The sequence below is a fragment of the Salminus brasiliensis genome, chromosome 12 (assembly GCF_030463535.1).
Source record: "Salminus brasiliensis chromosome 12, fSalBra1.hap2, whole genome shotgun sequence".
Classification (NCBI taxonomy): domain Eukaryota; kingdom Metazoa; phylum Chordata; class Actinopteri; order Characiformes; family Bryconidae; genus Salminus; species Salminus brasiliensis.
In genome coordinates, this window is record NC_132889.1 from 2,043,485 (window position 1) to 2,187,663 (window position 144,179).

At 43.4% G+C, this 144,179-nt stretch overlaps 6 protein-coding genes across 7 annotated transcripts in view; 5 read left to right on the forward strand and 1 right to left on the reverse strand.

Annotated features, from left to right (window-relative positions):
- LOC140573769 (diacylglycerol kinase theta) overlaps positions 1-12,038 on the forward strand; it is a 48,288-nt gene extending 36,250 nt beyond the window's left edge. Inside the window, exons 14-23 of the mRNA XM_072693320.1 lie at positions 237-275; positions 828-943; positions 1,756-1,907; positions 2,032-2,180; positions 2,311-2,489; positions 2,613-2,713; positions 4,048-4,194; positions 4,994-5,105; positions 5,247-5,399; positions 5,514-12,038. Coding sequence (XP_072549421.1) covers positions 237-275; positions 828-943; positions 1,756-1,907; positions 2,032-2,180; positions 2,311-2,489; positions 2,613-2,713; positions 4,048-4,194; positions 4,994-5,105; positions 5,247-5,399; positions 5,514-5,615 — 1,250 coding nt within the window. The 3' untranslated portion in view covers positions 5,616-12,038. The remainder of the gene's footprint in view (positions 1-236; positions 276-827; positions 944-1,755; positions 1,908-2,031; positions 2,181-2,310; positions 2,490-2,612; positions 2,714-4,047; positions 4,195-4,993; positions 5,106-5,246; positions 5,400-5,513) is intronic.
- A 2,148-nt stretch (positions 12,039-14,186) lies between these two features.
- Positions 14,187-26,701, reverse strand: LOC140574443 (metal cation symporter ZIP8). The gene is made up of 8 exons (XM_072694275.1): positions 26,432-26,701; positions 24,755-24,917; positions 22,978-23,147; positions 21,683-21,805; positions 20,816-20,944; positions 18,215-18,422; positions 16,315-16,499; positions 14,187-14,627 (listed from the first exon to the last, which is right to left on the reverse strand). The coding sequence occupies exons 1-8, from the start codon at positions 26,627-26,629 to the stop codon at positions 14,478-14,480; spliced, it is 1,326 nt and encodes a 441-aa protein (XP_072550376.1). The 5' UTR covers positions 26,630-26,701; the 3' UTR covers positions 14,187-14,477.
- Positions 26,702-28,769: 2,068 nt separating this feature from the next.
- abhd18 (abhydrolase domain containing 18) lies at positions 28,770-38,038 on the forward strand. The gene is made up of 13 exons (XM_072693329.1): positions 28,770-28,879; positions 30,560-30,668; positions 31,447-31,531; positions 31,729-31,829; positions 32,380-32,455; positions 32,874-32,958; positions 33,092-33,119; positions 33,581-33,719; positions 34,457-34,546; positions 34,725-34,826; positions 35,673-36,054; positions 36,471-36,633; positions 37,412-38,038. Exons 2-13 carry the CDS (start codon positions 30,577-30,579, stop codon positions 37,464-37,466), a joined length of 1,398 nt encoding a protein of 465 aa, XP_072549430.1. The 5' UTR covers positions 28,770-28,879; positions 30,560-30,576; the 3' UTR covers positions 37,467-38,038.
- Positions 38,039-40,420: 2,382 nt separating this feature from the next.
- fam193b (family with sequence similarity 193 member B) lies at positions 40,421-58,498 on the forward strand. Of its 2 annotated transcripts, none has more exons than XM_072693272.1 (10): positions 40,421-40,714; positions 41,450-41,728; positions 46,131-46,314; positions 46,602-46,802; positions 46,907-47,315; positions 48,237-48,423; positions 50,755-50,988; positions 52,955-54,101; positions 56,184-56,259; positions 56,440-58,498. In XM_072693272.1, the coding sequence occupies exons 1-10, from the start codon at positions 40,571-40,573 to the stop codon at positions 56,534-56,536; spliced, it is 2,958 nt and encodes a 985-aa protein (XP_072549373.1). In that variant the 5' UTR covers positions 40,421-40,570; the 3' UTR covers positions 56,537-58,498. The 2 variants fall into 2 exon arrangements, with proteins under 2 accessions (XP_072549373.1, XP_072549375.1); XM_072693274.1 differs by lacking the exon at positions 40,421-40,714 and adding an exon at positions 41,249-41,320.
- Positions 58,499-59,817: 1,319 nt separating this feature from the next.
- Positions 59,818-71,450, forward strand: ddx41 (DEAD (Asp-Glu-Ala-Asp) box polypeptide 41). The gene is made up of 17 exons (XM_072693202.1): positions 59,818-59,977; positions 62,612-62,704; positions 62,909-63,062; positions 63,182-63,256; positions 63,872-63,932; positions 65,029-65,165; positions 65,262-65,334; positions 65,488-65,641; positions 66,482-66,618; positions 67,288-67,450; positions 67,585-67,716; positions 68,496-68,567; positions 69,060-69,156; positions 69,780-69,929; positions 70,029-70,100; positions 70,294-70,404; positions 70,642-71,450. The coding sequence occupies exons 1-17, from the start codon at positions 59,951-59,953 to the stop codon at positions 70,776-70,778; spliced, it is 1,845 nt and encodes a 614-aa protein (XP_072549303.1). The 5' UTR covers positions 59,818-59,950; the 3' UTR covers positions 70,779-71,450.
- A 206-nt stretch (positions 71,451-71,656) lies between these two features.
- dok3 (docking protein 3) lies at positions 71,657-83,731 on the forward strand. Its single transcript, XM_072693642.1, has 5 exons — positions 71,657-71,748; positions 75,903-76,202; positions 77,179-77,269; positions 79,852-80,021; positions 81,149-83,731. Exons 1-5 carry the CDS (start codon positions 71,692-71,694, stop codon positions 82,073-82,075), a joined length of 1,545 nt encoding a protein of 514 aa, XP_072549743.1. The 5' UTR covers positions 71,657-71,691; the 3' UTR covers positions 82,076-83,731.
- The last annotated feature ends 60,448 nt before the right edge of the window (positions 83,732-144,179 follow it).

The following is a 144,179-nucleotide window of genomic DNA, read 5'->3' on the forward strand; positions in this document are numbered from 1 at the left end:
TTGGATGAAGTGCAGTAGAGTTTGAATAGAAGATACTGTACTCAGTCTGTTAACGCTATAATGTTATTATCACGTTATCATTGCATTAATATATATATATATATATATAATTACGTTATTGACTGTTTGTAATAATCTATGCCTGACTTTAACCCTAGTAGACAAAAAGACAATATGCATATGTAACCCTCTCTCTCTCTCTCTCTCTCTCTCTCTCTCTTTCTCTCTTTCTGCAGGTCACCTGGTCACCATCAATCATGTGTATGCTGGACAAGGTAAGAAACCCATCACATCACCCATAGCAACATTCCATAGCAACTGTTGGCCTACACTGGGACTCTGGGGAGGAAGGATAATGTGCTGCGTGTGTGAAAGAGAGAGAGAGAGAGATTGATAGAGAGAGAAACAGAAGCTCCTCTGTGCTGCAGCATTGTCTCAGAAGGCAGTCATTGTTCCACAACAGACCTTTAGACTCTATGCAGTGCTGCTGACGCTCACTGATGGTGTGTGTAGCAGGAGAAACAGACCGCTGCGTGTGTGTGTGTTAACTGTGCTACAGTGGAAGAGGCCTGTCCTACACGCTGTACGTCTCTAAGCGAGCGCCTTGTTGTGCCTTGCCAAACGCAACACATTCATGAAGCCCTGCACGAGGAACCACGAGAAGGAGCTGGCAGCTGCCCTCCACCGCCTCCTCGAATTCCTAGCATTCCTACTCCAGATAATCCCAGATCTTGCTTCGTCAGTAAAATGTCGAGAGATGTTCACAGCGTTATGCTGAGCACTGTGCAGGTGTGACCAGGTGTGTGTGATGTGTTGTGCGGGTGCAGGTGCGGTGGCATTGCAGATTAGCTGTTTCTCTGAAGCAGAGAGGATCTACATGCTGGCCAGGGACACCAGCGTTAACGGCAAGCAGCTCACCTCTCTGGTCATCCCTGAAATCATGGCAAGTGTCCCATTTACTCACTCACTCTCTCACTCACTCAGAGAACTACACAATATGTCCAAATGTTTGTGGACACCCCTTTTAAAGAATGCATTCTGCTACTTTGAGTTAAACCCATTGCACACACACACACCTTGTCTAGTCCCTGTAGAGAAGTACTGCCAATAGATTAGGACTCTCTGGAGGAGAGACACATCATGACCCTATTGGCACCATGCTGCCTAATAATACCAGGCATGGGCTAGAAGGGTATAAAGCCCCCCAGCATTGAGCTGTGGAGCAGTGGAATTGCAGTATTCTCTAAAATGATGATGATGATGGAGCGCCATCCAGTTCTTTTTGGGATGAGCTGAGGAGTTGGGAATGATGAGATGGGATGGTGATCAATCATCCAGCAGCTTACTGACTCTCTTGTCACTGAATGCAATCAAATCCTCACAGCAGTGCTCCTCTAGAAAGCCAGTCACTTAAAATCTTTAGGAAGCAACAGTGAAAAAGCAGGTGTCCCAATTTCCATATCTGTGTCAGCAATGGGTGCAATTTAAAGTAGCTGAATGGATTCATTAGGAGCGGTGTCCACAAAGTTTTGGACATATAGTGCATTTTGCAATATCAGCACTGTTATAAGGATTTGCAAACAATAAATTGTGCAGCTTTCCGGTCTAGTGTGTAATTAACACCAGGGCTGCTTTGCTCAGCAGTAATAGAAGTCAATGACTAAATGACAGCGCAACAGCGCACTCTTGTGGACAGCTTGGAAACTGTAATGCAATGTAAAAGACTCTAAAGGGCTTCTAATTTATTTCCTACAGCAAAGCAAACTGAGCAGAGGCTCCTCTCCCCTGCTGGTCTTTGTTAATCCTAAAAGTGGAGGCCTGAAAGGCAGGGAGATCCTTTACGGCTTCCGGAAACTTCTAAACCCCCATCAGGTGTTTGAGCTGACCAGTGGAGGGCCATTACCTGGGTGAGATCATCGAGTGTCTGCCGTGTGACGGCACTTTCTGAAGGATGCCTTTGCTAACTTTGTTACTTTCCTTCTGCTCTGTGCCCTGTGTGATTTAGTTATTTATTTATTTATTTTTTGGCAGGCTGCACACTTTTCGGGAGGTGCCCCACTTCCGGATGCTGGTGTGTGGAGGAGACGGGACGGTGGGCTGGGTGCTGGGAGTGCTGGAATCTATTAGACACAAACTGTCCTGCCCTGAGCCAGCTATTAGTATTGTCCCTTTAGGCACAGGTAAGGACTTACCCACAGTTTAAATAATATTTATATTATTACATTTGACATTAATAATTGGACAGATGTCACTGTGGAGCCAAGAGTTCTTACCTTCGTTATTTATTGGTTCCTGTTTGTGTGCGTTTAGGTAATGACCTGGCGCGGGTTCTGCGGTGGGGTGCCGGCTACAGTGGGGAGGATCCCTACAGCGTACTGGTGTCTGTGGACGAGGCAGATGAAGTGGAGATGGACCGGTGGACCATTCTATTTGACGCTCAGGATATGACCGAGGATGGCACGCAGAACGGCTTCCTGGAGCCTCCCAAGGTACCACGTACCTCCAACCTGAGCCCACACCCTGGCTGCCCATGTTCTTTTGAGTTATCTGCTTGTCTTTGACTCAAAGTGTGTGTGTGTGTGTGTGTGTGTGTGTGTGTGTGTGTTTTGTAGATAGTCCAGATGAATAACTACTTTGGCCTAGGGATTGATGCTGAACTCAGCCTGGACTTTCATCACGCTCGAGAAGAAGAACCAGGCAAATTCAACAGCAGGTCAGTACCTCAGTGTGCAGTACTAGGCATCTACTACAACAAGTTCTATTACTACACTGTGTCCAAATGTTTGTGGACACCTCGATGCACCCTTTGCTGACACAGATATGGAAATGCACGCACGAATACACATAGTGTCTAGTCCCTGTAAAGAAGAAGTACTGCCAATAGAAAAGGACTCTCTGGAGCAGATAAACATGAACCTGGTGGCACCATGCTGCCTAATAATGCCAGCTTTGGGCTAGAGGGAAATAATGAGCTGTGGAGCAGTGGAAGAACTGTGTTCTCTGGAATGATGGTTGATGCTCCATCCAGTTCTTCTAAATCTAATAGAAAGACCTCTTCCCTGGACAGTATGGAGAGTTATTCCAACAAAAGCAGAATCAACTCTTCTTTTTTTTTTTTTTAATGAAGGAGTAGGTGTGCATTAATACCCCATTCATGCCTCAAATTACTACCATATCCTCATTCATATTCTACATTAAATATTAAAACCATACACGATTTATTATTATTATTATTAGTAGTAATAATAATAATAATAATAATAATATTCTCTATTCTAATTTTCATAATCTTGATTTCAGTGTAATTCTGTGTATTTTATTTCTTATCTGTACATAATTATATTTTCGATCTTGTCATTCTGGCACTATTTCACTAATGAGTAAACTAAATTGGATTACAGCAAATTATAGGAATTCTAATCACATCATTTCCTACCCTAATTTATCAAAGCTTCTGGTATGAGGTCTCACTTGCATTGATAAACTTTGTGTGTCAGCATTAGAGAGGCTAATATTGCACTACTGATTCACAAGCATGGCATTGTGCAGCCATATACCTCAGAGCAGCTGTGTACTGTATAACAGCCCTTTACACAGTGTACCCCTACCAGCTACCTCCTCTATACCACCAGTAGGTGCTTATTGTGAGAGGCCATTAAAGCAAGCACCTGCATAGAGCATACTTTACCTGCACAACAGCACCGCTCTCCAAGTTGAGAAACTAAGCATTGTACTGCAGAACAATCCCTGTAAACAGGTACTTCATACACACCACTACCAGATGATTTCTGATTATTGCAGCTCACCACTGCACTGGAGAGCCCTCAAAACAAGCACCTGAGCACATCATTACATACTGCTGTAAAGTAGCCTCTCATAACAAGCACTGTTTATTATGACTTCCTTATAAAGGGAAAACCCTTGCATAAATAGTTCCACATGTAGCTCACTATCGTAACACACCCTGTTTTTCCCCTGTTGTGCACCACTGCGTCCGTCTGCATGTTTGGATTAAGCGTATACATGTCTGCTTCTGGTGTTTTACAGGTTTCATAACAAGGGTGTGTATGTGAAGGTTGGCCTGCAGAAGCTGAGCCACACTCGAAACCTCCATAAAGACTTGAGATTGGAGGTGGACAAGCAGGAAGTAGAGCTGCCCAGCATTGAGGGACTCATCTTCCTCAACATCCCCAGGTGAACGTTCATTAACACGAACACGTGCACAGTTGCATACCTCACACCAGCAGTCACATGAGACCTGCTTCATCAAACTGTTTAAATTAAGAAATCGATTGTTTATGTCCAAATGTTTGTGGACACACGAGACACATCCCTGGGGAAGGGGCTTGCCCACAGCGACACCTGTATTTACCTTTATTTACACCAACACAACACTCAAAAGATGGCTGAAGCCCAAGTGGGGCTTCTAAAGGAACCACCAGCTGAATGCAGTGCTCAGGTCACCTCCTTTACAGAGTATCTGCCTCTCACCCTCTGTGTCTCTCCTCTGTGAGGGCTGCATTGGGCTAACCAGGTGTGCAAAGTCAGGCTGTGGTGAGGCTCCCATGGCTCCTCCATCTCAACACTCCTTCTAATGAACCCATTTGGCTACTAGGCTGCACCCGTTGCTGACACAGATGTGCAAATGCACACACACAGCTTGTCTAGTCCCTGTAGAGAAGTACTATCAATAGAATAGGACTCTCTGGAGCAGATCCTAACAACCTATGGTGAACCTATTGGCACCATGCTGCCTATTAATGCCAGGCATGGGCTAGAGGGGTATAAAGCCCCCCAGCATTGAGATGAGGAGCAGTGGAAGTCCAAAGTCTTCTTCTCTGGACAGTAGAGACAGTTCCTCTAACAAAAGCAGGATAAGCTTTTTTAATACCCTTGATTTCCAACGAAACGGTGAATGAGCAGGTGTCCCAATACTTTTGTCCATATAGTGTCTATACATAACTTGTGTACTAACATGTGTTTTTCTTTGTAGCTGGGGCTCGGGGGCTGATCTGTGGGGTTCAGACAATGATGCACGATTTGAAAAGCCCAGAATAGATGACGGCATGCTGGAGGTTGTGGGAGTGACTGGAGTGGTACACATGGTGAGTCACTCCCCCCTGCTCTCTCTCATTCTAAAAGATGGTGTAGCATCTCAAGTTTGAGCAATAATTGAGGAAATGTATCAAATATGTTGAAGAAAGAGTCTGGTTATAAATTCAGATCTGTCTGAATGTGTCTCTCAGGGTCAAGTCCAGAGTGGGATGCGCTCTGGGATCCGGATCGCCCAGGGCAGCTACATCCGCATCACAGTAACCAAGCCCATCCCAGTGCAGGTGGACGGGGAGCCGTGGATTCAAGCCCCCGGACAGATCATCATCTCTGCTGCTGGACCGAAGGTAATTCCTTTCCAAACCCACAACCATGACTAACCCACATTGTAGCAGTGAAACAGGAGCTTCCCTGCAGGGCTGCTGTTGATCTTCTGCTTACGTCCGTCTCTCCTCCTGTAGGTGCACATGCTAAAGAAGTCCAAGATCAAGCAGAAGAAGCAGTCTGGCAGTCTGAAGGAAGGAAGAGCCGAGAGCCCAGCGCCAGGGGAAGGAGCAATCTGACGCTCAAACACACACACAGTGCCAGCAGACAGCTGTATGTCATAATGCCATAATGCAGGCCATTGAGTTAACAAGGCTGTGTGCTCTGCCTCAGCGCAGACTTCCATAATGAGTGCTCATAGTGTCCGCAGGATTAGAGAAGACCTCATCAGGAGAAGAACATAGTGTTTCATATTACAACAGGAAAAGTCTAGTGTCGCAGTGTTCAGAAGGTTTCGCTCCAATATCCAGAAAATTAAGCTCACTTAGTTGCTCCTTACTGCATTCCCTTATTTTATCCACTTATATCTTTTCACTGCCTTTTATAACCTCCAAGATGAGGATGCTGAGCGTCTAATGATGTGACGTCAGTCAAAAAAAAAAGGTGTCCACTACTGCTTCAAAGAAAGACCCAGAGAAGACAACAGCATGTCTCCCACAGAGTGGGAAAGAACTAGGCCTCACGGTTAGGGAGAGTGAAAGATGGTGTTTTTCCACTGAATTGGAAATCTAAACTTTTAAGAATTACGGTTATTTGAGCAAATCTATCGATAGAAAAAACACTTTTGGTTCTTTTATAAAGAAGCACGTTTGGAATAGAAATGTGTGAGTGTATAGAACTAGAGTTGGGCGGGATACACTCTTTTAAATATCGTTCTAAAATAATATGGGGGTATACAATATTCCATGCAAATCTCATCCAGCTTTATTTTAAAACCGAAAAATTACCAAAAACCAATCAATCATTCATTAAATGTTAAACCATCAATCTGAACATTATCAGGAGAGAGAAGATGGTTAGTACAGAGCTAAGTCAGGCTGTCTGACAAAAAGCCCACTTATTAACATCTAGACGAGAATGACCCGAGCGACTGGTGGCTAATGACCGAGCGGCTGCTGCTGTACGGACAGAAAGGCTGAATTTGAAGATTTTTTCTTGTGGTTTTGGATCTGTAGCCACTTGCTAAGCTAGCTTAAACCTTTACTTAGCTAACTAGCTCAGCTACAGCTCAGAGCAGCTGCTGCTGACTAACTGCTGAGGTAAAGGTATGTGAAGGTCTATTACAGAAATGCTTCTTTATGGAACCAAAAGTGGTTCTTCTATGGTATCGTTCAAAGAACCATTTAAAGCACCTGCCTATTCTTTTCCAGATCAGCTCTGCTCTCCCATCTGCCTCTTTTAAGCATCATTCCACATTACAAGGTATTGGGATTGCCATTGCAATAAACATGGGGTCGGCTGCACCGAGTAAAGGTTATCTTGGAGCAGAACATTTCAGAGGTTTGACTTGAGAACCTTGAGAACTTTGAGTTTACATTCTTTTGACTGTTAAAGTTACTGTGTAACTCACATATTAGCTGATTTTCACATGCAGTAGCAAGCCCTTTAAGCTTTTTTGGCTTCGTACATGCACACATACACACACACACACACACACACACACACACACACACCTACTGTACCTGCAGTTTGCACAACAACGTCAGTCACAGCAAAGTGAAAGTATTTGGACTTAGTTGGAGCTTTAAAAACAGTCTCTTTCTCTTACACTCCTGCTAGACAGCTGATGTGGACAGTGTCCGATAAGTGTAAACCGTGGAAACGCAGAATCGATGTTTATAGCTAGCGGGTTAACGAAGCTGCAAAGACTTTAAGGCAGCAGAATGAATGAAGTCAGCTTGGCAATTTTACTTGGAAAGGATATAGTTTTTAAAGATTTTGAGAGCAAGAGCTGGAGCCAGACTCAGTAAAGTTCCTCATAAAGGACCTCATCCACACTTGGACCTGCTCACTTCATGTGATGAGTATTTCCATGGTAAAACCGCAAAAAAGTATTGGGACACCTGCTCATTCATTGTTTCTTCTGAAATCAAGAGTATTGAAGGGTTTTTTCCTGCTTTTGTTGGAGTAACTGTCTCTACTGTCCAGGGAAGAAGGCTTTCCAGTAGATTATGGAGGAGCATTGCTGTGAGGATTTGATTGCATTCAGCGACAAGAGTGTCAGTGAGGTCAGGATGTTGGATGATTGCTCACCACCCCACCTCATCATCCCTAACTCATCCTAAAGGTACTGGATGGAGCTCCACTATCCATCATTCCAGAGAACACAGTTCTTCCACTGCTCCACAGATCCTCAATGCTGGGGGGCTTTATACCCCTCTAGCCCACGCCTGGTGTTATTAGGCATCATGGTGTCAATAGGTTCATGTTTGCTATCTGCTCCAGAGAGTCCTATTCTATTGGCAGTACTTCTTCTCTACATGGACTAGACAAGCTGTGTGACCAATAGGTGACAACATTAGGACATCTTCTGAAAGAGCACCTTGACCATCACACCTGGGCTAGGGCGGGGGTTTTCAGCAGGGCGGTCATAATGATGGGCATTTTTTTAGAAGATTCTTAAGAACTGTTGAAGTTTATTTTCTCAGATAACCTTTGGTGAGCCTGGTTCCTGGTCTTGGTTTGGTAAACGAGATCAGCTTGTTTAGATAGACCTACTGTGTATAAGTGATGCATTCCCTTTTGGCTGGTCATAGTCATGTGGTCGTGTCAATCAAGTGTGGCCTTTCCAATCAGAACTCAGAAGCATGAATATTTTAGCATTTTAACGTGAGTGTGAGTGTCTGTGTGTATGTGTGTGTGTGTGTGTGTAGATGAACCCTCGTACCTGGAGTGATTGACACTGTTCGTTATGGTGTTGTAGACAGATGTTTGCAGTGCTCTGTTGTAAAGCTGTACAGTAAGGCGTATCTAGGTGCAAGCACAATGCTTTAAGATATAGTAATATATAAACCCGTACTGTGTCGTACTGTGTACGTGTGTTTGGATGTACAGTGACTGGTCAGTCCTGTTCCAGCGAAGGCTGATCGGACATATGGCAGTGCAACTCTGCGTAGTGTAGCCTACAGCTTCTCTCATCTACCTCTGCAGGTCTTCACTCCTCCTTCTGCTACTCTCTGCTCAGCTCTTGCATCTGTGGTTTGCTTGCCTTGTAGGAGATGACCGGTCTACCCGCTGTCTCTGTTACACCCCCTCCCCCTCCTCCAATCAGAAAAGGAATAGTCCAGTGTTCTTCCAACTAACCTGGTCTAAATCTCTATTGTATGCTCAATTATCAGACGACGCCTATAATAGAGGCTAATGAAGCTAATGGAAGCTAATAAGCAGACGCTTCAGAGGAACACCGGAGTATTCCTTGAGGTTGAAGCCTTAAGCACTTCAAAGTCGGGCGTCACCGTCCAAAACAAAATAAAAATAATCAGCACACGGTCGGCCTATGCTGGTCAATTTACACCTCACGTAGCACCACTGGCCAGGGCGTCGCCTCCCGTCCCGTCCTGTCCAGTGCTGCCCTTATTTAGCCTTAGTCTGTCCCGTGGCCAGAGTGCTCTTCTGCTGTTAAACCAGTAAGATACTGAACTGTAGCTCTGTAAAAACTGCAGAAATAGAATTTTTGTAGAATTCCAGTTTAGGAAGTTACTGATTACTACTGTTACTGAATTCTACTTGTCTGCGCTAACGACAAACAGAATTTTAACACTCTAGTAAAAATGGATTTCTAAGACTGGTGAATGGGGGGAAAGTGATATAATGGAAATTGAATTCTAAAGCTAGTAAATGGTTGAAATGGAATTCTGAAACTCAGATAAACTGTAGAAATATAATTCTAACCCTAGTGATCATGAAAATGGAATTCCAAAAATAGAGATTAATTAAATATGTTGAATCCTAAAACTGGTGAATGATGGAAATAGAATTCGGAAACTCAAATACATTATAAGAATAGAATTTAAAAACTAGTGGATGATTAAAATGGAATTCTACAATTCAAATGAATTAAATGAATATAATTCTAAAACTAGAGAACAGTGAAAATAGAATTCTTAAACTCAAATATGTTAGAGGAACAGAGTTATAAATCTAGTGGAGGATTGAAATTGACTTTTATACGCAAATGAAAAATAGAAATATAATTTAAAAACTAGAGAATGATGTGAAAAGATTTTTTTAACTAAAATGAATTATATAAATATAATTCTAAAACTAGAGAATGATGAAAATAGAATTTTTAAACTCTTAAATTATAGCAATGTAATTTATGTAAGCAATGTAACACTAGTGGAGGATTGAAATTAAATTTTAAACTCAAATGAATAATAGAAATATAATTTTAAACTAGAGAAGGATGGAAAAAGAATTTTAAATGAAAGTAAAACTAATGACTGGAAAATGAAAACTAGTAATATAAATGAAATTATAAAACTAGTGCATAACACACATGGAATTCTAATTCTACATATATAAAATCACTTAAATTGAAATCTAATTCTGTTTATTTCATCAAAGAAATAGAATTCTATCCTTGTACTTAATCACAGAACTTGTATTCTGTTTCTTTGTAGTTAATCAGAGAAATGTTTTCGAATTGCTCAAAGTCAATCATGGAGATCTAATTCTATGTACGTGATTATAGAAATAGAATTCTACTGTCCTCGGTCAACAGCAGTGTCCTTTTGCAGCCGCTGTTGCGAGCGAGGATGGGCACAACCTCAGAAACTGTCGAGAACAGACCAACTCGATTTTGTTAATATACGGTTACTTTCAGAGTAGTAGTTTTGCTGATGGTCTCCAGCCCCACTAGAGTGGCTCTGTTAACCCTGCAGAGTTTAATGAAAATAATACTTCTATGTTATTCCTTTTGTGGTGCCTCATCCAAGTGCTTCTAGAACCTCAGTATCGCAGTATCGACGTACTGTACGTGTTACGTCCCGAAGGCAGCGGCTCTTCTACACTGATCTAGAGAGATGTGAGAGTCGAGTGAATGATGTCCTCTGTGATGAGCCTGTTTCTGCAAAAACTACACCAATCAGCCGTGACATTAAAAATGAGGTGAATAATATATACTTTGGGGGTGTCCTACTGAGTGACTGGGGGTCCTACTGAGTGACTGGGTGTCCTACTGAGTGACTGGGTTAATTGGCTCAGCTTTAATTGGGGAGGAAATTGTGTAGATATAACAATGTTTTTCTTATTTATTGGGAAGAAAATTGGGTAAAAAAAAAAATAAATAATAATAATTGCCTCAGCTAAAATTGGAGAGGAAATTGGGTAATCTAACAAAAATAAGTGTAAAAATGAATTGGGGTAAAAACCAGGTAAAAAATAAAATAAGTTTTCATTTAGAATTTAAATAGTTTAGAATTAATAAAAAAAAATGGCTCAGCTAAAATTGAAGACAACAATGTAAAAAAATATTTGGCTCAGCTTCAATAAGGGAGAAGATTTAGTAAAAAAAAAATAAAAGAGATAATTAATCAGCTAAAATTGTAAAGAAACTAAATAAAGAATTATTATTTGAAAAAGCTTAAATTGGAGACAAAATTGGGTAAATAAATTTTAAAAATGAATTGGCTAAGCTAAAATTGGAGAGGAAATTGGGTAAATCTAACAAAAATATAACAATATATACAAAATAAAAGAAACTAAATAAAGAATTATTATTAGAAAATTGGCTAAAAGCTAAAATTAGCCTAAAGCTAAAACATTAAAACCAGGTGAGGTGAAAAACACTGATGATCTGGTTCCAGTGCCACCTGTCAAAAGTATGGTCAAGCGTGAGAATCTGAGACACTTTGACCAAACAGAACCAAACTGTGATGTTCTAGACAATGACTGGAGGGTCATCTCCAGAACATCAGGCAGGAGTTTTTCTGGTATGCCGTGGTCAGCATCTACTAAAAGTGCTGCAATGAAGGACGTCATAAAGGGTCATGGGCGCTTAAGGCTTTCATTGATGCTCATGTAGACCCTACCTCACAACTTGCAGGACTTACAGGATCGTCAGAGCTGGGGGGTGTTATTAGGTTTTAGTGGTTAGGTGGTTTTAATGTTATGGCTGATGCCTCTGTACTAAACCCACACTCTGAAGGTTTTGCATGAGTATGAATGAGCATGACCGGCGGAAACCGGCTTTCCACAGTGGACACTTTTATGAAGGCTTGATCTGAGATCAGTGTTAAAGGTGGCTCCTGTCGGTGGCTCGGTGTGTTTAATCCCTCTGTTCGAACCGTTCTGCTGCCTCAGTAGATGTTGGAAATGTTGGAGAACTGTGCTGTTCTAGGTTTTTAGAGCTAAATGTGCCTCCAGGTGACTTTGTTTGGTCAGTTCTGTACTTAAACTTCAGTTTATCGTCAGATTTCTGTTTTTTACTGATATAAAATCTAGAGTTGATGTTATGAGAACAATATTCTACAGTAGATGTATATTTTTGGAAAGTTGTTTTTAATTTGAACTGCAAAGAATATCGCACTGACTGCACTGTTGTACAATGTTCTCTGTTGAGTGAATGTTGAATAACTAAATGTATAGATATTTACAGGAGATGTATAACATAAAGAATGTCTTACTGAAAAGGAAATATAAATTTGGAATTTTTGATACGATGCCGTCGTTTGATTGGTCGTTTATTGTTTCACGTGTTTAACTCTGTGGTTTCACCTTCTTTCTCTTATATTTTCTTCACATGTATCGCAGGAGGTAGGTGCTCGTCCTCAACATCTAGGCTGGGTTAATTGGCTCAGCTTTAATTGGGGAGGAAGTTTAAATAACAATAAATATAACAATGTTTTTATTGGGACGAAAATTGGGTAAAAAATGAACTGGCTCAGCTAAAATTAGAACAAAACTTTTATTTGAAAAGTATTATTACTATTATTTGAAAATTGGCTGAGCTAAAATTGGAGACAAAATTTGGTAAAACAAATTGGGCTAAAATTGGGGAGGAAATTGGGTAAATATTAAAAAAAAGTTTTAAAAAGTTACTTGGCACAGCTTTAGTTGGTTAATTGGGTAAATACAACAAAAATAAGTTTAAAAATAAATTGTGGAGAAAACTGGGTAACAAATAAAATAATTTTTTTTTTAAATAAATTGGCTCGGCTAAATTTGGAAACAATTGGGTAAAAAAAAGTAAAAAATGAAATGGCTCAGCTAAAATTGGGGAGAAGAAAAATGGGTAAAAAAGTAAAATAATTAGTAGGCTCAGCTTCAATTGGGGAGAGAATTTAGTATAAAAGAAGAATTAATTAAAAATAAAATGGCTCGGCTAAAATTGGAAGGGAATTTGGTAAATATAAAAATAATAAACAAATAATAATTGGTTCATCTAAAATTGGGGACAATTGGTTAAAAACAAACTTTACATCAAGTAAAGGTTCCTTAGACCTGTAAAGGTTCTCCACACTCCTCACATCTCAAACATGGTTCTTTTATGGAACCAAAGGTTCTTCTATGGCATCCTTCAAAGAACCACTTGAAGCCCCTTCATTTTTAAGAGTGTATTTGTGGGCAGGTTTGTGCCTCATTATGCAGTACAGGCTAAACTCATACACAGATCTGCCTCAGCTGACCAGTCCCCCTTTTCACATTACTCTACACTACAGGTTCTTTAAGGGTTCTTTATTAAAGGCAATGGTTCTATACACAACGACTCCAAGTTGACAAAAACTTCAAACTTGGGGAGGAAATTGGGTAAATATAATAAAAATAAGTTAAAAAATTAATTGGGGAAAAACAAAAAGAATAAAATAAGAAATAATAAAAGCTAAAATTTGTTTAAAAAAAAAGTAAAACATTAATTGGCTAAAATAAATTTGGGGAGAAACTTGAGTAAACTGTTCGGAGGCTTGAATGGTTCACTGCCTGGTTAAAGAGCTCCTCCCACTGATGCGGAAGTGTTTGTACACAGTCCTGTGGTCGTGTCTATATAGCACCAAAACAGGTTCCACTGTCGGAACAAGTCAAAGAACCCTTTCTTCTTCTTTGCTTGTATGTAAGCTTTTATCAATCAGTCATTTGTTTCACCTGCCAGTTCCCCTCATCAGTCTTAAAAATAAAAGATGCTTCAACAGAGATTAACTTGGTAAAGAACCTTTATATAAAGTGAAGGTTCTTTAAACCTCTAGGATGGTTCCTCACACGCTCACAAAAGTGGTTCTTCAGTGTATCGGCCAAAGAACCCTTTTTCGGCACCTTAATTTTTAAGAGTGTGTTAATTACAGTGTTCATATTTTTATCTCATAATAAATCCAACACTATTTGGACAAAAGTATTGTTGGAGTAACTGTCTCTACTGTCCAGGGAAGAAGAAGGCTTTCTACTAGAGTTTGGAGAAGGAGCATTGCTGTGAGGATTTGATTGCATTCAGCGACAAGCAGGTTCGTGACGTCAGGCTGCTCCTCCTAAAAGTACTGGATGGAGCTCCACCACCATCATTCCAGAGAACACAGTTCCTCCACTGCTCCACAGCTCCTCAATGCTGGGGGGCTTTATATATACCCCTATAGCCCATGCCTTGCATTATTAGGCAGCATGGAGCCAATAGGATCATCATGTTTATTTATCTGCTCCAGAGAGAGTCCTATTCTATTGGCAGTACTTCTTCTCTACAGGAATTAGACAAGCTGTGTGTGAGTCAGCAACGGATGCAGCTTAAAGTAGCTGAATGCATTCATTAGATGGGGTGTCTACAAACATTTGGACATGCAGTGTAGCTGTTGTTCTGGGTCTGAAATAACCAGTATATAGAAGGGTTCAGACAGCTGATGTTTACTAGGGATGGATTTGGTTAAAACAAACAAATAAAAAGTGAAAAATATATTCAGTTTGATCAGAAACGTGTGAAGATATAAAATACGCTTATTCTCCAAATTCAAAACCAGCTGTTTTCACACAGCGTTAATCAGAGAGAGTGTTAGTCCATGATCGGTTCTACCGGTTCCTCGGCTTTTCCCCCCGGCGGGGCTTTGTAAGTGTGGAAGTGTTCGTTGGCACAGTGAGGGTCTAAGGCACGCAGTGTTGTGTTGCAGTGCAGGGAGGTCCGCTCAGCCCAGGTTAATATTTCCAGCGAACATGGTGATGAGGAAGATGATGGAGAATCCTGAGAGCAGCCCGGCGTTCTGGATGATGAAGAACACCACCTCTGTCTTCGTGCTCTGCTGCTGTTCTTTGGCAATGGCATTCATCTCTGGGAACTGAGGGAAGACGGCAGAGGTGCGTTAGGTATCTCAGAGAGGTGGTCTGGGATAGGTCTCACACTAGCCCATACTATTAGGGTTCTTTAAGGGTTCTTTAGTAAAGACAATATGGAACTCTAACTGCCAACCAGCCTACACTCTTTTTGTTCTTCAATCTTTAGTAATTAGAGGGTTCTTCACATTGTAGGGAGGCTGAAAACTGCACACTAGCCCACATCCTTAGGGTTCTTCAAAGGTTCTTTAGTGATTAGATGATTCTTCACATTGTAGTGAAATTAAAAACTGCCAACCTAACTACCTTCCTACCTTAGTAACTGAGTACCTACCTAACCAATTACATACCTATCCATCTACCTAATTACTAAATTACTAACCTAACTACCTTCCTACCTTAGTAACTGAGTACCTACATAACCAAGTACATACCTATCCATCTACCTAATTACTAAATTACTAACCTAACTACCTACCTACCTTAGTAACTGAGTACCTACCTAACCAATTACATACCTATCCATCTACCTAATTACTAAATTACTAACCTAACTACCTACCTACCTTAGTAACTGAGTACCTACATAACCAACTACATACCTACTTACCTACAAACCTAAGAACCTACCTAACCTACTAAATACCTACCTAAGTACTTACATACTAACCCAACTAACTACCTACCTAAGTAAATGAGTAACTACCTAACAACTACTTACCTATTTTCCTACCTAATTACCAACCTGACTACCTATCTATGTAACTGAGTACCTTCCTACCTAACTAAATACCTATACTTACCTAAATACCTGTACTTACCTACAACCCTAACTACCTACCTACCTTAGTAGCTAAGTACCTACCTACCTAACTAAATACCTACCTGATTACTAACCTAACTACCTACCTTAGTAGCTGAGTACCTACCTACCTAAATACCTACCTGATTACTAACCTAACTACCTACCTTAGTAGCTGAGTACCTACCTACCTAAATACCTACCTGATTACTAACCCAACTACCTACCTTAGTAACTGAGTACCTACTTAACTAAATACCTATACTTACCTAAATACCTGTACTTACCTACAACCCTAACTACCTATTTTAGTAACTGAGTACCTATCGGCTGAATAACTACATTTTGACCTACCTTAGGAAAGACCTATTAACTTATCTAAATATCTATCTGCGTACCTACCCACCTGACTCAACTCCCAACTATCACCCTATCTAAGTAACTACTGCGCCAACTAACTAACCCCCTACCCATCCACCCACCCACTCATCCACCCGCTCCACTAGCACTGCAGGGTCGGTTCATAAGGGGTGATGATAAAGCACAGGAATGATCTCACACGCAGCATAAGGACATCAGGTGCGCTCTCTGAGCGCTGAGCCATAAACCTGTGATCAGAGTGATGAATTACCCGTCTGAATGACCAACTGTTCACATTTCAGATAAGGGTCAGGAAGAGCTGATCTGTGCACAGAGCTCCTATCGTCCACACCTTCCAAAACAGCTGAGCCCGAGGGTCAGATTAAAGTATCTTATCTGGGTTTTGTTATTGTGTCCGGTTTCAGGGGAAATGCAGGAAGCAATAACTGGCTGACGAGGTCATAAACATGTGCTGGTGATGCAGAGTCCTGCAGTGACCACATGACTACAGTGAAGAGGAGGCGTCTCACCATGTCTGCGAGGGCTATGTAGAGGAACATCCCGCCGGCGAAGGCGAAGATGACGTTGGGAGCAAACGTGCTGCCCAGCAGGATCCCAAACACCAGCCCCACGTAGCAGGACATCGCCGACAGCAGGTTGAAGAAGATGGCCTGCGGGACGCTCATCCCAGCATTCAGCAAAATCACAAAGTCACCTGCAGAGGGAGACAGAGAACACCGCACACACACACTCAGAAAGTCAGTATATACTCTATATAACACCAGAATAAACCTAAATAACATAGTCAGTGGTCAGTGAGAGTGTCTACCTGTAATTACCTCTATATAACATTAGAATAAACCCAAATAAACATAAAGTCAGTGGTCAGTGAGAGTGTCTACCAGTAATTAACTCTATATAACACCAGAATAAACCTAAATAACATAGTCAGTGGTCAGTGAGAGTGTCTACCTGTAATTACCTCTATATAACATTAGAATAAACCCAAATAAACATAAAGTCAGTGGTCAGTGAGAGTGTCTACCTGTAATTAACTCTATATAACATTAGAATAAACCCACATAAACATAAAGACAGTGGTCAGTGAGAGCGTCTACCTGTAATGAACTCTATATAACATTAGAATAAACCCAAATAAACATAAAGTCAGTGGTCAGTGAGAGTGTCTATCTGTAATTAACTCTATATAACATTAGAATAAACCCAAATAAACATAAAGTCAGTGGTCAGTGAGAGTGTCTATCTGTAATTAACTCTATATAACATTAGAATAAACCCAAATAAACATAAAGTCAGTGGTCAGTGAGAGTGTCTACCTGTAATTAACTCTATATAACATTAGAATAAACCCACATAAACATAAAGTCAGTGGTCAGTGAGAGCGCCTACCTGTAATTAACTCTATATAACATTAGAATAAACCCACATAAACATAAAGTCAGTGGTCAGTGAGAGTGTCTACCTGTAATTAACTCTATATAACATTAGAATAAACCCACATAAACATAAAGTCAGTGGTCAGTGAGAGCGTCTACCTGTAATTAACTCTATATAACATTAGAATAAACCCAAATAAACATAAAGTCAGTGGTCAGTGAGAGTGTCTACCTGTAATTAACTCTATATAAGAATAAACCCAAATAAAGTGAAGTTATTGTGATGCTGTTATTGAGAAGAACACCGGTTTGGGTGCTGGTCTTCTTCTAGTTAGTGTCGTAGGATTTTCTGTTTCTGCTGCACCTCAGCGTGGGTCGAGCAGAGCCCAGACCAAATAATCAAACAGCAGCTCAGGAGGAGGCCTGACCCCTCAGCCTGACCCTGTGGCCGGTCACTGAGGGAGTCGGAGTGTTTGTTTGGAGTGTGTGCTCACTGCAGAGGCAATCGGCACGTTCACAATGGTCCCACTCCCTCTGAGTCGCATTTAAACCACCTCATTATCACCGTCATTATTCATCATCATTATCCTCACCGCCTTCTCTCCGGTCAGTCCGGTCAGCCTCCCAGCTGACCATCTCGGACTTGCTTAAGGTTACAGAGAGCAGATTAGTGTATCTGTGTTTAGGGAGGGGTCTGTAAATGAGTATGGCTGGGCTGAACGCTCATCACATCAAGTCCTAGACTGGAGGACTCCTGACCATGGAACACTGCTGGGATATGAACCTCCCTATGACCTCCTTTCAACAGGCAGGCAGTTAGACAGTTGTGCCACTCAAAGGAAATTTACCTCTACGTTCTTTCTTGGATACAAACAATGCTGAAATGTGGTTTCACAGCTTTTTTTTTTTTTTTTACAGTGATGCTACTGTCAAACTGCCTGATCATCGGGAGGTCATAAGCTTGAATCCCGGCAATCCTGACCTGGTCGGGAGTCTGAGAGAAAAACATCATGTAAAGATCTCTCTCTCTCACCGAGCTCGTGAGGGAACTCTTCACAGACGATGGCGAGGGAGGTGCTGAAGCCGGTCAGGACGGACACGGTGAACGAGGCTCCAATAGCCAGCCCGTCAATGAAGTTATGCAGGGCGTCGCTCAGCGTGATCATCCACGCCACCGTCTTCACGCCGGACAACTGCTGGCCCACCCTCCGCAGACATGACACCTGAAGGGGCGCCGTTACCTGCAGTGAGGGGATGAGAGCGATGACTACAATGACTGATCCGACTGATCATCTTCACGTTCTAATAATCCTGAAACCTCTGTGACATGCTTTGATCAAAATACCACACGGCTCCAACGGCACAGCGCCGACCTCGCCCCATCAGCCCTGTTCCTTTAAATAATGAGCCACTGCTCGCTCCACTCCCTACGCCCACTTTTTATCGTGACTCATCTCTGGCTACACAAATTCTTAGACTTGTACTTGTATTCTCTCCTGTCTTTGTCCGCATCAGCTAGCTAACATTTACTCCACCTTGAGTTCACATCTCTCCCGGCTGTAGTCTGCTGTTCCCACATTTCGGCCTTTAGGTTTCCATCTACTCCAATCAGGATCGAAATACTGTACACTCACGGTGCAGCTCATTTGTCCGCTGTCCAACTTTTTGCCGATCAAAGTACATTTTCTGAGTATGGGCTATCTTTTATCTTTTACTCTGCCTTTGCAAAAGTAGTGGGTGGAGCTATTCAGACGAGGGCGGCATACTCTAGCGATAATAAGCCGAGCTGTGTTGAATCCCCGTCAGGTTTTCTGACCTAGGAAGGACGGCTAGCCTTTCCATAAGCACTGAAAGAGCGAGTATTGTTAAAAAATATAATAACAAAGCAATATCTAAGCTACACTGCACTGATATGTCCACGCTGGCAGTACTGCACATGCTCCAGGACGTGGTGGAATATGCACTGTTAGACGACCTGAATGATGAACCTACAGCGTCCTGTTCGTGAACTAGGACAGAGGCCAGCGTTCTTTCCGCGAACAGCTGCATCTGTCTAAGCCAAATACAGCTGTGTGTGTCTCGCTGAGACCGGACTAGAGGATTCACTGACCCCTACATGCTCTCGCACACACACACACACACACACACACAGATGCAGCCTACATTCAGTTATCTCCGATGTCTTCATCTCTTCACAGCTTCAGCAGATCATGGCATTAAGGAAGTAGACACTGATTGTGTGAACACTTGGCACTGATTATATTCTATGTAGCATAGCATTTAGCATAGCATCTTTATAACGGCTCTGCTGTAACCTACCTGTGAAGACACGGCGAGGTTAATGATTATCCTGGTGTGTAGTAGTATCCACACACTCAGGAGCCGCTATGGCTGCTGTCACTGATTGGAGCTTCGTCTGATCTCGCTCAAGGACGACGGACGTCACACGACCTCAGACCTTCTGTACTCCATCGATAGCGCTCACGTAATTACACTGCGGCCTGTAATGGCTATTTTACTAGCGATTAAGCTATCAACTATTCCGTCGATTAGTTGTAGTATAAACTGTGATTGTAACGTAACTGATTTGGACATTGATTGATTTAATATGAACAAACAATATCATCAATATCAGATAACAGTTTATTAAATTATACTTTTCTTGATTTCACAGATTTTTCTCGTTTTTAGAGCACTGTATCTTAGACTCACCTTATAATAAAATATATAATTATTTAAAAATCAGAGCAATATGCAAATATTAACCACTAATAATGGACAAATGGGGGATTATGCATTTTTTAAAAGACACGCCAGTGATGGATCGTGTTCAGTGTGATGTAATCAATGGCTGAGGCTGCTGCCCTGTCCTCAATACACCCCTAATTCACCCAAACACACTGACCAGAGTTCCCCCTCCATCCAGTTTAACCGTGCTCAACTCCAGCTGGAAAACCCCGCCCACCATGTGTCATTTTTAATGAGGCGACCAATAAAACGAGAGCTGAACTGAAGTGGAGTGAACGCAGGGCTGAACGGTGGGACAGGTTGACTAATGATTGTAATTAAAAATGCTAGCACGCTAAACTCGAAGATCAGCGCTAATTCATTCAGCAACCAATCAGAATGTTGATTAAACTCTTAACCCCTGGGAAAATATGAAATATTAAAATATTAATGTTTGCGTTCAGCAAAGTTTCAATTAGAAATCTAATAAAACACTTCTTGAAAATCGCCAAAATACTCCCCTCACACCTCTCTGAAAACGTGCAGGGCGTGGTCTTAATATTCTAATGAATAGGCGTGGCAGACTGCCCTCTATCACTGGTCAACAAAATCTGTGTACATCACCATGGCAACGCTGCAGACATGAAGTCAGAACTGTGCGCCATGCTGTCAGAGTCTGCGCAGTAGAGACAAGAGGCGGAGCCAAGATGGAAAATGGGCGGGGCTTTGGTTTGTCATTAAAACATCTGGGGATGGCCAGAGCTACATGTCATACTGCAACCAGCCAGAAGAGGTGCTAGACTGCCCAAGCTGTCCCTGCTTCCTGCTGTGTAGTTTATACGAATTTGGTCCATATACGCATTCAGTGGGGGGTGGTGGGGGGTGGTGGAGTGGGGTGGGGGGGTACCTGCTCTTCTGGAGGATCCGAGGCTATGCTGGTCTTTTCACTGCTGGGGGTACAGAAGCTGGTGACGGCGATGACCGTTCCTCCGTTCTGCTGAGGACTCTCCGGAGGGCTGAAGTGACTGTGGCTGTGCTGGGACACAAAGCACAGGACAAGACATTCCCTAAAGATGCCTTAGAAATCGATCTCGTCGCTGTCCAATGAAAAACATGTATGAACGGTGGCTTTGCAGGAAAATGCACAAATGCTCTGAGCTTTGAATGGAAGTCAATATAAAATAAGAGCTTATAGCCATTGGTCCGTTCATCCAGAAGCTTCACAGAGTTCAAAACATGGAGAAAACTAAAAGCGGACAAAAATGGAAATACATGTTTTTGGACACTGGACAGCAGAGATATCACTCAATATTGGAGAAATAAATACCCTCTGTAATTTGACCAGATGTACCTAAACTTTTGCATAAGCCCGTATATGATTTACCATGTATTCTAAATTCTTGTTTTCCCAAAATGCTTAAATATTTATCTATAAACGACCATTATTTCATTTCCAATATTATAATTTGTATTGTTATTATAGTAAATAACACAAAAATGATCATTAATGAATTGATTAATAGCATCAGTTCCAGCTCTGTTGGCCATAAGTGAGATCCAGCTCAAAAATAGGAGTTACCTTTTACCAAACTAAGCTGGAGTTGGGACTCACTGGACGCTGCCCCCCATTAAGGCTCTCAAGGTGACTGCAAAGAGCTGTGCAGCTGTGTGTTCTCAGCCCTCCTGGCTCAGGTAATCAGTGCTGGCTCAGGTGTGTACGCAAGTGGACTAGACTAATACTGACATAATGTCAAGGTCCGATCGAATGTCCCACCTCATGCTCTGTCTTCAAGACCATCTTCAGGACCTTCTCTGTGAAGAAGAGCAGGTAGAATCCACCGAAGATCCCAATGGCTTTCAGGATGTAGTTATCTGCTTTCGGGTCAAACCCCAAGGCCTGGTCATTCAGAAAGGCTCGATTATTGAACTGACACGTGGTTTTAAAACTACTGACACAAACTACAGCTGGAAAAGGAAGTCTTTTGGTTTGAACTCATGGCCTGGTTTGGTTTTTACTGATCAGACGAATGTTGGAGGCCAAACCTGCTGACATTGTCCATAGAGGACGTTGCAGGCACCGCAAGCTGGAGGTTTGGCTACCATCTGGTTCTTGTTAGTGCCAAAGAACTGTATATTTTTTCTAACCTGACAGAACGTTATCTAGACCAGCAGATGATCAGGGCTTACCATCCAGACCAGTATTAGCAGGAACTCTCTGACTTTTCAGTAACAAAATAACTCAATGCATTAATCACTCAACTCAGTTCGTCACTAAGTTGTTTAGGTTAGGCATTGTCAAGGCATTGTTGTGAACTTTGACCCCTCTTTGGGGAACGTTGTTGCCAAACAGCTCTGTGGTTGGTTTGGACGTGTAGCACCCAGGAGCTACTTCAGGCTTGATTCTCAGCACCATTATAGTGCTGGATAAACTGGTGAATGATTTACTCCCAATGCTTTACTGGTAATCTGTCTTGGTTCTGCTGGGCCTGAGCATTCGACAGCTCTCGATACCACTAACCATGATACGGGCAGTTCAGACAGACCACTTCCTGCTCCTGTTCCTTGTATTGTGGTAAACTGCATTTGAACATAGAGTTCAATGTGGTGTTCCACAAGGCTATGTTTTAGGGCCCTTGATGTTCTTAAATGTACAGCTCCCAGGACACGTCCTTCTCAAACGCAATGTGGGATATGAGTTTTATGCCGATGATACACACCCGATGATACACACTCAGCCCGATTCAGAAGACATACACGTCGTCCTTTTAAAAGTCCTTGAGTTTAGCATTTTAGCAGTATCTCCTAGACAGCATTTGAGAAGATCGCTTGAGAGGAACATCCAAAATAAGGCACATGCTTACTAGACTACTGCAAATTGTTAGGGAACTCCCTGCTGGTTCTGGAGTTGATTTAAAAGATAGTGTTTAGGACATTTAAAGCCATTAACGATCTCCGTATCTCTAAGGTAGCCAATCTAGACTACTTCACTGAGCTGAGGCAGGCTTACTCAGTGTTAGTGCTCTACTGTTAGTGCTGTTGTTGGTACCGTATCTCATACGCCTTACTTACCTCAGGTATAAGCTGCAGCGCAGCATTGGAGAACAGTGTCCCAATAGCCAGGCCAATGAAGTATGTGAGAACTTTGGGGAAATAGGGTTTCTTGGTGACTGGGATGAGAACCAGACCCAGGAGGGAGAACAGGTTGATGATTGTGACAGCCAGAAACCCATATCCCCATACTGTAGGTGAAAGAAGAATTAGCAGACAGAGTTAGGCAGTGTGAACTGTGGGTCCTAGAGGGTTAGTGGCAATGACAGGGGCCCAAGCACTAATCGATATACATATATATATATATATATTACGACATTTGGAAAATGAAATATCAGTTCAAGGTGCAAAACTGTTGGGTGTAGATCTTTCTTATATACCCCACAGGTACATATATAACATACACAGAAACAGTGGGCCAGTTCCAGGTATGTACTAGGCTCCTGGACCCCCAATAACACCAACACCAAGTGCTTCCCATTAACATTAACATCATTCGCGCCCCCTGATTCTGTCTCCAACCTAATTTGACCTCTGTTTGTGAACATCTGATTCTGGGTTCAGGCTCCATAGTCATCATACAACAGATTCTGGGTTCAAGCATGATAAGCTCATGGACCCATTAACCTCCCGGTACCCAGATAGAGAGGATCAAGTCTAAAGTATGCTGTTTAAAATCTAACCTAATAAACAAATCTGCTTGTATCAGGGCAGAACTACCAGTGACTCCATATCAGCCAGCTTAGCCCCCGGAGCCCAGAGTGGGAGCAAGGTCCATGTTTAAACCTGGCTGATTAGTGCAATACCCTGAGCTTTGCACAGTGGAAAGTGGGGGAAAATGACCAACAGTCACAGAACAGATGACGAAAGTGGGCACAGATGGCCAAACAGCCACTTAACAGTATGTGTAGCGATAAAGCTGAGTTCTATAGGGTTCTAGTGTATCCAGAACAGGGCTTTCTGGGCCTAATGGGCTCTGAAAACTTAATAATAATTATTAAAATACATATTTTGTTCATTTCTATTGAATAGAATCAAATTACCAACTGAATCTTCAATAAAAAAAATGTACGATCAGGATTACCCAATGGGAACACAGCCAAGCGAGCGTTCCCATTGGGTAAAACTTCAATAGCTGGACTGAAATCCTAATGCAGTGTAACATGTCAGATTAACCATCAACACAATTAATAACAGTATAATAAAAACATTATTTTTCAGTGAGTTGGACCAAGTTCTCGAGAAGGAATTATTAGTCATAGTACCAATAGGTTCATGATGTCGATCTGCTCCAGAGAGTCCTATTCTATTGGCAGTGCTACTTCTCTACTAGACGAGCTGTGTGTGTGTGTGTGTGTGTGTGTGCATTTGCACATCTGTGTCAGCAATGGGTGCAACTTAAAATAGCTGAATGCATTCATTAAAAGGGGTGTCCACATACATTTGGACATGCTCGAGCGCATTGTTGTTAGCTTGACGTTCACATACTACTACACATACTTCTGCGCTATCAGAAATGAGTGATGTCATCAAGGTGTTTTTACCTTAATAAGCTTTAATATATGGTCCAGAATGAAGGTCTAGCTCTAATAGCTCACGGTTCGACACTGATCCCAACAACCAACTGAAATTCTGTGGATTTTTAACACCTTAAGTGCCCATACTTCAATTCCTTGCCTTCACTGTGCAGAAGTTACTGACTATTTACTAGTTACTCAACACCAGCTCTGAGAATTCAGATATTTAATGTGAACTTCACTGCAGCTTTACTGCACTGGCCGCTTCCTCCCTCACTCACCATGATTCTCCACCAGTTTATTGGGCTCGGCCGCCAGCGGAGTGCAGGGGGGCAGCAGCGCCTGGTTTAGCAGGGCAGGGCAGATGGTCCGCAGGTGGTCCTGGTTTAGGTGTGTGACGTTGCTCAGCCCGTAGAGAGTAAGGATCTCCTCCCCAGACACACACTGCCGAACCAAAACAGAGAGAAACAGACGCTGAGACTAAAGCTTTTCTCACATATGAAGGTCAGTTAATCCATCAACTCACTGAAGCTGAAATTAAAGTTAGAGACAATGAAACGTACCTTGTTCACGAGGAGAGTAGTGACCATTACTGTACATACACCATTTCCATATACCAGTCATCCTATTTACTCAGTTACATGTGTGGAATATTATGGAATTACTGAGTCGTTTTAATCACTATTTTGAATCACTACTATATTATAATTAAATTAATATTATAAGTAAAGTCAAAACTGTTACTACCTTAGTTACTATATGTGCTATTTATCGAACTGTACACTCTTCAGTTACTATATATACATATATATATATTAATTACATAAAAACTATATATACAAATACAAAAACATACAAATATATATATATATATATATATATATATATATATATATATATATATATATATTTCCCTCAACTGTATTGTTATTATTCTAATACAGGGTTGTACAACCAAACACTGATAGGCTATATATATATATATATATATTTGTATGTTTTTGTATCTGTATATATAGTTTTTATATATAATTAATATATATATGTATATATAGTAACTGAAGAGTGTACAGTTCGATAAATAGATATATATATGTGTGTGTGTGTGTGTGTGCCATATTTAATTTATTATTACTTTTTGTATTTATATATATAAAATGAAAAATAGAAAATGACACAATATATATTGCATATATATATATATATAAAGAAAAATAGAAAAATGGCACAATATATATTGTATAAATTATATAATATATATATGTAAAATAAATAGCTCAAATTTATAGCTTTGTAGCTGCTTCTGTACACTATGTAAATAATTCTGGATGAATGGACCAATAGAAATTCTCTAAATTACTTGAAAAAAAAAATCTTTTGCACATAAATATCTCTCTCTGTGTGTGTGTGTGTGTGTGTGTGTGTGTGTGTGTGAAATGTAAATATATGTAAATGATCTCTATTCTGACTGCCTGTTTCGTCTCATAGCTTTTTGGGTGGAGCTCAGACCTATATGCTATTTATCGAACTGTACACTCTTCAGTTACTATATATACATATATATATATTAATTATATATAAAAACTATATATACAGATACAAAAACATACAAATCACATAAACACAAATCACAGAATTCACAGTGAATTAAAACCAGGCTGTTTTGCAGCTTATTATTATTATTATTATTGACTACAGATGACCTCTATAGTCTCCACACACTATATTAAACTTGCTTACATAAAAATAAAGGAATAAAACTCTTTTCATCACAATATGACCCTTTAACCCTTTAACCCTTTACTGAAGCTGAGACTGAGCTGCTCATCACCCCATGCTTCATGGAGATGCTGGGCAAGCTCAGGACATACAGTCGTGCAGTCCATGTGAGAGTATGCTGACCACTGCCAGTGAAGTATGAGGATGAAGGATGGTTAGAGAGGTTGGGAGGGGGGTACCTGAGCTGGCAGGGTCCTGTTCTCCACTCGTTTTCCTGCAGTAATGCTCTCCAACAGCCCGTCAATGCCGCTGGGATCCAGTAAGCCGTTTTGGCCGTAAACCTCCAGGATGTCGCCCAGGAAAGCGCCCTGCTCCGGGCTAGCACCGACTAGAAGTCCGCCCAGCAGGGCTGGGATCAGCCTGGAGATGTGACCCATGCTCGGTCCGTCCCGGTGGCCCTCGCTGCAGTCAGAAGCACGGACAGAGCTCTCTGGGCTGCCTCCTCAGCAGCTCTCAATCTCAGTGTGACACTGAACCCTCACGGGTGGTTATATAGGCCCAGAGGATCTATCAGCACTGATCATCTCATTTTAAGGAATTATTTAAGGCCTTATCACAAAAGAAGGGGATTATCTCATGAAAACACGGAGATGAACTCATAGTCATAAAACCCATGACCTGCAGTCTCTGGCTGTCATCATAGCCATCGATCAATTACCTACAAGAGCTAATACGATAAGGGCAGTAATCACCTTCTGAGCTGACCAGGAGGTCCACTCGTTATTTGCCATGTGATATATCATAGACATCACTCAGCAAAAAATCTATAATCATAAATCTGAAGCTTTTACTGCAACTTTCCATTCCACCTTAAATGCTGTGGAGTTGCCTCTCCGGCGCTCAGAGCGCTCTACTGCAACCAGCGCACGATTTAAGGTGGAACGGAGAGTTCGAGTAAAAGGCCAATTTAACACACAAAACACAGCAGGGGTGGTTAATAATCGATGTAGGTGACTTGTACAGACGTTTATTATCATATATATCAATAATATAAACTTTAATACCAATAATATACATTATTGTAAGAAGTCTGGTGAGGAGTGAGGAGACCTAATATTGAGCATGGTAGGTGCTGCCCCCTGCTGCTGAACTGAAGTATTGACAGAGCTGCAGTACTCTGCTCAGGCCGACCTTTATTTAGCACAATAAAAGGGCAACTTAACAGATTAAAAAATATTTATTTATTTATTTATATAATATATAATAATATATAATATTTATAACTCTAAAACTCTGAATCAGATCAGGTTTGGTGAGAAATGCAGATGTATTTACAGTAGTGGTGAATAGAACAAGGCATAAACACAAATATAGCTATTTTAATTAACCAGCAGTGGACCTACACAGGTCTTCTGGGTTTAATATGAAATGCCTATTATGATAAAATAGTGTGAAAACTTACAAAATACATTTTCTTTGGAAACTTTGGAAATTTTGCAAGTACTTGTAAATTGTATTTTTTCCCCAATAATATATTTAATCAAAATTGAAAAGGATATCTCTATAATATTATATAATAATAATTATTAATAATCATGGCATACACTAACTTTCTGTGAGGGAGCTTTATAGCTGAAATTATTACATGTACTTAATTATTAAACAGCAATAATAATTTTTCCTCGTTAAGCTGCATGATAACAGTCCAGTTAATCGCCCTGATTAACGTAGGAAGTGAAATGCAATAACACATGTATATAATAAAATAATTAATAGCAATACTAATAATTAATAAGTAATTATTAACACGGTCCCTGAGTTCAGCCAATGACTGCAGTCTGTGAACGCCCCCTGCTGGTGGAAGGCAAAGAGGCAGCTCTGCTAAATTCTGCTACGGTCAACCGTGTGCCTCCATAATCCACCATAATCAGCAATATCTGAAAAGACTCAGAAATAATATTACATGGGTGCTTTGATTTATTTTTATTTTATTTTTGAGGAAAAAATTGTATTTCTCATTAAGTTCTATTTTAGTTTTACACCTGAAACCTCATTATCCACATTATCACCATCCTCAAAATTAAAATTCTCAATTTTTGTTTATAGAAACATGTATTTCTGATGGTATAACCTGTGTATATACATAAAACATGTCACTTTGGTCATTCTATAAGAAATAAGATGAATTTTATTTGCTTACTAATAAAGGAAAAAAAAACCCCAAGGACTCTTATGGTTATTTTTACATACATCAGAATAACACTGATGATCTCAGGCATCATATCAGACCGGTCTTGTGGTGTGCAGTGGTCAGTACCTATCAAAAGTGCCCCAAGGAAGGACAGCCGGTGACCTCACTGATGCTCATGGAGGCCCCCCCTCTCTCACCTACAGGCCTTTTTTAAAGGATCTCCTGCCAAGTGTCCAGAAACCACAGCAGGGCACCTTCAGAGGTCATGTGGAGTTCACACCTCTGCAGGTAAGGCAGGTGGTTTTAATGTTGTGGCTGACAAATGATCATCGCCTCCTGCTGGAGGGTAGAGGAACTGCAGCCACCACAGAAGAAGGAAACAGGGCGCTGCACACGGCACCACCATTGAATGCTGGGACGGTGGAGCTGCGAGGCGGAATTCGCCCTTTGAGATGAGAACCAGCCGAAAGTGGTCCGATCTGCGCTTCAGGTGGAGGTACAGACCCTGCCTTTCCTTATACACCCCTCACCCCTCACCCTCACCCCCACCCTGCTTCAGCTCCGACTGCCCTGCAGCCAGGGGGTCAGCAAACACACAGGACTGACAGCTAGAGCTACAGACAGACAGACAGACAGACAGACAGACAGAACTGGGGTGTGAAAGGTCATTGGACAGCACTGGCTGTGGGAAATGGGCATTTTTAACTGGCTGTGGGGTCAGTCAGTGACCTGACTGTACTCGGGGGGTGTCGATGAGCCCACCCTCACCCTCACCCTCACCCTCACCCTTATCCTCACCCTTATCCTTACCTAAAAGTTAATGGCTGTAGTTTTTAAACAAAATGCTAAAGTAGTAAAGTTCAGATGTGTGTAATTCAGTGTTGTAACTTCTGAAATTATTATAACTAATATTAATATTATTATTATTATTATTATTATTAATAATAATAATAAACATGTTCCAGTTCTAGTTAGAACCTAAAATTGAGTATTGTTAAGTGTTATTATTAGTTTCTATTAAATTAATATAAACTATTAAAAATGTATTAATAATAATTCATTAAAAGCTTCAGTATGTGAACTTTCATGTGGACAGACAGACAGGGGTTAATTATGAAAGTCAAAGGTGACCTCTATAACTGACCCTGAGGTGCATTAATTAGAGTGGGCATATGGTGACGATGTCAGGATATGTATTTACATATATCTATATATATAGATATATACATGAGAACCTCTGTCTTTTTGAAAATATTTAAACATCTGGATGTTTGGATCATTGGATCTTCATGTGATCAACACACTGAGAGATGGAGGTGATCTTACTAAACTCCTCACACACCTGAAGAAACGTCTTTAATCATCGTTTATTCAATAGAATTAATAGAAATGTAATTTTTCTGATTTTATTTAAAGTTTTGCATTTAGCATTCGAGCACAAGAACCCAGATCAGCGGGGAAGCATAGAGGTGAAAAGGTCATGGTTTGGGGCTAATCTTCTGCAGTAGGGATCGTCAACAAAGAATCACTAGGAATCCCTTATTGTATCAGAGTGAGCCGGAGGGAAATGTGAGGGAATCTAAACGTCCCTCAGCTGAAAGATTTCTGCATGGAGGAGTGGGAAAACCTTCTCCCAGCTGATGGCAGAGACTGTAGATAACTGTACAGCGAAATGTGCCCTCCACATTTGACCCATTTGTGGTAGTAAACACACACACACACTAGTGAACTAGGGGCAGTGAGCAGCCAGCTCCAGCACCCAGGGAGCAGAGAGGGTGAAGAGCCTTGCTCAAGGGCCCAACAGTGGCAGCTTGCTGAGCCCGGGTATCGAACCCACGACCCGTCCAACTGAAGCTATTTCAGCTAAGGGGGGACAAATCAGCTGTCAGGGCATAGAAAGTAAATAATTTCTTATAATAAATGATTATATCATTTATAAAATTCTATTTGAACACATTTGCTCAGTTGTGAGTTTGGTTAGATGACCATCAGTAGATCTAGGCCTAGGGCTCCTTTCGGTCTGACTTTCAGTGATTTGTATCTTCAGTTGAACAGGTTCTACCAGACAGCTCTGCGTTTCTCAACCACTGCTCCAAGTGCGGCTTTCCTGAAGGACGTTCGCTGTTTAGCCTGTTTTGAAATCGCTTCTCTGACCAATAAACGCCCTTCTCTGCAGATGACCGGTCCTTGCCAATGGGTGTGAGCCGGCTTGATGTTCTTTACAGAAAGCTCCTCCTGACCAAACTCTTCATCCAAGGATGGGGAAAGCCAGAGGACCTGAAAAGGTATGGTGAAACCTAACCTATGACCTCAGAGTGGTCAGTTTGTCTTCTCTGCTACCACGAATGAATATACCGAGGCAGTTATACTAGGCAGTATATATATATATATATATATATATATATATATATATATATATATACACATATATAGTTGATCCTGGATTGAGAACCTGTTATTAGCACGAGGTGAAAACGACCACTTCACCTCAGACGGGGTCGTTGGTCAGCTTTGTGGCTGCTCTATAAATAGGGTGTGATCTGCAGTTTCTGGTTTCTCATTGGAACACATCCGCACTGCTCCAGTGTCTGTTCCTCTATTCCCGTAGCCCTGGAATATGCTGATGCTGGAGAGCAGCTCATCACCTCCAGGCTAACAGAGTCTGTTATACGCTTAGAATCCCGGGTCGAGCTGCTTGCCATCAGCAGCCGGAATCAGAGGGAGCACAGTTGGCCTTGCTCTCTCAGGGGTGATGGGGTCGATGGCATTTCCTCCTCCCCACATCACTCCTAGTGTGGTGTTGGTCAGCACGGGTGTCTGTTAGCTGCTGTACTAAAGCCGAGGATCAGCGGCAGCTGGAAAAGAGGCGGTGGCTGACTTTACATGTGCTAGTCCTCACCCTCCTAGTGTTGGGGGCATCCTAGTGATGGAAGGAGTTTACATAAATGGGGATTGGGTAATTGGGCTTCTATATTGGGTGTAAAATGGGTGTTTTGGGGGGGGGGGAGTAATTTAAGCTATGAGTCTGATTTTAGTCGTAGATATTTCTCTCCTCTTTCCCAGAATATTTGCGTTCCGAAAAATCATCGGAGATCGAGACAAGTGTAAACATTTGGTGCCTCGGGACTATCCAGTTTTTACTGATAAGGTAAAGCCAGCTTGTCTGAGTGGTTTCATGTTTCTGTGTGTTCAGTTGTGTTTTTTGGATGATGATGATGATGATGATGATGATTATGGTAATGATGATAAGCATAATTGTAATGTCCTTGGTATCAAAGTCATGTCTGGACAGTCTGTGGGTGTAGCTGCCTATAACTGAACGCATGCAAATTATTCCCATGGTAGGTGGAGGATCACTCCGACTGTAAAATCCACAGTGGTTATTTCCTATCTCCGCTGGAGCAGGTGGTCCCGGGCATTTTACCAGCAGAGTCTGTCAAAGCCAGGTACGCACACCAATATATCAATAATTATACCAATCAATAGGAGACATGACGCTAAGAGCCCGTCCACACGGATCCGGATATCTTTAGAGGCCTTTGTCTTTTAGAAAACGCTCTCCAAGGTGGAGATGTTTGAACCCCCTGTTTTCAGTTTTGTCGTATGGACAAAAAAAGATGCTGACATCCCAACGCATGCATGTTTCTGGCTAAATCTCAAATAAGTGCTCCTAAATTACTCCCAAATAATGTAAAATACCTCTTTACTCCCTATAAAGTCTTATGAAACTACAGCGTCTTCAGATTTCAGATTTCAACACATGAATAAATAAATGTGTGTGTGTGTGTGTGTGTATATATATATATATATATATATATATATATATATATAGTTTGTCATTTCAAGACTTGCATCGTACACTACACTACATCATTTGGGATTAAGTATTAAATTATATAAATATTTAAAATATATATCCTGATCTGTGTGAAAATGGTTTGGTGTAGCTTTAAGGATGTGTCAGTCAAAACTGTTGTAACTGAACTTTTCTCACAGGTTTCAGTTTATAGTACCCAAAAGATGGAGAAAGCACAGACCAGTCTGCATCCATCTGGCTGGAACTGGAGACCATGTGAGTGTACCTTCTTAGCTCTTAATGGACATTTGGAGCATTTCTATTGGCCCATTTATTATGAAAATTTTGATACAATATAAAGAACAACTGTATTTAAATCAGTGTCATATATCATGTCATATATATTAGTGTATTGGGAATGATGAGGTGGGCTGGTGATCAATCATCCAACATCCTGACCTCACCAATGAATGCTCTTGTCACTATATGTAATCAAACCCTCACAGCTATGCTGCTTCAAAATCTAGTAGAAAGCCTTCTTCCCTGGACAGTAGAGACAGTTACTCCAACAAAAGCAGGATTGACTCCTTTTTTAATACCCTTGATTTCAGAAGGAACAATGATTGAGCAGGTGTCCCAATACTTTTGCCCGTTCTTCTCATTCAAGCCTTTAGATACCTTTTGTATTTTCCAGTTTTTCTGGAGGAGGAGGACCCTTATGGCCAGACCCATGATCAAAGAGGCGGGAATGGCTTCCTTACTACTGGAAAACCCTTATTATATCCTTCAGATACGCAGATATATGTGTGTGTGTGTGTGTGTGTGTGTGTGTGTGTGTGTGTGTGTGTGTGTGTGCACAGTGGAATCTGAGAAGGGGTTTTCTAGTGATGCTTCCTTAACTCAGAATTCCACATGGATACCGAAAACCCAAAGACCAAGTGTGAGTGGTCAGACTCTTTCCATTTCAGTACATTTTAATATAATAAATATACAATTCAATATGATAAAGGGATCAATATACACTGATCAGCCATAACATTAAAACCAGCCTGAGGCTCCGAGGGGTCTATTGCGCTGCTGCTACTGCCTGGAGGTCACGAGTTCCGCTTTGCCATCAGCCGCCAGAGTCCAAGAGTGCACAATTGGCTGTGGGTAGATGGCTCTCTCTCTCCTCATTGCTCTTACTGACCACTGACCATACCTGAAACACCCCACAATACCTACCTGAGGATGCTCGGACTCTGACTGTTCGCTTGCTCAGATCACCTGTTTCAGTTCACTTCACAAGGCAGTGGTTCTAATGTTATGGCTGATTGGTGTAAGATATGAGGTTGTGTTGGGTATGGCATGGCCTGCTGCGGTATAATGAACCTGTTGTGTGTTGCTCCGTGTGTTCTGAAGGCGCTCCAGCCTGAAGAACGTCTCGGACCTCTTCGTGATGGGTGGAGCTCTTATTCTGGAGTCTGCAGTTCTGCTTCACTGGCTGGAGCGAGAGGGCTACTGGCCACTGGGCATGACCGGCATCTCTATGGGAGGCCATGTAGGTACCTCCTAGTGCTTGACGGCTGGTATAATGGTATTTACTGAACTTCGGGAGATCAGTGCTGTTGAAGAATTCTGCGGTACCGGTAATTGAGCAGTTTAATGCTCTCGCTGGGGTGGAAGATATGCTGCTTTTGACCATCAGGATGATCCTGGAGGCATGCAGAGTGCAGTTAACATGGTATCACCAGGCGGTTGGGGGGCGGGTGGGCTCCTCTTACTTACATCTTATTTTAAAACGGAAAAATGTCCAAATTCAACTGCTGAGCTCCCGACACAAGCGCTGACCATAAAACCTGGTGTCTGAGAGAGCGAAGCCGAGCGACTGGTGCTGGGAGGAACAGAAAGGAGAATTGAGAGACCGGTTCTGCTGGGTTTGGACTCCTAGCCGCTATCTAGGCTTAGATAAGTTAGCTGACGGGCCGTGTTCCAGCTGACTGAGGCTCAAATCCACCTGTTTAGAGGACAAAGCCTCATATCTGAGAGCACAGAGTCGAGGGAATGGTCCTCCCACTGTTTTAGGAACAGTTAGTAGACTGGCTCATCCAGGTTCGGCCTTGCTCTGCCTTTGGTGGGCTTTTTTTTCCCCACCTGTTTTCAGAGCGGGACATCACCAATCAGTAAGCCCCCACAGCGCCCCCACCCTGTGGCTTTCTTAAATGCACACGGGGGAATGAGCTTATTTGGCCATGGTAGACACCACCCAAGCTTACTTATCCTTGTTCCTCATTACAGATGGCATCTCTGGCCGTGACGAACTGGCCCAAGCCTATTCCTCTGATACCGTGTCTCTCCTGGACTACTGCTTCTAACGTTTTTACCACAGTAAGTTAGCCAAGCTGCTCTTGTATAATCCTGGTGTGCCTGTTATTTTCATGCCCACTGCACAAGCGCTTCACATGGCACTGCTTTGCTAAGAGGCTTTCTCTTGAGCCCTTAACTCTTTTACAGTTAACTGCTGCCGCTGCTGGAACGCCTGAACGCCCTCTCTTCTCTTTCTCAGGGAGTTTTAAGTAAAGCTGTAAACTGGAGACAGCTGGAGAAGCAGTACGCCACACACACCGTCTACGAGGAGGAGATTATCCACATGCTGGAGTATTGCGGGGTAAGTAGATTCTCCACCACCAAAGGATGCATTTATTGGGTAATTGAGTATTTAAAACGGACAAAAGTATTGGGACACCTGCTGATTCAATGTCTATTCAGAAATCAAGAGCGTTAGTGAGGTCAGGGTATTGAATGGTTGATCACCACCCCATCTCATCTCATCCTCAACTCCCCAACTCCTCCCTTTCAAAAGTACTGGATGGAGCACCATCCATCATTCCAGAGAACACTGAGGGGCTTTTTACCTCTCCAGCCCACGCCTGGCATTGTGACAATAGGTTCATCAAGAGTCCTATTCTATTGCTAGTACTTCTCTGCTGGGATCAAACAGGGCTGTGTGTGTGTGTGCATTTGCACATCCGTGTCAGCAATGGGTGCAACTTAAAGTAGCTGAATGCATTTTCTAAAGGGGCTGTCCACAAACATATGACATATAATAAAGTTTGTGACTTTGAATGGAGTGAACAATTTTTTATGGAGGGCTCACAGAAAGAAACAAACAGAGCTCTGCTCTGATTGGCTCACCGAACTGTATTGGTGGAATCTGATTGGCTCATATATTACATAACATATTATTATTATTATATTATTATTATTATATGATAGTTTTAACACTGTAACAAAAACCATGTGATTATTTTTGAGTCTTACTGGATAGTGTGTGATGTGCTAGTAGCAAGTTAAAGAGTCTGGAGGTGATGAGCTGCTCTCCAGTATCCACAACGCTATATTCTCCCAGAGGTTTATGTAAATGTTGGGGGCGGAGTCAGGAGTGTTACATAACAGTTTTTGGGTTTTAGAATTGGCTTAATTTTTTTTACAGTGATTTAATTGTTCCTTCCAGACGGACTCATTCCGGATGGGCCAGGACTTCGTGCGGAACTCCCCAGGCAGCTTTGAAAAACTCTCAGGCCTGGCCCTGTCCCAGGACCTGCTGGGTCTGAACACGGTTAAGGGCGAACAGGTGAGACTGCTCAGGCAGGCTAGGGGAGGAGGGCCGGGGGCAAGTGGACAAGGTCCGGACCCCGGCCTGCTGCTGGAGCAGAGGGAAGGAGACAGCCTGGACCGCATGCTGTCAGCCGTGAGCAGCAGCCGGCCGCACATGGACATGCTGCACGCCAAGAACATCAGTGCCGGAGCGGGTCAGCGCCACTCCCTGCAGAGGGAATCCCTCTGCTTCATGAAGGGGGTCATGGACGAATGCACACACATCGCCAACTTCTCAGGTAGGGTTTGGAGGATTAGATCGGCCATAACATTAAAACCACTGCCATCTAAAGTGAGGAACATTGGATTATTTGGTTCCAGCGTCTTTGATGTTCTAGACGACTGGGACAGAACATCTCCACAACATCGGGCGGGTCTTTTGGGGTGTTTCTGGTATGCAGGTCAGGACCGTCCAATGGGCGTCCAAGGCTCCCTGATGCTCATGGAAGTCCCACTTAACAACATCCAGAACTTCCAGATCTGCTGCTAACGTCTCTGAAGGTTTCCAGATACCACAGGAGACCTCAGTGCTGTTTGGGTGGCACAAGGGGGACCTCCACAGTATAAGGAGGTGGTTTTAATGTTATGGCTGTTCAGTCTATATTAGTGTTAGGTTCAACATAACAGTGCCCTTCTGCCCCTCTGTCCATCACAGTGCCAGTAGATCCCAGCCTGATCATCATCTTGCAGGCCAAGGAGGATGCGTATGTTCCTCGCACCGGCGTACGCAGCCTGCAGGAGATCTGGCCCGGCTGTGAGGTTCGCTACCTCAACGGAGGACACATTAGCGCCTACCTGTTCAAACAGGCCATCTTCAGGTCAGCAGGGGGTCAACACAACAACGTCCTCAGATACATCCTTTAGCTGATGCTCTTATCCCTAGAACTCTTATTGGTGGTGTGCTTTCCTGGCCAGCCAATCAGAACAGAGCTATTATTCGGCCTACAGTTGTTTAATCCCACCCATTCACACTGTCCTTCTAAAGAGAGGGCCATCCTGGACAGAGCTCATTTACATATATCAGTCTTACATGAATAATTAATACTTACTATGTAATTAGTGGTAGTTACTGAACACATAACAGTAGTTACTGAATGTAATTAGTAGTACTTAAAAATGAGTACATAATACATAATGCTAGTTACTGAGTATTGAGTAGTAGTAACTGAATAATTAGTAGTTATTGAGTATTTAGTTACTGAATTCAGTTAGTAAATAATTAGTAGTAGTTACAGAGTAATCAGTAGTAGTTACCCTATTAGTAGCTACTGAATACATCATAGCAATTACTGAGTAATGAGTAGTTACTGAATGTTACAGCTGAGTAATTAGTAGTAGCTACTAAATAGTTAAAGAATATAAGGTAGCAGTTGAAAAAATTAATTAGTAGCATTGGATTGGACATTGGATAATTAGTAATAGTTACTAAGTAATTAGTAACAGTCCCCTTAAAAAGCTGCAGTAACTGAATAACAGGTTCTGTTGTGTTGAATCAGATATAAATATAATTTCATTTATAATTTCATATAAATATTAATTTCATTTGTCTTCTAGGATTGCTGTTGTGTCCAATGTTGTGTAACGTTTCTCTTGCAGGAAAGCCATTTACGATGCCTTTGACCGGTTTGTTCTGAAGTATCCTATGTTATAGCCACGGATCTTCACCATCAGCGGGACAGCTGGCACGTTGGACGGGACGCTGGAGTGGAGAACGAAGAATGTACCGTAACGCAGCAGACTATAAAACTAGCCCTGTGGTGCTACTTAAGACTGACGGCGAGTGTAGTATTTACAAACAAACCAGATTATATCGTTTATAGAAATTTATCAATTGTGCTCTTATCAGTTCACACTGTTTAAAACGCCAACCGACGCCGGACCTCTGAGAACGTTGTCTGAATTCCCTCGCTGCCTTTTACAGAGTCTGTTAGGACTGAAACACATTTCATAGACGGTAATGAGCGAGGTTTCTCTACGTTTCCGAACATAATGTTTATGTGCATCCTCAGCCTTCTCACTCAACCATGTGCTTTCATGTACTGCAGGAACTGCACCACCAATCACTGCCAAACCTGAGGTAACTCATAATACTGACTCAAGTCATAGTGTATTAGTAGCAACTCAAATCAGTGTCATCCTTCCTAGATGTAAACACTCAGTCTGCATTATTACCCCTTCATGTCTCTGTTGCTCCACTTGAAAATAAAAAAGACTGACCTCACATTGACCTCAGCTGACGTTTGTTCTTCTTGTGAACGCTTTAGAATTCCCTGCATTTCTGCATGAATTTGACCCCAAGCTTCATTAGATTTCCCCCAAAAGCCCTAAAAGTAAATAAGGAGAACCAAACCAAACCAATGAGATCAAAAATAATGTTTATTTTTTGAGGGAAATGATCTGAAAGCAGAGTCGGCCCAAGGCATACTCGGATTACACGACCGCTTAGGCCCTTAACGCCACCAGGGGGCCCCCAAGAGCATCAAGATATCATGATAAAAAATACATATTTTAAAAATAATATTGAATAATAAAACGAAATAGTATTACTATTAGATAAAAGTGACTTTATATTAATATATTTTCATAGTTGGCACATAGATACTAGGTTAATCAATTCCTGCTGTTGGCTGCTTCCGCCACTGTTGGGCAAATGCAGATATTCAGATAATGGCCCGGGTGCTTCAGCTTATTGGAGCAATAAGCACAGTATCTCTCTCCCTATAAAATGATGAAGCATCTGGGGCTGAGGTGGTGGTGGTGGTGATATGGGGGGCCTCAAGTTAAAATCTTCTTAGGGCCCCATAAAGGCTTGCTCATGCCTGGTATTAAGTTTGGTGTCAGTGAAGTCCAGTCCAGGACGTCCAGGTTCCTCTCTCTAGGACTTGCATTTCCATCCTCTATAAAGACGTGGCCTGTTTCATTCCAAGGGTTATAGAATTGGGGGCAAAATAGGGGGCAAAGAATTCTGGAGAGAGCTGATCCGGTATAGGATGAAGAAGACTGAATCAAAGGAATCTGAAAGTTCTGCAGCAGTTTTAAAAGAAACGAAACCAGTTACATAAGCACACAAACGTCATACGTTCCCAGACCAGCTCAAACTGGTTACGCTGGTTAACCTTGTAGGGCAGCTTAGCTCTTGACCAGCATAAGGGACTGTTTGTGTTCAAGCTTGATGGTTTAGCACCGGTCTACCAGCATGACCAGTCTGACCAAGCTACCCAATCAGAATGACCAGGCCTGTTGACCAGCATGACCAGCTTGGCCCTGATGGTCATGCAGATAGACCTGTTAACCCATCATTATCAGCTACTTAAATTGACTCTGATGGTTTAGCTGGACTATCAGTAGGACCACCATGACCATGGTGGTTGATTAGCATGACCATCACAATCCTGCTGGTCAAGAAGCTTGGTCATACTGGTTAACTAGCTTGGTCTGATTGGTCATGCTGATGGTCCATGACTGAAATCACAAACATACACCATGCTGGTCAAGAGCTAAGCCATAACCAGCTGGCCTACCAGCTTTTCACCTGGAGAACCAGCTTTTTTAACCACCTTGACCATCTCAAACCAGCCGCCAGCATGTGTTATTATCCTCAGGGAGGAAAATAATAACAATAACAACAACAATAATAATAATAATAATAATGACCATGGTCACCCAGCCTACTGATCTGAGCGAAGCTACTTCGAAGTTGACCCTGATGGTTTAGCTGGACTCTTGGTAGGACCACCATGACCAAGGTGGTTGATTAGCATGACCATCACGATCCCGCTGGTCAAGAGGCTTGGTCATACTGGTTAACCAGCAGTGTGGTCATGATGATGGTCCATAACTGGCCTACAAGCATAGGGCAGGCTTTGCTTTCACCTGGAGAACCAGCTGTTTTAACCACCTTGACCATCTCAAACCAGCCGCCAGCATGTGTTATTATCCTCAGGGAGGAAAATAATAATAATAATAATAATAATAATAATAATGACAAAGCTACTTAGAAGTTGACTCTGATGGTTTAGCTGGACTCTTGGTAGGACCACCTTGAACAAGGTGGTTGATTAGCATGACCATCACGATCCCGCTGGTCAAGAGGCTTGGTCATACCGGTTAACCAGCTGGTTGGTCATGATGATGGTCCATAACTGGCCTACAAGCATAGGGCAGGCTTTGCTTTCACCTGGAGAACCAGCTGTTTTAACCACCTTGACCATCTCAAACCAGCCGCCAGCATGTGTTATTATCCTCAGGGAGGAAAATAATAATAATAATAATGACAAAGCTACTTAGAAGTTGACCCTGATAGTTAAGCTGGACTCTTGGTAGGACCACCATGATGGTTGGTCATGATGATGGTCCATAACTGGCCTACAAGCATAAGGCAGGCTTTGCTTTCACCTGGAGAACCAGCTGTTCTACCATGTTGCACCTCTGCAGCCCTGTGGCGTTTCGCGCTGGTTAACCTGGTGCATCGCTGCGTTTCTGTGGCCTTCCCACAGTTGCCATGGCGGCGAAGCCATTTTGCCATCACTACGTTTGACCCCGCGACCTCGCGCTAGCGTGTGTGTGCCAGCCCTCCGCCATATTGACTGTTGTCTTTGAGGAGGGAAACAGAAACTGCTCTTTTACGGCGCTTGGAATAAAAACTAAAGCCCCAAAAAGCTCGTTTTTAAAAATCGAACCTGTACCATTTTTATCGGACCTGTCGCGAACCAAACGGGCACGGGCAAATATTAGGAAATTAAGTGATAAAGCGCCATGGCTAGGAAGAAGAGCAGGCAGGCGGGAGCGGGGCAGAAGGAGGACCCGCAGCAGCAGCGGAGCGCCGCGGAGAAGAAGGCCGACGGAGCTGCAGCCGGAGGCGGGGACGCGGGATTGGACCGCCCGGCGAGGACCAGCCAGGTAGCTGGAGCTATCCGCTAACGAGACTTATGGCAGCATATATGCAGCAATTTGGACATGCGTTGCCTTTTTAAACGTGGGAACATATTGTGGAGGGCTTTTATCGAATTTGGCATTTTTATAAGGGAGGAATTTTGCAGGAAAATTGTAAAACGCTGCAGTTTTTCTCCCTTTAGCTGCGCTAAGCTAACTATAGCTACCTAGCTAGCAGCGGTGGTAGCGGTGGTAGCGGCAGCAGCAGCAGCGGCGGCGGCGGCGGCAGCAGCTAGCTACCACCCCGGGCGGAGCACCTCGCTCCCCCCACAGTAGCTAAATAAATAAATAAGTGAGTTAATAAATTAATAAATTAATAAATAAATAAATAAGGCCTGTTACGCGATGCTGGACCGTGTCAGGTAATCTAACAGAGGCTGCACACTCAGCTCTGCCTCCCCTCCAGCTGGCCTTCCAGCAGGGCAGGAGGTAAGGAGGTCCTCCGCCTGGAGATGGGGCTTACCAGCCCGCTGCTGAACCAGCCTGATGGGGTAGGTTGCAGGGATGTCTGTAGGTGTGCTTGCCAGCGTTGATCCAGCCTAGGTGTGACAGCAGATCATGCAAAGGAGGAAAGTGAGTGAAAAGCATCCAGGACGGTCCGGAGATGGACTTCAGTGGCCATACGAGTGAAGCTGGGCCAGTGGATTTCCTCCCACAAGCATTCAGCGCTGACCACGCTTCTGCTTCTCTCTTTCTCCACAGTCCATGCACACCTGCTGTTTGCTGTGCCATCGGGAGTTTAAGGACTGGGGGGCGGGCCTGGCCAACGGGCTCCCCAGCCACGGGTCCAAGCTGTCGGAGGCTGTCCCGGCTCTCTCCCAGGCCCTGCTGAGGGAGGTCCCGGGTCGCAAGCTGGCGGACGCCGTGCCCTCGCTGTCGCAGTCGCTGCTGGGGGAGGTTCCTCTCTGGATCTGCCAGAGCTGCCGGAAGAGCGTGGAGGAAGAGGAGAGGAGGACGGCGGCGCAGGAGCAGAGCGCACCGGTGAGTAGCAGCGTCCAGCTCGGATGTGCCGGTGCTCCTGGCCGGTTGCGGGTCCTGTTGGAACTTGGCCCTGTCATGTAGTCTCAGACCTTCAGCTTTTCCAGAGGCTCTTCTCTGACGTTGCACCATTCATGAAGAAATCGCAGCTGAAAATGCCCCCCAAAAAAAGGCCATATAATCCTGCGCTACATGTCCAAATGTTTGTGGACACCCCTTGCTACTTGCTAAATTGCACCTGTTGTTGATACACGTGCATGCACACAGCTTATCTAGTCCATGTAGAGAAGAGAAGTACTGCCAATAGAATAGGACCCTCAGATGAGCATTGATGAGCCTATTGGCACCATGCTGCCTAAAGCCAGGCGTGGACTAGAGGGGTATAAAGCCCCCCAGGATTGATCTGTGGAGCAGTGCTCTGACCAGGAGATGAGGTGGGGTTTTGGTGGTGGTGGTGATCATCCAACATCCTGACCTCACCAACTCAGCTCTTGGTCCTCCAAAATCTACTAGAAAGGCTTCTTCCCTGGACAGTACAGACTCAGTTACTCCAACAAAAGCTTCAACGAAGAAACAAATGAGCAGGTGTCTCAATACTTTTGTCATGTTTTGAATTAAACATATAGCATAGGTACACCAGCGTAAAAGAGAGCTGATGCCCGATGAGCTTCTTAAGCGCCGCTCCGTGCTGCCATGCTCGTGATGAAAGACACAGATTTGACGTGAACTGACGATGAACTCTTGAGCGAGCAGCGGGGATCGTTAAGGACGTCAGCTGGTGGTTTCCTTTAATACTTTTGTATTGAAGTCTGCTCTCATATTCCTTCTGCAAATGAGTTTACAGCTGTACACACATAAGTACAAGCCTCGCTGTCTAGTCCTCAGCTGGTCTAAGGGTGCTTTCACACCTCCCGACCCTGTCTAGTCCGGACCTTCAGTCTTTTCAGTTTGATCTGCACCAAATCAGCAGGTACGAAAGGTGCCTCGAACCTCCACGGGCTGCGAAATATGTGGTGGTCTCAGTCCGAAGCAATGGCTTTTGTGTTGTTTCTGGACTCCGGAGAGCTTGCTTTGAGAGTTCGGTACATTTGAGCCTGGCATCAGTCTGGGGTTCATGTCTAGTGGGCTCTGGTGTGGTCCTCCGCAGGTGTGGAAGCTATCCGGCTCCCGTTGAACAGCCAGAGTGGTGATTTGGCAGCTCTTGAAGTTGGTGCTGCTGGTAGTGATGCTGTAATCTCAGTAGTTTAGTGGATCCGAATGAGTCTGCTCATTCACTTCTTCTGGGAAAGACGACCCACCATCGTCAACGTGCGACAACAAGCGGACGCCTGCCCCTCTACAAACCAGTCCGTGTGAAGTATGGGAAGGTTCAGGCGTAGGTATATCATTCAGAGGTCGTTGGTGTGTTCGCTTAACTGCATTGTGAAACCAAAACAATGATGTCCTCAATGGCTGGCATCACATAACGTACTGGCGGAGGCTCCTCGTGTCGGGACCTAGGGGGAGATACGAACAGGTGGGTCCATTGGCAGTGATGGTCTAGGCTTTAATTCTTCAGCTGGACAAGCCCACCACTCCACACCTATGAGAGTCTTTTAGACCTTGAAGGAGAAGGATGTCTGAGATCAGTGACCTTGTAAATCAAGAGCATGCTAAGAACTGTCTGAACCCATCAGCCAGAATATTAGCACCACTGAATTGGGAAAAACGTTGACAGTGTTGATTTACGAGTGAACGGTCAGTTCTTGAAGGTGTTGAAGCAGGAAAAATGGACAAGCGTAAGTGTCCTAGACAATGACTGGAGGGCGCTGTGGTCAGTACCTACCAAAAGTGGTCCAAGGAAGCACCCCCGGTCAACTAGTGACAGGGTAGGCTGACAGGACTATCAGGACTTGAAGGATCTGCATACGTCAGGTACAACTTCAGAGGTCCTGTGGAGTCCAGGCCTCGAATGGTCAGATCTGTTGTGGCAGCATATGTAGGGACCCACTCAGTATTAGGCAGGTGGTACCAATGTTGTGGCTGATTGGTGTAGGAATTGACTCCTAAGCGTCTCCTTGGACAGTATCCTTTCATCCTTTTGAGCATCTTCTAATGGGCAGCAGCACATTGACTCAAGTGCTCCATATGGCTGCATTGTAGGACTATTCTATAGAGCTATTAGCTGTATATACGTCTGGGCTTACCCTGGCAGTTCAGACTAGCAGGCATACTGGCCCTGTTATTTACAGTTCAGACAGGCCTGTGAACTGGCCCTGTTATTTACCATCTGGATTATAATGTTTACCGCGTCTATTTTCATCATCTTCCCACTACTTTAAATAGACGGTAATTCTGCTTGTTAAGGCAAATGTGCCGAGGTGCTCCAATGGGAGCTCTATTGATGATGGTGATGGTATGGCTTCTTTGTCCTTGTTCCATTTACCCGCAGTCCATCTCTGAACTGAGCTGAGGTAGGACAGAACTGGCCATATTGCTAAAATAAGCGCATACACTAAATGGACGAAAGTATTGGGACACCTGCTCATTCAGTGTTTGAGAGTTGATCCTGCTTATGTTGGAGTGACTGTCTCTACTATCCAAGGAATTTGGAGCACACATTGCTGTGAGGATTTCACTCAACTCCTCCCAAAAGTACTGGATGGCGCTCCACCACCATCATTCCAGAGAACAGCTCTTCCACTGCTCCACAGCTCCTCAATGCTGGGGGGCTTAATACTCCTCTAACCCACGCCTGGCATTATTAGTCATGGTGCCAATAGGTTCATCAGTGTTTATCTGCTCCTAGACTAGACAAGCTGTGTGTCAGCAATGGGTGCAACTGAGGGTAGCTGAATGCATTTGCTGGAAGGAGTGTCCACAAACATTTGGACACAGTGTATCGGTTAGTGTTGTAGGCGTGCCGTCAATCTCGATGACGCTCGGTTTCGTACTGACGTGCTGCAGCAGACCGTTGGGCCGAACGTCTTTGGAAGTGTTTCTAGATATTATTCATCCAGTAAAGAAACGCACTTGTCAGTCAAACCCGAAACTCTCCAGCAGCTCTAAGTCTGAGGAGGCGTGTCTGTCTGGGTTTTGATACTGGTAATTGTGCAGAGCGTCTGATTCTTTGATCGGTTGTCTGGTTGCTGTCGAGTCTCCGCAGCCGTACCCAAAGCAGTCTCCGTTTACCGGGCCTGATGCCGGATATGCCTCTCACTAGGTGGACAAGGGCCAAACAATGGCCACAGCTCTCTTCCTGAACCTGCCCTGATTCTTTACACATAAACCCATTCAGTGAAGAAAAGGCTGAACATCCGTTTGCCATTTCCAGTTCTTATTTATACAAGGTGACCAGTGCAGTAGGCTTTGACTGGTTCAGTCTGGTTGACCCCTTTGCTTTGTTTTGGGATGCCTTTCAAACGTTTGACCTCATGAAGGCCTCTGCTTCAGCTCACTCTGTGGTACCGTGAGCTTAGAGATGCCCTGTTTTAGTTATAGTCCATATGTTATGTTAATTGTGTTACCGCTGCTGATTCCCAAGCGGGACTGTAAGCGGCTGTGGAAGAATCTGCTTGTTTTATATTAAAATCACCTTATTACACATAGTTTAACCCTTTAAATCCAATGTAAAAAATGTCCCTTTTTTTTCTTCCCAGTTTGGTACTGCTAATTAACCCACCCAATATTCGATGCTCCCAAAACTAGGAGGGTAAAGTAGAGCTGGGCAATATGACGATATTGTAGTGTATCATGATACATTTTGTTTTTATTATTTTATTTTTTTTAAATATCGTGATCTAGTATTTTTACCATATCGCCCAGCCCTAGGGTAAAGTCTTAACACATGCCTTCTCTGATATATGTGCAACCAGCCACCTCCTCTCTTCTAATATTGCCGGGCATCCTACATGCTCTGAGGAAAGCGCCGGTTCCCCAGCTCCACCAGCCAACATCGATTAAGAGTTATTAGGGGGAGAGAGTGCCATCTACCCACCCGAAGTGAGCACAGCCAGTTGTGCTGTCTTCGGCTCCGAACACTGATGGCAAAGCCGCATGGCTTTGGATTCAAACTCGTGTCCCCCCGGGCCGTAGTGGTAGAGCTTAGATTGCTGAGCCACTCGGAGCCCACATTTTAAATCTAATCAATAAAATATTAATTCATTTATGAAACTTAGAGACGTACAGATTTCTGAGTTTGAAATTAATTGAGGCACCTTAGAGTATAAGGGGTTAAACCAACCAAATAGAGTCCATAATTAAAAAAAACAAATACAAAATAAAAGTCATATATGGAAAGTGTTTTTGGCTTTTTTTTTTATAAATGGTCAAATAGGCTAAAATAAACACATTTTAAAGAATTTTGGGCATAATATATGTGATTCCTTCGAAGTCTGGAATTTCACACTGTGTGTTTATTTTCCAGGCACCGTTGTCCCACTCGTCCTCGTGTAAGTCGCAGAGCTGCGGGAATGGTTACCCAGAGCAGAGCTCCGTGGACTGGGACCCCAGCTCCTTCCTGTCGGCCCGAAAGCTCTCGGGCCTCTGGAACTCGGCTCACTCAAACACGGGAGCTCACTGCACCCATGGCGGTACTCACTCTCAGCAAGGTTCGACCCGCTTGACTGTGTGTGTGTGTGTGTGTGTGTGTGTGTGTGTGTGTCTGTGTCTGCTCTCTGTAGTGGGATGACCTTGTTTTCAGAACAAGGCTATCTATTCTGATTATTACCTATTATTATAACTCAGGTTCTAAATGTTGCACATATCAGAACTGGGTTCTGTGTTCTGCTGGTATAAAAAAATATTGCACTGTTCTTAGGATAATCTTTGACCGTTATCTTTCCATTGTGATCGGTCTGAACCCCCCCCACCTCATTTATGCTCTTTGTGGTTGCAGCAGGCGGGACGGCGGGACCAACCTGTCATGAGAAAAGATCCTCTCACGAGGCATCTGGGACCAAAGTGTGTCCCTACAGTCACCCAGCATCCTCCAACCCCGGTGCCACGTCCCCCGTTACTCCACTGTCTACCTCCGCTGACCTTTGCAAGACCACCCCCAAGCACTTCAAAACCATGTGCAGGCGACCAACTCCTCCAGGTATGAGCGCTTTACCGGTTAGAACTTACTTGGAGATGTTCCTTAAAATGCCACAGCTGCAGAAGTGGTGGTAGTGGTGGTATTCACCTTCTTCTGTCCTCCAGGTGAGGCGTTCCATCCGAACGAGCACCACCAGCCTGCAGACCTGTCCGTGCCGCCCAACAGTCCCACGGGCCTCTCTTCCCAGAACTCCACTTTGCTGCCTGCCACCAAGCCCACCTCCAGTCAGCATGTCCACGTCAACGCAGCTGCACACGCTCCATTCTCCCCACTGGCACCGAACCTGCCGGCTGGCGGCAAGCACTCGAGCGGTCCGGACAGCCCTGCCGCTCTGCACAAGTCCAGCGCCTGCAAAAACGCTCACATTCCACCTGCCAGCGCCCAGCATGGGAAAGTGGGTGCCTCGCTGATGGGCTGCAGCCACCCCTGCAACGGGCACAACAATAACAACAACAGCAGCGGTGGAACTGTAGCCTCCTCCAATGCAGCTCATCTAACATCCACCGCTTGCAGGTTGGTGAGGGGTCGGGGGTCGTGCTCTGAGTAGAGATGTTGTGGGTTTTTAGGGTAATACCAGACTTTTTTCACTCATTAATTTTTTTGCATGAGGCTTCTAGTTCCTCCTGCACTGCTTGGATGATGTTTTGCTCAGGGGGGCTGTGAAGGCCATGGCAAACCCTTCAGTTTGTGCATTTTGAGGTGTGTTTAGGATCATTGACCTGCTGGTAGAAGCTCTTCCACTTCTCCAGACCTCAATCTGACCTCCACTGTCCCTGTAAAGTGCCATTTCTTAACTTTCTGGAGTCTGTGAAGGCGTCAGCACGTCAAATTCGATGTTTCTCTGTGCTCTATTAATATTTACGACAACACAGCCCAGAAATACAGTCCTGCGGCCACTGATGAAGGAATTTCCAGCAGCAGATCTTCTGATCTTCTGTCCCTGGAGCAGCTAGGTAGGAGTGTCAAATAGAGAGGATAGCCACAGTGTTTAAGAACGCTGTGTCTGATCCACCACCACCACCGTCATGTCATTCAGTGTCACTGCAGTGCTGAGAATGACTGACTGACTGACTGACTGACTGACCCACCACCCAAATACTACAGCCTGCTCTGTGGTGGTCAGTCCTGTGGGGTCCTGAGCTTTGAAGAATAAACAGGGTGAAAGGAGGAGGCTGATAACAGAGTCTACAGACTTGTAGAACTGCACAGTGCTCCTAAATAGTAATGGACAGTGAGTGTAGGAACAACGAGGTGGTTTTAATGAAGTGGCCGGTCGGTGTACTTTGGCAAGGCTCCCAGTGCTGCTTTCTCTGTCCTGTAACTGGGCTTAAAAATGTAGCCTGATGCCGTAAATGCCCTGAGAATGTGTTTCTGCAGCATCTCTGTGTTATTAACCAAAACACTGTTAACTGAGGTGTGTGTGTGTGTCTTTAGGGACCAAGCGTGTAAAGGGCACAAGCTGGTAAACGGCTCAACGTGTCAGCAGGCGGTGTGCGAGCCGGAGGAAGGCGAGGATGAAGACAGCAGCTCGGAACGCAGCTCCTGCGCCTCCTCATCCACCAATCAACGGGACGGGAAATATTGTGACTGCTGCTACTGCGAGTTCTTCGGCCATAATGCGGTAATTCTGCTGGGCTCGGCGCTGTTCGGGTTGTACCCTGTGGGGTTCTGCAGGGTTGGGCACAGTTTAAACACACAAATGATTCAGCTGATGAGTGATGCTTCAGCTGGGGGCTCTTTTTATCCTTTAATTAAATTAATAAAATTAATAATTAGTAAAATAAAAATGATGCTGAGGCAGTGCTTATATACTTTAAAATAAAGATCTAATGGTGGCAAAGACTGAATTTAACTATTTTAGATTTAAGTGCTGAGTGGCGTAGTGCAGAACAGTAAAAGAATTTACTTTAGTTTTTAATGTTTAATAAATTTTATATATTTTTCTGTGTTCTCTAGAGCTCTACTGATGTCTTATGGGCATATTATCTAAAAAAACTGTGAACTTTAGGGTGCGTCCCAATTGCATACCAATTAGTAATTAGTAAGTAAGTAGTAGTTCTTGAGTATGGAGTATGTAATTTAGATGAAAGTGTCAAAGTGATGAACTTGCATACTCACAGATCAGTTTTTGAGTATTGTTACGATGGACACTACATAATAGGAGCTACTGAGGTCCGGGGGAAAAGAATCAGTTTAAAAAATATATATAAATAATGTTGGATAATGATAAATGAGCAGTAGATCTCACAGTGCTTCATCACTTCCTCTTAGTACAGGTTAGTATAATAATATTTGGTTAATATTTAGTGTACTGACCCACCAAATCCGTGCTATTAAGATATATAGCATATTATCTATACCTTCAGAGTATTACTGTGTAGTCCTCAGTCCAAGATAACTGCTGACACCTCAGCTTTTGTGGTACAGAAAGAGCCATAGAACTGTCCAACCGTCCAGTTCAGCCATAGACGTTATAAATGAGGAGATCGGCCACTGGTTGAAATGCGAATGGGAACGCTCCTAATGCTCAGCGTGGCGTCTGTTCACGGATAAAGTCAGAAAAGAGCCAATCAGATTGCTCATTATGCTGCCATTGGAGGAGGGTTGACGTGCTATTGGGTAAAGCCCGCCTCGTTTTTTTTAGCGTTATTGAGCCAAAGTTTTTGTCAGATGTATATATATGTGTGATCTGACCATATACAGATCAGTATGATCAGTAATCTGACCTTCAGTTTCCAGTAAGTTGCGCTCTCCCCATTCATAGACATGCAAAGAGGGGTGTGATACCTTTTTTAGCGTGAAAAAGCTGTGCAGTTATCCCAAATATCAGCCCGGTTAGGACGCTTCTCAACCAATCAGATGTTGTATAATCTGTAATATTAAATGTAAACATGCATTTATAACCTGAGGACGTAAAACTTTCCCTAAATGAAGAATGGCTTTAATGCAGGACTGAGCTTTTTGCTCCGTTTATGGGTTTTATCTTCTGAACGCTGCACTATAGTAGCCTTCCAGCGTTTTGTGTAAAACACATGAGGCAGTTTTACAGTGCTTGTATACCTTGTAGGCCTCAGGTCTGTGGTTGAGGATTCAGAATCGCAGGTTGTGATGATGTTTAATTCTGGGGCGTATTTGCTGTAATTGGATTCGGACCTGCTGTGCACTCCTGTAGCTTGAGGGATTGTGTAGGATGGGGAAATTAAACCCACAAACCCTGCTATTCTTCAGGAGCTGAATTATTAACCACGGGACGTCATAACTTATGAAACACAATTAAGACGTTAATCTAGGTCTGTTTATTTATTTATTTATTTATTTATTTAAAACCCTCCTTTCTCATTGATTGTAGTCAGTAGACTGCAGATGTGTTATCCTAATGGTTAATTTTGAGTTTTAATATGTTTATAATTGTTTAAATGCAGCAGAAGAGCATTAGTTGTGAGGGGTCCTGGGTCCTGCTATTCTAACAAGTGCTGTGCTAGATAAGATAATCCTATATTAGTCCCACAGTGGGGAAATTCTCAGTGTCACAGCAGCAAAGGGAGAGCAAGACACTCAGATGCAAAACGTAGATAAATTACCAATATTTACACAATATAAATAATAGAAGTAAAAAAAAAAAAAACTTAATTGCATGTGTATTTGGGGGGGGGGGGGGGGGATTGCACATTGTATTTTTGCATTGAGATATGAGGTCGTATAACCAGCATTCAGACCAGTGTTTCTCAACCCTGCACATTTATTGCTTTCCCTTCTCTGGACACACCTGATTCAACTAGTCAGTCAATTAACAAGTCCTTTCAGAGGTGCAGTGGGTGTGTTCAAGCAGGGGTTCCACTACAACGTGCAGGACAGGGGGGCCTCCAGGGTTGAGAAACACTGTCTGTGACCCAAAGCACTATTGAGTTCCGCCTCCACTGACGCTCAGTATCTCCTCTCTCCCATCCCACAGCCGCCCGCAGCCCCCACCAGTCGGAACTATGCAGAGATCCGAGAGAAGCTCCGGTCTAGGCTGACTCGTCGTAAAGAGGAGCTGCCTCAGAGGCAAGACCTGGATCCAGCCGCGCCAAGTGCCATCGACCACCGGGACGTGGACGAGCTCCTGGACTTCATCAACAGCACCGAACCCAAGCCAGTTAACACCGCCAAGGCAGCCAAGCGCGCCCGGCACAAACAGAAGAAGAAGGTACCGTCAGATTCTTAGGCAGTATGAACTTCTGTAGACATGATGTTTCTTCTTTGAAGGATCGTGTATGTGTGGGTAAGCAGGCCATATTGATCCGTTGTCGGGGAATCTGCTCTGAAATTAGTCGATCAGTAGACGTCACAGGAATGAACCACGTGTGTCGCAGGGTGTCCACTAAACTGCCACTGTTGGACGGACTCTGCTCCAGGAGGGCCGTACCGTTGGCTGACCCTGTGCTCATAATTGCAAAGAGAAGAATACCAATAAAGGCACATTACTACTATGGATTATTACAGGTTTAATGGTACACAGAAGCCGGTACACGGTTCGATCCACGCTGGTTTGTTCCACCAAGTTCCTGTGGTTGGTTGTGGGTGGTTGGGGTGGGGTCAACAAAACTACAGTGACCAAAGTGATGCTCCTAAATCCATGCAAATCCAACAGCGCACAGCTTGGTTTCCGGGTGGCATGCACTTTTATAAAATTACCGTATTTACCCTAATTGTGCGTACCGCAAGTTCTCTGGTGGGCTGCATGCACTGACCTGTGACCCTAATATCGTAATACCCCTAATAGAATAGAAAACCTCTATTCAACCTGCTCTGGGAATTTGTCTAGGTTGCACACTAATAAAATAGTAAGAAATATAAAATGAGACCCATGCCAGCTTCGAATGCACCAGTACAGTTACAGTGTGATTAAAATTACATTTTTTTTTTAACAGGTGACTTAGGAGGAATATTAAATAATACTGAACTTGAAATAATGATGACTATGGATTAGAGCTGGGCAATATGAATATTTTATCGTATCGTGATAAATTTTGTTATGGTGATGATAATAAGCTTCTCTAATCATATGGAGGAGACTGTTAGTGCTTAATAAACACTGATCAGCTGCAGGTTTCATTACTAACAGTGTAATTAGACTGGGTTAATTAGCTGAAGAGCAGCAGGTGTTTATATAGAGTATAAATCACTGTATTCAGTACAGAAGAGGATCTGAAAAGTAGTTTATAGGAATCTGTCGCTACTGATGTTTTAAGTCTGAGACAATAAATATTGTGTAGATATAAAAAACAATGGATGCACCGATCCGAAATTAGGATCTGGTATAGCTCCCGATATTAACAAAATTAGCTGGATCAGGTATCGGATAATTTAATCATTTCTTTAATTGGTTTAATTGGCTTTAACTGTGCTAAATGTTTAGATGTTTGCAGTGTTTGATTACTGATTGTATGTTTGACCAAGTTGCTTATTTATTCTCAGGTTCAGCTGCTAGATTTTATTTTGAATTACTGTTTATGCAAAATATTTCAAAATAAGATTAATAAGTTTGTGTGTTTGACAAAATGACGGCGCTTATTTTTTAGTTTTGGCTGAAACATTTTATTTATTTTAATATTTGTAAATAAGTTTGACTACTGTGTAAAGGTCCTGCACAATTGTTTAGTATTTTAGTAGCAAATAAATGGCGATTTTTTTTTTTTTTAATTTTTTTTTTTTTTTTTCATTTATCCATGTTAATTTGTTGTATTTTGCTTTACAAAGTTAGTAAAGTAATGTTTAAGTCAATCCTGGCTTTAAGTCTCGACCACATGGTTTATTAATTCAACAGTGGTATCAGTGGGACCGCATTGAAATAGTTGGATCGGTGCATCCCTAACGCTGACTTTGGGATCCTCACTCTCAACAACACACCGGTGTGCCAAAAAATATAATAATGCTGGAAACCAAAAGTTAAGATGGGAAATCTGACCCTATTCTGAGAGACGGTGTCGAATCTTAAGCTCACATTGAGTATAGCACATGGATGGTGCAGGGCTGAAATTGCTGTTCTTCATGTTAGTGAGGTGCAGGGACTTGTGGGATCACCCAGGTGGAAATGTGGAGGTTGTGGAGGTCGTTTGACTTGATATCCTTGTATGTGCTGACCAGTGTGTGTTTGCCTGTGCATCCTTCAGGAGAGGGAACGTGCCCAGCAGGGTGCAGCGGAGACGGCCTGCAACGATCAGCGATCCTCCCCTCCTCCGGAGCCGGCCGAGGAGGAGTCCGCTCCAGACGGGGAGCCGGGCCGTCTCCTGGAGTGGCCTCAGCTTGAGCTGGAGCGCGTCAACAGCTTTCTGACCTCCCGCCTGGAGGAGATCAAGAACACCATCAAAGACTCCATAAGGGCCTCCTTCAGCATGTACGATCTCAACCTGGATGTCAACGACTTCCCCAAGAAGGCCGCCACGCTGGAGGGCAACCACCTGCTGTCCCACCTCAACGGCTCGTCCGACCTGCAGCAGATAGATCTGGACCTTTCCCCGCTCTCTCTGAGGAACTTCAAGAGGGACCTGGATACGCTTAACGGTTGGGAGGACACCACCGCAGCCTCCACCACCACTAACAACAGCAGCAGCAGTCTCAGCAGCAGCACCACCACCACCACCTCTATAAACGCAGCCACGGCCAAAGACGTCCAGCGGCTGCACACCACTCCCAGCCTCTCCAAGCTCATCCGAGTCCGCTCTCCGGAAAGAGACTCCCCACCTGGCTCTGAGGCCGCCCAGCCCAGCTCCACACCTGTGCCCAAACCCAAAGACGAGGCACCCGACGCCAAGAACACCACAGGGGCCGGAGCCAAGACGAAGAAGGGCAAAAAGCAGCAGCAGCTGCAGCAGCTGCAGCAGCTTCAGAGGCAGCAGCAGCAACAGGACCAGGCCTCACAGGAGCAGCTTGCTGTCTCCAAGTCTGCTAAAGTAACACCTGGAAACCAGGAGAAATCCCAAGAGAGCAGAATAGCGGAGGCTGAGAAAGGCCCCAGAGGAGGATCCAAAGCTGTCCAGCCGAGTCAGCAGCACGGGGAGACGCCGAAGACTGGGAGCAGAAAGACGGAAGAAGGCAAGGCTGCCAAGCACACTTCGAACGGGGCCGCGAACGGGAACCACCATCCAGGGTCCAACTCTCACCGAGGAAAGAGCGACACGGACACGCGAGGAAACCGATCGGAGAACGATGTCGATGCTAAAACCAACTCCCACACTCCAGCAAACTTGAACTTGCAGCAGCAAAAGGGAAAGAATAAGAAGAACAAAAGCAAGACGGACAAGTCCAGTAGTGCTATTGGTAATGTGACTTTTTACTTATTGACTTATTTAACTTCCGTCTAGAGCTGGGTGATATGACGATATTTTATCGTATCGTGATGTGTTTTTTTTATTATCGTGATGATAATATTCTTCTCTAATCATATGGAGGAGACTGTTAGTTCTTAATAAACACTGATCAGCTGCAGATTTCATCACTAACAGTGTAATTACACTGCTTTAATTAGATGAATTTCAGCAGATGTTGAGTATAAATCACTGTATTCAGTACAGGAGAGGATCTGAATAGTAGTTTATAAGAATCTGTCGCTACTGATGTTTTTAGTGTGAGATGTATATCGTGATATAGTATTTTTATCATATCGCCCAGCCCTACATCCGTCTATACAGTCTGGCAGTAGTAGTTCCTGTGATGATCATGTTGTGAAAGGCTTTGATGACAGAATAGCAGATATTAGATTCCCTGGGCCTGCAGTGGGTTGGCTCTAGTCTGCAGATTGAGAGGCAGTCCGAGTCAGCAGTTGTGAGAGAAAGGTGAGTGTTGTGAGGAGCGTAGGCTTTTAGACAAGTCTCAATCAGACCAATCAGAGTATGTTAAGAGTCGGGGGTATCCACTTGTTCATACCGTTATGTCCTCTCTAAATATTACGGCTGTATACAGTCTACAGGTAGTAGTATGAGCTGCGCAAGCTAGCAAGCAGGCTTAACACCACAGCGCAGACCGTGTTCCAGCTAACCGAGGCTCAAATCACAAGACGGCAGGGTTGTGGGTTCGATAGCCGAACTCGGCAAGCTGCCACTCATGAGCGAGGGTACTAATATACTACCTTGCAAGCACCTCACCTCCACACTTTAAGGGTCCCCATGGCTTTATCGCTGAATTCCAGATTCTCTCTGCTATGATGGAATCATCTAGTTTTTGGAAAGTGCTGCTCAGTGATGCAGTGTTGACTCTTTTTCTGCTTTTCCCTTTATATTCATTGTATTGATCTCGCCAGCTTATCCGCAGCAACTTGCAAGGTTGCTCGTATTACAGCAGTGGGCCAGTGTAGTGTTAGGAGTCCCCTTAGGAAAGACTCCGAAGTAGTGGTGTTATTCGTTCCACCACTCCAGCAGGGGCAAATGCAAAAAGCGAGAGGAGATGGAGAGCGTGTTGCTCAGTGTTTTATACCACTGCTGGGAATTCTGCATGAATCAGACCCCCCACCCTTTTTATTTTTATTCTATTTTTGTTATATACACACTATTTTTGTTATATATAGACACGCATTCGAAATATTTAGATATAATATAATATATACATATATATACACAGACTTTATTTCCTTTTTTCTTTTTCTTTTTTCTGAATCATTCTTCAACTGAGATGCAGCCGATCAGAGGTTCTAACTAATATGCGACGCACCCCAGAGGTGAGACACCTCAAAAAACCAAAACAAGAAATTAAACTCCAACAAAAACGTCAGAGAATAGAGCAGCATTTTCTGGAAGAGTGAAGGATGAAGAGTTTAGATCCTGACCGATTAACTAACACACTCATTACTTGCTGCTTTTTAAGCAGCAAACTTCCCGTTCCACCTTAAATAACCCAGCAGTGACGCTTTACTGCTGAGCTGTATACAACTGCAGCGCTATTTAAGGTGGAGAGTTACAGTTAGCTTTTATTTTGGCTGCTAACTGGTAACATCACCAAACCTATCAGTTCAATTAAGCTCAGTTTGTTTTTTCTTACTGAAATAATCTCACAGATGAGGATTATGTCTATTAATGGCACCTAGAGGACACCAGGTGGCGCTCTGCTCCAGCAAACCTAATGATTGGAAGTGGATCGGAACCCTAAAAGTCGATACCCAGTCCATTAAAAATATATATCTCTACTGGATCCATTTAGTGGATCAGATTGAGACAGCCCTACTATAAAGTGCAGGGCAGCGGGCCTCCTGGACCAGGGGTGAGTAAGTTGAGGCCCCCCCCAAAAAAAAAAAATACTGCTTCAGATGAACCTGGATCTGCTCGAGAGTCAAAGAACTTATTGATCTCCTGTCCTCCCTTCTGTTAAAGATGAACAATGTCCAAAAGTCGTTTCCTCTTTCCTTAATAGATGACGTGTTCCTCCCCAAAGACCTGGATCCAACGGAAATGGACGAGATCGATCGTGAGGTTGAATACTTCAAGAGGTGAAGCCCCGTCGATACGAGAGCGCAGAACTTTGATGAATTATTAATTGCAGCTCTATCTTGTTATTCTGTTGACGTCTTGACGTTCTCCTGCTGACGAACATCTCTCTCTCTCTCTCTCTCTCCCTCTCCCCCTCTCTCTCCCTCTCTCTCTCCCTCTCCCCCTCTCTCTCCCTCCAGGTTTTGCCTCGACTCAGCTAAGCAAACCCGACAGAAGGTGGCCGTGAACTGGTCCAACTTCAGCCTGAAAAAGATGCCCTCAAACGCAGCTCAGTAACACACGTGAACGATGGTCAGAGACAGAACCCGCCCTCCCGAGACTCTCAAGACTGCTCAACACACGTTTGACTCACTGTATCGAACACCTGATTGGCCTGTGGTCACTGTAGTCGACACCTGATTGGCCTGTGGCCAACTTTACTCTGCTCAACACTTGATTGTGGCTGGACGTCACCCTCTGTCTATGCCCTCTTTATCACTAAAGCCACGGGACCTCGCTCTACATGATCATCCATCAGAGCTTTTCTCATCGTACGTGTGGGTAGAGCTGGATCACTGGCCGGCCGGCCTGCCTGCCTGCTGTCCCATCTCTCTTTCTCTCTCTCTACGTCTCTCTCTACGTCTCTCTCTGTCTGTGTCTCTCTCTCGCTCGCTCTCTCTGTTTGGGTTGGAGTAGGCAGCCAAAAATGTGTTTTGGTGACCACTCCTGCAGTTCTTGACTTCATTTGTAGTATGTAAACAGTTATTTTACAATAAAAGTCTTTTAAATCAGAACGACGGCACGCTTTGACCTATCGGCCCATTGTGTTTTCCTTTTTTCCCCCCATTTCTTTTTTTTTTTTTTTTTCCTCTTTCCCAAGTTTTTCCAAAAGGTACTGTCCCACCAGCTCATGGACATTCAGATCTAGAGGATCCTGAAGATACAGTTCGCTCTCCACGAATACTGACATTATTATTATCTTATTATTATTATTATTATTATTTTTAATCATGAATTTCATTAACCTGCCAAAACACAACTGATGGTGCTCTGTTTGTGGCACAGATTCCCAAAATTCCCTCCTTTTAGCAGAGTACAGTGAACCGTTCTGAGTTCGTATTTTATCTGACGTCTCTGAGAACATGATAAACGTGGGTCCAGATGTGTTTTAATGACTGAACATCACCCTGTCTACAACACAGCCTACAGATTTGGACTCCCATATTTTTTTTATTTAATTTTTTTTATTTTTTAAATTTTGCCTCATTTTCCAAAAGCAAACTGCAAAATTGAACACTAATGTACACTCTGGGTTTTTCAAACCATATCAGATGACCGCCTGACTTGAACATTTACATGCAGTCTTCTAAAAGAGGACAGGTTGATGGGATTCCTCCTGCATGCTCAAAACTGACACAATTCCAATTTGCTCCCAATTTTTTCTGCTTATTTTTCCAATCTGTGTCGGACAGTACAGCTCAGTGCTGACCGGTAGAAGAGTTTCCCCGATTTCAGCTGAAGTCTCGTCTCTTTGTGCTCTTCAGAATCCTCCTCCTTCTTCTCCTCTGTAGTCTACTGAAGTAGTTCTGTACTGTTGCTCCATAGCCGGCGGTTTCCCGGCAGGGCAGGAATGCTGGTCTCCAGCCGCTCCCTGTAGTGCAGCTTTGCGTAGTTTGAATAGGCTGATGTGCTCCTGGTTCAGATAGGCTGTTCTTCGTTACTTTTTTTTTTGTTGTTGTTTTTTGCTTTTCCAGATGTTTGTATGTGCAGACTGATATCAAGAACCGTTCTTCTGTTGTTTTTTTGTTGATAGTTTTTAGTTTTTCCTCCTTCCGTTCATGTGTGAGGAGTTCTAAGCTTCGCTGCAATGGTACAACCTTCCGACCCTAACCCTGACATTGCTCTGCACGTTGGTGTCGGCACATTTATACATGTACTCTCAAGTAAACAAGTCCGAAATGCAAATTTGACATTATGTTGGGAAGCGGGATCTGGGAATATGATCATAACTGATGTACCGTTTTTTTTTTTTTGTTTGTTTGTTTTTTATATTTTTCCCCACCTTTTTTCCGTTGCTTTGAAGGATTGAGATGCAAAACAAGATGGGTTTTAAAATCTGTTTGAGCGATTTGTTTTCATATTCTACATCTCTGATGCTATCCAGGTTATATTCAACTAGGACACATTATCTTAAACGTTTGGAATGTAGATTTATACTATACCATTAATGGCCAAGTGTATGTTGGCTTTCTGTTTTTTCCGTTGTTTTTGTTTGTTTTTCTTTTTTTTTTAATTATTATTATTATTATTATTCACTTTTGATACTGTGAAAATCTTTCGTTCAGAAAGATTAAAACATTACAGTTTTGACAAAAAAGAAAAGTCTCATGTTTACTTTCCAGCCTCATTTTGCTTGGGGTTAAATCCTGGCAGGTGCAGGAGTGTCATACAAAGGTAAGAACCATAAAGCCACCATAATTGCAACATTGATAATGGCAAAAATATGACATATATTATGAACTATCTAAGAGAGATTGAAGAATAGTTATCAAAGTTAACATTTATGAGAATAAATAAATAAATAAAATAAAGGATTTATCATATCACTGATTAGACCTAGTTTAAGTCAGACAATAAACTGAGAACAGCATAGATAATGTATTGTATAGCTACAAGATAGTGTATTTAGGCCATGAGAGAATGAATTCAAGCCCACAGGTTAATACAGTGGGACAGTGAGATAATATCTTGAGGCCACAAGATGATATAGTCAAGTCAAGTCAGGGTAAATGGTTGGTGAATGAGAGAGAGAGAGTGTGCATCAGTTCAGTCTCTGGAGTTGAGGAGTCTGATGGCTTGAGGGAAGAAGCTGTTGCAGAGTCTGGTCGTGTTGGACCGGATGCTGCGGTACCTTCTTCCTGACGGCAGGAGGGAGATCAGTCTGTGTGAAGGGTGGGTGGGTGGAGTCATCCACAATGCTGGCTGCTTTGCGGATGCAGCGGACGGTGTAAATGTCCATGACGGAGGGGAGAGAGACTCCGATGATCCTCTCAGCTGTCCTCATATATTTAGGCCCTGAGAATTTACTGTGTGCACAAAATAATATACTGAGGATATAAGAAATGTATAAAAGCTGCAAAATAATATGCTGCCTTTTATTTATTAAATATTAGGTTTGTGATTTATTTATAAACACCCACTATATAACATTTGGGCTGTCTATGGTATACGATATAGCGGTGATGCGGGAGGTTTGCTGGAAAAGACACTACAGATATATGTTAACACTAATTTAACATATACAGCTATACAGCGTTTTCTGACCCTTGGAATTTATTTAGTGTAAAAATAAATAAATAAGTTAATAAATAAACTAATAATAATAAAAGTCCTGTGTTTTTAAATTAGCTTAATTTTATTTATTTTTTTAATAAATGCTTTAGAAAGCTAGAACACTTTCAACACTTTTAAAGCTAAATATGTTCTCTATTTTGCTTTATTATTATTGTTATTAAACTATATTAGTAGGGAGTGTTGCTGTGGCGCTGGTCGGTTTGGCTCCTTCCGCTCGCCGTACAGCGCTCACGGACCTCCTGCGTTGTGGCTGTAAACATCAGCAGCTCGGGATTTTCCTCCCGTTTATCTCTGTTTAAACACCACATTCTCTCTGTGGCCATTATTACATTACTACAGTCATCCTCTCTCTGAGAAATGGACGCAGAAACCCGGCCGAGAAAGGTGAGTTCGCTGAGCCAGTGCTGTTTATCCCGCAGCGGTTAGCATACGGGCTAACTCGGGCTAGCTCGTGTCTTCCTCTGATACCGGGGGGGGGGGCAGTTCTTCAGGGGCTCAGTAACTGCCCGAGCGGTGCTCTGGTCCTGAATCAGCTGTGTGGGTTATGTGTGGTAACGTTCCCGAAATGTTTGGTAGCTTCCCTGGCTGGACTGTTAGCTCGCCAGCTAGCTGAGGAGCCTCCTGCCCCCTCGTCTCTCAGGCCAGTGTCTGGGGTTAGGCTCAGGGTTCAGCCAGCTGAGGCTCTCTGGTTCCGCAGGGTTTTGACTCTCCTCTCTGTTACAGCAAAGCCGGTCTGAGTATTTAAAGACTGAAATCGCTCCCTCAGGTTTCAGTCATTTGGTCCCTCAGGTTTTCAGTCATTTGGTCCCTCGGTTTTCAGTCATTTGGTCCCTCAGGTTTCAGTCATTTGGTCCCTGAGGTTTTCAGTCATTTGGTCCCTCGGTTTTCAGTCATTTGGTCCCTCGGTTTTCAGTCATTTGGTCCCTCAGGTTTCAGTCATTTGGTCCCTCAGGTTTCAGTCATTTGGTCCCTCGGTTTTCAGTCATTTGGTCCCTCAGGTTTCAGTCATTTGGTCCCTCGGTTTTCAGTCATTTGGTCCCTCAGGTTTCAGTCATTTGTTCCCTCAGGTTTCAGTCATTTGGTCCCTCGGTTTTCAGTCATTTGGTCCCTCAGGTTTCAGTCATTTGTTCCCTCAGTTTTCAGTCATTTGTTCCCTCAGGTTTCAGTCATTTGTTCCCTCAGTTTTCAGTCATTTGGTCCCTCAGGTTTCAGTCATTTGGTCCCTCAGGTTTCAGTCATTTGGTCCCTCAGGTTTCAGTCATTTGTTCCCTCAGTTTTCAGTCATTTGTTCCCTCAGGTTTCAGTCATTTGTTCCCTCAGTTTTCAGTCATTTGGTCCCTCAGGTTTCAGTCATTTGGTCCCTCAGGTTTCAGTCATTTGGTCCCTCGGTTTTCAGTCATTTGGTCCCTCGGTTTTCAGTCATTTGGTCCCTCAGGTTCTATTAATTTGGTCCCTCGGTTTTCAGTCATTTGGTCCCTCAGTTTTCAGTCATTTGGTCCCTCGGTTTTCAGTCATTTGGTCCCTCAGTTTTCAGTCATTTGGTCCCTCAGGTTCTATTAATTTGTTCCCTCAGTTTTCAGTCATTTGGTCCCTCAGTTTTCAGTCATTTGGTCCCTCAGGTTCTATTAATTTGGTCCCTCGGTTTTCAGTCATTTGGTCCCTCGGTTTTCAGTCATTTGGTCCCTCAGGTTTCAGTCATTTGGTCCCTCAGGTTCTATTAATTTGTTCCCTCAGGTTTCAGTCATTTGTTCCCTCAGTTTTCAGTCATTTGGTCCCTCAGGTTTCAGTCATTTGGTCCCTCAGGTTTCAGTCATTTGGTCCCTCGGTTTTCAGTCATTTGGTCCCTCGGTTTTCAGTCATTTGGTCCCTCAGGTTTCAGTCATTTGGTCCCTCAGGTTCTATTAATTTGGTCCCTCGGTTTTCAGTCATTTGGTCCCTCAGTTTTCAGTCATTTGGTCCCTCGGTTTTCAGTCATTTGGTCCCTCAGTTTTCAGTCATTTGGTCCCTCAGGTTCTATTAATTTGTTCCCTCAGTTTTCAGTCATTTGGTCCCTCAGTTTTCAGTCATTTGGTCCCTCAGGTTCTATTAATTTGGTCCCTCGGTTTTCAGTCATTTGGTCCCTCGGTTTTCAGTCATTTGGTCCCTCAGGTTTCAGTCATTTGGTCCCTCAGGTTCTATTAATTTGTTCCCTCAGTTTTCAGTCATTTGGTCCCTCAGTTTTCAGTCATTTGGTCCCTCAGGTTCTATTAATTTGGTCCCTCAGTTTTCAGTCATTTGGTCCCTCGGTTTTCAGTCATTTGGTCCCTCAGTTTTCAGTCATTTGGTCCCTCAGGTTCTATTAATTTGTTCCCTCAGTTTTCAGTCATTTGGTCCCTCAGTTTTCAGTCATTTGGTCCCTCAGGTTCTATTAATTTGGTCCCTCGGTTTTCAGTCATTTGGTCCCTCGGTTTTCAGTCATTTGGTCCCTCAGGTTTCAGTCATTTGGTCCCTCAGGTTCTATTAATTTGTTCCCTCAGTTTTCAGTCATTTGGTCCCTCAGTTTTCAGTCATTTGGTCCCTCAGGTTCTATTAATTTGGTCCCTCGGTTTTCAGTCATTTGGTCCCTCGGTTTTCAGTCATTTGTTCCCTCGGTTTTCAGTCATTTGTTCCCTCGGTTTTCAGTCATTTGGTCCCTCAGGTTCTATTAATTTGTTCCCTTAGTTTTCAGTCATTTGGTCCCTCAGTTTTCAGTCATTTGGTCCCTCAGTTTTCAGTCATTTGGTCCCTCAGGTTCTATTAATTTGGTCCCTCGGTTTTCAGTCATTTGGTCCCTCAGGTTCTATTAATTTGGTCCCTCGGTTTTCAGTCATTTGGTCCCTCAGGTTCTATTAATTTGGTCCCTCGGTTTTCAGTCATTTGGTCCCTCAGGTTTCAGTCATTTGGTCCCTCAGGTTTTCAGTCATTTGGTCCCTCAGGTTCTATTAATTTGGTCCCTCAGTTCAGTCCACATACTACAGTTTCTATACATTTATTTAACAGAGGAACTACTCGGGAGAGAAGTCCGGATCAGACCCTTCAGACGATGACGATTATGTGCCGTATGTTCCTGTTAAGATTAGGAAACAGCAGATGGTGAGTATGATGTTCCACTGGGTGGAGTTTTGATTCTTCTGGCTGTTTCACTCTTCATGAGGAGATATTTTTGTGGTGTTGGATATCTGTTATTTTTATGAACATATAAATATTAATAATAAACCTTGTTCAGACTAATTTATTGCTCATATGCTCAGACTGGCTACAACCACGTCCTCATCTGCTGTGTGTTTGGGCCCTTAGCTGCAGAAAATGATGCGTCTGCGAGGGAAGGGTTTGACCGAGGAGGAGCAGAAGGACAGTGGAGGAGAACAGAAAGATGAAGATGAGGGTCTTGGGCCGCGATCCAACGTCAGCCTGTTGGACCAGCACCAGCACCTCAAGGAAAAAGCAGAGGGTACGACACACGCCTACAGTTCTGCTGGCGTACAGACACAGGCAGTTTCTCAGTATTTTTGTATTCCTGCCTGTTAGATGTTAGATGTACTCTAAAAGCTGCTCTTTTTATTTCTGTAGCTCGTAAGGAGTCGGCAAAGGAGAAACAGCTGAAGGAGGAGGAGAAGATCCTGGAGAGTGTGGCTGAGGGCAGAGGCAAGTCCATCACTACTATGTAACGTAATAACGACAACGTGCCCGTTGTCATTACCGCACTTGGAAGTGATTTAGGTGTGATATATAAATAGTGTGTGAAAAATATGTAACACAGCTAAAATATAGTTATTTATTATATATCATATATATATATAATGTGTGTTTGTGTATGTATATGTAGACATATATAAACATATTAAACAAGAACCTACTGGCACTATGCCGATTAATGCCAGGAGTGGGCTAGAGGGGTATTAACACCCCCCCCCCCCTCCAGCATGGAGCATTGGAGCTGTGTTCTCAGTATGTTGGGGATGATGAGGTGGAGTGGTGATCAATCATCCAACATCCTCACTAATGCTCTTGTCACTGAATTAAAGCAGTGAGCTCCAATATCTAGTAGAAAGCCATCTCCAAAACCTGGACAGTTGTGTGTGTGTGTTTTTTTCCCCCATATATATATATATGTGTGTGTGTGTGTGTGTGTGTGTCCCAATACTTTTGTCCATGCAGTGCGTGCATGTGTGTAAAATAAATCACGCTGACCTTTTTTGATTATGTTCTTAAGTTTTTAAACCCAGTGTTTTAATAAGTCCACCTGTCTGTCTCTTCCAGCTTTAATGTCTGTCAAGGAAATGGCCAAAGGCATCACCTATGAAGACCCTATTAAAACAAGGTGAGGCATCACTTGCTTCTGCTCCGTTTAATGCATCGCTGCACCACAGGCTGTGTGCTGGCTGATATCCATCATTCGTTTTTTCCCTTGATTTTCTCAGTCATGTTAGAAACTGAGGACGCCTCGTGAAGAGATTTGTATTTTTGGGTTGGGGTTAGGAACATATTCGAACATCTGGACGTTTGATGGATCTTCATATGATCAATATTGAGAGATGGAGGGGATCTCACTAATCATCATCATTTATAAAGACTAAAGGTTACCAGAGAAAACCTAGACGAAGAGCAGGACTACAAAGCCCCAGGTGAATCTGGTGTTTTTATGACAGCAAGATTTTCTCATGAAGATCAGTCCAGTCTCTTTCTGATGGTCGATGCTGTACCTCTACATCAGCTGTGAAACGAGACTTACCTGCTTCTTATAATAACAGTTAAACAGTTTAGGACTGTTGGAGTCTTCTTCTTTCCTCGTCTTGTGGTCTGATCTGCTCTTGGGCTGAACTTGCTAGGATGGTCTGATCTGGCCGTGCTGGTCAGCTGTTCCTCTTGTAAATGGTTTAGTGGACGGTGGGATGTCTGGTTTTTAACAGCCCTGAGATTTTTTTAAACCCCTTCTTTGACTCCTCTGCATCTCCACCCTTCTTTCTAAAGGCCTCTGAGAGCTCTCTGGGTCTGGACATGATGGTGATCTTCTTCACCCCTCACTTCAACCATCAGTCCAGAGCAGACCAGACTAAACGTCTGAGGTTTAAATAAGACTCCAGACTCCTCCAGAATAATCCTCTCCAACCATGTTCTGATCATCTGCAGCTGATGTTCTGCTCCTGAGTCTGATTCTACACATTTGAAGGAGTGATAAATGTGTGTTGGGGGATTGAACGTTTTCCTCACAGGAAAATTACATTTCTTTTAATTCCATTTGATAAATGATTATTAAAGACGTTTCCTCAGCTGTGTGAGTTTAGTTAGATCACCTCCATCTCTCAGCAGGTCCAAGATTTTTCTCATGACTGCTCATACTATTGCTTAGCAGTGCTCAGTAATAGTGCTGCTATACAGAACACATGCTAAAAGTGTTTTCTTCTCACTAACTGAAGCTGGAAGGCTCCTCGTTATATATTAAGCATGCCAAAAGCACGGCATGAGCGGGTGAGGAAGAAGTATCACATCCTGGTGGAGGGCGACGGCATTCCTGCTCCCATTAAGAGCTTCAGAGAAATGAAGTTTCCTCAAGGTAACTGGCGAGTTACTGTTTTATTTAGGATTTAATCTCCATAAATGAGGTTTACACATGAGACCAGCTCTAAAACTCATATTTCTTTGTTTGTAGCAATTCTGAAAGGCCTGAAGAAGAAAGGAATTGTCCATCCAACGCCCATTCAGATCCAAGGAATCCCAACCATGTAAGATCAGTGCAGCTGCAGCTTCCCAAAACCCAAAGTTACCCAACATAGAGGCATGAGTGCCCCTGTTCTGCACTGCTGAACAGAAGTGTAACTGCCTGCATGTTTTCTGTGTAAATAGTTAATGCTTTCTGCCTCTCTCTCTTTGTGTAGTCTGTCTGGCAGAGACATGATTGGCATTGCGTTCACGGGCTCAGGAAAAACTCTGGTGTTCACTCTGCCCATCATCATGTTCTGTCTGGAGCAGGAGAAACGACTGCCCTTCTGCAAGAGGGAGGGGCCTTATGGACTCATTATCTGTCCTTCTGTAAGTATTAAAACACAAAACACACACACACACACACTGCTGTGCAGAGGTTTTAGACCCCTAATCACACAATCGAGCCTTTTTTTCAGCAGCTATAAGAGAGTTTTTACTGTAGAAGCTCCAGATCTCATCAGAACAGATAAAGCAGCTGAACATGAATCCAGTATAAAGGAGAAACAAGAGCTTCTTATTCTGAAGAAAGAAAGTAGTGAGATCTTGTCAGTGAGCTAGTCTGAAGAACAGAGCTCGGTTCCTCCAGGGTTCTCCTGGACGCCCCCCAGTCCAGCCAGCACAGCGTGGAGGATGTGTTCAACTCCATCAGCAGCAGCAGCAGCAGCTCACCTGATTTACCATCATTAAGCCCTGATTTACCACCAAACCAGGTGTTGATCTGAGGAGAACTCTAAATAATACTAGACTCCATGAGAGAGGAGAACTTTGGAGACGTTCTAATGATGAACACACTGATGGAGAACCTCCACCACTTTCTGTAGGAGTGTTATTATTAGTGTTTATTCTAATATCAGTGTTTACCTGAGCAGATACACACTTACTGCCCAGATAAGCAGCTACAAAGCTCACCTCACTTGCAGCTGTCTTTGTTTTTTTTTTAATTTATTTATTCAAAAACATTTTGCATATTCTTACATTAATAAATTGTTTAATTATAATTTATAAATTGTATATAATATAATGAAAATAATATCATACCATGAAAATCTCACACCAAGTGTGTACAAGTGTGTGTGTCTGTGTGTGGTCCAATGGGATAGGCTGTGTGTAAGCACAACGGCTTGGAATGTTGGTGTTGATGGTTGCTGTGCCTCTCTCTACCTGCAGAGGGAGCTGGCGAGACAGACCCATGGCATCATTGAGTACTACTGCAAGCTGCTGGAAGATGAAGGTGCACCACAGATGCGCTGTGCTTTGTGCATCGGAGGCATGTCGGTCAAAGAGCAGATGGAAGTTGTCAAGCAGTAAGTCTGCGGATTAAGAAGCAGTGTACTCTGCTCTCAGACCAGTTTCGGGCAGCAGTAGATGCAACCGATGAGAGAAAACCCTACTGGAAATAACTGATAAATAATGAAAAATAATGAAATAATTTTTAACTGATCAACTTAATTAACCCTTTTAATCTGCAGCACACCTGCTTTTACCTGATGAAAGACTGATTAGCCAGTCTAGGTTCTAGATGCTAATTAAAAGTCCTGGGCTTGCTTAAGGGGAATTTGCATGGTTTAACAAACGCAAGTAACAGTAAGCTGTATTTATTTTAATATTGATGCTTTTCTGAGCAAGTGAATAGCTTTTAAATAAATACAATTTAAATTGCAATTATAATATAACTGTTATAATTAATATAATTAGAAGGATCTAAGCCTTTTACACTGTGTCGTGTGTGCTGAGGGAAAGATGCTGTTTTAGGTAAGGCTGTCAGCCAGAGGCTGTATTTTCTGTACAAGCTTTCAGGGGAAGTGGGTTTGGTTTCTAATGAAATATTGTTGTGGTCTTGCACCACAAAAAGGCTGTTAAGATTAGCTCACAACAAGCTACAACCTAAATATGAAAGCCAGTTAATGAGTGTGTCATTACATGCCTATATATACCCAGGATGACGATGATGATGATGATGATGTGTTTTGCAGTGGGGTGCATATGATGGTGGCCACCCCAGGCCGGCTGATGGACCTGTTAAATAAGAAGATGGTGAGTCTGGATATCTGCCGTTACCTGGCTCTGGACGAGGCTGACAGGATGATTGACATGGGCTTCGAGGAGGACATTAGGACCATCTTCTCTTACTTTAAGGTAACAAACAAACGGCTGGTGCTTTGCCATTGTTGATGTCGAAATATGTGGTAAAAGCTTGTGGTAAGTGAGTTTACAGGTTCTCACTATTGGGTAATACATGCTTGAGGAGATGTTCTGGGTTTGTGGTTTAGGGCCAGAGACAGACGCTGCTCTTCAGTGCCACCATGCCCAAAAAGATTCAGAACTTTGCTAAAAGCGCGTTGGTCAAACCCATCACCATCAACGTGGGCCGAGCCGGAGCTGCGAGCTTGGACGTCATTCAGGTAAAACCCTTTACATGCTTAATAAAACATATACACACACATTTCATATGTATACTCCCTGTGTCCAAATGTTTGTGGACACCCCTTCTGATGAATGCATTTAGCAGCTTTAAGTTGCATCCATTGCTGACACAGATGCATGTGCAAATGCATGCATACAGCTTGTCTAGTCCCTGTAGAATAGGACTCTCTGGAGCAGATCAACACGAGCCTATTGGCAGGATGCTTAATGATGCCAGGCGTGGGGTAGAGGGGTATAAAGACCCCCAGCATTGAGCTGTGGAGCAGTGGAACTTGGGTCTTGTTCATCAGCAGTGCTCTCCCAATTCTAGTTCAAAGTCCTCCTCTCCGACAGAAGCCTATACCCTTGATTTGAGGAGAAACCGTGAATGAGCAGGTGTCCCAATACTTTTGTCTATTTAGTATTTGTATATAAAGGCGCCATTATACAAAAAAGGGGAGGGTCAGCCCTGGAGGACCAAAGTATGACATTTTCCTGCTCTGACACACTTGATTTGACCTGGCAGTTGAACAGTGACATGAACACTGTACGCCACACACTGTCGCCCTCCAGGACATGTGTTGGAAAGCCTGCTTTAAGCTCATCAAAGCTCTGTGGTCGTGCGTTTCAACAGGGACATTGATGCTCAGATTCTACAGTTGAGAAATTTATCAACTCATGTTTAGTTAGAATAGTGGGGTTGGGGCAGCGCTTCGTCGCACGCAGTCCAGCGTTACATCTCACTTGTGATGTTTGTATGTGTGTTTTTTTTTTACAGGAAGTGGAGTATGTTAAAGAGGAAGCCAAAATGGTATATCTTCTGGAGTGCTTGCAGAAAACGCCACCTCCAGTGAGTAAAGTTGCCGTTTATGGCCAAACAATTTCTGTCAGTGTACATAGGACACTTATTCACCCACCAGACAAATCAAAAGGTGTGAATACTTCTTAATACAGCCTCATGCAGAAGTCTGGGCACCCCTGGTGTAAAAAAGTCATATCCTCAAAAAAACGAATGCACAATTACTGTTAATTTTCTTACTTTCACCCGTTCAATGTGGCAATTGCAAAAGTAATGGCACATTTTAACTTATTTATACCATTACTTACTTATGGTACTTATACCAACGTGTATAAAATCAACAGTGTGCAAAATTTGACCTGTTGCAAATATTTGCATAAGACCTCCAGAGCTGCTGTAGACTGTTTAATAATCAGTTAATAAAGGTCAGTTCTATTTTTAAGCCAAATGGACAAGGTTCTCATGAAAGAGGAAGGGCCTCAGTATAAATACAGACACAAATGTACATGTTTATATTTACCTCTTGGTGACTCTCACTTCTAGGTGTTAATTTTTGCCGAGAAGAAAGCAGACGTGGATGCCATACATGAGTATCTGCTACTGAAAGGTGTGGAGGCAGTGGCTATCCATGGAGGCAAAGGTACTGGAAAGCTTCCATTCACCCGAGAAGGTCAAATGACCCTCTGAAGGGGCAGGGTTTAGCGTTTAGAGAGCCGGGATATCGATAACAGGGTTGTGGGTTCGATTCCCGGGCTCGGCAAGCTGCCACTGTTGGGCCCTTGAGCAAGGCCCTTTACCCTCTCTGCTCCCCGGGCGCTGGAGTTGGCTGCCCACCGCTCTGGGTGCGTGTGTGTACTCACTGCCCCTAACACGTGTGTGTGTGTGTGTGTGTGTGTGTGTGTGTGTGTGTGTGTGTGTGTGTGTGTGTGTGAGTGTGTGTGTGTGTGTGTGAGTGTGTGTTCACTACCAGATGGGTTAAATGCGGAGGACACATTTCGCTGTACAGTGACAAATACGTGCACCTTTACCTTTTTACCTTTTGAATGGTTAACTGATTTATATTTAAATAATGTTTTATTATATAGTGTATACCCTTAAATAAATAAATAATAATAATAATAATAAATAAATATATAATTATAATAATAATAATAATAATCATTTAAAAAATGATAAAGCAGCTCCTGGAGCTTTGTTTTTCAGAATTTATCACCATCCATCTGTATCTCATCTACCTTCATGAAACCCCTTGCTATTTTTCAGACCAGGAGGAAAGAACGAAAGCCATCGAGGCGTTCAAGGAGGGGAAGAAGGATGTTTTGGTGGCCACTGATGTGGCGTCCAAGGGTTTGGATTTCCCCGCTATCCAGCATGTGATTAATTACGACATGCCTGAGGAAATTGAGAACTACGGTGAGAGTTCCCACCATGGCTTCAGGGCCGATGGCTGATGCTCGACGGGTCTTTTGGTTCTTTTTGTTTTACACAAGTGTTTCTCTGTCTGGTCTGCAGTCCACAGAATCGGTAGGACGGGTCGATCGGGCAAGACTGGAGTAGCCACGACTTTCATCAACAAAGGATGTGGTAAGCATGAAAGCGTATGAGTTGACCGGTCAGATGTTCTGAAAGTTAGCCTTTTCTTCCACAGTTAAAAGAAGGGGCTGCTAATCAGGCCAAGTTATCAAAAACATTCAAATGACTTCAAACAGCGACTTGGGTGTGTTTTACAGTGCAGTATGTGATTCCTTGTCCTTGTCTCGTCCTCCTCCCATTGCAGAAGAGTCAGTGCTGATGGATCTGAAGGCCTTGTTGGTTGAAGCCAAGCAGAAAGTTCCCCTGCCGCTGCAGGTCCTCCAGACAGGGGACGAAGCCATGCTGGACATCGGAGGTGAGTATTTCACAACTTCAGTATCCTATAGTGTCCCCTCAGCTTTCTGGTGTCCACTTTTGAGCATGGTAGCTGCCCTGTGCTACATTGTGTTAAAGGGGCATCTCCGGACCTTTGCTAAGGCCGAAGGGAGGCACGGCTGCACGTATTATATAATGAAGAAATCTAGATGTTCCTGTAGACTCTCCTGCCTACCTCTGTATAACTCGGTGGTGTTTTCTCCGTTTCTTCATCAAGGCGAGAGAGGCTGTGCGTTCTGCGGTGGTTTGGGTCATCGTATCACAGACTGTCCCAAGCTGGAGACCATGCAGACGAGGCAGGTGGCCAACATCAGCCGCAGAGACTGCCTGGCCAACAGCTCCATGGATTTCTGAGGATTTGGGCTCCTCTGCTGCCTGGACTTTGGCTCTGGACTTTTTTCTTTGTGGATGAAGATTACCTTCTTCAGTGGACAGATGCTGAGAATTTCGCATCGCAGCAGACTTTTACAGATATGTACAGGAATGGAGAATGGACTGTGGATTGTTGATGATTGGGGAATGGGAAAGAGACTAATGGTCCTTTTTTTCCTGTCAGTTTTATTTTAAAAGCTGTGTTTCCTTGTTAATATTTACTCCTGTCCTGCGTCTGTAGAATCTCCTACGAAAACAGATTTCAACTGCCAATAAAATGCGAAGCACAAGGGGGGCTGTTCGAGAGACAGACGTAAAGTAAACCACACAGAGACGACCACGGGTTAGGTATGCTTGTGGGTTCGTTTGTAGAGATACAGACTGGTTTGATGTGTTCACATATGCTCGACGTGTGGGGAAAAAGTGTGAAACACCCTAAAATGATAAAGACTTACAGCACATCCTGTGTGTACATGGAGGTCCTCTGTATGGTGATTTGGTTTCCCAGATATTACTGCTTTTATATGTAAAATTCCATTAAAAAAAACTTGTAATTGACCAAGTACTCAACAATTGTACAGTGTTTGTCAGCCCTATTACTGAAGTACAGAGAGGTGTGTTATTCAGTTTCTTTAATAAAGTGGCCAGGCAGAATTTTATGACCAGGCTGAATTTTATCAAGAGCGGATGCGCTGTGTTCTGTGTACTGGCACTCTTGTCTGACGGATGGCGCAATGCTTGTGTATTTTGCGTGTACCAGGTCTAGCGGAAGCTCAAGTGAGCTTTTTTGGCCACTTGGTCATGACGCAGTGTAAAGTTCCTCTCCTGCTGTCACTCTCTCGAGTGTGTGGGTGTGTGAGAACTAGAGCTGAAGGACGTGGAGTAAAGCTGCGCTATGGATGTGGTGGCTAAAGAAGGCTCCCTGTTTTTGCAGGGGGTGAAATTTGGGAAAGTGAGTATTTGGTTTGACTGAGTTTGATATGTGTTTGAATTGTGAGTGGACAGTGGAGATCAAAGGTTTATGTAAATTTGTGTTAGGAACATATGTTAATACGCAATTGTGTAATGATGCAAAAACCTCCAGAAACAGGTTAATTGTTTATGAAAATCAATGTAAAGATTATATTTCTATTGGTCTATTCATCAGTTTTGACATACAAGGGTTATCTATATGTATATATATACTGCTCAGCCATAACATTAGTACCACTGCCAGGTGAAGTGCAAAAGTTTAAAAACAGGGCGCAAAGTAAACAGTCAGTTCTTGAAGGTGCTGAAGCAGTAAAAATAGCCAAGCATAAGAATCTGAGTCACTTTGACAAGAACCAGACTGAGATGGCAGGCAGGCTTTGTGGGGTTTTTTCTGGTATGCGGTGATCTGTACCTACCAAAAGTGCTCCAAGCAAGGCTCATGGCCACTTAAGGCTTGATGCTCACTGCTGCTAATGCCTTGGTGCCAGTTACCACAGCTGGACACCTTCAGAGGTCTTTCGGAGACACTGGCAGCACAAAGTGGAGCTACTCAATATTAGGCAGGTGGCGCTAAGGGCAGTTATGGCTGATCAGTGTATGCGGAAGACCAGTGTGCGTGTGTGTATGTATATTTATATATATATATATATATATATATGCGCAGACATGTAGCAATATGGTAAAAGTGCTATATCACAATTATTTATATATATAATATATATATATGTGTGTGTGTGTGTGTACACATACATAATAATTGAGATATCGCATTTTTACTATATCCCATATAGTAATACTATAATATATACTATAATATATATACATACACACACACACACACGCATACATAATTGTGATATAGCATTTTTACCATATCGCTACATGTCCGCATGCAATTATATAATATATAAATGCATAAAAATAAAAGGAGGGAGAGATATTAGTATTTTCTGTGTGTGTGTGTGCATATATATATATATATATATATATATAATTATACACACATAGACATATATACATACATAAATGTACACACATATATATATATATATATATATATATATATATATATATATATATACGTATATATATATATATATATATATATATATATATATATATATATACGTATATAAGGGGAAGACATAGATTGATATATATATATATATATAAAATACAAATATCTCTCCAGCTTCTTATTTTTATGCATTTATTTATTATAGATTATATGCGGGCATGTAGCGATATGGTAAAAATGCTATATCACAATTATTATGTATGTATGTGTGTGTGTGTGTGTGTGTATATATATATATATATATATATATTATAGTATATATTATAGTATTGCTATATGGGATATAGTAAAAATGCGATAATCACAATTATTATGTATGTCTGTGTGTGTGTGTGTGTGTGTATATATATATATATATATATTATAGTATATATTATAGTATTACTATATGGGATATAGTAAAAATGCGATATCACAATTTCATGTAATTACAGACTAAATACATCATTAGATTCTTAATTACTATTAGTTACTCTCCTGTACTGAGTACAGTCTGCTGCGCTTGATTAAATTAAACCAGGCTAATTACACTGTTTGTAACGAAAGGTGCTGCTGCTCAGTGTTTATTAAGCACTAACAATATCCTCCATCCTCCATATGCTTAGAAAAAGCGTGCTGTGTATCACGAGAACAAAATGATCACAATACGATGACCTGTCGTCATACTGCCCAGCGCTGGGCACATGTGGCACTGTGCAAAAGTCTGTACACTAATATTAGACTGAGTACAGGCTGCTGCTGGACCTGCACTAATCCATATATAGTGTCTGGAGTTCACAGAGAACACATCACCCAAACCTGTCTTCTCCTGGGTTACTTTTAAAATCGGAGAAGCTGTTGGTCAGTGTGTAGCTGCTTCGTTGAAGAAAGTGGCCCCAGGAGCCTTCCTTATGGGGAGCCACGTAGAATTAATGCACTGAACCCCCCTACGCTTTACAAAAGCATGGTGGTTGACCTCAGATATGGTTAACTGCAGCTCCCGCTGTGTTTAGGTCTAGACGAGTGTGTGGAGAGGTGAACAGGGTATGATGGTGATGTGTATGTTTGTAAGCCGGAGGAAAGATGGAGGACATCTGCAATAATTTACTGTGTAGCTAAAGCTAAGCTTACTGGATATGGCAGAACTCATCTCCAGCAATATCTCTCGCTTGCCATAACATTAAAACCACCAAGTTGAGGCCAAGAACGTTGATGATCTGGCTTCTTTCAAGGGTTGGGATCTACATATTAAGCAGCGAGTGAAGAAACAGTCAGCTCTTGAAGGTGATGAAAAGTGAAAGGTGCACGTATTTGTCACTGTACAGCAAAATGTGTCCTCCGCATTTAACCCATCTGGTAGTGAACACACACTCACACACACACATGTGTTAGGGGCAGTGAGTACACACACACACCCAGAGCGGTGGGCAGCCAACTCCAGCGCCCGGGGAGCAGAGAGGGTAAAGGGCCTTGCTCAAGGGCCCAACAGTGGCAGCTTGCCGAGCCCGGAAATCGAACCCACAACCCTGTTATCAATATCCCGGTGCTCTAACCGCTGAGCCACCACTGCCCCAAGGTGCTGAGGCAGGAAAAATGGACGACTTTGAGAAGAACCGGACTGTGATGTTCTAGACAATGACTGGAGGGTCAGACTGGTGGTAGGACGTGGTCAGTTACTGAAACAAGAAATGGCCCACCGATGCTCACGGAGGCCTCAGCTCACAACTCGTTGTTCAACCCAATGGTCGCCGTAGCTGTCGCTGTAACGCTAACGCCAAAGCTAGCGCCAGTGACCACTTTTGACTTTATTGTCTTGCTGACCCCCAGGCCTGGAGTAGGATGAAATTTAGTTTAGCGTGAAAGTGTTAGGGTTCCTCTTTCCGAGTAAGCGCATCCTATTTTAGCTTCCAGCTAACCTGTTAGCTTTCAGCTACCACATTATTATGCAGAGAGTGAAATGCTGGCTCAGAAAGAGGAACCCTTTTTTGGCCTCCTTGTGAGCCGCCTTGTATACTTTTTTGATGACAACTCAAAAATGGAGTATACACCGATCTGCCATAACATTAGTACCACCTGCCTAATACTGAGTAGGTCCAACAAATCTGACCTTTCAAGGCAGGGACTCCTAGGGGTCCTCTAAGTCTAGTAAGTTGTAAGGTGGGATCTCCTGAGCCTTAGGTACACCAGAAGCCCGCCACAAGACATTTTTGAGATGTTCTGACCCTCAAGTTGTTCCATCAACTCTCGCTTGCCATAACATTAAAACCACTGCAAGTTGAGGCCAAGAATGTTGATGATCTGGTTCCTTCTTTCAAGGGTTGGGATCTACATATTAGGCAGTGAGTGAAGAAACAGTCAGCTCTTGAAGGCGATGAAGCTGCTGAGGCAGGTGAAAAGGAGAACTTTGAGAAGAACCAGACTGTAATGTTCTAGGCAATGACTGGAGGGCCAGACTGGTCAGTAACTGGCCCACCGATGCTCATGTAGGCCTCACCTCACAACTTACAGGACTCTGGTGCTAATGACGTCTTGGTGCCAGATGCCACAGGACGTCTTCAGAGGTTTTGTGGAGTCCATGCCTCGATGGGTCAGAGCTGGGCAGTACTGTTACACAGGTAGCTGCAACTGGTTTGTATTATTGAAAGCATGGCATCCGAACATTTCCGCCTGGAATGCTGTTGTGGGTTTTTGTCTAATACCCTCGGCTTAAATACACCAGAATTAGAGTACTGCTAAATTATTCAGGACGATCTGTGAGAACGTGTGCATCAGGGTAATATTAACTCACTGCATTATTGATGACAGGAAAAGCTGCAGCTGTTTAGGCACCTGAGGTGCCTCTATTTGCATGATAGCGTTTAAAGGGCATGAATCATGCATGTGAGAGCGGGCGGAGCTGGATGTTCCCCGACGCCGCCTGCCTTTCAGCTGCTCACCTCGAGCGCTTTACCGGTCTCGGTGGAGGGGCATGGGATCCGGGCTGTTTGATGTCGTACATTGTTGAATTAAAGCCTGAAGCCTGCCGTCCCCCCGGATCTCTCTCCGCTAACTGATGTTCTTGTTCGTGTTTCTTTCAGAGGATCTGGAGGAAGACCTGGGTGATCCTGTTTGAGCCCACTCCCATGGGGATTGGTCGGATAGAGATGTATGACATGCGGGACGGAGGAGGAGGGCCCCAAACGAAGCCCACGGGCCTGAAGAAGGCCGAAAGGCGGGTGGTCAGGCTGGCCGACTGTCTGAGCATCACTCCGGCCCCAGGGGAGAGTTGCCCCACAGGCTGCGCCGCTTTCTACCTCAACACCACCCAGCGCACCTACACGCTGGCAGACCCCATGCAGGATGAGTGGGTGCCCACCCTCTGCCAGCTGGCCTTTCAGGTAAAGTGTAGGGGCGCTGTTTAAGGCCCGCCGACACCGCAGTAGTATTGACCCACTTTAAGGCAGGGAGTGACATTGCTTTGAAGATGTCACAGTGGCGTCAATGACATCTTACTGGGGACTGCACGGGTGATGTCACAATAGCATCAATGAAATCCTACGGTGGGGGGGTGGGGGATGTGATGGTGATGTCATAGCAGTCATCAGTTCTATTCCTAGTGATGTCACAATGGCATTCATGAAATATTCCTGAGGGTTCTGTTTGTGATGTCATAATGGCATAGTGGATTCTACTATGAAGGACAGCTCTTCAGGCCCTGCTGCAGCAAAGCAGCCCCTAACCATGACCTTTCGACCTCCATGATTCACAGTTGGTATGAGGAGGTTCTTGTACTCAAATGCTGGGTCTTGCACAGATGTTTTCTCTTCCCCCCCCTTTTATAAAAAAATCAAGCTTCGGTGGCCTCTTTCTGATGGTAGATGAAGAGCTACCTGTAGCTCCAGTGCTCCAGTTTAGTTACATGACCTCCATCCATCTCTCTGTTGATCACATGAAGATCCATCGAATGTCCAGATGCCAGTTCTAGTCCATGAAGCTCTGTACGTACCAGCCCCGGCCCTCTGATGAAGAACCCCAGCCTAAGCGTAAGCAATCAAACAAACCTACGTTAGTGGTGAGGTTTGTTCCAAGGGCTCTAACAGTAAGCCATCAGAAGACTGCAGAGGTCGTGTCATGCTGACTGCACTGGAGGTGAGGGGGAGGGCCGAGTTAGGCCGGGTTCCTGTGCAATAACTGAACCTGCCGAATGAGGAAGTGCTGATAACCCACATCTCTTCTTTGCATCTCCTGGGCGCTTGCACAAGATCTCTTTTGGCTGCTCTTCAAAGCACACAGATATCATTTAATAAAAACAGCAGGTATGAGAAAAGAGGAATTGCTTGTGCAGACCGTTTTAACTGTCTCTCTCTTCCTCAGAGAAGCGAGGGGTGCAGCGATTCGAGGAGAGCGCCGAAAGGCGATGATGCATCCATGTCTGAAAATGACCTCTACTCCACCTGGAGTCCAGGTGAGGTGTGGCCGCACCTGCTTTTTTTTACAGACCACGCCTTCGGCTAACGGAGTCTGCTGTTTGCATGTGATCTGAACTAGAACTGCTACTATTGATCTTGCTAGTAGACAGGATCAACTGATTTCATGTATCTGTAGATACACACACACACACACAGACTGTGTGTGGACACCCCTTCTATATATATATATATATACATGCGTTCACCTACTTTAAGTTACATAAACACACACAGCTTGTCCAGCCCCTGTAGAGAAGAAGTACTGCCAATAGAATAGGACTCTCTGGAGGAGATAAATATGCTGCCTAATAAAGCCAGGCGTGGGCTAGTAGAGGGGTTTGCAGCCCCCCAGCTTTGAGGAGCTGTGGAGCAGTGGAAGAACTGTGTTCTCTGGAATGAAGGTGGTGGTGGAGCTCCATCCAGTACTTTTGGGGCGAGTTGAGGAGTTGGGGATAAGGTGAGGGTGGGGTGAGGTGGTGATCATTCATCCATTAATCTCCTGAACTCACTAACACTCACTCTTGTCACTGAATGCAATCAAATCCTCACAGCAATGCTTAATTACATCGCAGACGGAGGAAACGTCTACCTCTTGCAGTCTTCTCCTGCTTTGTGGGCTTTAGTTATGTTAATGTTCAGAGTGTTCAGCAGCTGCTTAGAGGAGCTGAGCCATGGCTGCTGATTGTTGGGACGAGGTTTGAGGAGTACACAGTTAGGCAACGCTTAAAATGTATATATATAAATACATAGTTGCGGTCAGATTTGAGCTAATCTTGAAATATCAGTATTATCTGACAGCGTATCTCTCTCTCTCTCTCTCTTTCTCTCTCTCTCTCTCTCTCTCTCTCTCTCTCTATATATATATATATATATATATATATATATAAATGTAAATATATACGGTCACAGGTCTTGTCGGACAGCGCCTGGTGGGTTTCCAGGAGTACACTTTCTTGGTGGGTTATCTGGGTTTGGTACCTTTATTGCGTCATTCTTATCAGCATCTTGCAAGAGGATATGTGTTAACGTTTGTTTCCATTGCCTGAGATGCTCTGAGATGCTCTGAGATGAACATACATAAAAAAATCCCTCTCAGTTTGACCCTATGTGTGTCACATTCCCAGAAGAAGAGGAGCTAGTTCCGGGAGCTTAGCTGGGGTCATAACCTTTTGGTTATTAGTCATACGATGTTATTTTGATTGACACGTTGCTCTTACTCAAACACAGCATCAGTGAAGTACTGACGACTGGTTAGATTTAATTTGGCGTTAGACTTTAGTTATTAATGGTCTTTAAACTGTTTCTAAAGTCACTGATCTACAGGTAAGCTACGTTTCTGATTCAGAGACGTTAGAGATATGAACTGCTGATATGAACACTTACACTGAAATCAATATGATTTTAGGAATTTACTGTCAACCTGCTGTTATGCTGTATATGGTGACTCAGAGTAGAACTGTTGTTTTCAACACAATCAGTGTGATAGCTGTCTCTGTTCACATGGGCAGAGTCTTCCCATGTCAGAAATACTGAGTAACAAACCCAAACCCTACACTAAACTCAGTACAGTCACGGGTGAAAAGATTTGTTAGTGATTTTATAAATAATTATGATTTTTCATTATTTTTTTACATTTAAAATTTTGCTCATTCACTGAAATTTTATTCAATGTTCATTTAAATGTTTTTTTTTTTTATCTTGTATTTGTTTACAGTCATGATGTGGAATTTTTTATTCAGCCACTCAAACATTAAGTCAAGACCTTAGCTAGCGAAATTAGCTAGCTAGCGCGTTCAAAACCATAGCTATCTAACCTGCAGTTTATAGCATCAAATCAAATCAGATCAGGTTTATTGTCACGTCACATTACACAGGTGTAAAGGTGAGTGAAAAACGTAGGTGCATTGTCCCTCACTGTAATAAAAAACAACACATATTTACAAATGAGGAATACTGATATAATATATTATACATAAACATACATACATAGCTTATACTACACGTATACACTATTCACACACTCTGCATACACTGTACACACATTATATGCACTATACACAGTATATACACCAAAAACACATTATATACATGATACATACACTATACACACACTGTATACACTATACACATACTATACACACACTATACACACGTTATATACACTATACACACGTTATATACGCTATACACACACTATATACACACTATATACACTATACACACATTATATACACACTATATACACTATACTCACACTATACACACACTATACACATGTTATATACACTATACACATGTTATATACACTATATGCACACTATATACACTATACTCACACTATACACACATTATATACACTATACTCACACTATACACACACTATATACACTATACACACATTATATACATTATATTCACTCTCTTTGTACAATATTGCTCTGGAGCGAGAAGATAACCTGCTGTTCTCAGATCTTTAGGAAATAACAATAATAAGTGGTCAAGCCCTAACAGCAGTGCTGAATGCTTGGTGAAGTACTCATGAGATGATATGACTCATGAAATGTCAATGTAACTGCAGGAAAATTCCAGGTAACTGTGAAGAAGTCTGAGGCGTCAGTGCGATGCTGCATGGCTGGATCATACCTGCTGTCCCCAGAGAAAGAGGCCTTGTGCCTTCTGGACCTGAAGACTGGGAAGCCTGTGTTCTACTGGCCATACCGTTTCCTCCGCAGATTTGGACAAATAAAGGTAAGCAACATCCCAAGTAGTTCACAACTACCTTCGATTTGGTTTGACAGATGAAAATATTTGAATCAGCTAATTTTTGCGTGTTTGTTACACTACAGTTTCAGGGCTTTATAGTGTCAGATTGTTGAACAGGTGGAAACACAGAGTGCGTCCTGTGTGCTATAGCTCGCTCTCATGCTGTGGATTGTTGTCTTGCTGCATAACTCAATTGTGTGGATTATCATCAATCATCCTGAAGAGCTCTCGAAGCCCTTCCTCACACTACCACCACCATGTTTGACTGTTGGTATGATTGTCTTATTGTGGAATGCTGTATTAGCTTTGTGTTCCCCTGTTTCTGAATGAGTTGCTGCAGGTCTCTTGGAGGTCAACCTGATATCTAAATTTGAGCTCATTTGACTTGAATTGAATGCGATTTGTTCTTCACATGGTGTCCAAATTCCATGATGAATGGACCAATCAAAATGGCTTGGAATGAAATATTTTTACATTGACCTCTATTAATGTATCACTACTGATTTCTTGTGCTCATGAGTTAGTGTACTGCTGTTGAGGTCTTGTTGGAAAGCTTAAGCTTAATTTAAGTGATGTTTAAAGTCAACAGGGCCGGCGGTAATCAGTCCTGGAGGTGTCTAGTTCACTTGGTCACCAAAGTGGTCAACTCTTTGATTGAGCAACTAAAGGCGTTTTCACACTAGAGCTGTGAGAACGTCTGCTTGAGAAATGCCAGGACTCCGGAAAGCGCTGATCTTCACTGCGTCAGTGTTCATATCACATGGAATTTCTTCTGTGTGAAAACAAACTAGTGATAATAAGCCCCGCCCTCAGATGGGCCCAGACTTGAACCCTGGGTGCAGACTTGCGTATTCGGGACAAGAGTGAAAACGCCCTTCGAGGCAGCTGTTTTTTCACACTGGGCTTCGCTAAATGAAATGATCATTACAAATTGTGTCTTATGTTAATTTTTGTTTGAAGATCTAAAAGAAATATAACAAATATAATTTTTTTTATTAATTAATTAATTATTTTTATTTTTCCTAATGACTGTATTATGTGTACACTCACAGTTCCTTGGCAAGTCGGCTTGATATCTTTCAAACGCAAATTGGTTGATTGCCTCATTGCAGGAGGGGGTCACTATTGAGGCGGGCCGTCGCTGTCAGACAGGGGAGGGTCACTTCGTTTTCCTGTCCAAGCAGGGAGCTCAGATCTACAGGGCCATTGAGGAGGCGATCATGCACCAGAGTGTCCAAGACCTGCTGTCCAAAGTTACCTCTCAGCAGCAAGATTCTACAGCCCAGCAGCCTCCAGCAAGACCAGTAATGACTGACCAAGCCAAATGTGCTCAGGATTCTTCGACCAGAGGCCTACATGACAGGCCCTACCCAGCGCTTCCAAGGCGAAACCTTGCGCTACCGGCTCCCCCTGCACCGACACCTCCAACGCCTCCGGCAATCAGCTCCAAACCCCTAACAATCGTCACCCAACCACCAGTGGTGAGATCCAGCCCCCCAATAAGCACCAGAAAACCCCCAGCCAGCACCACCGAAGAAGTCCTATACGCCACCATACAACCTCATCCCAAGCCCAGGGTCAAAACTGCACCTCTGAGGGTTCCCCGGCTGCCCGCCGTGCCCAGCCATAGCCCAACACAGCCCAAGCAGAAGTGGGAGCCGGAGAAGGAAACGAAGGAGCGTTGCTCGTCCACTAGCGACGAAGACCCAGATTCCGACTACTGCAACTGGAAGCAGGGGTCCGAAATGGAAACGGGCAAGGGCAGCCCTAACATTGAGGAGCTGTACAGCAAAGTGGTGCCTCCACCCAGACACAGGACCATAAACAGCGCAGAGGCCGGCCAAGATCAAGCCGAACCCAGCCGTAATTCTCCTCCTGACAGCGCCTCTGAATTCCCCGTCAACTTCAAACAGACGCTCTCCAACGTCCTCTTTAAGGACCTGGCCCGGATCACGCCGCCTAGGTTGTATGGAGGGAGCTGCGATCACTTATCTAAACTGGACCTGGACGAGATGGACTACTGCGAGGTCCGGAAATGACCTTTCATCCCTTTCCGCAGCGCCACCTCTGGGAGCCAGCTTGGGAATATATATATTGGTCCATATATTCGTAGGTTGTGCGAGAGTCACTCTGAATGCTCTCTCGAACAGGTTTAAAGGAATATTCGAGAATTCTTCAACCTACTGCATACATTTCATTACAACAGTCAGTAATTTCCCTGCACCCAGCTTCTGTTACCTCCATTGCTCTATCCGCCCAATGCCAAACCTTGAATAGCGGGAGAATAAAGCCCCCTCCAGCAGCGTGGCTGCATTCTCCAGAAAGATGGAAGACAGTTGTGATCCAGAACTGATTATCCAACATCAGTAACTGACCTCACTCATTCTTTGAAGGGCTGAATGCAATCAAATTCCTTACAGCAATGTTCTAACATCAAGTGTAAAGCCTACCTAGAAGAATAGGGTCTGTTCCCTCAGCAAAGGAGGGGCAAACGTCTTAATCTTCATCATAATACCCTTGAATTCAGAAGAACTCTGGAGGTGCAGGCATCTACAGACCTTTGGCCATACAGTGGATTTGCATTCTCCTCAGTAACATCAGTACCTGACCTCACTCATGCTTTGAAGGGCTGAATGCAGTCAAATCCCTCACAGCAATGTTCAAATGTAAAAGTCTAGTGTAAAGTGCAGTGCAGCAACTCCCTGTTAATGCCCTTCAGAAGAATCACTGGAGGAGCAGGCATCTACAGACCTTTGGACATACAGTGCATTTTCATGTACTTAATAAATGCCTCTCGTTGTGCCGAATTCCATCAAATCCTCTTCACAGCAATGTTCCAACCTTCTGGGTATATTACTGTCTGTGCTCTTAGCAAATGCTAATATGCCAAACTACCAACTACAAAAGCCCCTCCCAGCAGTGTGGGTGCATTCTTTGGTGAGATGGATGAAGGTTGTGGTCCAGGACTGATGTTTTAACATCGGTAACTGACCTCACGTATGCTCTTGTTGAGCTGAATGCAATCAGATTCTTCACAGCAATGTTCTAACATCAAGAGGAGGGGCAAACTTCATCTTAATACCCTTGAATTCAGAAGAACTCTGGAGGAGCAGGCCTAGAGTCAGTAACATCAGTACCTGACCTCACTCATGCTTTGAAGGGCTGAATGCAATCAAATTCCTTACATCAATGTTCTAACATCAAGTAAAAAGCCTACTTAGAACAATAGAGGCTGTTCCCTCAGCAAAGGAGGGGCAAACTTCATCTTAATACCCTTGAATTCAGAAGAACTCTGGAGGAGCAGGCATCTACAGACCTTTGGCCATACAGTGGATTTGCATTCTCTGGGGTCAGTAACATTAGTACCTGACCTCACTCATTCTTTAAAGGGCTGAATGCAATCAAATTCCTTGCAGCAATGTTTTAAAATGAAACCTGTAAAGCCTTTCCTGCTTTTGTAGAAGAGCAGACACTGTTACTGCAGCACACTTCCTTCTGATACCCCTGAAGTCATGCATGACCTTTGGCCACGCAGTGGATTTCTATGCACTTAGTGAGAGAGTGGGTAGCTGCAGCATCTTCAGCCAACATTCATTTCAGTTTAGCTCAGGAGGATCATGGTTGTCATGGTGCAGATGTTGGAGACAGAAACCAGCGAATGCTTGTTGACTATTAAATTATTTTTTATTAAACAATTTTTGAGTTATTAATAAAAACACAAATACATACATAAATAGCAGTCGATTCATTTGTGGTGGTCTTAAATCAAAGGTAAGGTCAATCATAATGCAGGCTATGCTCAGCCAGTAAAGTGCAGCTACAGGGCCTGGATAAGAGATGGTCAACATTCTGTTTGCCGTTGCAGGTTTTTGTCGATTTGCTCAGTTACTGATTCCCAATAGGCTACTAAACATCTACTCGCATCTATTTGGTCCCTTTAATGTCTACTAAAACACAGACAGATCGGAAGATCGTGTGAGAGCCCCCCTGTACCACGGTACCAGTATGTTCAGCAGGAGGTCAGCACCCCCTGGACAGGCCGTCCTCGGTGTCACTGAAGTGGGACGACTCTCCGTCGCTGGCGCTGGACAAAGCGATGACCTCGCTCTTGTTCTCTGGGCTGAAGTGGGTGGCAGGAGCTGAAAGGATGACCAGACGTCCTTCCGGGATGCCGATGTCCCGTCCGAGGCAGGCAGGGGGCGTCGTCGGCGGCGATGTCATTTCCACAGAGTGAGTCCTTACAATCCGCTCGGCCTGGAAGGGGCCTTTCTGCGGCGGGACACAGGCGTCCCTCACGCCCCTGCATTCGGACCTGACCACGCCCTCCAGCAGCTCGGACAGCTCGGCGATGTAGATCTGCGCCATCTGCAGGGTGTCGTACTTGGACAGCTTCTTCTCGTTCTCCAGGGAAGGAATGACGCTGCGAAGTTTATCGAAGGCCCGGTTCAAGCCGTGCATCCGGCGCCTCTCCCGGGCGTTCGCGGCCACTCTCCTGTGCCTCTGTGGGCCAGTCAGGTGCTGCTTGGCGCCGGGCTCTTGATCCCTTGTGGCTTCAGCTTCGGGGGCAGCAGGGACACCGCTTCCAGCGCATTCGTCCAGTGTGGTGTGGGCGTACACTGTGAGGGTGGGCGATACAACGAGAAATTTAACATCACAATATCTTTTATGATATTTGTTTTTTTCTCAAAGATTGGGCCCCAAAAGACGTAAAAAAGGCGTAAATATAATAAAATAAGATGATGTCATAATAATAGCCCATTATGACATCATCAGCTATTTGTTATTATGCAGTATATGCAGCTACTAAACACTGTTTTTTTAAAGTAATTATTTATGCAGTTGTTTATTGTTTTAGAAATGCTGACCATACTCGGCTAAATGTCGGGTATCGCCACGTAATTTAAGCATCATGACATCATAATCATAATCGGTTACTATAAACTGGCTTCAATTAATTAATTACTGAATAAATTAAAATGTATCCAGTTCTCTCAAATTCAAATCTCTCTATTTTTCAAGCTACAGCAAAGAATCAAGGATTTCCTTTGGCGTACTGACCTGAGCGCAGCCCGCCTGGCACGTACGAGTGCCCAGCAGGGCTCATCCAGCCTCGCAGGTCACCACGGGTCACTCTAGGATGTTCTGAGAGTGCGAAAGCCTCTAGTTGTTTTGGCATGTTCACATCTGACCAGCTCAGGAGCTTAGTGTTCGCAGTCATTCCTGGAGGAGGCGCAAACAGCAGAGGAAGCAACTCTGAAAAAAACAAGCTCTCAGGCCTCGGCCCAGGCCCTGACCTCCTGCCGCAAAAGACGAAAAAAGAAGCTGGGTCTAATTCAGCCGTTCGAGGGGAACTGAACTCAGCCTTGGACCAGAAACCTTTCAGAGATCCTTCCTTGCCTTTCTCTTGGTTCTCTTTTGCCTTCCTCCAGGTTCCTTGATTGCCTTTTTTAGTCCCCCCGCCTACCACCTCCACTCCCTCCCCTCGGAGGTGCAGCCAATAGAAAAAGTTCTCCACCATGCCCTGGAAGAAAGGGGGATCTGTGCTGTTCTCGCTGTAGGATGACAATTGTTCTCTGGGTGATTGATGCTCCCAAATTAGAATAGGTGATTCTTCTCCAAGCTTGCTTGAGGTTCTGATGAAATTCCCCAAAGCGTGAAGTAATTAAATGACCAATAAATGAGGTCACGACTTCATTACTGTTGCGTTTGATGTAATCCTTCGGTTTGTTATCACAGTTCTATACATTTTCCTCAGAAGCGTCTTCATACTTCATCATTACTCTGACAATGACTCTCAAACATTACTACCAATCAACAGAGTCCAGAACTGCGGCTCGTGGGCCGGCTTTAGAGATGAACAGAGATGAACGGTGAAAGAAAAGACAGAAAGGCAGTTGGACTTCCTTACGCTCAGCGATGGAATTGGCCGGCAGTAAAATTGAGACAGAAGCTGAGAGAACAGTGTGATGTGTGTGTATGTGTGTGTGTGTGTGTGTGTGTATGTCTGTTCTCAAATAAACTGTAAAAGTGAGTGTCCTGTTTGCAGCTGTAAAACGAACAGGTGGAAGGCAGGTACGGGTGGTGTGCACCTGTCACACACCTGAGTTTACTCCAGGCAAGCAATGAATCATTCAGGGCGACAATATTTGGTGGAATAATATAAGGAGGCGTGGCCGTCGTGGGGAAGTCGTGTGGGATGCAGTCACAACAGACTGCTGCAGGAAGGTGACGCTGACTTCAAGTGTATTTACAAATCGTTCAGAATTAATAAATAATCAATACAGTAAGTTACTTTCATATTGCATTGCTTTTATTTCAAAACTTTGCACTAAAATATAAAATATAAAGCCAGCGGGAAAAAAAAAATATATTTATATAATGCAAAGTTTTGATATACAAGCATCATAACATGAAAGTAACATATATTGTAGGATAGTATAGTAATATAGTAATTAACGGACCAATAGAAATGCTTAAACATTAACATTACAGTATAAACAAATAATATACATGAGACAATGTTGTATCTGTTTATTTTTTAAGCTATTTCAAGTGAATTTAGAAAGAATTTATATTAAATTGAAAAAAAAGTGTGAAATGAGAATTATCAATAACAGTAACTTACTTTGCTTTGATGCACTGCATATATATATATATATATATATATATATATATATATATACAAACACACATTTTTCTTAGTTCACTGACCAATGCATATGCTCAAAAAATTACATATATAAATAAATATAAAAAACATTACTATATAAATTTAATATATACAATACATTTTACTGTAAAATATTTTATACTGTATATTAAATTTTGCTTTGCATCTCAAATTTGTTATTTTATACTGCATCAGAATTTTATGATGAATGGACCAATAGAAATTCCCTAAAATTACCTGAAATCATTTTTTAACATTGACTTTTCTGACCATCTCTTCTCCTATAAAACTGCTGTTTTAGCCATACAAGATTTTTGCATGGCAGCAATGGCATGATGATATACCATAATATCTAACTGTATATTTACACAACCATTCAGTAACAACCTGTACAGTGCAGGTTAAAATACTGTATGCAACACATGATACTTTTTAGATGTTTTAGTCAGTATTTCACATATTTTGAAAGATAAATAATGTACTGTATTTATGTGTATGCAATATGTTTTGAGATGTAATCGTCAGTTCTAAAATATCATGGATATTGGCATAATTATCATTGCCCTCAGTAAACAAAAGGAATAAAGTAATAGAATCTTAATTATAGTGATTATTGTTATTAACTAATATATACTAATATATATATATATTAGTATATATTAGTTAATATATAAATATTTCATATGCTATTACATTTGTACATTCCACATTAAGTTTTTTTTAATACATTACATTAAGCAAACAACAAAAATGGAGATATGAGGTTTCTGCATGACGACTATTTATATATTTATTTATACATCTAACCTTTTTATGGTCTATAACCTGCCCTGCGTTTCCTTCCCTATTAGCATTTCCATTCAGATCTGCAGATAGCAGAGCACGGATCACCAGCAACAGCAGCAGCATAGCACTGCCCTGTTTTGGTGTACTGGTGGGGGTGGGTGGGTGGTGGGGGTGTTGTTGGGGGGGCGGAGGCACTGGTGGGCCCCTGAGATGCTGGTGTCTCCTCAGTGAGAGATGAATAGAGGGCCAACTTCAGCCACGTCGGCTGCTGTCCCCTGGCACCCGTCGCCCAGTCAGAGGCCCTGCTCGTCTCCCATATGCCGTCCCGCGTTGGGGGACAGTTTAACTTCAGCACCAGCCGTGACGAAGAGTTCAGCACAGATCAGCTTCAGCTTTACTGCCCTGTTCTGAGACCCTGCTGAGTGGCAGCGGCCCTCTTTTCGGGAAAAAGACTAAAGATATCTCAGTTATGAGTGTTTTTGGATATGAGGCTGATTCTGATACTCATAGCTACTGGTTTAGTAGCTTAAAATAAACAACAAACAAACAAACAAACAACAGTTTGTTTATGTACAACTATTATTTTAATGGGTGCAAAATGGTTTATGTGTATTTAGCACATTGTGGGGACCTAAAGTCCCCAAATTCAGCAGGTCCTCTTAAGAATAGTAAAAGGTCAAAACTTTCACTTACTGAAGGTTAAAGCTTTAAAGGGAAGTGTTTTATTTTATTTAAATTTGAGCTTTTGGAGCTCGGCAACATCAGTCATTAAATAATTATTTTAAACAGTTATTAGAAAATATCTAAATGCTAACAATAATTCATACAAAATAAACATTATATAAAAAATTTAATAAATTATAATAATCAATTGTATAAATAAGAAAATAATATGATACATATTTTCTGCTCCCTGGTGGATTATCCCTGCACTGCACACACACCAGAAAAAATATATATATATATATGCAAAGTATTATTAATTTTTTTTAACCCCTTAAACAGCCTATGGCTGGAGTAATACACCTTCATGCATAATAAGCCTTGGAGTGTTAAGGTGCTAAAATCTTAATCTATAAATCTATAATTGGTCTTCAAATGTTTTCAATTTTTCTATTAATTCCAATTTTCTATTAATTATTATTTGATGGTTCAGGCTTTAAAGGGTTAAGGTCAGTTTTAGTTTGGCGCACAGCAGCAATTCTAAACATCCGTACAGGAGCGCATGTAGTAGGTCCCCACAAAGACAGTAATACAAGTATGTGTGTGTGTGTGTATGTATGTGTGTGTGTGTGTGTTGGACAGGCAGTAAATATTAAATTTAAGTAAGGAAATCAGCGTGACCTGCTTCCCCGTCATCGGGTTAATGAGCCTTGCCCGAGCTGAATAAATGGCCACGCTCTCCGTCCATTCATTTTTTTCCATGCATATTTAATTCCCGCTAGCCCACTGCTGGCGCAACAGCCTGCAGCCCTGCCGCATAGAGAATGAGGAGAGTGGGACACACTTCCCATCTGCTGCGGCCTGCAGACTGGGGGGGGGGGGGGCTGACAGGGAAGGTGTCAGGAGCACATCAAAGGTCAATCCAAACACACACACACACACACACACACCCTGCGGTGCTGGTGTTGGAGCACACTGGTGCAGACGGTCGCTTGGGCCAGAGCCACGGCCCGACAGACTGCAGGCTGGACGAGTCGATAAGTCACATGGGCTCGGTCAGATATCAGCTTGAGTTTAGACGTTTCCTCACAAATCTCAGCTTTGGGACGTCTCATGATTCCGGGACAAAGCACTGTAGCATTGGGAGACATAGTGGGGACATAAAGACCCCCCCTCATCCCACGCCTCCCTCTCCCCCCTCAGGTTTCATTGTAATGGCTAAGCAGTGGTCCTGGAATGCTTGTTTCAAGCTAAATTGATGGGAAGCGGAATTGTGTGCATTTGGCTGCACTGGACCTAGTCGGTACACGGCTGTAGACAACCACGACCTTCGTGACCTCTGTATACGGGTGTAGCAGTAGCACCAGGCCAGAGCTGTAGCACCAGGCCACCATCCAAAGTTGACCCATAAGAATATTTACTTATTTATTTAAATTTCCTAATACACTAGATGTCCAAATGTTTGTGGACACCCCTTCTAATGATAGCTTCTCTAGACCCTCTAGAGAAGAAGTACTGCCAATAGAATAGGACTCTCTGGAGCAGATCAACATCATGACCCTATTGGCTCCATGCTGCCTAATAATAATGCCAGATGTGGGCTAGTAGAGGGGTATAAAGCCCCCCAGCATTGAGGAGCTGTGGAGCAGTGGAAGAACTGTGTTCTCTGGAATGATGGTGGTGGAGCTCCATCCAGTACTGTTGGGATGGATGAGTTGGGGTGGGGCTGAATGCAATCAAATCCTCACAGCAATGCTGCACCTCCAAAGTCTAGTAGAAACTCTTCCTCCCTGGACAGTAGAGCCAGTTACTCCAACACTAATACCCTTGATTTCAGAGGAAACAGTGAATGAGCAGGTGTCCCAATACTTTTGTCCAAATGGTGCAAAACAACGAGAACAACGCTCAGCAGGTGCACCTGTTCCAGAGCCGCGTGCCCCCTGTCCCAAACAGCACACGCGCGCGCGAGCACACTTCCAGCACGACGCTTCCACCCCTGGCCACGTGCAACACTGTCGTCGTCGCCCCCCCCCCCCTTCTCGTCAGCCCTCTGGGCGCGGGGTCTCGCCCCGGGGTGCAGGCCCACTGGAGCGCGGCCTGAGTGATCTGCATGTAAACGCGCGCGCCCGTGTGTCCCGCGCTCGGCTTAATTAAAGAGCGAGCGCTTCCACTTCTCACACAATGGAGCCTATGAGAGGAAGACGCTCCTGTCTCGCGCGCAGCCCTTGATGTGTGGGCTGTGTAATTACCCCCCATTCAGTCGCGCGGGGGCGGGACCGGTTTAGGGCTGCGCTCACGCGGGACAGTTTCACCCACAAATTAAGGAAATTATCAGCCTCATTAATTTGGGAAGGGAAGTGATATTCCGCTCTGACTGGGGGCTCGTTACAGTGAGGCGGGGGGGGGGGGGGGGGGTGTTGGGGGTCGGGGGCGACTGATCAACTGTTATTCTCACTATTTTCTCGAGGAGTTACCCCTTAATTAAGCTCGCGGGTGAAGACTGGAGAGGAAATGGAAGACATGCAGACACTTCCTCACTGCAGTCAGTGCTGATCACTGGGGTGATAACAACTACAGCTACACCCTCAATAACAACAGCAACACCCTCAATAACAACAACAACACCCTCAATAACAACAACAACAACAACAGCAACACCCTCAATAACAACAACAACACCCTCAATAACAACAACAACAACAACAGCAACACCCTCAATAACAACAACAACACCCTCAATAACAACAACAACAACAACAACAGCAACACCCTCAGTAACAACAGCAACACCCTCAGTAACAACAACAACACCCTCAATAACAACAGCAACACCCTCAGTAACAACAACAACAATAACAACAACACCCTCAATAACAACAACACCCTCAATAACAACAACAATACCCTCAATAACAACAACAACACCCTCAATAACAACAACAACAACAGCAACACCCTCAGTAACAACAGCAACACCCTCAGTAACAACAACAACACCCTCAATAACAACAGCAACACCCTCAGTAACAACAACAATAACAACAACACCCTCAATAACAACAACACCCTCAATAACAACAACAATACCCTCAATAACAACAACAACACCCTCAAAAACAACAACACCCTCAATAACAACAACAAAAACAGCAACACCCTCAATAACAACAACACCCTCAATAACAACAACAACAGCAACACCCTCAATAACAACACCCTCAATAACAACAACAACACCCTCAATAACAACAATAACAACACCCTCAATAACAACAACAATAACACCCTCAATGACAACACCCTCAATAACAACAACAACACCCTCAATAACAACAACAACACCCTCAATAACAACAACAACAACACCCTCAATAATAACAACAACACCCTCAATAACAACAACAACAACAGCAACACCCTCAATAACAACAACACCCTCAATAACAACAACAACAACACCCTCAATAACAACAACTACAGCTACACCCTCAATAACAAGAACAACACCCTCAATAACAACAACACCCTCAATAACAACAACTACAGCTACATCCTCAATAACAAGAACAACACCCTCAATAACAAGAACAACACCCTCAATAACAACAACACCCTCAATAACAACAACAACACCCTCAATAACAACAACACCCTCAATAACAACAATTGTTGTTATTACAGCATTTAGTATTAACGATAACAACAAAAACAATAATAATAATAATAATACATAAAAATATGGATGTCGACATTATTATTATTATTATTATTATTATTATTGTTGATTTGTTTTGTTATAGCATTTAGAACAACAGCAATAATAATAATAATAATAATAATAATAACAACAAAGTATGTTGGTGTATTATTATTAATAATAAAGTATTATAATTGTTGTTTTACATGATATAACAGCAACAACAAAAATTATTTGTGGTAATATGTTATTATTATTATCACTTTATTTTATTATGATGACAATTATTATTATACTTATGATGATGATGATGATGATGATGATGATTATGCTTATTATTATTACTACCACCACAGTTATGAGCATGTACATCAATGGGGTAATAATTTGATGGTAATATTTTGGCTTAAATTGTTATTACTATTAATACATTATCAGTAACAGCAGCACAGATAATGACATTGTTTTATTTATGGATTTATGCTACAGTTCGTCTAAGAGCTCATGGCAGGACATGGAACAAAAAAGGTCAAACAAAAACATGAATCAACAAATAAAGCAGATGAGTAATAATATTTGCTCTCTGTTTGATGTTTCTTATGATTTAATATCAGAAGCAACATTTTGACCTTTTCTCTGAGCTCATCAAACATCACAGCCGAACACCTGTAAGCTCAACTCACAGCTTAGAGCAAGTGTAGCAACCCACAGAGTGGAGCAGAGCAGGCAGCCTGTGCATGTGCGTGTGTGTGTGTGTGTGTGTGTGTGATAGAGCAGAGAGTAAATTGCAAACACACACACACACACACACACACACACACACACACAAACTTCCGGTCTCTCTAAACTTCCAGGAGGACGGGGAACGCGAAGGCAAGGCCACAGCTTCACTGCAGCGACAGGAATATTAAACAGGGGGCGTCAGACAGGAGCAGTCATCATCCTGACCTCAGAGTCCAGTCAGAACCGGCTGCGGCCGTACACAACGTCCAGGCAGCCTCAGTGTGTCGCAGCTAATCTGCTGGGAGGAACGGGGAAGATCTCGGGTCATGAAGTCCTCCTTTTCCACCAGATTCACTTTAAAACAGAAAACTGACCTTATTGTGCTGAGGGGTGGATGATAAGACAAAAGTATTGGGACACCTGCTCGTTCACAGTTTCTTCTGAAATCAAGGCTATTAAAAAAAGTTTCTCCTGCTTTTGTTGGAGTAACTGTCTCTACAGTCCAGAGAAGAAGACTAGACTTCTACTAGATTCTGGAGGAGGAGCATTGCTGTGAGGATTTGATCGCATTCAGCAACAAGAGCGTTAGTGAGGTCAGGATATTGGATGATTGATCACCACCCAAACTCATCCCCAATGCCATAGCTCATCCCAAAAGTATTATATAGAGCTCCACCATCCATCATTCCAGAGAACCCAGCTCTTCCACTGCTCCACAGCTCAATGCTGGGGGGCTTTATACCCCTCCCCTTCATGCTATCTGCTCCAGAGAGTCCTATTCTATTGGCAGTTTTCTCTACGGGGACTAGACAAGCTGTGAGTGTGTGCATTTGCACATCTCAGTCAGCAAGGGGTGCAACTTGAAGTACCTATATGCATTCATTAAAAGGGGTGTCCACAAACTTTTGGACACGTAGTGTCTCTCTGGTTATTTAATTAATGACCCTTCATTCCTCAGTACTCAGTGATCAGTAGCGGATTCAGAGGACCTGCAGTGAAGGTCAGTAAATGTGTGTGAGTAAGCGCCTGAGTGGTCAGGGCAGCATATGGTTAGCGGGACAGGCAGGCGTGCACAGCAGCACTGTGACCAAACAGTCCAGTAGAGGACAGCCCTCCCAGTGGTCATAGATCAGCCCATCAGTGTCCAATTAATAAAGGTCCTATAGATGTGGCTTTGATCAATACCATAGAACCTTTTTGTCTCTGAATTGTTCAACCCCTTCATCACATGTGTCTCCAGTACTTAGTAGAGCGCCCTCTGCTGTTATGACCTGCTGCAAACATGTTGCATAGCCAGACACCAGCTTCTGGCAGCGTTCCTGAGGAATCCCTAGCCCTCATGGGCAGTGGCCTCCAGTTAACTGATATCCTTGGGTTTGCTGCTGAAATCGCCTCCTTCAGATCCACCAAACATGTCCTATGGGGTTTAAGCCACTCCACAATCTTCCAGCACTTCCAGTTCTGAAACCAAGCCTTGGTGGAGTATGCTTGGGATCACTGTCCTGTTGCAAGACCCAAGCCTTAGCTTTCTCATAGAAGTAATAATGCTTTCACCAAGAATTTCCTGATACTTGATTGAATCCATCTTGTCCTCTCTTCACACGCTGCAGGTTTCCAGTAAGTTAGCAAAGCAGCCCCAGAGCATCATGCCTTGAGCCACTGCTTCACTGTAGGAAGGATGGCTTCAATCCAGTATTAGGAAATCCTTGGTGAAAGCTAAGGCTTGGGCCTTGCGACAGGACAGTGATCCCAAGCATAGCCTTCATGCCTTCTGTGAGGATGCTGAAGCTTGGGTGTCATTGGACCTTGCAGCAGGACGATGATCATAATTACCTCAAAGTCCGGCCAGGCTTGGTTTCAGAAGAAGTCCTGGAGTGGCTGCAGCAGCAGCAAACCCAAGAATACTAGTGATTCGCTGCCCATGAGGAACGGGCTGAGATTCCTCAGGAACGCTGCTGCCAGAAGCCGGAGTCCGGCTGCGCATCACGTTTGCAGCAGGTCAGAACAGCAGACGGGTTTTACTAAGTACCCAAGACGCTTCATACAGTTTGAAGTGGTGGGGCCATCAACTAACACAGCATCCGACGTTACACAGATTCATGTAGAACATGTTCTCATCATGTTCCCGTATTCCCATGGCAACATCGTCTGTGAACAGATGTTTCTCCAGATCCCCCCGGGGACTGTTTCTTTAGTCTTTTTTTTCTGTAGTGTGTGTGTTTGATGTTTGAAGTGTGAATGAGTTGTGTGTTTAAGTCCTGACATTCACTTCTACACTCTTAAGCATACTGGTGTGAATACAGGAGTGTTTACATATTAAACACTGTAATTATACAGAATTTTGAACAATTGGTAGACTTTCCCTTTTACTTCCAAACTGATGTGACACATTATATTGCACTGCATTTATCAGTTGATAATAATAATAATAATAATAATAATAATAACAATTATGATAATTATAATATTTACATTTCTATTGAAGGCCTTTAGCAGACGCTCTTCTCCAGAGCGTCTTACAGAAGAACTTCACTGTCACTCAGAAAATACCATTAGCCAGTTTATATCAGCCAGAATCCAGAAGATCCTCTAATCTTAGACTCTACTAAATACAGAATTCAGTCTAGAGACCATAGTACTCTTCTCTTCGCCTGAGCACTCTCAGAAGAGGAGGGTCTTCAGTCTGGGTTTGAAGACAGTGAGCGTTGGACTCTGCCGTTCGGACACCCAGGGGAAGTTCGTTCCACCACTTCGGTACAGGACAGAAAAATGTCTGGACGCTCGTCTTCCGTGGATCTTAAAGGATGGCGGGTCGAGCCGAGCCGCACTTGAAGCTGGAAGGGCTCTTGGTGCAGATCGGCTTTTGACCATTGCCATCAAGTACGGAGGGGCTGGCTGGTCCAGTCTGGGCTTTGTAGGCCAGAGTCAGGGTTCTGAATCTGATGACCTGGGCAGCAGCTACAGGAAGCCAGTGAAGAGAGAACCCAGCAGCAGAGGAGAAGGAGCTGAACATGGCTGAACTAAGAAACGTTGAAGACGACCCGACCCGTGCCGCTGCAGTAATCAAGTCTTGAAGTGGCATGAACGAGTATCTGGGTGACTTCTCTAGACAGGGAGGGTTGAATTCTGTTATTGATGTCAGTAAGTGGGGTTAATATTACTGCCTTTTCCCCCACTAGATGGCACTAAAGCTTCACCACTCAGTTCCACACAAAAGAACAAATGAATTCAGGAATAAATGTAATATTTGCGTGTGATTAATTATAGATATGTACCCTGTGTACAAATGTGGTGTTTCTAATTTGTCTGTGCCACGAGCAAAGAAACGCAGTTCAAGGGCTACATTAAAACAGAGGCAAACAGAGCCAGGCTTGTAGGCCTAGTTCAATTGCACAGCAAATGACAAATCATTTAATAAACAATTCAAATGAAATGGATTTGGAAATAACAAACACGACCTTCTCTTTCCCTGGATTAGAGATGTTTTTAAAACAGTCATTTAACAAAGCACTTGTAAAGCTGAACATTTGGGGACCCTAATAAACAATAAATAATAAATAATAGGCCATCTATATAAATGGGAAGCAGAATCACTGAAAAACTTAAATTTATGTATAAATAAAACAAATCATTCCTGATTTAATGAAACACAGTTTAGTGAGAAACAATCGGCAGAAGCCAGAACTGGTCACTGTGTTAACTGTGAATGGACCCAGACGTCTGAAGAGAGCTCCACGCCTCTGAAAGCTCCCTCACAAAAAGTTCTTACACCTAGCAGAGACTCGTGAGACTCATTTTTCAGTTTTGAAAAGGTTTCGAGTCTAAAATGTGTCTGTTAACTCACATATCTTTAATATGGTGGAAGGATACATGCAGTCCGTTATCAGCAAAATAGTCCCCGAAGAAAGGTTACATTCTGCCACTATTTTACCATATATAATAAACCTCAGAAGACTCTGGATTGGATTGGTAGTAAATGGGCTGTATTTGTGTTGTAGTCATGGTGACGCCACAGTAAAGAAATCTGAATTTGTTTGTTGTCGCTTTTTAAAATTAGATTTATTTAAGCTATCAAAAGATAATATTTGATTTTTATCCATTTAATATAATGTCCATTCACCTTACATTTGAAAAATATGAGCCAATCTGGATATTTAGGTTATTAAGACTTGGGTCTTGAGATCATTACCATGGCGGAAGGACACACGCAGGGCGTTATCAGCAAAGTAGTCCTTGAAGAAAAGTTAATTTTGTGAGATCTGCTACTAATTTACCATCATCAACATTAAATATAAACCTCAGAAGACTGGTGTAGGTTCACTGGGGGGATTGGATTGTTAGTAAATGGGCTGTATTTGTGTTGTAGTCATGGTGACATCTGGGTTTAATTGATTAAATATTCAGTTCAATTAATGAATGCATATTAATTAATTCAATTTACCTGCCTTTTGATAAATATGAGCCAATTTGAATATTTAGGTTATTCAAACTTGGATATTGATATTATTAAAATGGTGGAAGGATACATGCAGGGTGTTATCAGCAAAATAGTCCCTAAGGGAAAGTCATTATTGTCAGATTCTCCACTTTTTTCACCATTTTAAAAATATTTTTGTTGTCATGGTGATTATAAAAAAAACAGAATATGTAAGTTTCTCTACAACCAACTAGAGTTTTGCACCAAACCTCGCATTCAGATCGACTTTGTTGACATTTCAATCATTCGAACAACTACTTGACATACTGGTTACCACACTGCTACCATTGACAGCCCATATTCAGTGCATTTAAATCATATTTTATTATAAGGTTTGATATCCCTCTTGAAATAGATGAGATATTAATATTGTGCAAAATTGAGCTGAACTGCTGAACTGCTCAATTCAAATATGCATATCTTACTTACAGCCATATAAAGTCATATAAAGTGGTTCATTGCTCTTCATTAGGGTAGAAACCTGTGCGGGAGTGTGTCTGTCTGTGTGTGTTTGTGTGTGGACCACCAGCATCCAGCAGAGGGCAGTAGTGATCCTTTATTTTCCGCAGTTTTTCTTTGTGTGTTTTGACCTCAGTAATTAAATGCTTGGTAAGAAAAATGTCCTGCTGGTATCTGAAATTTAGATTCCTGACTGGTGTGGCCTCTCAGTCTCCGAGCACATGTCTGAGGCTCAGGTCGCGGTGTTGTGGCGGAAGGTGGCCTTCCGCGTCCTCTGATCCCGGGCGCTCAGAAAAAAGGCGGCCTCCTGCGTCCTATGTTGTCATAATTTGTCTTCGGCTTCTGTCCCGGATTCAGATGGTTTAACAGGCTCATTACATTACCTGACAGACAGTGGGAACTCACTAGGGGCGCAATTAGCACTAACGTAAACTGATGTAACGGGGGATGAATAGCGATCCCGTCCTGTTTACTTTGTTCCGGGACGCTCTGCGTGTACGAGGGGCGCGATACATTTCATTTACATCATTTAATGATGCTTATATTTCACCCGATTAAGGTGTTATGAGGAGAGGGTTTAATAACTTCATCGGCTAAAATCACGCTGTCAATTACTCTTAGCAGTTTTTTAATTGGCAGCCATTGATTGTTTATTAGCCGGTGTCATCATGCATTTCCTGTGGGAGAGGCTTCATAATGAGAATCAAAGTGACATTCAAAGCTCTCTCTCTCTCTCTCTCTCTCTCTCTCTCTCTCTTTTTCGCTCTCTCTCCACCCCCCCCCCCCTTTGACTGAGAGGAAGGTGAGCTTCCTGCGAACTGTGTGTCTTTCGCTGCCATTTCTGTCGGTTTCTTTTTTTCCCCCCTTGGCCTATCACGATGACATCACCAATCAATAACCTGCTCTGTGAAAAAGTCAACAGAGAGGCCTCTGATTAAATCAAGAGCCGGCTCTTTTCAAGGTTGGCTCCAAAACTGACCTATAGTGCTCCGAATCGGCCGGCCCACACCATTAAAGCTGGACGCGACAATGCATGAGTCACCTAATCCGGCCCCCACTGGTCATCTCTGAGCCGTTGCCCTGCTCTGCGTACCAATGGCAGCAACCTCGGGACTCCACAGGACTCATTGGGTCATTTTTGGAAGTCCACAGCTGGACCCTGGAGCCAGGTGATTCTCCAGATGTATCTTGACGTGATGCTCTTTGGTCTTTTAACTCTATATGAACCCTATCAGAGAGCACCTGGTCGATGACAGAGGGGTTAAACTAGCACCTGCCCAGCTAGCCTGTTAGCCTGCTGAGTAACGGACATGCAAGGTGCTGGAGGTTCAACACATCACTAAATAAGCTGTGTAACAGGGTGGTAGCAAAGTGTCCTATTGTGCATTACTTCATTACCACCCTGTTATGCAGTTATTTACTGCACACTACACTCAACAACACTAAATAAGCTGCGTAACAGGGTGGTAGCAAAGTGTCCTATTGTGCATTACTTCATTACCACCCTGTTACACAGCTTATTTACTGCACACTACACTCAACAACACTAAATAAGCTGCGTAACAGGGTGGTAGCAATGTGTCTATTATGCATTACTTCATTACCACCCTGTTACACAGCTTATTTAGTGCTGTGTAGGTCATATGTGTTTAGTGTATGAACCTACAGCACCTCAACTAACCCTTTTTTAGCAGCCAGCTGCTGATAAATTTAACCCTTGTATGGAAAGTGTACTGGGTACACTGTTGCTTTGTAGTTTGCGTAACAGGGTGGTAACAAAGTGTTTTACTGCATATTATAATTAATAAAGCAATTATTAGTGCTTTCCACATGAGATCTCCAGTTATGTACTAATTAAGGTCACAATTCATTTATAGAGGATGAGTTAAATGCATAGAGGATGGCTTATCATATATATATATATATTTATCAAAACTAGTAACGTAAGTAAATACGTCATCATCATATTTATTCATTTATTCATTGTTCATTGTCTTAACCTATACTTTGTCTAGACTTCATCAACCAGGAAAGCACTTTGAAAGACAATCCCTTATGCCAAAAGGCATATTATATATATATTTTATATATTTACAAGTTATGTATAAAGCTACACATATGGACAAAAGTATTGGGACACTGCTCATTTATTGTTTCTTCTGAAATCAAGGGAATTAAAAAGAGTTGATTCTGCTTTTGTTGGAGTAACTGTCTCTACTGTCCAGAGAAAAAGGCTTCCTACTAGTTTTTGGAGGAGCATTGCTGTAAGGATTTGATTGCATTCAGCGATTATAGCGAGAGAGTCCCAAAACACCTTAAAAACATCCCAAAAGTAATGGATGCATCATTCCAGAGAACACAGCTCTTCCACTGCTCCACAGCTCAATGCTGGGGCGCTTTGTACCCCTCTACTAGCCCACGCCTGGCATTCGGCAGCATGGTGCCAATAGGTTTATCTGGTGGTTCTGCTCCAGAGAGTCCTATTCTATTGGCAGTACTTCTTCTCTACAAGGACTAGATAAGCTGTGTGTGTGAGTGTGTGTATTTGCACATCTGTGTCAGCAACAGGTGTAACTTAAAGTAGCTGAGAGTAGCATTCATTACAGGGGGTGTCCACAAATATTTTGACACATCATGTACGTTGGTGTGAGTCTCTAAAGGTGTAAATCGCCCCTATTGACTTTTCTCAACCTCAGAATGTATATTGCTGTGTGAAACCAGCAGCCGGTACGGACTGTAAAACCCGCAGCACTGGGTAATTGTTTCCAGAGGGCCGTCTAATCCAGAGCCGCTTCAAGGTCAAGGATGGGTGGGCTGCCGGGTGGTCACTGCGGCGGTCAGCAAGCAGGGAAGCTTGGCTCCTCTTGAGACTAGCTTGGCGTTTCGGTTGAGGAGAGCAGAGCAAGTCCTTTGTTTGCATTTCTCAGCAGCCGTTTCCACTGCTCGCACCGAGGGATAGGCCATGGTTGCCGTGGGTAACGCAGGCGACTCACACAGTTTTCTAAAGGCATGGACGAGGCCTGTTTATTTCTGTAGTTTTGTTTCTGGCACACTCGCCCACCTCCTTCTCTCTCTCTCTCGTCTCATTAGCTCTCAGCATCCTCAGTTACCCTTTATAAGGTTTCCTCCTAACTCACCTTCCATCAAAGTCCAGCTTCTTAGGCCTTTTTGGGGGGCTGAACTTGCTAGGATGGTCCGATCTGGCCATATATATAATATAATGTCCATATGATCCACACTCTCATTCTGACAGACTGTAATACACTACAGGATGTGTAGGGGGCGCTCTATAATGCTCTATAATGTTCATATGATCCACACGCTCATTCTGACAGACTGTAATACACTACAGGATGCGTAGGGGGCGCTCTATAATGCTCTATAATGTTCATATGATCCACATTCTCATTCTGACAGACTGTAATACACTACAGGATGCGTAGGGGGCGCTCTATAATGCTCTATAATGTTCATATGATCCACATTCTCATTCTGACAGACTGTAATACACTACAGGATGCGTAGGGGGCACTCAATAATGCTCTATAATGATCATATGATCCACACGCTCATTCTGACAGACTGTAATACACTACAGGAAGTGTAGGGGGCACTCTATAATGCTCTATAATGATCATATGATCCACACGCTCATTCTGACAGACTGTAATACACTACAGGAAGCGTAGGGAGCGCTCTATAATGCTCTATAATGTTCATATGATCCACACGCATCAAATAAGGGTTGCCAGATTGATACAGCGGTTTCCAGCCAAAGCGTCTTTGAAAATCCACCAAAATCTGGGATGAGGTCAACCAGCACATGGGGTCGTCGAATCTCCTCAGCAACTTTAGGCTCATCAAGGTCTCGATACTTCAGCAGTGAGGCTTGTATTTGCTCGTTGCACAGCAATCTTTCAAGGCCCTGATGTGGGTGTTGCAAAATCTGCTCAATTTGGAGGGAAACCGCCCAATCTGGCAACGCTGGTCCATAAACAGACATGTTTAAATATGTTTAAAAAGATAGAAAGGCTTTTCTGTGGGTGTCTTTATTTTTCCTGCAGTTTCTGTATTCGTACTCTTCATCCTTTCTTTCGTCCTCCTCCTCTGTTCACTATCTTGCTCTCTCTGCAGTAAGGAGCTGGCAGCTGAATGGGCTTCGTGCCCTTCAGAAGCCCTCCGGACAGAGAGATGTGAGAGAGAGAGAGAGAGAGAGAGGGATACAGAACCAGAGAGTAAGAAAGAGAGAGAGAGGGTGAGCGGTAGAGCGATGCATCACGCTCCTCCTCCCATTGTCTCTGTCACTCTCTGCCCTGTAATTAATCTCCCTCGTTAAATATGAACGTTGTAAATCATATCATGCCGGCGATGTCTGCAGGGAGTCTTCAGGCATCAATCGTGGACCCCGGCTCATGCGCCTTTGTTCGGCACATCGGCGGCTGGACCTGGGTTAAGCACATATTTGCTGAGTGTAAATGAGGAGCTACTTCCCAATGCCTGTAATGTGGCTCCGTCTGTCTCGCTGTGTTCTGTGAAGTGTTGCTGTTGCTGTTGCTGAAGCCAGTACTCCGAGAACTCTCTCGTAAATAGTTGATGATTTTAGAGACTTGGTCTTTTTGCAATCTGAAGTAAGGTACTGAGAAAAGGGTGATTCAGAACTACTGGGCTTTGGTTTAAGGCCTGTGACCATTCAGGGGCTCATTATAATGCTCTATAATGTCTTTATGATCCACACGCTCATTCTGACAGACTATAGTACACTACAGGAACTGTTGGGGGCGCTATATAGCGTTTATATGATCCACATGCTCATTCTGACAGACTGTAATGCACTACAGGAGGCATAGGGGGCGCTCTATAATGCTCTATAATGTCTTTATGATCCACACACTCATTCTGACAGATAGTAATACACTACAGGAAGTGTAGGGGGCGCTCTATAATGCTCTATAATGTCTTTATGATCCACACGCTCATTCTGACAGATAGTAATACACTACAGGAAGTGTAGGGGGCGCTCTATAATGCTCTATAATGTTCATATGATCAATATAGTCATTCTGACCAATAGTAATACACTACAGGAAGTGTAGGGGGCGCTCTATAATGCTCTATAATGTTAATATGATCCACATGCTCATTCTGACAGACTGCAATACACTACAGGAAGTGTAGGGGGCGCTTTATAATGCTCTATAATGTTCATATAATCCACAAGCTCATTCTGACAGACTGTAATACACTACAGGAAGCGTAGGTGGCGCTCTATAATGCTCTATAATGTTCATATGATCCACATGGCCATTCTGACAGACTGTAGTACACTACAGGAAGCACAGGGGGTGCTCTATAATGCTGTATAACCTTCTAATAATGCACATGTTAATTCTGACAGATAGTAAAACACTACTCTACACTGTTCTTATGATCCACAAGGTCATTCTGACAGACTGTAATACAAAAGAGGGAGTGTAGGGGGCGATATGGTCTCTGTTGTATTGTATCGAACTTGTCTTGGCGTTGCCGTTCAACTGAATTCAGCTCACTTCTCGTCTCCTCACGTCCGACACTAAGAATGCCCTACGAGCCAATAGGTCAAAAGGTCGGTCTTAGCTGATGGCTGCTTCCACTGAGCCTTTGCTATTTTAAAGCTACTCTACGGGGACTGTCCCCTGCACTGGTGTAATGTGAGTGGTTTGGGTGAAAGCGCGAGCTCCTGAATGTAAATGATTCAGCCTGTTACTCTTAAGAGTGACAGATCTGAGGCGCTCCGTGGAAGTCAAACTGGAAAAGACGCATGGAGCATTAGCGCTAAATAGGCCATCGCTCTTAAGATGAGCTCATGATTGGTGTGTAGCGAAACGCTCCATTTCTGTCCGCGTGAGCCGAAGATCTCGCCCGTATGTCTTTGTGAAGGCGACGCGGGTGCCGTGTAATGTCCTCACTTTATAACTCAGTAAGGCTCTGCCTTTGAAGGCCCTCTCACACAACACGAGTTGAGTTGATGTGAGGACAGAGTTCGGCCTGTTTTTTTTGCGGGCCAGCGCTGTGATGGCAGCTCCAACAGCCGCGACACCAAAGGAGGCCGATTTAATTCTGGATTTTCTGCATGTGTTATTATTGCTCTTTTGCCTCGTGTAATGCGTCTAACCTTTTGGCAGCCGCAGCGGCAGTCAATAGCAGAAAGTGTAGAGTTACAGTGCCCTGGTGGACCAAACCACTTCTAGCCAAGGCTTAATTACTCATAACACTTCTGCACGCACAGACCTGCGGTGTGTGTGTGCGTGTGTGTGCGTGTGTGTGCTGCTGCGGCCTTTTTCCAGCATTGCCTAATCCTTATTTCACTGCTGAATGAACGTCCTCACAGGGACCACCACACAGCTGCTGAAGCAGAGTAGATGTTCAGTGCTGGGGTAGCTGAGCTGAACTTGGCCAAACTGAAGTCGGCTGTTTACCGTTCCACTCCCCGAAGCAGCGATGAAGACGTGCAGATGGGATTGCTGATATGTGCTTTGACCCCTGCTCAACATATCTCTTTCTGTGAGTAGTTGGACACTACACGTCCAAAAGTTTGTAGACACCCCTTCAAATGAATGCATTCAGCTACTTAAGTGGCGCCCATTGCTGACACATTGGACTCTCTGGAGCAGATAAACATTGCTTAACCTAATAATGCCAGGCGTAGGCTACAGAGGGGTATATAAAGCCCCCCAGCATTGAGCTGTGGAGTGGTGGAGGAACTGTGTTCTCTGGGATGATGAGGTGGGGTGGTGATCATCATCCAACATCCTGACCTCACTAATGCTTATGTCACTGAATGCAATCAAATCCTCACAGTAATGCTCCTCAAAAAAAATCTAGTAGAAAGCCTTCTTCTTCCCTGGACAGTATAGACCGGAAGGTAGGAGGCGCTCTATAATACTCTATAATGATCATATGATCCACACGCTCATTCTGACAGACTGTAAATACACTACAGGAAGTGTAGGGGGCGCTCTATAATACTCTATAATGATCATATGATCCACACGCCCATTCTGACAGACTGTAATACACTACAGGAAGCGTAGGGGGCGCTCTATAATGCTCTATAATGATCATATGATCCACACGCTCATTCTGACAGACTGTAATACACTACAGGAAGTGTAGGGGGTGCTCTACAATGCTGTATAATAATGCACATGGTAATTCTGACAGATAGTAAAACACTACTCTAAACTACTCCCTAAAAAAACCTAGTAGAAAGCCTTCTTCTTCCCTGGAGAGTATAGTCCGGAAGGTTTTCCATGGTCCTCACAGCCCTGTCCTCACCTTTAAACATACACAAGAGCTCCCCCGCTGGCTGCGGCCAAGCACTGCGTCACACCGCATGACTCCCGCCACCGTGAGCCACTGTGGCTTCTCACCCCGCGTTCTTATGGCTGAATTAATTGGTTGCCTCACTCTTACAGACCCACAGACACTGAAGATCCTGGAAAAGGGTCCTCCACACAAAGTGGCTGGTTTTAAATAGAATAATTAAACCCAGGGTAGCATTAGTCAAGCGGCGGTGCTTCGTAGCAGGACTGCGAAAGGGATGTTTGGAGAGGGTGACCTAGCTTTTCCGCGATGGTGTCTTTATGTAAAGCACAATTTTCCGGATGGATTGGGATGGATTATAGAAGAGAAACACTGTAGCTTCTAGATCCGGTAGTAACTGAACCAACTGCCAGCATGCGTATGTAAGTGTGTGTGTGTGTGTGTATATATAGCAGATTATTACTGTGTCAAGGCTGAAGTGGATATGTTAGCAAGACCGAGGCGGCTGGAGCCAGCTCTGCTGAAAGGTTGCATGCATGTTTAAGGTCCCGTCAGTGAGTTTGGGGGTCTTTGCTATGCATGTGAGAAAAAAAAAAGGCCTGGGAAACCTGTGTTCCATTTTGCATGAGTGCGTCTCGCTCACCCGGAAGGTTGTGGTGTAGCTGCACGTGTGACCGTGCCCCCCCCCCGACCTCAAGCCGCACATAGCGACCAACGTTCCCCAGAGTGAGCAACAGTGGAACCATGGGACTGTTTTGATCCCTCCTTTTTTTGCCATGTCGGCTTTCATGGAGTCGTTGTAAGCCACGCATTCGAACATCAAACCCCGGGCTCCTCTGAAGGGAAGGCGTCTTGTCTGCTTGCATATGCTTTGGTTTTTGTGCGCTAAGGCTTGTTGTGCGCTACAAAGACCGCAGGCCGGGAGAACAATTGCTCTTGAAGTTCGCATTTCCGAGTCTGTCTGCATTTCGCCATCACTCAAACGTCAGCCATGCTTTAGATACATAATGTGGCGTTGGAGAAAGAGAACGAGGGTACGACAGAGGAGGATGGAGGATAGAGAAAGCAAGGGCGAATGGCTGAGCAGGGCAGAATACGGCAAATGCCTTACTCTAGCGTTGTGACAAGGCCTGGTGCCACCTGACCTGGGACCTGGGAAGCTGTCCTGTGGTAGTTAGACACCTTCAGACATTAGCAGTAGATTCTTTAAGTCCTGTAAGTTGTGAAGTGGGGCCTTGATAAGCATCGTAAGTGCCTTGGGTGTCCCAAGGGATGACCCTGTCGCCAGTTCAGGGCACTTTTGGTAGGTACTGACCACTGAATACCGGGAACACCCCACAAGACCCTTCAGTCATCTAGAAAGAGGCTCAGATTCTTGCGCTTGCCCATACCCTCGAGAGCTGCATGTTCACTTGCTGCCCAGTATATCCACCCCTTCACTGGAGCTACTGAGACCAGACAGCCCTTAACTACGGTTTTGATGTTACGGCTGGTCGATGGTGACGTGTACTTTGACTGTTAATTTTTCAGTCGCTAATTTTCTGGGCAGGCCCGTTTTGCTGTGAGATGTGAACTGCATGTCTAGTGTGACTGTGGCTTCAGGCTGATTCTAAATCTATGACATGCAGCGGTTGCTATGGAACTGTGTGGGAACGCTGCATTGATGTATGGAGAGCAGGCAGCGAAATCTTAAATTGATGAAAAAACAATCATCTCTGGGGTTTTTTTTAACAGGAAAAAATGTAAACACTGGCCAATGGCTCGAAGCATCTGATGCCGGAAGCGAGAGCGTGGGGTAAACAGGGCAACGTATGTCCAGATGTTGCATACAGCTCCTTTAAATTTGCACCAATTGCTGACACAGATGAGGAGGTGGGTGGAGATCACCCAACATTCTCAACAAATGAATGCTCTTGTTGATGAATGCAATCAAATCCTCACAGCAGGTAGAAGGCCTTGGTCCCTGGACGGTAGAGACAGTTATTTTGACAGAAGCAGGATAGGCTCTTTTTTAATCCCCTTGATTTTTAGAAGAAACAACGAATGAACAGGTGTCCCAATACTTTTGTCCAAATAGTGTATTACAGAAAAATATTTTAAAAAATGCTGAAATATGAAATTTTGAAATGTACGAAAGTATGAAATTAGCACTAGCCTAGCGTGTAGCTATTAGCTAAAGCTAACTATGTAAAATACTGGTCCATTATTACAGCAACTGATATGGTAGCTTCTGCAAAAGCCCTGATCGCACTGCAGCTCAGATATTTGACTATTCTGTTAGCTTTCAGCCTCTGTATTCATTGTAGCACTGCTGATCCCAGATCACACTTCCTGCTGTCTTCAGAGGCCTTCAGTACTGCAGCACTGTAGATAATCACCATCACGACCCTTAAATAGCACTCCTGCACTGGGATTCCTCGTGTATACATAGCCCCACACAACTAGCGTACGGAGGGTATAACAGGTCCCGGGGGACTTCACCTTTCTCCCCCACTTCCTTTCATCTGGCCGGTTTGACTTGCCTGGAGGTAAGGCAGAAACATCAGAGAGAATGGCTGAGGAAGAGTCCTGTCTCTCTCTGGTGTCTCCACAGGTCTAAAGCTAATGAGGGGCCCATTACTCGCCTATGGCTGACACCTTGCGCCTCTCCGGCCCACCACCCCACTTCCTTGAAGCTGTCGGCGAACACAGGAAAGGAAATTGCTGTGCATTGACGTCGGGGCTGGAGTAGCGCTGTAGCAGCGCTGTAGCAGCACTGTAGCAATCAGTACAGTGACTAACAGTACAGGCGGCTCAGTTGGAGAAAAAATAAGGTCCCGTAATGCACTTGAGGGGAGGGAGGCCGTAGGTTGCCATAGCTGCACCATTAGTTATTAGGACCGACACTTTGTTTCTTATACGCAGGAGGCGGGAGCGCGGCTGGTCTCTGTAGCTGCACTGATTACTGCCTTTGCCTCTCAGGGACGTTTCGGAGGGGAGCTCAGTGAATGCAGTGAAATGGTTTGTGAAGTGGCGATGTAGAAATGTGTGCATGCATGTAATTCCCTTCACTTCACCACTTTGAACCAGGCTGTTTGCACAGAACCACAGCAGCTCCCTGAACCAGTATCTGGGCCCGGACAAGTAGGCTGCAAACCGCTAGACTAGCAGGCCTTACCAGAACACACTGCTATATAACACTGATGACCCCCCCACACACACACACACACTCATGTATTACTCCTTCAAATGTGTAGAATTAGACTCCGAACATCAGCTGCAGGTGATCAGAACATGGTTCGAGAGGATTCTGGAGGACTGAACTAGGCTAGAGGCTAATTTCAGGGAGGGGGAGGGGCTTATTTTTTCGCACAGAAGAAATCCATTCGAACCGCCGTTACTTTTCAGAGCGCTGGTCGGTCCTAGACAAGCAGATGCACCATATGAGTCGGCCACAGATGGAACTTGGCATCTTTGACCCATTATTATGGCCTTTAACACATGCAGTGGACAGTGAGCACAGGGAGCGGGGTCCAAGAGCGGCAGCTTGCCGAGCCTGGGTATCGAACCCCCAACCCTGGTCGTTACAGCTATCCTTTATACATAGAAACTCCATAGCAACCACTACACAACACCATGGCAACCACCTAGCAAAACTACAGCAAGCAGCTGGGATACTATATCAGCCACTAGATAACACCATGGCAACCACATAGTCACACCTTAACAACCACCTAGCAAAACTACAGCAACCACCTGGGATATCATATCAGCCACTACATAACACCATTGCAAGCACCTAGCAACACCTTAGCAACCACCTAGCAAAACTATAGCAAGCGCTATGCAACAACATGGTAACATTTAATGGAAGTCAATGAATAAAGTTTTTTTATTCCAGGTCATTTTGGAGCATTTCTATTGGTCCGTTCATCATAAAATTTGGATACAATGTAAAGAACAGCTGCCAATCAAACAGCTCGAGTTTACTTTAGAATAAAAGCACATTCAATTTGAGGCCTTTTCTCTTCCCATTTGCCCATTTTTTCCTGATTTCTCATTTACCTACGACAGCGCAGATATATTTTAGCACAGATTACTGCAGTTTTAAACGGCCTGCTGTATTTCTTGCAGATAGGAGTGATATCTCTATAGGGAGTGCTAAATTGGATCCTGCTCACTCACTCCTGAGAATTGCTGGCCCGTCGCTGGTCACACGATTAGTCATACGCTAGTTGTGTGGTGTTCCGAATGTGGTGTGAAATGATTTTCCCCTCCTTGTGAAATGGGCTCAGTCTTTTCAAGCAATGCCACTCACTACGGCCCTTTCTTCCCTCTGTTTCGGGGTGGTAACAATAATTTCCATTGATTTTCATTCTTCCTTCAGCGTAAAGTCGCTCGCTTCAATAGCAGTTCTAACAATCCGTCCTCGACCTGGCCTCACCGGTTCACCTCAGGGGTTCATCTGAAGGCCTTTTCCATTACTGTATTAGCACAAGAGAAGGTTATTAGATGAGCCCTCATAGGGGCGAGGGATCGAGTGAACGTACGCGCCGACCTACCTTGAAATATCTGCAGTCGGAGGCGTTTCTCTTTTGGGAGAATACGCTTGACAAAGTTTGTCCTACAGTATTTGAAAAGGCTCAGTGTTTAAAAACCACAACATTTGACTTTATTTAGGTGGTAAACTAGCCCACGACTGCTGGCACGACCTTATTAACCTATCACTTACTCTGTGAACTTGCTGGTTAGCAGGATTAGCAAGTTAGGAGCTGCACAGCTAGCTACCCCTGCCTAAAAACCCAGGCGAGAGCAGCTTAATTTGAGCCTGGCTTCTGGTAGGAATCTGACAGCTATCCTTTATACATAGAAACTCCATAGCAACCACTACACAACACCATGGCAACCACCTAGCAAAACTACAGCAAGCAGCTGGGATACTATATCAACCACTAGATAACACCATGGCAACCACATAGTCACACCTTAACAACCACCTCGGATTCCATTAAAAACATCTAGCAGTATCACCTAGCAACCACATCACCTAGCAACTCCCATAGATCCTACACAGCTGACAGTCTCTTCTTAAAAATCCAGATGAGACCAGCCTAATTTGAGTCTGGTAGGAATCTGACAATTATCTCTTATACAGAGAAATTCCATAGCAACCACTAAAACTCCAGCAACCACCTTAAATACCATAGCAACCACTAGATAACACTATGGTGACCTTCTTGCAAAACTATAGCAAACACCTGGGATACAATAGCAACCGCTACGCAACACCATGACAACCACCTAGCAAAACTATTGCAACCATCTGGTATTCCCTAGCAACCATCTAGCAGTATCACCATAGCAACACCCATATATCAGCTTCATTTGAGTCTGGCCACTGGTAGTAATCTGGCAGTTAGCCTTTATATGTAGAAACTTCATAGCAATTAACTATGATACCGTAGCAACCACTGCATAACACCATATCAACCACCTAGCAAAACTATTGAAACCACCTGGGATACAATAGCAACCGCTATGCAACACAATGACAACCACCAGCAAAACTGTAGCAACCATCTGGGATTCCATAGCAACCATTTAGCAACCACCTTGGCCAGCTTTGTTATGAACTGGTCATTAGCTTCTAAAATAAAACAGAGAGCTAGAAGTTAATTGATATATTTCTTATTAGATTTAATTAATCACCCTATCGAGGAGGCATCCTATCAAGCCACCCTCCTGAGGAGGTGTTCCTGCCTCACGCCCAATGATTCCAGGGAGGCTCTGGACCAGAAAGAAGCAGATAAGCAGGTTGTGGTGGTCTTGGTCTCAGCTTGGGCTTGAGGTGCCCTGGTCACGGTCTTGACTCTGACTCTCCTGTAATGGTCTTGACTACAACTCTACCTGCCACTCATCTGTCTCCCTATCTGAAATAGACTACTGTAATGATATCTGAACCGTGTTCAAGGTCTTGGCCTTTATGGAACATCCGTCAAAATAGGTGTAGAAACGTGTAACTATTGTACTTGTTGTTAATTGAAAAGTAAATTATTTGATGAACCATTTTAAGACCCATAGATACTTTTCAATAATTAGTAACCTCTATAAATTAGTAACTGCTATAATTATTCAGGATCTACTATGAATTAGTCAATATCCACCATAAATGATTCAGTATCTATTAGAATTATTCAGTAATTTATATATATATTATTTTACTACTGCCTATGCAGTAGCAGTAGCAGCTCTACATTATTCAGTTTATAGTATAAATTATTCAGTACTAATAGAATTATTCAGTAATTTTATATTTTACTACTGCAAATTATTTCATACTAATTACCATATATTATTCAGTAGCCTCTATAAACTATTCTGTTTATAATACAAATTTAACTACTGTAATATGATACACTACTCCCTATGATAAATTAGTCAGTAATATTATATATATAATAAATATAATCATAATTCAGTAACATCTTCACATTATTTAGTAACTACCATAAACAATTCAGTATACACTATTAATTATTCACTATATGGTTTTAATTATTTTCATTATAGATAATTAAGTATCTATAGTATCTATAAATTATTCAGTATTTATTTATTATTTTACTACTATAAATTACTTGATAATAATTGGCATATATTATTCAGTAACTGCTATTCAGTGTCTTCTAGAATTATTCAGCAACTGCTATAAATTATTTAGTTCAACTACAATAAATAATTCAGTATATACTTTTAATTATTCAGTAATTATGTATTATTATACTACTATACTATGAATGATTCAGTATCTAATATAAATGATTCAGTATATACTATGAATGGTTCAGTATCTAATATAAATGATTCAGTATATACTATGAATGATTCAGTATCTAATATAAATGATTCAGTATATACTATGAATGGTTCAGTATCTAATATAAATGATTCAGTATATACTATAAATGATTCAGTATCTAATATAAATGATTCAGTATATACTATGAATGATTCAGTATCTAATATAAATGATTCAGTATATACTATGAATGATTCAGTATCTAATATAAATGATTTAAACGTAATCATAATCGTAATGATTACATTTCAAGGCCTCCATGAGCAGCAGCGGTCAGAGGACAGCGATGCACGACTCGTGCTAAGCGAATTCTGCAGGTGCAGCTTCGAAGCAGCAATGTTTGAATACTTCATTTCACAATCCATTAATAATTCCCACTCCGTTTTCACCACAGCATGCTCATCATTTTTTTAGGAGAAGCAAAGTGAAAAAGAAATAAAATAAATAAATAAAAGAAAGCCGGGAGTCGATTGAACATCTCGGTTCCCATACCAACACAGCGCTCCTCTCTCCTCTGGCCTACCTGCGATGAACCTGTCACGGAGGAGTGTTCTTCAGAGGCGCTTTTTTCTCCCCCCTCATGTAATGTTGTCAATAGTTTCCTACAGCTTTGGCATCTCGCCGCTCTAAATGAATATTATTGTCACGCTCATAATTGCAGCGGCCCACACACTGGCGGCGGCTTGATGTTTACTTTGTGCAAGATGCCGTTTTTACTGGCAGAACTGTCTGCAGAACTTATGTCGGCGTGGAAACGTGGGATAGATAAACAGACCACGAGCAGTCATGGAAAGGAGCTACATAGGGGTATGTAGCCACACTTTAACAACCACCTAGCAATCACTACACAACACCTAGCAAAACTCTAGCAACCTCCTGGAATAACATATCAGCCACTACATAACACCATGGCGACCACCTAGCAAAACTCTAGCAACCAACTTGGACACCATAGCAAGCACTAGATATCACCATGGTGACCACCTAGCAAAACTATAGCAACCACATAGCAACACCATGGTAACCACCTAGCACAACTATAGCAACCACCTCAGATTCCATATAAACAATGTAGCAGTATCACCATAGCAACCACATCACCAAGCAACACCCATAGATCCTACACAGCTGACAGTCTCTTCCTAAAAATCCAGGTGAGACCAGCCTAATTTGAGTCTGACCTCTGGTAGGAATCTGACAATTATCCCTTTTACAGAGAAATTCCATAGCAACCACTACATAACACCATGGCGACCACTTTGCAAAACTATAGCAACCACCTGGGATACCATAGCAACCGCTACGCAACACAGGGTTGCGTAGATGAACTACTTTTGGCTTCTGAAGAACCTTAGAACCTGAGCAAACATGACCTTCTTCATGGAACCCAAAACGATGGTTCTTCCACAGCATCGTTTTGAAGAACCCTTGGTGGCATCTTTATTTTGAAAAGTGTGACTTAGATCGACTGTGCCTTCGCCTAATGGTCTTTATAATTAACCACGTCAATTTTCCAGCGCTGGAGCCCCTCTGTGCTGAGTGTACTGTAGGCCGGAGCCAGATTGAAGGTTGACATTTCTCAGATTGCATGGGATTGATCTTCTCCACCCCACTGTATCTGTGTGGAGGGGATGAAAGGAGGCAGAGGAGAAACCCCCCCTTCTTGTGCTTTTCCGTGGACCCCTTTTCAGCTCATCAATTAGACCAGAGGATTGCTCTTTCTCTACGTGGCACCCACCGCTTTCAAGGCTTTCGGTGCTTTCAGGGCTTTCAGGGCTTTCAGTGGTCCCTCTATCCTACATGCATCCCGAGCAGCTCCTTAAACACACTATAATCAGAAATCCACAGCAATCAGCCCTGCTGCTTCCAGGCTGGGGCTCATCGGCACACGGCGACTGGAGGGTTGTGTGGAAGCGCTAATTTGTACCCAATCAAATCAAGTGAAAACAGTTAGGAGTTACGAGTTAGGGTACAGTGTGTTTCTGCCACTGTTGTGGAACAGAAGCCAGTATGGGAGCTATGGAAGCTGGAAGACCACCCTCGTCAGGGTCTTCCCCTTTGCTGCCAGCAGTATGTCGAGACCAAGGGCGGCAGGTCTGTAGGTTTGATTTTTGATTGAAGGCTCTGGCTTTCTGACTGGTGAGACAACCAAATTAGGCTAATCGCCACAACACACACACACACACACACACACACACACACACACACACACACACCAGTTTAGTATAATAACCTAATTACAAAATTGTTTCTCATTTAATAATAAAAAATGCACTGTTCCTTATTGAATCAGTACTGAATCAATACTGTCCCTTACTGAATCAGTACTGAATCAATACTGTTCCTTATTGAATCAGTACTGAATCAATACTGTTCCTTACTGAATCAGTACTGAATCAATATTGTTCCCTACTGAATCAATACTGTTCCCTACTGAAATAAATATTGCACCTTACTGAATTAATACTGTTCCTTACAGAATCAGTACTGTATCTTACTGAATCAATACTACTGGTCCTTACGGAATTAATACTGCTCTTTACTGAACTAGTACTGAATCATATTGTTCTTTACTGAATCTGTACTGAATTACTACTATTTTGTACTGAATCAGTACTGAATCAATACATGCCTTATTTTCTCAAAAATTACTATTTTATAATAAGACATCATTAACCCCTTAAAAAGCCTACAGACCACCGGCGGGCAGAAATTGTTACCAGAGAATAGCCCCACCAGCAAATTGAATTTTTTAGAGTTTAGAAAAAAGAATATATGCCACTACTTCAAGATACCATATCAAAAGCAACCCAGCAACAGGGGAAGCGTAAGAAACGGGCCTCCATAGGCTACACAGTGACAGAAAATGAGTGCAGAGCTTTAAAATGTAAAGCACAAAGGCAAGCGCAGTGCTGTTGTCTCAGGATGTGGAGTCTCTTAATTAAAGAAGCCTTTCTTTCTGTGCAGCCGAAAATATACCATACATTATCCCACAGGTTTTAACCCAGCAGACACTGTCGCTAAAAAAATCACCTGGAAATCCATCTCCACAACATTTGGCCCTAATAATGGAGGCTGTACTTTCCGAATGCTTCTGGTCAGACAAGGCGTCTCTCTCTCTTGGGTGCCTCGATAACATAAATCAAGAAGTATCCAGCCCATTACGGGCCAGCCCCATCCGTCCCTTGCCACTGCTTTGAGCTCCGTCTTCAACCTCCGACCACATCGTCCTGCCTATTAGCAACCCAAATGAACACAGACAGGCAAAGCAGGCTTCTGCATTCTGCCTCATTAAAATAAGAACTAATAAAAAAGGCCTCTGCTAATAAGGTGATGAAGCCTTTAGAAAGGCGTCCCTCCCATTTGGTTAACGAGGGGCTTTGTATGTGTGCTTGCGAATACCAAGCGGTGGCCTTGCAGTTGCTTAGCACAGGGGAACGCTGGCTTCCAGACAAAAAAGAGCCCGGTGCCCATGCATAGTGTGGGCATACAGCAACACTCTGCATATAAAGGCTCATTCATGCATTCAGTGCAATTGTAGTGTGCAGATGAGCCACCATGCAAATCCTGAAAACCGTGAAAACCTACAAACTTCTGAACTACACACCTCCAAAATACCAGGCCCAGGAAACGGCCCAGTCCCTCTACCACCAATTACCAGCCATCCCAGCCATATCATGGCTCTATTTGTCCCTGAGATCCACTTGTGGAGTTATGAAGTAAGTAAATTTGGCAGGAGGAACATGCCTGAAGCTCTTTCTTCTACCAAGCTAACATACCGTATACCCCTCCCCCCCCACCCTTTATCTCCCAGCCCTAGCTCCACTTAGCACACTTTGGGTTTGGCCTTTTAGCTCAAGGGAGAAGCCACCTGACCTCCAGCTCAAAATATCATATGCTGATGGCCAGGGCCGAACTGGCACCATAGCTAAAACAGCCATAATTCATTATCACATCACCATTTTCCACCCTGCCTGCTGGGGTTTTAGGGTTTTAGGGTTGGCAAAGTCAACGGCATGACAGAACAGTCTCTCCTACATGAACTTCTTACACCCAAGGTTTATTATTCAGTTATAATGCAGAAAGTACTGGGAATTATTTGGTTTAGCATATCTTACACACAGGGTTCTATATATATATATATATATATATATATATATATATATATATATATAATATATAATAATATATAGTATTAATATATATATATATATATAAATCAGGGTGTTTTAATCCGAGGTAAAAATAACAGGGTGGTAAACATACATGCAAAATCATATCTGAGCGTTTTTTACCGCAACAAAAGTCACACACTTACTTTTTATACATTGATCAACAAATATATATATATATATAAATATAAATATATAAATATACTGGAATACTTAGTAAATGTATTCTACGGCATCTTTGCCATTCTGTGTGATGTGTTGGCAGACCCGTTCTAACATTATCGCACGTTGCCGGCTCGCGCTCATAGAGCTGGTGTTGAATGATTAGCTCTGCCGTTCGTGTTGTTCAGCCTTTCTTTGTTAAAGAATTCAGCAACATGTTTCCTGTGGGCATGTCAGACAGGCGTACAGTAGGGCCTCTCACACAGACCCATTTTTCCCCCCTCTGATAAAAGATGCAACAGCTGCTTCTTGGGGAATGAATGTGAAATGAAGCAAGCTGAGTCACTGGCTTCCTCCAAACCCCTGGAATGACCCGTGTCTGGCCTCTTTCCCCTCTGCTACGGTTAGAACAGCTCCCCCAATCCCTCCTGGGTCACAAGCTTTCACACAATATCCCGAAATGCCTTTGTTTATGTGTGTGAGTGTGTGTGGGTGTGTGTGTGTGTGTGTTTATGTATGTGTGTTTGTGCAGGACGCTGTATCTCTGGATGCTTTATATTAGAAGGTTATAGTTATTATAAGGTTTTTGCTCTTCCTTTAAAAAGTAATTATAAAAGTAATTACACTACAAATTACATACTTATGTAACAGATAACAGATACATTATTAAATACATATTTAGCAAGACTATAGTATGTATATTGGTAGGTTGGTCTGTAGTTTTTAAATGTTTGTTATGATGTAGAGAACATCAATTTATTTAATTAATTCATTTATTATTATTATTATTATTATTATTATTATTATTAATTGTTTGTACACTTTAAAGCTAGTATGTCAAGGGATTTCACTGCTTAAATGACACTTATATTAACAGTAATGGCATTTATCATTAACAACATTTTAAATTTTAGCTGCTACATCACTAAACTTTAAACTTAATATTTATTTTAGGTGAAATATAGCTGAATAAAATGTATTTATTACTATTAGTTTTACATGTTTGTTGCATATATATGTCATTTATATAAGTTAAATAAAACAACACATCTGTAAATTCATAGAAAGATTTTACTATTGGAACTTTATATTTTCTATAAAGTTTTTATATATATTTTATATTTATAACAAACACAGGTAGTCAGCCAACCTCTGGCCAATCTCTGGCCCACTAATCAACATTGCTTGCCATCCAACATCAGGCCTACACGATCCCACTAACCGACATTAATCACCAACCAACCTCAGACAAACAAAAGGCCAACCGATTAGCACTGACTGCTAGCCAACCTCAGTCCAACGAAGGCCCAATGACCAATATTGGTCAACTCATTATCAGCCAACTGACCAATAACAGAAACCAGTCAACACCAGGACAATAAAGGCCCAACAATCAACATCGGTCATCAGCCAACGTCAGGCCAACACATAAACCCCAACCGACACTGTCAGCCAGGCCAGCATTGGCTCAATGATAAACATTGGTCATTCCCCAACATCAGACCAACCAACAGTAGTCACCAGCTAGCCAGGGCCAACTCCTACTGACCAACAATGGAAGCCAGTCATCACTAGTCCAATGAAGGCCCAATGACCAATGAAGGCCCAATAGTGGCTGCCAAACAAGCCCACTGTCGGCCCAATGACCAATAGCCCAATAGTGGCTGCCAACCAAGGCCACTGTCGGCCCAATGGTTACCATCCAATGTAGGAACACCAACCAACACAACAGCCCGACCAAGGTCCGAGCAAATTAGGCCCACCAGGCAAAATGTCATAGGCCATAATCATAAATTATGAAAACAACCACAAGCCGCCTTTAATGCCACCGACTTCTAAGACTTCTAAGAAAAACACAGGCCGCAGCAGAGCCCTGTTCACCCACCGCTGAGTGCACGAGACGCCCTAATCACCTGTCTTCAGTGAGCCTCCGCTGAAAGGTTGTTATCTAACGGCATCAGAATGCAAATCACCCCCCTAAATGAAGTTTCGCAAAGTGATTCCGTCAGCCGGCGGACACACTGCTGGAGATGCTTTGTGAAGTTGTCATATTTCCCATCCTTGTCGCTAATGCTGTGTGAAAGATCATCAGTCGAGTCTGAACGGAAAGGAGGGCGTTTGTAAAATCCTTATGGGAAAAGAGAAAGGCAAACACATGTCAGCAGAGATCTGGGAGTAATTACATGCTAATTGTGAAGCGCAACATTATTTAAACAGGCTTGCATTCGGAATAACATGTAGACGAGCCGTCATCCACTTATTTCTTCAAGGCTGGCTTGTGTGTGCTCACTTCAGCAGTGCTGAACAACTGCAGACCAGGCTTAGTTAGTAGAGTGTTTCCATTATTTTTATATGAATGGATCAGTCTAACTATTGTGCCTCATATGATTCCTCACCATTTAGCATCATTTGATTCATTTGTCAAGTAAAAATTCAGAATTGTAATACATTAATGTGACAAAACTAAAGTACAGTCTCCAAACATGGTGGAGGTAGTTTCACACACTGCTACTGTAACTAAGACCCCCAAAGTAAAGCACAGCCTCCAAATATGGTGGAGGTAGTTTTACACACTGCTACTGTAACTAAGACCCCCAAAGTAAAGCACAGCCTTCAAACATGGTGGAGGTAGTTTCACACACTGCTACTGTAACTAAGACCCCCAGAGTAAAACCCAGCCTCCAAACATGGTGGAGGTAGTTTTACACACTGCTACTGTAACTAAGACCCCATAAGTAAAGCACAGCCTCCAAACATGGTGGAGGTAGTTTCACACACTGCTACTGTAACTAAGACCCCCAAAGTAAAGCACAGCCTCCAAACACGTTGGAGGTAGTTTTACACACTGCTACTGTATTACAGGTATTAATGGTGGTATAGATTTTGATGTGAGCTACAGAAAGCCTTTACCAACCTATATAAATAACGTCACTGACTGACTAATCACGGCAGTCCTGTCAGAAAGTGAGCACCATAAAGCACTCGACTAGTTCTGGGCCTGTTGGTCAGCCACTCGGAGTGCAATTATTTAGCAAGAAGCTGCAATCTCATTTCCAGCCTCACTAAGGACCACTTGTGCTTTCTGCTGGAGATCTGCAGCAGAGAGAGAAAAAACAAACAACTTAGCAAATGAGTTCAAACTGCAACGTAAGAAGCCAGCGATTGGGCCTAATTGTGTTTTGCAAATATGTGGCTTCAATTAAGAAGACAGAAATGATATTTTCAGGATTTATTTTTAAAGAAAAACTGTGCCGTCCTTTGTCGTAGCGTCTCCAGTCTCGCTCGATGTAGGCCAACCCGGGAAAGACGAGAGAAGAGGAGAGGAAAGGTCGTTTCAACGTCGCCTCCATAACATATCGCTTTGTGCTTACAAATTAGCGAGCAAGGCTGATGCAACGCTCTTTCATAGCTCAAATGTACTTCTTGCAGCATCTTGAGGATTGATTTTCTAAAAATATGATTTCAATCCACAGATTTGGTGCTCTTTGTTTCCTTGACAACAAGTCCAAACAAGGAACGGTTTCCCAGACAACAGGCCAGAAAAACAGGTATTAGAGCTATCAGCGGTTAGATGTGTTTGCTAGCGTGTGCCTGAGGAGCACCTGGGCTCTCAATATAGCAGAATTAACGTCTCAGCAGGCCATTATAGTAACAAAGACACTTCAGTGCCATCTCCATCTTACGCTGTTAGAGGCAGTCTGTGTTCTGTCAGAATCCTTTGACCCACTGCTTAATCTGGATTTACTCGGATATTATTTGAATCTACGCCTAGGTGGCGTAATAGAGCACCGTTCTGAAGCAGATCAACTTACAACTCCCAGTGAGAGCTAGCCAGGCTAAAGTACAGCCTTCAAACATGGTGGAGGTAGGTTCACACACTGCTACTGTAACTAAGACCCCCAAAGTAAAGCACAGCCTCCAAACATGGTGGAGGTAGTTTCACACACTGCTACTGTAACTAAGACCCCTAAAGTAAAGCACAGCCTCCAAACATGGTGGAGGTAGTTTCACACACCGCTACTGTAACTAAGACCCCTAAAGTAAAGCACAGCCTCCAAACATGGTGGAGGTAGGTTCACACACTGCTACTGTAACTAATACCCTCAAAGTAAAGCACAGCCTCCAAACATGGTGGAGGTAGTTTCACACACTGCTACTGTAACTAAGACCCCTAAAGTAAAGCCCAGCCTTATGATCATGACTGTGTGTTATCAGTCATGAGTTTACTGTTCAGATGTTTTAACACAGAAAAATAACAACATTATAAAAATCGCTTTATTGATATAGCACAAACAAATGAAAGCCAAAGAAAAACAATAAACAAATAAAACAAACAAAATAAGAACATAATATATGTATATATATATATATATATATATATATATATATATATATATATACACAAAATTAAACAAGCGGTTTAAATTACACATTTTGCTGATTTGCATAAATAAGTAAACAAATCCTCTCCAGCATACAAACATAAAAATAAACCTTTTCTGCACATTTTAGACATAACTTTTATTTACTGAACATTAATGATACGTTTAATTTAATGTAATAAAAAGCTATACAATAATATATATTATTAATAATAATAATATATAATATACATAAAGTGCCATTACTTTAGCACACAACACATTTAATGTTTTTTTTTATTCAGTTATATTGAAATGTAATAAATAAACAGTAATTATGAGTTTCTCTTGTTATGTAAATAAGGATGCTTATTTACATGTCATTTGATCAGAGGTGCCACAACATTTGCATACCACTGCGTCATTTATTGGAGGTATGTTTTATTTGTTTGTTTGTTTTGTTTTTATTTAGCGAGTCAGCTGACGCAGATGTGCTAAAGTGTAGGAATTCTTTGGGAAGCAGTTTTTCGGTTCAGCCTCAGTCGACGCCCAGTTCTCAAGGCAGCGCAAACTGCTTCCAGCAGCTTAAGGGATAAAGAGCAGTTGGAAAATGGTTATGTAGAAATGAATTATGTCTGTTTTTGCTTCATAAACCCACACAAAGCAACATCAGTGGTTCTCAGGGGGAAACACAACAGTAGAAGAGTAGGATATGGTCTTCTTCAGAGCTTTGAGAAAGCCTCAGAAATCAGTTCTGAACAACTAGCATCCTGACAAACGTGCTTTTAGGTAATCCTGTGAATAATGCAGTACAGTGGTCAAAAGCATGGAGCAGCAGCTTCTCGGCAGCGTGGGAACGAGTCAAACCTGCACTGTATTTCTTAAATGGAAGGAATATGGTGACATTTACTGGCATTATCAATACGACATTTAAATGCTAGTCTAGAGTCAGAAAAATTACACCGAGATTTCTGATTCGCTGATTTCCTCTCCTGAAATATCAACGTTATTTTTGTGTAAAAGGACCTGCCAAAGCATTTCCTCAGTATTTCGCTACATCGTTGTTTGAGGTATATAGAATAAATACGTATATGACTAAAAAAATGCTCAGATTCTGTTTTACAACCCTGTTTACCACCCTGTTATTTTACCTCTAGATGAAACATTTTATACCGTAAAAATGTAAATGTAAACAATTCTGAGCAATTATTAGTAATTCATATTGGTTTTAACTGAATATTGATTACCTTTACATCCCTGTAAAATCCTTAGCCTGGTTGTGACTAAGGATTTGAGTCTAGCCTAGCCTAGCATTGCTTTCAACACTGTACTTTTTGTACCGGGTAGGTCTTACCCGGTAGCTGTACCGTCCTTTCCGTATCCTCTTGGTGTCCAGTCAGCGGTTAGCTAGCTGAACAGATTGTGGTAGGGTCTGCTAGGGTTAGGTGTTAACACCCGGCTAGGCTAGGCTATGTGGTCACAGTGATAAAAACCAGCTTATAAAAGCAGACTTTCTAGATATAATTTTTCCTAAGCTCACCTTTAAACTAAAACATGTGTGTTTCATGCTGCTGTAAGATAACAGGGTGGTAAACAGGGTTGTAAAACAGCATCTGTGCATTTTTCGGCCCTACCAAAGTCACACGCTTGCTATTTATACCCTAAAACAACGGCGTAAATACTATATACCCACATTCAATCACACTTTAGAACTAAACAGTGATTTACGCATTAAAAAAGGAAAGGTTTAGATTCAGCTAGCATGATTAGCGCACACTGTGGGCGCCACAAATCCTCCCTGCTGCAGGAGTTCATTCAGCATCGCAGGTGCTCATTCAACACTGGGGGATTTACTGTGTGGTCCCGATCCCCTACATGATTTATGACGTTGACAAATTGTCCGAGGTGATTGTTCGAGGCTGATAATGCCACCGACAGGGTAAATTGCCACAGTGGCGGCTAAGCCCCGAACGCCAGCCTAATAATTGTTTTGTTTTCGGAAGGCCGTCCATCCCTCTATGCAATTTCCTTACGCGGCTGCTCAGACGGCATCTGGATGGATGTAGCAGTGGATCCGTCTCCATTATGCATTTCTCTGCATGTTGAATACGAGGCGTGTCTGTAAATTCAGCCCCCCAAACCTCATTGCTCCGTCGTACTGTAATAACTGCTGCTGGTGCGTATGAAGATCGATAAACAATTGAAGGCGGCTCACATTTGGAGCCAGCTGTACTTGTCCTTACCCCATTTATATTCTTCTAGTGTGGCTCACATGAGAAAACTTCTGTATCTCCAAAACCACAACTTTTTCAAGGGGCACAAACAACTTGTATGTGTTTACCCTGCTCTGGTTTATTCATCATAAACACTTCAGTGTGTTGCACAGTTGTCTTCTCCTTTCGTTTTGCTCTTTCTCGAGAGCTCCAAGAGCTGTGAAATGAGGTCTTCTCGCAACAGTGGCAACATGTTGCATAAACTGTACTTTCTGCTTATCGCAAGCGCTCACTAAAATTTACTGGGCTTCATTTGCTCCATTTGACTGGCCATGGAGGTGTAACTGTACAGCACAGTCTGGCACTGTGAAACGTGTATTGTGATGACGGGGAAATGGGGGGACAGCTGAGTTTAGCCTTTACAGGATAATGATCCTTAAACCGACAAATACGTTTGTCTTAAAATGCCCTCGATAGAAATAAAGGGTGTACATTTTATGTGGAACCCCCTTTTATGTCAGTAAATACACTAGTAACACCCTTGCAACCATGTTGAACACCAAAGCAACCACCTTGCAATGCCCTAGTAACCACTTGGGAAATCTTCGGGATCAATAAAGCATGTCTATCTATCAATGTTTCATAGCAGAGACCTGGCAACCACCTTAAATAACATTGTAACCACCTAGGAACACCCTAGCAACCACTTTGGATTTACATAATACCCTATTTTCCTAGCATCTCTTTGGTCATTATGATGCTAGTGTACTAACAACACCCTTGCAACCATGTGAGACACCAAAGCAACCACCTTAACACCCTAGCATGCACGTGGGAAATCTTCTGGATGAATAAATTACTTCTATCTATCAATGTATCATAGCAGCGACCTGGCAACCACCTTAAATAACATTGTAACCACCTAGGAACACCCTAGCAACCACTTGGGAAATACTCAGGATCAATAAAGTACTTCTATCCATCAGCGTGTCATAGCAGTGACCTGACAACCACCTTAAATAACATTGTAACCATCAAAGAACACTTAGCAACCACTTGGGAAATACTCAGGATCAATAAAGTACTTCTATCCATCAGCGTGTCATAGCAGCGACCTGACAACCACCTTAAATAACATTGTAACCACCTAGGAACACCCTAGCAACCACTTGGGAAATACTCAGGATCAATAAAGTACTTCTATCCATCAGCGTGTCATAGCAGCAACCTGACAACCACCTTAAATAACATTGTAACCATCAAAGAACACCCTAGCAACCACTTGGGAAATACTCAGGATCAATAATGTACTTCTATCCATCAGCGTGTCATAGCGGCAACGTTGGAAACATTACTGTTGCTGCTTGTTACTCTTATATATATATATTTAATAAAATACTTTCTATATATTTTGACCTTGTTTTTGTTGTTGCTTGACATTCAAACATCCTGAAACTGCCAGAAAGTGCAGATTTGAACGGGAACATTTGAAATATGATCAATAACTCACTTCATAACTCTTTAATTATCATGTAATTACATTTCAACAGTTCAGTAAGAGGGCAGTAGTGGCACCCTACAGGTTAAGATCAGGAACTCCGTCTAAACTTTCCACTGCTGGCGTTCACGCAGAAAACCAAACTCTGTTCGAAGGCAATTACGAGGTGATTTGGTCACGCTGGCTTCCCGCTGAGCCTCATCTCCTCATTTGTGCTGGGCGTGCTCCATCTCTCCCGCCATATCATATCCTCAGCCGGAGGGCGGCCAAATTAGCCAAACCGGGGCCGCGATCAACCTGTTCCCGTCTGGCCCCAGCGGAGGGCTTGTTCCTCTCACACCGCAGTGAACACGTTGACTTGCTTGGGGGTTTTGTTTGGGCCTCTGTGCGGCTCCATCAAAGCCGGAGCACTGTACTGTAACAGTAGCGATCAGCCGAGGCCTGTCACGCCGCCCGGCTCAGGAAACGGACGTTCCCTCTCTGATTGCGCCTCTTGTTTGCAATTTAGATGCCACCCCTGAGCCGGAACGTTCCACCGCTCCCGAGATTGCTGCAGGAAAAGGAGCCGGAGAAGGGGTTTGGCCTGGCAATCAGAGGGATTTAGCGAAAGTCGGATCCGCCGGAGCTGCATCTGTTTGTGAGAGCAGATGATATCTCCAGGTTGTGACAACAACTCCTTTTCCGAGAGGCAGAAATGGCTTGAAACTATTATTATTTTATTACTATTGTTATTTTTAGACCCTGGCACAGGCCGCTCTTAACCCTTTGCTGCTTGGGTTGGAAATAACATCCTTCTTTTAAAAGTTGTAAAAGTTCTTAAATGGAAGTATTTTTTGTATTTTTCTGGGTAACTGAAGACTTTATGTGAAAAATTGTATGCTTTTAATTTCAGCTTATTCTTTTTTTTCCAAATAGGAAAAAGCTTATATAAATATAAATATAGAAGCTACATATATACATGTAATTAACAATTTAATAAAAAAGCCATATATATATATTGGTATGGTATATTTATTGCATCGATGTGGTGGAACGAACTTCTCCTGGGTCTTTGAGTCAAACCCTCCTCTTCCGAGAGAACTTAGAGGCAGAGTGTAGAGTGTGTGGAGTATTAGGGTCTCTATACTTCTGTATATCAGGGTCTTCTGTGTTTAGAAGAGTCTAAGCTCAGAGGGATCTTTCAGATTCTAGTCGATACAAACTAGCTAAGGGTATTTACTGAGTGAACAGTGAAGCTCCTCTGTAAGTCGCTCTGGAGAAGAGAAGAGCGTCTGCCAAAGGCCTACAGTGTAAATGTGAATGTATTTATGATATAGTAAATATAGTTTTTATAATGTCTTTAAGGTATTATTAAAACACAGACTGTGACTTTTATTGAAATTATGATCACTTGTAATAATTGTATTGGAGCAGAGAAGTCTAAAAGCCTGGGTTCGGAATGAGACCAAAGTAGCAAAGTGCTGACATTTAAAAATAATGCATAAATAATATATTTAATTAATTGAATTCACAATTTAATAAAGCTATTTGTTTAATAATTTATAAAATATTACATAATATATAAAAAAATTTTGCATAATATTTGCATGAATTATAAGTAATTCTAACATGATTTTTCCAACACTGGGCACCTCTACTTGAAAAATCATCCATATACACATCACATGAAGCGCTCTTAAAATATGCGTATCATTTCATATTTACACGACATCAACTTTACCAACATTGAGAAATTTACTGGTAAAAAATCTGTGAGAAGATCTTCAAATCATAAGTAACCATTGCAAGCAAACCCACAAAGCACTCTAGAAACAGTACAGCACCCACCTAGAAACACCTTAGCAACCACCACAGAAACCCCCTGAAACACCTTAGCAACCACCTGGGATATAATAGCAACCAAGTAACAACGCCATAGCAGCCACTTAGCTCAGCATAGCAACCACCTGAGATATCTTGGCACCCACCTAGCAACACCATAGTTTTACTGTAGTGACCATGCAGCAGTGCCCTAGCAACTCCCTGGAAGTGGGGACCCCCTGACCTGCGCTTCCCTCAGTAACTGCACTTGTCCAGTTTACTTAACTTCCCTTTTTTCCGTCCGAATAAAGTCAACATCCAGAGCACACTCGCTTTACCCAGAATTCTCGGTGCCGTGCTAAAATAAGGCCTCAGGATGAGTTATTTAACCCGGGCCTTGAACGCAGCGGAGCTGGCGAGCCCTTCGTTTGTTTTTCATAGAACAAAGAATTTTGTTCCCTTTGTAAAGCCGGCGGTTCCCACACACCGTCTTCTACATGTAAGGATATTGCATATTATTTTCTTGGGGGATTAATTAATTCAGTGAGGACCATTATTTAATATTAATGCCATAAAAAATGAATAGACCCGCTAACGGAGGGAGGAAGAGTTCTCCCACGGACTAATTCAAGGATATTGGAGAGACTGTGTTGTTTGTTTTTTATGGTGTCCCATTGTGAAGGCAGCGTCACAATGAATTAAACAACACTGTGCGCGAGAGAGAGAGCGAGGGAGAGCGAGGGAGAGCTATAACAACATCCCCTCCAAACTCAGAAAAGAAAAGAAGCAGAACCATCCATGCATGCAGAAGCTGAGAAGGCTGTTTTTAATATGGCTCTTCCATATTTACCACCGCCACCCCAGGTGTGTTTACACTGATATGAGCACTCTGACGCTGTTATGGCCAGCGGTACAGTGGCCACATGGAAGAATGGCCTTCTCTTTGTACTCTTTAGGTTAGAGCGAGGTTCCCATAGGGCCAACAAAGGTCAGGAACCTTCTTGGAACCAAAATGGTAGAAGATGCGAAACAAGAAGGAGGCCTAGCCTGGGAATGCATTCCTCTAATGGGTGGTGAAGGATCACCATGATGGAGTCTCACACCATTACTGACCTCTCAAACTTCAAACTCGCCTTTGGATGAAGATCTTCTGCTCACAGGCTCGTGGTGCTTGTCCCAGAGTTGGAAACGGCAATGACTATAAACTAAGAAACATTTGGCAGGGCGTTGTTCTGTAGCTTCCCAGAGAGCAGATGATGACTCTGGGCCAAATACAGCTCAGTTGAGACACTTAGTCACTGCAATGGCAAGGGTACAGCTGGGTACCGGTCCAGCTGTATCAGCCGATATAGTTTGCCAAGGTATTTAAGCTCTGGGCCACATGTGGCCTACATGCAAGCCTCCGTTTCTACTTCGGGCCGAAACTGGCCCAACTGTAGCCAGCCGTGGCCGCCATATGGCTCCCAGTCATCATTGCTATGGAACTGGATGTAGGTAATATGTGTGGAGTTGGCGTCCAAATAGTGGATCATTAAATACACATAATGGACAAAAGTATTGGGACACACCTTTTAATTACTGGGTTCTGGTGTTTGTCAGTCCCATTCAGCCACAGGTGTACAGAATCAAGCCCATAGCCCTGCAGTCTGTCTTTCTTCCACACATCAGTGAAAGAACGGGAGGTTCTGAAGAGCTCACTGAACTTCAGCGTGGTTCTGTTTGTAATAGGAGACACCGCTGCACCAACAACAACAAGTCAGCTGGTGAAATTTCCTCCCTCCTAGATCTTCCTCCATCAGCTGTGAGTGGTGTTATTATTGAACAGTGGAAGAGTTTAGGAGGAACAGCTCACAGAGAGCAGCTCAGCCACTGAGTGTCTGTCAGACCACGTAAAGTTACAGAGCGGGGTCAGGGCCGAGTGCTGAGCTCAGAGCAGAGTGCAGAAAAGCCTCCAACTGACTCAGTAACTGCAGAGCTCCAGACCTGCTGCTGCGGGTAGAGCTTAGAGCAAAGGGGGACCAGCTCCATATTAATAAAGCCTATGGGTTTAGAACGGGATATCAGAACAGATTCTGTAGGTGTAATGTGTAGGTGTCCCAATACTTTTTTTTATTCATATTGTGTACTTCTCTATGCATAGACTCACTTCTGGATTGTCTAAGATTTGGGTTCTTAAACTTCCTGCACCAAGGCATCCCTTTTATATCATACTTTTGTTTTTTAGTAATCTGTTGAGCTGCTAACAGTCTCCAGGCTCACTATGTTCTCCTCATTCTGGTGTGTGAAAAGTTCCTGTGTAATCAGGGTGCTTTGTAACCAGATGCAGCTCGGCAAGCTTTATGGCTTTGTTTGCTAGAACTTTGGGACAGATTACAGCTCTGTCTGCTGTCAGTGTTCTCACTAAAGTCAGTTGGAGTTGGGTGCATTCCAATCACCCTAGTAGGTCCCGTTCAAAGCCAATGGGGTGGTCAGGGTGATTCCAAACCAGAGGCAATCTTGAAAGAGGCCAATTTCCCATTTATTCCTATGGGAGGAAATTCTGTAAAACATCAGTAGATATGTGTAAACCTTCTGATCAAAAAGCTGCATATAAGCCCCAGTCGAACAATCTGGAGTTGGAACGGTGTAGATCTCTAAAAAAACTCAGAGAAGAGTTAGATGTAGTAAGTCTGACTTCATGACCTTGTTAGAATCCACCCTGGGACAGATTGCAGTGTGGTCTGCTGTTGCTGTTCTCAGTAAAGTCAGTTGGAGTTGGGCGCGGTCCAATCACACTAGACGTTTCCTGCAAAGTGGACCACACTGGGTATTCAGCCATTGGGGTGAACAGGGTGATTCCAATCCACAGGCAATCTCAAAAGAGGTGAGAAAGAACCCAAATGTCTTAAGAAAGGCCTACAGACCACTCTACGAACTGCAAAAAAAAAAAAAAACACTGTTGGAAAAACATTGAGGAAATCCACTTCTGTCCAAAAAAATATATTTTGGCCTGTCTCAAATTTGCCCAAGACCACCTGGATGTTCCAAACTGTTAACATCACAAGATATCTGAGGAACCTTTGAAGGTTCTTCAGTTAAAAACGGTATACAAACTTCTTAAGATGCTTTCAGGAACCTTCAAGGAACCTAACTGAAGAACCTCCAAAGCTTCATGAAGGATCTTATACTTCTAATGCATCTGGGAAAATGTTCTGCACTTATATGCCACAGAAGTGAAACCTTTAAGCAGAAATGCACAACAGTATGTTTGCAGGAAAGACAACACCAACCAACCAGCACCGAAACCTCAAGCTGAAGCAGCATTGGGTGCTGCAACAGGACAATGACCCAAAGCACACAAGTAAATCAACCAAGAAAAGGTTCAATAAAGAAGAAGATTTGGGTTTTGGCATGGCAGTGTCAGAGTCCTGACCTTAACCCAGCAAGACATCCTGGGAATACTGAAGTCAAAAATTTCCCATCAGTGTTGTGTAAATTTTATTTTCGGCTACAGGAATAGTTTGGTGGAGCGGATGGTGCTAAAGGGGAAACTACAGGTTATTCAAATTTTTTTTTCAAGGATTCACTTACTTTTTCTAGCCTGAACTGTGAATGTTTACTAAATGTGCTGAATAATGTTAACAGTATAGTGAGATTTTCTTGTAACTGTAAAACTTTGTTGTTGTTGTATTCATTTTTTTTATGATAGACATCTTTGTGCACCAAATTGGATGTTTTTGTCATCCAGTAAACACAGAAAACACATCGGATTTGGGATCCCAATGCCTTTACCCTGAGAGACTTAGTATGCAGTGCTAGCAAGTGCTCTCAAGTCAATTCCAACTCCCGGCAACCATATGGACACTGTTTTTCCATTGGCAGTATTGTCTTCTGTTTGGGTCTTCAGGCTTCTTAATGGTTTGTTCATGATTTCTCTCACTGTATCCATCCATCTCTTTGCTGGCCCACCTCTTTTACCCATAAGCATTCCAAGCGTAATGGTCTTTTCCACTGGATTGATTTTTTCCATTTGTTTTATTCGCTGTCCAAGGCACTCTCTAGTTCCTCGAAAAACACTCCTTAAGTGATCCACAACCATAAAATATGCTTGTAAAGCTTATGGAATCGGGTCCAAAGCTAACTAAACAGTAAATATTGTATGGAAATATTTGCCATGGTACGATAATGCCAAGATAATCCCTTCACATATGGTCTCCTCGAGCGGCTGATGGTTTAGCTTAGCTAGAAAACGAATGCAAAGAATGTGAACTGCTCAGAATCACTGACAACATCATTGTCAACATCATTAACAGTGTAGACCTCTTAAGGCTAGGATTAAGGACTCATAATAAGGATAAAACGCCTGGCAAACAGCTTCACTCTAAGAAACAGATGTATGGAGTGGTGTACATCGGCAGCCTTGTGAAACATCACGAGAAATTAAACCTCTGGCAGATCAAGACAGATAGACCCTTTTCCCTTACCTTACTGTGGGTCGACTGATGGGTCACCCATAAACCCCAAAGCGACAAGTGCCTGCGTCAGTTTTGGGACGCTGGCCGGCCCCCTGATGGCCCGACGCTCCAGGAGCTTCGCCGCACAGGGGGTGGTGTCTGAGACGGCTCACTCTATCGATGTGCTCGATGGCCACAGCTTGCCGAAAAGCACCGTGACTCTTGAAGAGAGCTCAAAATGAGAATAAATGGTAGGTGTCAATCCTGCAGGGGAAAGCTGGTCAGCTGGAGAGGGAAAGATGTATGACCGCATAAGGATGGGTAATTCACCCCTCCGCAGAGAGCGGAGAGGGGGCAGAAGTGCGCTGCTGACATTGGCGCCATTGGTCCGTGACGGGACGAGAAAGTTTCTTCTCAGCGGTTGTGCCTCCCAGGTCAGAGGGACACTTTGCGAAGTGGACGGCCAATTATTTATTTAATTATTTGTTTTTTAACACTTTTTCTAACACGTCTCTTCTTCTGAAGCATTCTCAAGATTCCTTTCCTCGTTTTACATAAACAGTAGAGAGAGTCTTAGAAAGAGATCTTAGAATAAGTGTTGTTCTTGTAGGGGACTGTCCAAATTGTGTCTCTAGGGCTTAAGTCTAGTCTCAAGGCTATGGCAAAGTGGGAGTCTGAGTTGAGTCTGAGTGTGGGAGTTAAAGCTTTGGGGGTTAAGTCTAAGTCAAGTCAGGTCAAGTCTTCGGGTCTGAGTCTGAGTCTGTGGGTGTGAGTCCAAGTTATATCTGTGGCTGTGAGTCTGAGTCGAAGGCTCTGGTTGTAAGTCTGTGAGTGAGCTGATGTTTCCAATAAAGTAGCCAATGTGTGGAAGCACAAGGTAGGTGTTTCCACTAAATTGTCCACTATGTGGAAGCACAAGGTAAAAGTGGCCAATGTGTGGAAACACAAGATAGGTATTTCTAATGAAGTGGCCAAAGTGTGGGAGCACAAGGTAGGTATTTCTAATAAAGTGGCCAATGTGTGGAAGCACAAGGTACAAATGGTCAATGTGTGGAAGCACAAGGTAGGTATTTCCAATAAAGTGGCCAATGTGTGGAAGCACAAGGTAGGTATTTCTAATAAAGTGGCCAATGTGTGGAAGCACAAGGTACAAATGGTCAATCTGTGGAAGCACAAGGTAGGTATTTCTAGTAAATTGTCCAATCTGTGGAAGCACAAGGTAGGTGTTTCCAATAAATTGGCCAGTAAGTGGAGGCAAGTCAGCAAGTCAGTGCTACTCGTACAAACTGCTGGGATATCTGAAGGTGGTGTAAAATGTGCTTTGGCTTTCTTTGAGCGAGATAAAAGGAGTCAGGAAACAAAGACTACAGACCAGCGCTTTGTTGTGAAGGACTGTGCCGCTCTCCTCGATACGATATCATCTGTGGCTTGTGTTATTCTGAGAAGAATTCAGTAGTTCCTCAAAAGCAGATGTGAGGACTACCGCACGCTGCTGGAGATGAATGATTTGTGAGCGTATTGTATAATCTGGTGAAGGATCTTTCTCATCTCTTCGGCATCACACTGCAGCCCAAACAAAACCTCAGTTGAAGTTCTCTCTTTCGGAACTCTTCTGAAGGTCACGCTGCACAGCCATCATCTAGACAACTACTGCGGACATCAAACAGACGCTTCAGAAATTGCAGTAATGAGAGTTTAGTTGCTGTACGCTGTTGGGAGGCAGGGCCAGGGGCCTTCTAGGAAACCTTCCATGAATGCCAATTCAGCAGATGAGGAGAGATGAAGAAACGCCTCTGCTTCCATATCTTGGCAAGCAAAAACACCTTAAATCTAGTCAGCACACTGTATCTAATGTTTCTTAGCCTCTTATGAGATTGCTGTAAGATTATGGGATTAGAAGACTGTTAAGCTTATTTCTAGACGTTTTTCTACTGAAAGTCTCTTCTTCTCTGCGAATTTAGATAATCGGTTGCATTTAGATAACCCACTGCTGAAAGAGGTGTTCACACACAAGCGCTAGCAGCCACAAATTAGCCTGAGGTCACTGTGCCTAATGCCAGGTGTGGGCTAGTGGGGCAATGAGCTGTGGAGCAGTGGAAGAGCTGGGTTCTCTGGAATGATGATGCTGGAGCTCCATCCAAATACTTTTAGGATGAGTTGCAGAGCCAGAAATACAGTATAGCCAATGTCAGTACCCAACCTCATAGGAGCTCTAGGAATATTAAGGCCATATTAAGGTATTCTGGGGTTATGCGCAAACTCTGTCTTCAGACTTCTACCATATAACTGGGGCCTGGGGTTCACATCAAGGGGACTCTGGTTTGGTCTGTTGCACGTGTGAAAACTATCCATGTGTGGCATTGAGTGATTGGTTGATATTTGTCATGTGACTGCTTTGAATTATCGCTTGCATGGCTACAAACCACAGCTCCTTGTGTGCAGGTGTTCTTGTATGGTGAAATGTCAGGACTGCAGAAAGCCATGAGAGTTTTTATCCAAGGACAATTCAGTTCGTATGGAATTCATCTGTGTGATAGCCAACCAGTGATAAGGAGCTTCTCCCCAAAACATACCCGAAATCGGTCCAGGGATTGGACTTCTGTATTCAGGACGAGTGTGAAACTCCCTTAATCTGCTTTGATCCAGGTGTTAGCATTGCTGACCTCAGCTTTCCAAGAAGAGATGAAGCAATGCAAAGGTTTTAGTGGGTTCGGGTCCCACCAGCTTTCCATGCTGGGACATGCAAAGAGTGCAATTGTGTTGTACCATAGAAGTACACTGTTCAAAGTATAAGATCATTGAAAAACATTTGAAGGTTTTTTTTTTTAAAGGAAACTGTAGAGGAACCTCTTAAGGTGCTTTTAAGGAACCTTCAAGAAAAGTTTTTTTTTTTTTAGAAGAAAGATGTTTCTTGAAGGTTCCTCAAAACACCTTATGAGGTTATTCCACAGTTTCAAACTGAAGAGCCTTCAAAAGTACCAAGTATCAAGGACTAATAATACTAATAATTTTAACTAATCTTACAGCAATAATATTTCAGAGTATACTGACCCAATTCCAGGTGCTTTCACGTGTGAAGAGATTATTTCCTGTGGTATATTTAGAGGAAAACACTTTCCAGAAAAGCCTAACTAGTGCAGTTTCTTCCAGTTTTTCATTAAGATCCACACTGCTGGACTTTTCAATACAATCCTCAATCTTCTGCTTGGAAATGGCTTCAAATTACACATGAATAAAGCATAAAGCATTTCAGAGATGCCAAGGGGTCTGGCAGAGATAAACTGATATTAATTACAAAAAATACTGTATGGAATAAAAAACACACACAGAAGCTGGGAAAGTGCTCAGACTAGTAGAAGAGTTGAATACATCACTGAGGGAAGAAATGGGCCTTGGTTTTGTTTAAAACATTAGCCGCCATTATTGTGCAATAAATCCTCTTTGATACAGGACCCGAATTCGGGAGGAAATATGCGCACGTCCAGCCAAAGAAATGCACTTGACCCCCCTGACCTTTATATAATAACTCACCAAGCTACAGTGGAGTGCAGCTAAACGGGTTAATGAAATCTCTAACTTTTTTCCCCCGTCGAGGGAAGTGCCTATCGATCGCGTGATCCGAGCTGGGCGCAGTGATCAGATTAATCACGGTGGAGTGCGCTTTTATGACGCGGGGGGGCTTATGATAGTAAATATCACACCTTTTTGCATTCCCAAACATCGAGTTTCCAATCGCCCCGGCGCGGGTAAACAAGAAAATAATGCTTCAACGTCAAAACAAACACGGGCAAAAATAGATGGTGGAGATTTCCAACCACCAGGCCTGCTGGAATGGATGTAGAATGAGTAAGAGGGAATGCAGTGGGTAGGTGGGTGGGTGGTGGAGGTGGGGGTTGAGGAGGGGGAGGGGGGGCTGTAAAAAACGTATTAGATGCGATTGCTTCTCTTTTATATCCTCCCTCTCACATCAATATCGCAGAAGTCAATACCAGCTCTCTGTCCTTACTGATCCTTAACCAGTATTAAGCATGGCTGCTCAATAGCCTGTGTGATCCAGATTCAGATCAAGGCTTCCGGAGGGGCTGGAAAACCAAATAATTCCCAAATGAAGTTATGTCAGATTAGATGAAGGGCAGCAGATGCACAGAGAGCCATTTAAAGCTCAGAAACTGCTTTGACACACAAAACAGTAAATAAATAAGCCAAAAAGGTTTTTTTTTCGAACAGTGGTTCTCTAACCAGTCCTTAGGGACACTAGGTGGTCCAGATTTTCACTCCAGCCCATCGCACAACACAAAAATGTGCACATTGCGGGAGTCCCTCGGGACTAGTTTGGGAACCACTGCTGTAGAAGAACCACGTTTAATCCCCCGAAGAACCTTTCGAAGGATGACTCTTTAAAGATTTTTAGAAAGTGCCTTTTTAAAAAGCCTAATAATGCCAAGCCAGGAACTATCTAGTGTGCGTAATTTGGACAAAAGTATTGGGACACCTGCTCGTTCATTGTTTCTTCTGAAATCAGGGCTATTAAAAAGAGCTGATCCTTCTTTTTTTTGGAGTAACTGTCTCTACTGTCTAGGGAAGAAGGAGGCTTTCTACTAGACTTTGGAGGAGCATTGGTATGAGGATTGCATGGAGCACCACCACCATTATTCCAGAGAACACAGTTCTTCCACTGCTCCACAGCTCAATGCTGGGGGGCTTTATACCCCTCTAGCCCACGCCTGGCATTATTAGGCAGCATGGTGCCCATAGGTTCATGTTTATTTTTTAGCTTCAGAGAGTCCTATTGTATTATCAGTGCTTCTCTACAGGGACTAGATGAGCTGTGTGCAACCTAAAGTAGCAGAATGCCTTCATTACATTACATTTAGATGTATCATGTATATCACTGAAGAATCACTTGTAGTTCTCTGATTCCTGTGGAGGAATGTACATTCAATAACACACTCAATTACACCCAATATAGATGCCAGAGGGGTTATTCTGGGTCCCTAAACCTTGATGAACTGTTTTTTAGAAACCACTGACTGTAAATAAAAGCTTTTATTACGCCCTTTTCTTCATTAATTACCTGGAAAACCATGCAAACCAGCATTATTGTTATTGTTAATAGAGTTATTATTGTAGGAGTGAGCAATGCAAGTGTAGATCTTACAGTGGTTCCATGGAGTTTACTAAAGAACCTCCACATAGTGTAAAAATTGGCAGAGAACATGTTGTGTGAAGGTTCTTTACATCCGTGCTTGCCCTTTTCAAACATGACTCTTTGGTTCTTCTCTAGCTGTGCTCAAAGAACCTATTGTGGAACATTAATACAGAGTGTAGATGAATAAAAATGACAGCAGTGAGGTATAAATGAACGAGGCCCATCGCTCTCCAGATCTAGCAATCAGAACAAGGCCCTCAGGACCGACTGCGGTCAAATGTAGCCAATAAATCTACAAGACACCCCCCACCACTACCACCACAGGACTAATGGAAACTAATGGACAGCTCATGAATGGATTCATCCATCCTGCTCGATTCCTGTGACCAGCGGCGTGTTGGACAGGCTCGTCATGATGGGAATACTGTGATTATTCGTGTGTGCAGGAATCCAGGCTCTTGAATTCATCCACATTCGAAATGTCAGTCTGCATGTTTGTCATGTCCGCAGTCCAAATGTTTGTGGACACCCTTTCTATTGCTGACACAGATGTGCAAATGCATACACACACAGCATGGCTGGTTCCTGAAGACAAGTATCCAATAGAACGCCTTCCCCGGACAGTAGAGACAGTTACTCCAACGGTACACTTTTTAAATACCATTGATTTTAGAAGAAACAATGAACGAGCAGGTGTCCCAATACTTGTGTCCATATAGTGTGAGTGTAAAGTATCTCAAGGTTCTAGATCATTATATTTGGTAGGTTGAAGGTGAGTTCCAAGGATTATGTGACACTTCTTGGTAGCAGGTCCACACCCTGATGTCTTTATCCATTACACCACCTCCTCCAACCAGGCAGATTCTGACCCTACCATCTACATTGTTCCTCCGCAGAAATCGAGAGAGACTTACCAGACCAGGCTATGCTTCTCCAGTCCTCAACTGTCCAGGGTTGGTGAGCCTGTGCTAAGACCACTGCAGCCTCACCTTTCTGTTCTTGGCTGACAAAGGTGGAATCTAACGTGGTCTTCTGCTGTTGTAGCCCATCCGTCTCAAAGTTGGACGTGTTGTTGTGCATTCGGAGGTGCTTTTCTGCTCACCACGATTGTACAGAGTGGTTATTTAGCTAGCTAGGGCTAAGCATATAGCTAGCTAGGCTCTATTAACTGACTCTAAGCATGCTGAGCTGCTTGATGACATTGTATTAGCAGCAGTTTGACGTGCTAGCCTTCACCCTCCCAGTTTGGGAGAAACCTAAATTGCACCTTTGCACTGGGGTCTTCAGAAAGGCACAACCAGAGAGAACACTCCCACCCACCAGATTAGCCAGATTACCCACATCCAAAGTTGTCTCAGCAGACATCAGAGTGTGCCATGCGTCTGTCCAGGAAACGTAGATCAGTCCTGAAAGCCCACATTTTGCTGTGAAATTCCACCTGGATCCTCGAGTGAGGCAGCGTTCTGAGTGCATCGCTTGTATCAATTTGGAAGGCCGGGAGTGGACGATGGCTGCCGATTACAGCTGCGAAATTGCGTTTCGGCTGTGATTTGATGCAGTCAAGATTAGTTGTGAATTATTTGTGTGCTGGCTGATGCCGGGAGCTTGAGAGTCCAGGCCGTGCAGGCAGACAGGCCATCCGCCAGGGAAGGTGTCCACGCTCAGACTGCTCAGCCAGGTGATGCGATCTGAGGAGGTCCGGGCAAGACAGGGCCGATCCCGGAGCAGCTGCGGCGCCCACCACTCGGCCCAAATAGGATGTGACTTTGATTTTTCACCTCATTTCATTCTCGGCTGTCAAATTCGTTTCCCCTCAGTTGACGGCTTCCTTCGCCACATTACTGATGCGGCTCACGACAGCGGTGGTGGTGGTGGTTGGGGGAGGAGTAAAGAAAAAGAAGCGGAATAAAAGTAGGTCTGGAGAGGAGGCAGCCGTGGCGTCTGCAATCGTGCCACACATACTCATTCTCGACCTAACCCCTCATGCAAAATGACTCACCCACAGAAAACAATGGAGAGCCATGCAAATCCTCTAGTTTGGCTTGCTGTGGCGGCTCAGGATGAGGAAGGAGCTGTCGGCAGCCTGGCAGAGCAGATGCAAAAGCAGCGGCAAGACCGCCACATGACCCATGGCTTTGCCTGTCCACACTTATTGTTGTCGGAGGATGTGAGTCAGTTGATACTTTGGTACACATTGTCAGGGGGCATCAATGAATTTCCATTTAAAGTCCACGTGGGATTGCGGGAAGGGCGTCGCTGTGCTGCTGGGTTTGTATTTTTTGGAGGGGGCAAACCTGATGAAGAACATACCAATCTTATAAAGCCTGTTTAGACATGTAGCATATTTACGAGCGAGCGTCAGCTGCTGTTGAGCAATAAATAGGTCTGGGTTCAGACAGAATGCGCAGAAGTCACAATGCACTGTTTATATACCGTCCATTATTTATTTTATATAGTTGATGCTACCTGTATATACCTAGAAAGCATGACAGCAGGTTGGGTTGCAGGCCTCTAGCCCGCAGACCGCCAGAGAGTCCTTCATGGACCACCTGTGGTCCACAGGTCCAGTGCCCTTAATCCCATCAACAAGTCTCTCCCCAATTTTCTCCCCAATTTCTTCCCCAATGGCCACCCAGCCCTCCCTATGATTCCAGTGAGGACCAGCACATGCCTCTTTCCAATGCAGCATCACTAGGCAGCCAACAAGCCTGGAGGAATGATACATCAGCCAACAGACGCCTGTACCAGCCAGCCAACCATAGCAACCCAGTGAGAGCATGGCTATCTGTGCTCTCTCTGGCTGCGACTGCTGATGGCAAAGCAGCATGACCTGGGATTCAAACTCACGACCCCTGGGACACAGTGTCAAAGTGTTTATCAAAGTCTGCTGAGCCACTCGAAAGCCTCCGGATGTGAGTTTGCATGGTACTGGTGTTAATGTTTTTGGGTAACTATTGACTTCTAGTGTTTGTTAGCAATGCTAGCCTCATAGCTCCATCACTACACCACACCAGACATGTGCAAACATACAGCAGCTCCATCACTAAACTAATGAATGGACTGACTACATCTGGGGTTAGTGGATCCTTGTGTAAATGTCATAAATCAAGGGTTCAAGCATTGAAGTTATACACTATATGGCCAAAAGTTTGTAGACACCTAGTCTTGTAACATTTATTTGTTTACCTTATTGTCTCCCTTTGCAGCAGTAACAGCCTCTATTGTTCTGGAAGGTCTTTACACTAATGTTAGCACATTGGTGTGGGGATTTGATTGCATTTGGCCCGCTGAATACATTAGTAAGCTTCAGGTGCTGATGTTGGATGATTAATCCTGCCACTTAAACCCATCTGAAAGCTACCTGATGGAGCTCCATCACTCCAATACTCTCGAGCACAATGCTGAGGGGGCTTTGAACCCCTTTAGGTGTCCTTAGGCTCGCATGTGTTGCTGCTCCAGAGCGTCCCATTCTGTTAGTTGTGCTTTTCTATGCCTGCCTAAGCAATGTATCATCAACAAATGGACCTTAGAAGCAGTGTGCGGCTACTTTTGGAAATGTAATGTATGTGGACAAATGGGTGATACAGCACAGCTTTCTCATGTGTGCCTTTTCGTCTCAACCCTGGCAATAAATAGGTCTGGCCGGGCCAGATTTATCTGCATGACTTCAGTTCTAACGCTGAGCTGTATTTACTCCCATTGGAGCTGTCCTGGGCTGTTGTCTGGCCTGCTATGTCCCTCCTGTGAGAACCAATAAAAAAAATAGATGTTTCTGGATGACCTCAAGTCTCGGAGGAGCCTCTCCCCATGAATAAGATATGCGGGCCGTAACTGCATCCCGAAGCTGGCCCCCAGCCGTCTTGCCATCTCGACGCCCCCCGGGGGAGGGTAGGGCGATGAAACGCTCAGGGGGGGCGGCCCAGCGGCAGGACGGAGCCGGGCCGAGCAAAGCCCGGAGAAACCTGAAGCTGTTCTCGCTGCGTCGTCTTGAAGCGGAGATTTATTAGCCATTGGGGACGGTTCAGAGCTTGCTCTGTATTGTGTGGCTATTCGGTCCGTCTCGCTGTTGGACACAGCCGCGCCGCTGTCCTTGTGGGGATTTATTTAAGGGCCGACTCATAGATGGTACATCAACTCACGTTCTCTCCATTCTCTCTCTCTCTCTCTCTCATACACACTCACTCCTTTCATCGCCCTCTCCTCCTCTGGAGTGTTTTATCTCTATAGCCGCCCCTTGTGCCAGTGCGAGTGTGCGTGTGCGGGTGTGTGTGTGTTTATGACCGCGGCCAGGCTCTGGGACAGGTCGGCGGTCTCCTGTTGTTGTCATGACTCCCACTGTGAGCTCTGAGCCAGCTAATCCTAATGGGATGCTGTGTTCAGAGATGGCCTCAAATGCCTCGCCATTACAACTCCAGAGCTTCTCTTTCAAGCATCTCTAGCTAGTTTCCGGAGGTCCGTGAGCCATTTACAGAGTTGAGCACGACAATCGGATGCTTAACAGAACCTTTATGGTAATATGGCAACATTCAGGTTTCCTGAATAAGGCCCAATGAGTGCAGAGGCCTTCAGATATATAGGATAGGAGTACCACAAAGCAGTCAACATCCTGCCTCATGTAGAAGCCCAAATTCTGAGCAGGCCCAGCTGACCAAGGCTCTGGTTCAAGACAGCAAGAAAGAAAGGACTCTGCTTCGGTGCTTCAGTCTCAAAGACCGCTCAACTAGCCATTGTTTCAATGGTCCTATTAAGACAACACTGACCTCTGCATTAAGACCTCTGCATGGGTAAGGCATCAGGAAACGGTTGGAGACTGTGGTGGAAGGCCAGAAGAGTATCTGTTCTTCAGGTTGCTGAGGTGACCAAGAACATCAGTGTGAGACCGTGTCAGCAAAAACAGCTCGTCCACAATTCCATAGACAGGGATATTATAGCAGGGCCGCAGGGCAGAAAACCCTCATTACCAAGACGAATGACCACTTGTGAGCAGGCGCTGGTCTACGGAGGCGTGGAAATGAGTGATCTGGTCAGATGAGTCATGCTGAGCCTTCAGCGTGTTCTCCACTAGTAGACAAGTGCATGTGTGATGCACACCAAGGGAACGGTACAGGCCTCAGCAGTGCTTGACCCCTACAGTGAGGGGGTCGTGTCACCCTGTGATGGTGTGGGGGGGTATTTTGCTGATTTTCAGCAGTTTGGGTCTGCTTGTCTTCTTGGAGGGAAGGGTCACTGCAAATCAGAGTTATTCTCACTGGTCATCTTCATCCTTTACTCCTTTACTCGTATCTCCAATACCGCAACCACCCAATGGAAAAGCAGCATTACAGAAGCTGCCTGTTGAAAGAGATGAGCTGTGGCCTCTAATTCTGTCACAGCAAGGCGTGGAGTTTTTAATAAAGTGGCCTAATCGAGTATGCAGGTGGACCTTCATAATTAAACAAATGGAGATGGTACTGGACGTAATGTAGAGTGGTGTGTTGGGAATGTGACCACCTGGGCAGTGCAGGGAAACCAGCGAGCAGGGAGCAAAGGAATCCCTGTTTTTCTCCACAAACTCAAAATAAAGCGTTTAGTGGATGTTAGGCCTCATTAAAACACCATCCTGCTCACCGGCCCCCATTAGGCATCATTTATAATTAGTTACGTTAGCATCTGCAGGTGTACGCCTCTAAACAGGCTGACGCTACGCCAGAATTCTGCCAGTCCTTCATTGTCTGGGATGTGACACAGCAGAAAAATCCTGTTCGTTTTTTTAATCCGTCGGCAAAATGAACAAAAAGACTCTGCTTTGTTTGGAGCAGTCAGTCTTGGAAAAAAGCAGATCAGGACTGACAGGCATTTGAGGGGGCTGTCATAGTCTGTCTCGCCGTATTTTTAGACACACAGTGAAGCATTTCCCCCCCGTACTGTATATAGACTAGAAGTCGAAACTATCTGAATCACATTCCCTGTGTTTTTCTTCCCAGTTCCACACTGATCATGAGAGGTAGCATGTGTGGGAGGGACTGACCGAGTTTTTTTTGTTTGTTGTTGTTCTCTGCACTACCACACAAAACCTGCAGGCGGTGTTTTCCACATATATGTGAATATACTAACAAATTCACATTCAGAAAGGTATTAAACAAGAACCCTGAAATCTGATGGGGTGGGTTTCTACCAGCTTTGCCCACTGTTTAGGAGTGACTGGCGCTTATTCTTCCTAGCAGGTGGTTCAAGTTGGTTGGATGAGGCTTTTTTTTCAGTCCCTCTGCCTTTATTCCTTTAGACTTTGTGCTTGAGATCATTGTCCAGCTGAAAGGTGAAGCTTCTCCCAAGCACAATGATCTCCCTGTATTTCGCCCCTTCCATCCACTACATTAGTGTTCCTCAACCCTGGTCTTCGAGGCCCAAAGCCCTGCACATTTTGAAGTGCACACTGTGTGAAGAGATACTTTGACCCTAAACCAGAACAATTGAAGTCAGATTTTAGAAGTCTGTGAAAAATTCTTTACCCATGTGGAAGACTTGCCTTGGTGCTTGAGTGAGTTTGCCAGGGTTTTAGCTTCACAAAAGCAGTGGAGTGTCTGAATAAAATAGGACATGAAAGGCAGAAGACGAGTTTCTGAGTGTTCATTGGTCAGATTCACACAAAGTTGTAGAAGGAATGCAGAAATTCACCAATGAGAGGCAGATTGGACAGGCGAATTCACCAGTTAGACGGAGTAAGAGGCTGAGAGATGAGTATCGCGACCCATCTTCACAGCCTCATAACTCTGGATGCAAGTTACATCTGACATTGCATATCATCGGAAAGGGTGGAGTCTACAGATTCAGGAATAGACAAGTCTGAAACATAGTCTGAGCCCTGTATAATATCTCTAAAAAGCCAACAAAGTCATGATATGCGAGGATATAATGGTCAAAAAATGGTAGCAGGTGGTGCACTCTTACTCCAGACCAGTTGGTGGCAGTGTTTTTGCAAATGTGATCCAATCTACTATGCTGTTTTTTGCACAAAAAAAAAAAGTAATTGGACACAATAGGATATTTCCAGTATCTTCATCAGCTGATCAGGTCCCCCTTCCATCCCTCTCCCAGGGTGCTTGTTGAGTTGAATCACTAGCATTCGTTACATGATCCTTAGAGTCTAGATCCTAATGCTGAACATGTAGCGGCCTCTGCCCACTGTAAAACCCACCGCTTTCCCACTGCTACCCACCACCTTAGGACAGATTTAGAATGCTGCAGCCCTAATCATGCAAAAGCTGTAACTCCTGCAAGAGTAAACTGCCTCGTTGTTTGACCTCTGTTGTTGTTGGAGCTTCAGATCAGCCTCGCATGTTGCTGTGATTTCATGATGATTTAGGATTTGCCTTGGAAAGCAAAGGAACTTGTGAAGTAAACATTTCCCAATGTTTTACACCATCCCAGCTACAGAGAGCGCTCGGAACCGCACGAGAGCAGCGCTTTATGTAAATGACAGTCGTCTGTTGGTATATGCGGATTATTTAAACAGCAGACAACTCGGGTAAACTTGGAATGGCATCCCACACAGAATTCATTATGGGCGAGAGAGAGAGAGAAAGAGAGAGAGAGAAACTCATAAAACCCCTGTTCAATAATTCAGAAGGCAAATATGATATTACTGGACTTTGTTTATAAATCTTCCGCCGACCACGGGTGCATGTTTTTTGCCTCTCAGCATGGTGCTCTGTGTGGATCCGGGGAGTGGACATAGCTCCAGCGCGGGGCGATATTCCTGCGGAGAAGGGGAAAGGAGGGCATATGCGTTCCCACTGGGGATGGAGGGGTGTGTAACCCCCCACTATTCCTAATCCTAAAGACGAGACAAATGACAGAATTGCCATTTCAGTGGTTGAGCCAAACCCTTTTTTTTTGCCTACAATCAAGGTCAGGCTACAGCCATTTCCATGGTTACTCTACAACCATTTCCATGGTTACTCTACAGACATTTCCGTGGTTACTCTAAAGCCTTTTCTGTGGTTACACTACAGCCATTTCCATGGTTACTCTAAAGCCTTTTCTGTGGTTACACTACAGCCATTTCCATGGTTACTCTACAGACATTTCCGAGGTTACTCTACAGACATTTCTGAGGTTACACTATAGCCATTTCCGTGGTTACACTACAGCCATTTCCATGGTTACTCTACAGCCATTTCCATGGTTACTCTACAGCCATTTCTGTGGTTACACTACTGCCATTTAGGCTAAACTAACTCAATGGTTAGTTACCGCCATTACCATGCTACAGCATGCCAACCCTTGCCATTCTAAATCCATTTCCGTGGTTACTCTACAGCTGTTTCCATGGTTACTCTACAACACTATACATCAAAACTATCAATTCATTTGATGAGAGGATAATTCCTTATTCCTCAGCTCAAAAACGTCAGTCTTCCAGCTCTGCACATCCAGAGAAACAGTGAAATATGGCTGCTAGCTAACACTGGCAGGTGCTAACATTAAAGCTAGCTGCTGACACTGAGCTTGATTTCCGTCTCCGCAGTGCCCTTCCTCTTCTGAAAAAGGAGGGAGATTTAGCTGTACAGAGCTCCTCTGCTGTCTGTGTGTAAATGTGCGGGACCTTTAGAACAGCTGGCTGCTGAATATTGGAAGTCGGACGCCCTTGATATTCACGGAGGGGCGCTCACCCTGCCACTCAGAGCCGGCGTGGCCGGGGTCGCGACTTTTCCCTCTGCCTCCGCGGTGTATCTGCCAGGCAGGCAGCGAAAAAGGGTCC

Coding starts and splice junctions, on each gene's coding strand:
- LOC140574443 (XM_072694275.1), bottom strand. CDS start 26,629: ATGGGTCACATCTCCAGGCTGATCCCAGCCCTGCTGGGCGGACTTCTA. Junction 16,500..18,214: donor AGAGTTCCCTCACGAGCTCG/GTGAGAGAGAGA, acceptor CTCCCTCTGCAG/GTGACTTTGTGATTTTGCTG. Junction 14,628..16,314: donor ACATAGCCCTCGCAGACATG/GTGAGACGCCTC, acceptor GTCTTCCCTCAG/TTCCCAGAGATGAATGCCAT.
- abhd18 (XM_072693329.1), top strand. CDS start 30,577: ATGGGTGTGAGCCGGCTTGATGTTCTTTACAGAAAGCTCCTCCTGACC. Junction 31,830..32,379: donor GCAGAGTCTGTCAAAGCCAG/GTACGCACACCA, acceptor CTTTTCTCACAG/GTTTCAGTTTATAGTACCCA. Junction 33,120..33,580: donor CGAAAACCCAAAGACCAAGT/GTGAGTGGTCAG, acceptor TGTGTTCTGAAG/GCGCTCCAGCCTGAAGAACG.
- fam193b (XM_072693272.1), top strand. CDS start 40,571: ATGGCTAGGAAGAAGAGCAGGCAGGCGGGAGCGGGGCAGAAGGAGGAC. Junction 40,715..41,449: donor GCCCGGCGAGGACCAGCCAG/GTAGCTGGAGCT, acceptor CTTTCTCCACAG/TCCATGCACACCTGCTGTTT. Junction 41,729..46,130: donor CGCAGGAGCAGAGCGCACCG/GTGAGTAGCAGC, acceptor TTTATTTTCCAG/GCACCGTTGTCCCACTCGTC.
- ddx41 (XM_072693202.1), top strand. CDS start 59,951: ATGGACGCAGAAACCCGGCCGAGAAAG. Junction 63,257..63,871: donor GAGTGTGGCTGAGGGCAGAG/GCAAGTCCATCA, acceptor TGTCTCTTCCAG/CTTTAATGTCTGTCAAGGAA. Junction 67,451..67,584: donor CCATCTTCTCTTACTTTAAG/GTAACAAACAAA, acceptor TTTGTGGTTTAG/GGCCAGAGACAGACGCTGCT.
- dok3 (XM_072693642.1), top strand. CDS start 71,692: ATGGATGTGGTGGCTAAAGAAGGCTCCCTGTTTTTGCAGGGGGTGAAA. Junction 76,203..77,178: donor TCTGCCAGCTGGCCTTTCAG/GTAAAGTGTAGG, acceptor TCTCTTCCTCAG/AGAAGCGAGGGGTGCAGCGA. Junction 77,270..79,851: donor CTACTCCACCTGGAGTCCAG/GTGAGGTGTGGC, acceptor ATGTAACTGCAG/GAAAATTCCAGGTAACTGTG.